General features: G+C 43.7%; 1 protein-coding gene across 2 annotated transcripts; it reads right to left on the bottom strand.

The window, feature by feature from the left end:
* Positions 1–30,651: 30,651 nt before the first annotated feature.
* Positions 30,652–143,803, bottom strand: SLC26A7 (solute carrier family 26 member 7). 2 transcript variants are annotated; one of them, XM_054985706.1, is made up of 18 exons: positions 143,314–143,803; positions 119,947–120,057; positions 112,736–112,908; positions 94,912–95,076; positions 78,006–78,158; positions 75,790–75,872; positions 72,965–73,112; positions 71,652–71,765; positions 60,064–60,141; positions 58,070–58,165; positions 50,871–50,977; positions 49,988–50,054; positions 48,949–49,089; positions 46,776–46,824; positions 42,029–42,132; positions 39,656–39,710; positions 39,456–39,559; positions 30,652–37,041 (listed from the first exon to the last, which is right to left on the bottom strand). In XM_054985706.1, the coding sequence occupies exons 1-18, from the start codon at positions 143,504–143,506 to the stop codon at positions 37,006–37,008; spliced, it is 1,977 nt and encodes a 658-aa protein (XP_054841681.1). In that variant the 5' UTR covers positions 143,507–143,803; the 3' UTR covers positions 30,652–37,005. The 2 variants fall into 2 exon arrangements, with proteins under 2 accessions (XP_054841681.1, XP_054841682.1); XM_054985707.1 differs by lacking the exons at positions 112,736–112,908; positions 119,947–120,057; positions 143,314–143,803 and adding an exon at positions 107,480–107,546.
* Between the last annotated feature and the right edge of the window lie 376 nt (positions 143,804–144,179).

Below are 144,179 nucleotides of genomic sequence, written 5' to 3'. Positions count from 1 at the left end.
TTAACTTCTGAGCTTTCTTTATCTCCGGAGGGTGTCTCATTCTCTGTCCGCACCATTTTAGCGCTGAGCTCCACTCCTCATCTCGCTTCTTCTGAAGTGAAAAAGGCTTTCACTGAGTGTGAAGATGGGGTATTCAGCATCTTCCTCATTCCACCTGATTTTCCCATGTTTTAAAGCAACTTTGTTCGGGATCTCTTTGCTTTACAGGGCCAAATTAAGGGGGAAAGTCTTGGAGTTGAGCCTCTGTATCCGGCATCAAGCTCTGTGACGCCCCACCTTCTCATACTCTGACTTGATTAAAAGTTCTTCTCTCTGCTCTTTTGGAAGAGAGGTATTGTGGTGTGCCATACCAAGAATGTACATGCCCTTGTGCAAGCGGGGAAACTGAAACAGTCCAGCATGTTCTGTTCCATTGCCCCTTCTATGGTAATCTCAGATATACATTTATCACTCTGTACTTTAAAAAAAAATCCTGGTAGACCTCCCTTTTTCTAGCAGACCTTTTACCTGGAACTATGGATAGAGTAACTAGATTCTGTGTAGCTGATAGTCTACCATAGTTCAATGCTGACTTAATTATTTATATTTACTATTTTTATATTTTCTAAGTAAAGTTTTCTAGTAAATATTTTTACTGCTGTCTTATATTGTTGGTCTGTGATTGTAATAAATGATCAATTGATTGATCTATCGATTGATTGACAATATGACTACCCAAATCACTAGGGTAATGGCAAATGTATAAAAAAATAGTGAGAAGAAGCTTTAGTGTCCATGTCCTTCCATTACCATCTGCAGACAGCTGCTTGCAGCTCCATATAGCCAGCAGGTCTGGTTGTACTAGAGAGAAGAGCCATTCTGGCAGGCAAGTACAAATGGAACAGCCCAAATTCTCATACATTTTCCCTTTCATGATGTGCTTGACATATAGAATATTAATGACTAAAAGCGCTGGGCTCCACCGCTTCTATCCCTTTAGATGGGGAAAAAAATCAGAGAAATCCCAGAAATGTCGAATCTTCTGGGTATAACAGGATCCTAGAAAATATGAAGGTTGCTTCTGCACATCCTAACATCATGCAACACTCACAGAACAAGGATGTCTTCATGGCACGATTTCTGATGTCATCGCACCACAAAAACGAGATTGTGGAGCAATGATGTCAGAAATTGCGCCATGAAGATGCCCTCGTTCTGTGAGTGTTGTGCAACATTAGAACATGCGGAAACAACCAAATTCTGAGCTCAATTTCTCACATACCTTCCAATAATATCCCAGAGAAATTGCTTAGACCAATGACAGGCAACCATTCTGGGCTGAAGTGCTGAAAAAATGAAATGTCTGCTTGCAGTGATGTTGGTATGCCAGCAAAGAAAACATGGTTGGTGAGATGAGACACTTAAAGCAACTTAAAAGAAGCAAAGCCCTAGTGGTGCTGCCAACATTTCAAGAATATGAGCAGAACCACAAGTGACAAAAGGCACAGATTGGACACTTGTCAGCTTCCCTCAAGTTTTGATGGGAAATGTAGGCATCCTGGTCTTGCAGCTTGGCTCTCTGACTGCTGTCCAATGGACTTTTCAACTGTCACTTGTCCAACATTCCGCCAAGCTGCCTACATTTCCCATCAAAACTTGAGGGAAGCTGACAAGTGTCCAACCTGTGCCTTTTGTCACTTGTGGTTCTGCTCTACATGTCTTGAATTCAGCTGCTGGCTGTGCACATCTGGGAGTGATAACAGGCATAACCCACTCCTCTTGCCTTGCCCCATGCCTCTGGCCCCAGCAGTGCTGCCAGAACAAGTGCCTTAGTTGCTTCGGTAGAGATCTGGTCCAGAGTCCCAAGGAAAATGTTCTGGTGTGCCAGAGTTGTCTACCCCTGGTTAGACGTATCAGACAGGAGGCAGTAAAAAGAACCATTGGCTGAGCTCCCAAGAACTGTGTGCAAAGTTCCAGTCCTTCAGTGTGTTTTCCCCACCCGTACCGTTTCTACCTCTTCCTTTCTATCCCCCTAAACGACAGCTCCTAAGGGTCAGAAGAACTGGGAATATTTGATAATGTAGCAAAGCTGTACAGTCATGATAGCATAGAATCATGTTTGGTGAAATACTCTACAAGCCAGTATATTGCAACAGATAAATCTTACTTTTATAAAACTGATTCACATTCACATGAATTTTTAGTAGCAGAAGAAAAACCTAATATACCTAATATAAATACTACTATTCCCTATTACAAGTGGCTAGCTAACCTAGCTGCACATGATTGGGAGTTTGAGAGCATGGGTGTATCTCTGGCATGCTTGCATAGGAGAGTTGTGCAGAACCATTTTGTTTCTTGAAAGACGGGGGGGGGGAGAGAACAAAGGCACAGAAAAGAGGAGTCAGAGAGAAGCTTCTAGTTTAGACAATGAAAGGCTTCCCACATATACATATAGTCTGGTTTCAGAGAAAAGGCGGGGAGAGTCTCCCCAGTGTCCAAGCATGCTAAGTCACCTCTATTCAGACAAGAAGAGCCTCCAGAATAATATATGATGAAGGATGGGGGTTTGCAGTTGGGGGCATCAGCATAAATGGGGGAAAAAATTGTACCGTGGGGAAAAATTGCCTCCTGTTTCTGCAAGTGACTCTGTATTCCAACCGTTATCTGTCTAGCACAGATAAGAGGATCCCCCAAATTTCTCTTGAAGTGGGGAGAAGGGCAAAATATCTGAGGAACCTCAAGATTTTCTAGAAAAATGAGAATTTCTTCTGAGGTTCCATTCATTTCTGTTTGCATTACCTATGGATAAGAATAAATGGACACTTGGAGCGGGGTTCCGTTTTCTGGCTCCCCCTCCTCCCCCTCCCCATGAATTAATGTGAAATTCTGAATTTTCGTTACAATGCACACTGTGGAGGGTAGGGCTAGAAATCCTCCTCCCCAGTTCCATTTGTTCATATTTCCTGCTATATTACATGAATGTTGCTGAATGTTACTTATTTCATTACTAGTTCAGACAAAACACTGGAGATAGAAATGTTGACGGAATTGAAAGTTTCACTTTTGCAAAGGCTTTCACACACCTCTGCCATTGACAGTACATCCTACTTAAAAGACTCACAAGTGATTAAATATACACACAACAAGTGATTAGATAGACACACATTACTGCACTACAAACATCCATAAAAGAATAAAACTTCATAATTCTTTTGTAACAATCTGGGCTTGCTTGAGGGCTGCCATTTTGACAGACGAGAGCAGGACTCATCTCCCTAGAACTATGAATTAATGATGCAGGTGAAATTCCATATTGAGATTTTTTGACTTTATTATGTGGGATATATTAATATTAATCTTTAATACATTCCATAGAATAAGAGTCATCCCCCTGATCCTCAATGTGGTCCTTGTCACGTATTGTAGGGAAGAGCAATCTATACTCAATAAATACTTCTTACACCTTTCTGAGGGGTGTGAGTACACTACAGTTCCATTTTGCGCATGGTGTCTGTTTACTGTCAAAGCTAATACCAGCCAATAACTATAAACTGATGGCATTTCACAATTAAAAATGAGAGAGAGAGAGCACATTAGCTTGTTTTTTTTTAATTGCTCTTTCTAAGTTGCCCATGGATACAGCTTACAATTAAGTATGTTAATGGCTGACTCAAATGAATGCTTTTAATGACTCTTTTATTCAAATGAAGGGCAGGATTTGTCAAGGAGTGTTTGGAGGATGCACCAGGAGTTTTATCAACATGCAAGAAAGGGAACTACCACCCTGTACACAAGTATGTCTGGAAAAACAATATACGAACCTTCATTGAGGTGTTTGTATACTTCACAAAAAGTCTTGCAGCACTCCTTCCCTTGAGTGCCATGAAATGAAAAGGCCACTTTCCCACTGAGTGTGATGAAGCTGCCAAGAAGCGCCACGTGCAGCTCATCATTATCTTTCCCAGCAAAGCAGGAAGCAAGCAGTTCCAATGAGGTGGCTGTACCTTAAGAGACATAGGGTGGTGTTCAGAAGGAGAAATGCATAGACTCTCCTAATGATGGGGTTTCCTTCCCAAGGGCAAGAAAAACTGTTTTCTCTTTATGCTATTGATTTAAAGGAATGAGCTTCATGCTGGATTACTATATGGCTAAGTATAAGATTCAAAGGAAAAAGTGCTTTTCGGCAGATTCATCAGGCCCTGTCCGCATTGTAAGTCAAGGATAGCATGCGTCACTTGTATGATTGAACACTGCAGTAGGAGAATCTGACCTGGTGGTAGTCAGATGCTAACCAAATGAACTGCTAATGTGGTAGCATTAAAGAGCCCATCCTAAGTACAGACAAAACTTCCACATGATCAGAATATTGGGGATATTTGTTAGTTGTTGCAGCAAAATTACACAGTTAGGAAAATGCGGAATCAGGTGTGGTGAAACACTCTCCAAGACAGTATATTGCAACAGGTAAGACTTACTTTTATTGAAGCTGATTCATATTAACTGGAATTCTTGTAGTAGCAGAAGAAAAACATAGAAATCTAATCTAAATAACACTATTTCTTATTACAAGTGGCCAGCTAATCTGGCAGCACATGAGTGAAAGTATGGGCATCTCTTGGCATGCTTACATAGGAATGTTCTGCAAAAAGAGTCTTGCTTCTTACAAAACCAGCAGGAGAGAGAGAACAAAGGGCACAGAAAAAGGAGGAGGAATCCAATAGAGGCTTCCAGATCAGACAAAGAGAGGCATCACACAAATACACAGCCTGCTTCTAATGTAAAGGTAAAATACAGAGCACCCTTCCAAATGTCTAGGCATGCTGAGTTGCTTCTGTTCCAATATGACTGGTTCTGGCTTAAGAGTAAATGCTGAATTTACAGCACAGAACCCTGACCGCTCCACTGCACCCCACAGTTTAGCTTACAACACCACAGTGCAACTCACTTTCAGTTTTACAATTGCACGGCACACTATAATCTCTGCACATGGTGGTTTGCTGTGGATTTATCGTATTCCCAGTGGCCCAAATCTTATTTCATTTAATAGTGTGATAGGGGGCTATTCCACATGGGGGGGTTGTTTGTTTTTTTGGTCAGTTCTGGCCCCACACAGCTTCAATTTATCTCTTGCAGTGACTTAAGCATGCGTTAAGAATAAAAAAGGGGGAGGAGTGCTGTGATGCCACCAAAGATACCAGTAATAATGACAGCAATCTTGCTCGAAAATTCTGATTATTTAGGGCATGTGATGAACAAAATAAACCAACTCCACAACAGTTAAGATGCAAAGGGAGGGCAGATGTGGAGCAGAACTGCACCCAACCAATTTCTAAGAACATTGAGAATAAGTTGGGCATGCAAAAAAGCCCAGAGTTGAGATAAGACTGTGTGATAGATCAGCTTTGCCAGCAGGGGACAAAATGGCAAAGTGCCACTAGACACTCAGGAAGTAACAGTGCTACCATTTGATCAAGTACATTCAGGGCCGGCGCGCCCATTGAGGCAGGTCCGGCCCCCACCTCGAGCACTGAGGCACTGAAGGGGGCGCCGGAGGGGGTGCCGGGGGCGAGGGCACGAGCCACAGAGCTGGCGTGCCTGGCCTGCAGCTGCTGCAGCCAGCCAGCCCCGTGCCACCGCCACTGCCACCGCCACTGCCAACACACACCCCAGCCGGGCTCAGCAGCCGCCAGCCAGGCATCTGGGGTGGCATGCAGAACCTCCCCAGCCTCCGCGCACCATCCCAGCCACCCGCCAGCCAATGGGGCCAGCTTGCTGAGTGATGATGTCACATGCAGTGATATTATCATGCAGTCCGGGGGTGCCACGCAGTCCGTAGGGGCAGCCACGGGCACCAGAAACCCTGGCGCCGCCCCTGAATCTGACAACTTTCTCCTCACTCACTCCATCACTGGATTCTTCTTCTGTGGACTAAGTAGTCCATGTATTACCAGTGGCAACTTTCACTATGAAAAGCAATTTCCTTATGGGAAGTTTTTTTATTTAAACACACCTGTCAGTGAAAACAAAGATGGTACAAACCCATGAAAGGGTGGCCAGCACTGTGAAGTCAGTTGGTAGCACAGAGACTGGTTAGGTCAATGCTCTGAAACACAGCAAATAAAATGTTGAGATTACAGCTCCGTATGTCCTGTAAAAACTTTAAAATGTGCATTAGGTCATGAGATACAGTCTCAACAGATGTTTTTGGTATAAGAGAACTTCAGTCAAACTGATGTACTAAAAATTACATGGTATTTTCATTGCAGCAGCCTTTACATTTCAGGGGCTGCCAAACTCCACATAGATAATGTTAGCATCAAAATGATGTTGTAGTCCAGAATGATGAGTTTGTAGCCCTCTGTTCTGATTTTCATAGAGAGTCAGCATAGAGTCCAGGGGCTTTAAAAAAAAAAAGTTTCTGACTAATACATTGAAAAGAACCAATTTTTACAAACATACAAGAACTTCAAAAGAACATGAAACAGATAAGAACTTCAAAAGAATATAACCAAGTCCTGCTCTCATAATCCTCTTCTTCTTGGCTAGCAATCCATATTAGACCTGAAAAGAGAAAGGGCTGAGCATAATGCAGAGTTGAATGGGATTGTACTGAAGTATTTAGTTCTTTGGGGAATTTAGGGTAACTGAGAAGCTTTGAATTAAAAACCCAAAGCCTGCCCTTGGACATGGAGTGCTACCTGACTTCTGAACAGCTCTAATTGATTTCATTGGGAGTTGTCTTCATATATCCAAAGGCAGACTTCAGCATTCTGTGTTTAAAATGCAGTAGCTCAATGCATTTAACAGTTAAAAGCCACTATAAGAGCTATTGCCAGAGGAGATTCTTGTTATGATTCAGCTTGATGGAGAGGTTGGACTGCATAATATTTGGAATTTATGAACTGCTTTATTTGTAGGAATATTTTAATACAGATAGATAGATCATATAGATATAGCTACAGATATATAGGACACGTCACGGCAGGTCAAAGAAAGCCAGAAAGGAGTTCAGGGTTTGGGGGGAGGGGGGAGTTGCACACCATATGCCTTTCAAGAAGCAAAGTTGGGATGTGAATGAACTTAGCTAGTCGACTGGCAAAGACAAAATAAGTTCTTGTTCCTTCTGTGCAGATCTGGCATCAGAGCTGGAAACAGGGGGAGCTGAACAGGAAAAGTATATCAGCTTCCTGAGTTGATCTTTTAGAATCCTCAGAACTTCCCTTTATCCTCCTTCACAATCACTCTCTGTAGGACGCATTTGTATTAGCCAGGCATTTCCTTGGCTGCAATCAACATGGCCCAGAGGGATATGTATAGTGATTGGATCCTGATGGCGGGAATTGTTTTGCTTTCGATGGTTAGACAATCTGCATATATGTGGTTGTGTTTATTCGCTTTTATTGGTTGCAGATGCTGAGTCAATAGGTACCAAATGCAACAAGAAGTCATATTTACTTCCTGTTTACATGCTTCTTTTTAATATAACTTGCAGGCAATGGATTTAAAACTTGCTAATGCCAGCTGTACGTTTGGCCCAGGCAACTGTCTTTTGCTTTCCCCATGTGGTTTTGGCATGTCTGTTGTATATTAACTGAACCCGATGACTCAATGCTCCGTTTCTTTCCAAACTTGTCACAAAGAGACCTCCTTTTATTTTACCTTTTATTATGCAAAAGTTGATGAAAATGCATAAGAGTTACGTTGTGAATGGAATTTGGGCTGTTTCACTGGTGTTCTTACTGTATTTTTGGGATAGATTATATATCTAACGTGTTTCATAAAAATTCTTTTAGGAAGCAGGATCTAAGTAAGATCTCAAAAATACGACTTTTGCTAGATGGCACAAAGGCCCCTTGAAAGGCTTAGTTGATATAGTAGCTTTGCTTTGATTTTATTCCTTTGTGAAATCTTCCAGATAACTTCCAAAGTTGCAGATAAACAGAAGAGAGAGAGAGAAGAAGCATTCTGGGCTGATTTCACATACATTGGATAATACACTTTCAATGCACTTTTGCAATCATTTGGAACTGGAATTTCATGTTTCACACCAGAAAATTCAGGAGCCCCGTGGCGCAGAATGGTAAGCTGCAGTACTGCAGTCCAAGCTCTGCTCATGACCTGAGTTCGATCCCGGCGGAAGCTGGGTTCAGGTAGCCAGCTCAAGGTTGACTCAGCCTTCCATCCTTCCGAGGTTGGTAAAATGAGTACTCAGTTTCCTGGGGGTAAAGTGTAGATGACTGGGGAAGGCAATGGCAAACCACCCCGTAAAAAGCCTGCCAAGAAAATGTCGTGATGCGACGTCCCCCCATGGGTCAGTAATGACTCGGTGCTTGCACAGGGGAACCTTTACCTTTTTACCAGAAAATTCAGCTGCAAAATATTGCTAAAGAGTATTGAAAGTACATTATCCAATGTGTGTGAAAGCAGCTTTAGTTGAACATTTCTAGTCTCCAGAAACTGTTTGAATTTAAGGGTTAATCTCCTGCTAATGGGTTTGCTCAACATTTGGAATGAACCTACTTGTTTAAAAGACTCTTTTTAATGATTGACTTGGCTCCATGAGTTTGTGCTAAGAAATGTTGTTTTGTGTTGGTAGAACAACAGAACAGAAGGAGTTTTATTTTCATTTTTATAGAGACAATTCTAGATTATGGGAACTGTCTAGCTCAGACAGACAGACAGACATATTTGAGTTCTGCCAACAAAGTGGAGGGGGAAAAAGATTCTTACCTCTTTAACAGAGAGTGAGATGCTATTTACCAGGTGATGTTATTTACCTCTGTGCCATAAAAAGCTTCAGCTGCCCATTTTCATGCACTAAACCTCTCCGTTAAAGGCACACCACATTTCCACCCCCCCAGGTTGTTGGCAAAAATAGTTCCTGTCTTTCAATGTTAAGAGAAGATAGATTGGAATTGATGAGCACAGCACATAGTTTTAAGCTCAGTATTAGGAGCTGGATAACAACTAAGGTCTTTTTATTAAAGCAACTGCCAGCCAAGTTCACAATGCTTGTTTGATTAGCCAAAATGGTTTTGTATGTTATGCCTTGGGATGTTTCTTCAAATTCTTCTCTTCCCCTTCATTCCACCTTCATACTTTCTATTATTTGGCTTAAATAACACGTTGTGTGCTGGTTTTTATTTCAAATAATGAATGGTATGGTTTGATTAACTAAATAGTCTGAACTTTATACTGATGTTTATTGGACTGGAGCTGGCATGGTACTCTGGAAACCATGCAGTCAGTCATCCCCCCGCCCCTCCTATATCTTGCAGTTTTTCAGCAAATCTGAAAATGCCTCTTTGTGACAGGGAATCCTCATCAGAAGGTGTGAAAACTTGATTTATTCCTCAGTTACTTATAAATATTCCTCCATGTTTTGAAATAGAGATCATTTAACTACTTAAAAATCCTCTCAGCAGAATAAGAATGTTTGGTTGTACCTATGCATGGCTATGAGAGATTGCATTTGTAGGACATATAAATAGAGAAGCGTTACTAGTGCCTGGCAATCGATTCAGGACAGACAAAAGGAGCTCTTTTTTCCCTTAACAAGTAATTAAATTGTGGAATTTGCTGCCAGTGAATATAGTGATAGGTAGGGCTTTTTTCTGGGGAAAGAGGTGGTGGAACTCAGTGGGTTGCCAGCACAGGGGGCAACTCTTGGCGGGAGGTAGTGCCCCTTGTACCACATGCACATGCGCAAAGTGTGCGCACACTCCCAGGACCACACAGTGACGTCACTTTGGGTCAGCTGGAACAAAGGGGGAGTTTTTTAAAGTTTAAATCGCCCTTGGTGAAAATGGTCACATGGCTGGTGGTCCCTGATCTCCAGACAGAGGGGAGTTTAGATTGCCCTCCACGCTGCTGCGGTGCGGAGGGCAATCTAAACTCCCCTCTGTCCGGAGATCAGGGGGTGGGGCCACCAGCCATGTGACTATTTTCAAGAGGTGCCAGAACTCCGTTCCACTGCATTCCAGCTGAAAAAAAGTCCTGGTATTAGGCATAGATGGCTTTGTAGGGGATTAGACAGATTCATGGAGACCAAGCCTATTAATGGCTACTAGCCTTGGGGACTAAAGAGAATCTGTATATTTGGAGTCACTGAAAATCAGTGCTAGAAGGCAAGATCTGGGGGAAGCCTTGGCCTCTGTGTACTGTTGAGCCTCCAGGGCAGCTAGTGTACGATGGTATGTAACTGGTTGCTGGACTAGATGGACCACAGGTCTGATCCAGCAGGGCTCTTTTTATGATCTTATGTTATTATTGCTTGTGGCATTTGCCAACCTTCTGCTGGTTGTAACAACAACCCACCAGGTGCCCTACACAGTGCAACCAAAAAGCTATGCAAACAAAAGCACTTACAACAAAATCAATCACTTACTACAAATGTAAAGACAAGTTGTTATGATGACCCCTTTTGCCTTTAATCTTTCCCTTTCACCCTCTGGGTAGATTGCTGCCACCAGGAATATTATATTCCAAGATATTTTATTTAAATTTTCCCTTTGGTAATGTGCTTAAATGTCAGGCTCCTTTGTGGTTCTATGTGGCCCTGAGGATAGAAATGGGATATAGCAATGACAGCTATTCTGGGATATGACAAAACAAAACAAACTTTTATTTTGTCAAGAAGCGTATTTGTTTCATAAAAGTTCTCAGTTAAACTCATTCATACAGATCTCTTATAAGGTTTCACACACAGTTAGCCTCTTTAACTCAGTATTTCTCACAGACGCGCTTAAAGTTACTCAGGCTGCACACAGCTTGCCCACTTTCTCTTGACTCAATATTTCTCTCACAGAAATGCTTAAAACTCCTCAGGCAGCACATAGCCGGCCTCTCTTTCTCTGACTCTTATTCACAGAAATATTAAACCTCCTCAGGCAGCACACAGCTGGCCTCTCTTTCCCTGACTGAGTGTCCTTTCACAACCATGCTCAGTTCAGGTTCCAGACAGGTCATATTTCTCTCATAAATACTTCAATATACTCAGGCAGCACACAGCTAGCCTGCTTTCTTCTGACTGAAACTTTTCTCTCCTTGCCTGTCAGTCTCAAACTGCATTCACTCCGCCCACACTCTCAGTCATCAACCAATCATATCACTCACTCATCCCTCTCTTTCACCCCCCACTCTTCACCTAGCTCAAACCAAGCATTTAAAGACACACGCACCCATTTACTTAAAATTATTACAAATCCCCCCGCCCCCTGGTCCTTAAGCGGAACACATCTCTTTCCCAGAAGAGTTGTGTGCAGTTTCCTCTGGCTTAGGGATTGTTTTATTGTCTCTGCAGTTCCGGTTAAGTCCATTTCACACTCTTCTGTGGTTTTTGTTTTAAAGTCTTGGGTTTCTTTATCCTCCTCCTTTTTCTTGGGAAATTTCAGCAGTACTACTAACAAGAGTTCGTCTCTCTCTTTTTCTCTCCTGCAATGTATCAATTGTGTCTGTTGCTAAGATACCTAGGGGCTTGTCTTGTGCTCCCTTGACTTCAACTTGTAGCAAATCATTGGAGTCAGTGCATATTTGAATTCTTGCCTTTGCTCCCATTACATCTCTTCCCAATACTACTGGTATTTTCTGTTCTTTAATAACTGCTACAGGAAAATATTCTTCTTTTCCTCTCCACTTAATTTTTAACTGTGCTAGTGGCACTCTTTTAGAATTTCCCCACACACCTTGCAAGGATATTTGTTTATCTAGAATCAGATTTTTCTTATCAACCAAATCCTCCCTGACCAGTGTTACTGAGGCTCCTGTGTCTAGAATGGCTAAAGTATCTCTCCCATTTATTTGTACCACCTCTCTCAGTTCAGTATCCTGAGCAACCTTATCTATCTTTACCCCACACAAATAAACTGTTTCTTCAGTGTTTATGCTAAGGCAGTGTTCTTACTGGATGTTTCATTTGTGTTTGTTGAGCTTTTCGGGTCTCTAGTAGTTTCTTTACTCTGATCATCTGAGTCAGTTCTAGTGACCCTCCTTACGTGCTCAAGCGTTGTTTGCTTGGGTTGGTTCTTTAGACATTTGTAAGCTAAATGCCCTTTCAGACCACGTACAAAACATCTTTTGTCATTCCAGTATCCATCTTGGTTTCTTTCTATATTTTTATCTTGACTTTTTATAATCTCAGCTCTCTCATATGTTCCTTTCCTTTCTCCCTCTTGTCCTTTACTTGATTTAAACTCTGGTTTATAAGAATAGTCTTTCTTTTCAGGGCGATCCCAACCTCCTCTATTAAGTGTTAATCTATCTGCCCACTCTGATGCTTGGTTGACATTCTCTGGAAGCTTATCTTTAACCAGAAGTCTGATCTCTAAAGGAAGTTGAAATAAAAACTGATCCAAAATAATTAGATCCCTTATTCCCTCTTTAGAGTTAGCTTTGGCAGATGTAATCCACTTATCAAAATAGTCTGTCAGTTTGGCACTAAAAGACTTAAATGACTTCTCTTTCTGAGGTACTAGGCTTCTGAACTTCTTTCTGAAGTAATCAGCACCTTGCCTAAATCTGTCATATATTGCCTCTTTGTATTTGGCATAAACAACACGTTTATCTGAGGGAAATGTGTTGTAGATCTTGTTCACTCTGACTGACTTTCTACTCACCTCCTTTGGTGCACAAGTAGGGTTACCAGCTCCAAGTTGGGAAATTCCTGGAGATCTGAGGGATGAAACCTGGAGAAACCTGGAGAAAGTGGGGTTTGGGGAGGGAAAGGACCTTGGCATGGCATAATTCCATAGAGTCCACCCCCCAAAGTAGCCATTTTCTCCAGGTGAACTGATTTCTGTGGCCTGGAGACCAGTTGTAATTCTGGGAGATCTACAGCCACTACCTGGAGGCTGGCAACCCTATGCACAAGGATACCTTCCATCCCCAGTCGGGTGGTTCCTTGTCACTATGGACTTCTCTTTGAATGGTATTCAGCAAGTTTCTGCAGTCATTACAAGGAAGTCTCCAGTGTTTAACGTAACTCAAGGACTATACTACGTCTGTGAGGCTTCTTTAAAGGGACATGGTTGGCAGTGGTTCCGTATATCGGATTTATTATATACGAATTTTGTGAAATATTGATTGTTAAGTATTACTCTATTCGTGTAAGTTCATTTCAGCACTGAGCACTTTAAACTGATTGAATACTTGTCTTTAAATTTGTAGTAAGTGATTGATTTTGTTGTAAGTGCTTTTGTTTGCATAACCTTCAGCTGGTGGCTGGAGCGCTTCAAGAATTACAACTGATCTCCAGACAAAAAAGATGTTTCCCCAGAGAAAATGACTTCTTTGGAGGGCATTATACCCCACTGAGGTCCCTCCCCTCCCCAATCCCTGCTTTCTCTAGGATCCACCCTCCAAATATCTAAGAATTTCCCAACCCATAGCTGGCAATCCTAGGAATAAGGGATTAGTCCACTAGCATCTGGAAATTGCCTGGAAGCTGTGCTGCTGCACACTTGATCCAGCAAGCAAAATATGGCTTACCAATATGTACCAATGGACTTAGAAGGGTGGGACTTGGTTTCGGATAGCACTATAAGTGAACAAAATTATCTTTCCTCGGACCCACTAAAGTTGACATAGAATTAGGCACATTTTTAAGTTTCACTGACCTCCTCTACTATACAGCTAACTGCATCAGCAGATCCTTATATGCCACATATTTGGAACTAAATATTTTTAATGCCTGGTGTGTAATGGTAGACTTTTGCATACAATAGGCCACTGTAGCTGTGTTGCTTCAAATCCACTTAAAAAAAACACTTTTCCCATGCCCTTTTCTCCCTGTTTAATATTCTATTTACTTGCAGAATCGAAGGCATTGAGCCTAGATGAGACTATCTAATCATTGTTTGTTAAAGGTGATCTTCTATGTATAGTTCTGATCATCTGTCCAAAATGAAGACCTGGGAGGGGGAGGGGGGAATTATTGTTTGCAGTACAAAGCACACATAACAACTGTAAAAGAGGCTCAAATGTGAATGCTGAAGTCATTCTTGTAGACTGATGAAAACATGAAATCAACATATCTGGCAGGAGAACACATGACAACTGAGAAACCTTTGTTTTGCCAGCTAAGAAACCATAACAATGGCCACTGTTTATCTATGATCTATTATGTTTTCTGCTCTGTAAAGCCAATCAGCCAGCAGAAGGAACACAAATAGCTAACAAGTCCAATCCCTGGAGATTTATTGACATCACTCATGATGCAGTTGAACCAAAGAGGGAAGTTGTCAAAACAGGTCAAAAAGAAATCATTAACTTCAGCTTTACTGAAAACATTAGAGGATGAAAGGTTTGGACACAGATGGACAGCTAATGGTCGCCAAAAGGGAAATGGACAGAAACATTGGGTGGGGAGAATAATTCCCTAGGCCAGTGGTTTTTAAACTGTGTTCCAAGGAACTATGAAGTTCCTTTGAAGTTACTGAGTTCCTTAATTAAAAGATCAGCTATGGTGGACTGGCTTCCTTAAAGGATGGCTTTCTTGCCATTACTGATCAATATTGGAAATGGGCAGACATAGGACAGAGTTTGGAACCTCGTCCCTTGAGAAGTCAACCAAGCATTTTCATTATGCTGCCTTATTTGGTCAGAGCAATATTCTGGACGCATTCCTGTGTGAAAGAGGTCCACTTCCTAATTCTGCCCAAATTGACATTACGATAGCCTGACTGTAAGGAAGAAAAGTGTCCTTCTGCTGCCTCTCACTCCTAGGAGCAGCCAGCTATAGGTTAACGGCTACCTTTGCAACCAATCTGGACAAAGACCAAGTCAGAGAGCAACCAACGGATCATGACAAAGCTTCTAGCACAAGACTGGAAGAGCTACTGTGGCCTGGATGATGTTGAACCTAGAGATCATTTGAGGGAAATGATAAGCACACACAAGCAATCACAATAGTATCAAGCAATTTCCAAATAAGGGATGGAGTGGAGGTCTCTGGTTGGGAAGGAGGTGTGATGGAGGTAATCTGGGTTTTCAGCAAGAAATTCAAAACAGTCCACATCCCGCCTTTAACACAGAATCATAGAATCATAGGGTTGGAAGGGACCTCTAGGGTTATCTAGTCCAACCTGCTGCACAATGCAGGAAATTCACTATCCACCCGACTGTCCCGGTGACCCCCGCTCCATGCCCAGAAAATGGCAAAGCGCCTCCAGGATCCCTAGCCAAATTGGCTGGTGGAAAATTGCTACCTGACCCCAAGATGGCAATCAGGATTACCCTGGGCCTGTAAGAAGGCCATGAGAACTAAGCACTGATGCAACCCATTCTACCCTCCCCCTCATGATCTGCCCAGGTTCACAGAATCAGCATTGCTGTGTCAGATGGCCATTAGCCCCAGCTTAAAAACCTCCAAAGAAGGAGAGCCCACCTCCTCCCAAGGAGCCTGTTCCGCTGAGGGACAGCTGTAACTGTCAAGAAGTTCTTCCTAAAGCTCTTTCGATTTAATTTCAAGACATTGGTTCTGGTCCAACCTTCTGGGGCAGTGGAAAACAACTCTGCATCATCCTCTATATGACAGCCCTTCAAGTACTTGAAGATGGTTATATCACCTCTCCGTCGTCTCCTCTCCAGGCTAAATATTCTGAGCTCCTTCAACCTTTCCTCATAGGTCTTTATCTCCAGACCTCTCACCATCTTCGTTGCCCTCCTCTGGACACGTTCTAGCTTTTCTATATTCTTCTGAAATTGTGGTGCCCACAACTGAACATAATACTCTAGGTGAGGTCTAATCAGAGCAGAGTAGAGCGATACCATCACTTCTCGTGATCTGGACAGTATGCTTCTGTTGATACAACCCAAAACCGCATTTGCCTTTTTAGTTACCATATCACACTGCTAACTCATGTTCAGTATATGGTCTACTAAGATCCCTAGATCCTTTTTGCACATACTACTGCCAGGACAAGTCTCCCCCATCCTATAATTATGCATTTGATTTTTCCTTCCTAAATGCAGACCTTTACATTTATCTCTGTTGAAATTCATTTTATTTGTTTTAGTCCAGTTTTCCAGCCTGTCAAGATCATCTTGTATCCTTACTCTGTCTTCGACCGTATTTGCTACCCCTCCCAATTTAGTATCACCTGCAAATTTAATCAGCCTTCCTTCTATTCCTTTATCCAAATCATTTATAAAAATGTTGAACAGAACAGGTCCCAGGACTGATCCATGAGGAACTCCACTTGTCACTCTTCTCCAAGTGTTACCTGAATTGGTCTCCTTGTGAGTAATAGAGAGTGGGGGAATTAGCAGCAAGGAGGATGGCTATACGAGAAGCAGTAACAACAGGATCTCCACCAATAATTTACGGGGTCCTGTCCCAAGGATGCACACAAAGTGGTTTAAGAAAGTCTGCTAGACAATACTGTATGCCCAGGGCTTTTTATTGACTCTGGGTTATTAGATCTGATTATGTACCTACTGTTTTATTTTATTTTTATTTTATGTTTTTTATAGTCTGTCGTTCTTGAAATTAGTTTTGCAAAATTAAAGTTGCTGTGCTGTAAATTTGTTGCTTATTTGTTGTGTTGAAGTTTGGCTGTTGGTGTAAGGGCCAGTCCAACTAGTGTGGTCATCTTCAGGGGCCCTGCTTAGGATGGCCCAGCTATGGTAGCGACCTGGGAAAGAAACTTCTCAGTCCTGTGACCAAAATTATGGAATCCCCCCTCAGAAAGCTTCTATTCCCCTCAGTTATTGTCTTCTGCCATGGAGTGAAGGCTTTTCCATTTTGTTTGGAACTCACTCACTGGCCCTCTTTCCTGTTTATGTCTGTTACCTGCTTTGTTAAAGTGTGTGGATATAAACAATTAAAAACAACTATATATAGTGAAGCTTGTTTTAATGTTTTGATTATTTGCCATCTTGGAGACCATAAGTTGAGTGGAAAGGAGGCATAAAATGTACCCCAGAGGATGCTGTATCCAACAAATAAGCAACTTTTAGGGATCCCTGGCCAAAGGGAGGCCCACCTGGCCATGACCAGAGCCAGGGCCTTTTCGGTCCTGGCACCGTGATGGAACTCTCTGTCTGATGACACTAGGGCCCAGCAGGATTTGTTATCTTTCCACCGGGCCTGTAAGACACAGATGTTCTGCCAGGCATATGGTGGAGGCTAGGCTGGGCCCCAATGGCCACATAAAACATAAAATAATATATAAAACACCTTTCTACCACCCTGTATGTGGGCCTATGGACCGGACTGAAATGCAGCACTTTAGGGTTATTAGTCTATGGTCGCCATCTGAGGAGGATGTTTTATTGTATATGTTTTAATGCCCATTTATATAATGTTTAAATAATATTTTATTGTTTATGGAAATGTTGTACTCCGCCCTGAGCCCACCTTGTGGGGAGGGCGGACTAAAAATTGAACATATAAATAAATAAATAAAATTGCAATTAATTAAATAAATAAAATAATGAAATGGATTAGTGAGTTTTTTGTGTGATGGTTATTGTACTTGATGCTTTATATTGTTCCAAATGAATCTTTTGTTAATTTTGCTGATGCTGTTCGCTGATCCCACTTGCTGGGAAAGCAGAATATAAATTTAATAAAATAAAATAAATAAAATAATAGTTTTAGAAGAATATAAGATGTGAATGTTTTAAATGCATTACATTAAATGTTCCAGCAACCTTCTTCTGCTCGATCCATAGGAATTAAAGGAGCCGCGATCATAATCAGGGTAAAAGCCAAGTACTCCAGATTTAGCCATGCATTTAGCTCTCCTTCCACTCCATAAAACCCAGGAGAACTTTCATCATGTTATGTTGTCACAACGTTCTTTGTCTCTCTCTATCCTTTCTCCACATCATTGGTTGCTGGTGAGGGGCACATGGAAATAACACCAAAGTATGGGTAAGTTGTATGAGATATAGTGGAAGAAGATTGGGGAAGATGAACGTGTGATTGTTGTTTCCATTTAGACCTGACTTACACATGATAAAGCTGATGGGACAAAAGAACTTATGCATGTGTCTTTGCACATGCACAGGATCTTGTGCCATCAGCCACAATAATAATAATAATAATAATAATAATAATAATAATAATAATAATAATAGCAGTGTGCTTATATAAAGCCCTTCTGGACAGATCAGTGCCCCACTCAGAGTGGTGAACAAAGTCAGTGTTATTATTATTCTCACAACACAGCTGGGGCTAAGAAGAGCAGCTTACTCAAGGCTACCTGCTGAGCTCATGGGAGTAGTGGTAGTCAAATCAGTGCTGATTCGCTTAGCCACTGTGCTACAGCAGCTCTGTATAAATGCAATGTGAGCATGCTAGAGATCCATGACCCAAATGGGTATTGTTCTGGCATGCCCAGATTACACACATAATTCCATTTGCGTGCATAGCAATGCAGTTAAAATGAAACTCTGGGTGTGTGCAGTGACACAGCAAGTCCTTTCGGCATCAGGCTTAAACTAGGTCTAAGTTTAACACGTTCATTGGCTCATCGTGACAAAACATTTTGACATTCTCATTTAAAAAAAAAATTCTCCCCCAATGCTGAATTGGTGGTGGTTTCAATATCTACATTATGCACCTAGGCATTTTACATGTGCCAGCAGTGCTGGTTCGAGGTTTTGGAAGGCTCTGGGCAGACATTGGCCAGGGCCCCATTTCTGCCCACCACCATAGACTCCCCTCATGCTTCCCTTTCCACCTGTGTCTCTCTACCTGGCTGTGGACCTTCTCCCACTCATAAGCTCTCCCACTGCCTGCATTCACAGCCACCTGACCACCTCCATGCCCTCTTCTTGACAAACCTGACTGGTGCATGTAGCTGATAATGCTGCTGCTGTGGCTTCCAGGAGTGCTGCCACTGTGCATCGCCTGCATGCACTTCCCCATCAATGTTGGGAAGCTGGGACAATGGGTGGTAGAGCAATTGCAAGCAAATGGACAGGGAAAGACACGCAGACAGGTGGCAGGGGAGGTGAATGTATGTCAGTGACAGTGGACCCTACCAGAATCCCACTGAGGTGGCCCACCTCAGAGTATGCTGATACCTGCCCTATGCACCAGTAAATTGTTTAACTGATGCCCATAATTTCAAGCCAAGCAGGAGTTGGGTTACTCCATGCAAAACCAACATTCTCTGCCCTGCACCAAAGGAATAGCTGCAGTAATATTTCCCCAGCTTTCCGCCTGCTGCTCTTTGCAACAAAGCAATAAACATTAAAGTTCCATAAAGAATGATTATCTTGAGAACACCAACTGGAAGAGCCCTTGAAGGAATGGTGGAAATGGGGCCTCAAGATATGCAGAATAGATACAAGTTCTTCTCATTTTTATTGGGGCAGACGGTATAATTTGAAGCTTTAGACTAATGGAAATTTCAGCCTATGGATCCTTGCGATGTGGCTGATCGATCATGGGCAATAGCAGCAGATGCTTCTTTCTGACTCGGCTGCTGAAATGCCATGGGAAGCATCCACAATTAGTAACCGAGGCCATTCACACATCAGCTAAACTGCTAACTGGCATACATAAAACATTGAGGCTCATAATGCTCACATAAGACCTGCTCGGAAATCAGCACAAACTCAGCACTGGGGGTTGGGGAGAAAGAAAATGAGAGAGGAAAAAATACTATGTTAAAAATCAAGCGGGCAACTGATCTTTACTCTAAATGTCAAATTACTGTGTCAGGTGACCATCTTGCTCCGCCAGGTAGTGCCTCCGAGAACTGAAAGAAACATTTGGCCTCGGTAGGTCCGTGTCAGAACTTGTATGTCCTGAGGAGAAAAGTAGCTGTTCTGAGAAAGTATAACACAGCAATGAACAGACAAATGCTTAAAATGGCTGAGTTAAATTTTATGGAACAGATGTTGTGTCCCAGAGTTCCATAGCTGCCTCGGGCTTTGTCTGGTGTCAGCCCTTTGGTAAATGAGTTTTCATAATGAATTTAGCTGCTAATTTGCACATAAAAATCTATGTTAAAGTAATGTTAAGGGACTGCCTTAAACCTACAAAAGCCATGCTATTTAGGATAAATGGCTTAACCTGCCTCCACAATCAACTCATTTCCCAGGGTATTGCAGAAGCCACTAGCACAAGGTGGTTTGGGATGGTCCAGGACTCTTCTCCCACGGGAAAATATGTGAGGGAGCTGCACTACTGGAAATTTTGGGATGGTTTCACACACAAGGCGAGATCTGGGGTTTACTTGATTTCTAATGAGAATGTAAAACCTACATGGGCCAGAATGCTCTATCTGCATTGCAAATGCCAGCTGCTCTCCTATATTTATACAAATAGCCACAAGGAAAGAAGCTGGACACGGAGACATTTGAACGTTTTAAGTTAAAACCGGAAGGAATGATATGGGTATCACTAGTTTAAATGTTATTTTGAAAGGGGCAGAATAATAGTTTATAACTCAGTTGTTGAAATTTAGAAAATGTATATGCTGCCTCTCTGGATACCTGGCAACTCATGAAATAAAAACAATACAATAGAATCATAAAATCAACAATATAAGAATTATCAAGTCATTAAAATCAAGCAGTCTAAAATGATACCCATAAACAGTCCTCAGACTTAAAGACAATAAAAACAGCTTTAAAAATTATTTACAGACAAGAATGTTGAAATAAAAAATATAAAGGGATTCAGGCAATCCAAGTAAATATACAACTATCTACGTTTTTTTGTGTAAAGTTGGGTAATGCTATTTTGTTTCTTAAGTTCAAAGATCTATTCTATTGTTGAAGGAACACAGAAGTCTTTTTATTTGTCTAAGTATTATAAATAATTTTTGCTGTAGAATCCCACATAGAATTACACAGAATTAGAAAAGTACTCTGTATAGGATTGTACTATTGCTGGGCTAATGTACAGTTTGAATGTGATCCCTGCAAAAATGGGAGGTGTATCAAGAAGACCAACGCCTTGCTCCTTCCTACTTGAGACAGTGTTAACCAGATAGTGCACAGGTTCCAGAATAAATCATGTTCTTAATCTGATTACTTTTGTGTTCTTTTGAATTACTACAATCCTAAATTCTTTGTAACCTTTTGTGTGTGTGCGTGTGCATTATGAAATGATGATTACGTCTGTCCTCTGCTTCCAAAGTAAGTAAATATTTACTGAGGGATTTTGTCTTGGTATGAATTAAATACCAATATGATACCACACAAACCTATGGTGGCAGTGTATTCTTCTCACAGGAGCTGAGGATATTTTTTGAGTTTCCTAAATGACAAAATGTCAATACTAGAGGACGGCACAGACCAAAAAATGAACCAAAATTTAACACAGACCAACCCAGTTCAGTGTTCACAAACCAGAGGGTCGTGGAACGGGCATTTTTCACAGATGCAATGACTTTTGGGCTGATCTGTCGGTCCATTGGTCTGTGAAACCAGACATCCTGGCACCGAGCAGTCAATTCCCTAGGCAACAGAGGGAATGTCCACAGACCTTCTCTGGGTGTCAAAAGAGAGCTCCTTCTCTATGAGAGCAGGAGTAAATTCCCCCCCCCCCCATCTCTCAGGCAAGTGGTTTCAGTTTCCTGCAGGCAGTAAGACCAGAAACTGCAGGGGGGGAGGGTGTCAGTCACAGAGGGAGGTATAAAAAATGGTAAAGGTAAGCTCCAAGCTCCTGTGCAAGCTCCAAGTCATTACTGACCCATGGGGGGATGTCGCATCACGACATTTTCTTGGCAGGCTTTTTACGGGGTGGTTTGCCATTGCCTTCCCCAGTCATCTACACTTTACCCCCAGGAAACTGGGTACTCATTTTACCAGCCTCGGAAGGATGGAAGGCTGAGTCAACCTTGAGCCAGCTACCTGAACCCAGCTTCCGCCAGGATTGAACTCAGGTCCTGAGCAGAGGTTGGGCTGCAGTACTGCAGCTTACCACTCTGCTCCACAGGGTTCTAAGACGGAGGTATTTGAAGCTTTTGCTTAAGATTCTGGCTGCTTCTGTTCCACAGCCAGGCTGAGGGGCTAAGCCTGTGAGGACTCACAGAATACTTTTATATATTATACTTATTAACAGTATCATTATTATTTAGAGCACTTGTCCCGGCTGGAAAGGTACCTGGATGGGTCAGGGCTCTGAACCACCCCCTGTCCTTGCCAAGTATGAATGCACCCCCCACACACACACACACACAAGGGGAATTTTAACCTCCTTCCCTATGGGTCCTCCCATCCCTTAGTCCACCAGTGGCTGCATCCCAGCAGAGGGATTCATTGTCCATAGCTGGGTTAGTTCCAGGAGGATCTGAAACCCCCCTTTGGAAATTCCTTGCCACTAGACGATGAGGATCCATGGTTCTGAAGCATGTTTTTACACCATAGTGGTGCAATGAAGCAGTGAGTGCATGGTTTTTTGGGTGCAATTTGTGGCAATAGACATGATATGGGATTGTGTGGTGGATTTTAGGTGGCCCCATGTACAAAACAAGAGGATCTATACTTTTGAAGCATGTTTTTGTGTTGTGGCAGTGCCACGGATCAGTGGGTGAGTGATTGTTTTGGTGCTGTCTGTAGACTAGGACATGATCTATAATATGATGGCCTTTTTGTTTTGTTTCAATATAAAAATCATATGAATTCATAAGGATCCATTTAAAATTATCTAGATCCAACTTTTACCCACTCCCTTTGATCTGCTCCCAGAGACCGTCATTGCACTCTAGTGGCCTTCATTCCAGCACCAGAACAGTTTAGCTGCTCCTAGGAACTGTCATTCCACTCTGGGGGCCTTCATTCCATGTCCAGATAGGGTTGCCAGCTCCAGGTTGGGAAATTCCTGGAGAATTCCTGAAGAAGGCAGGGTTTGGGGAGGGAAGGAACCTCAGTGGGGTATAATGCCATAGAGATCTCCCTCCAAAGCAGCCGTTTTCTCCAGATGAACTCACCTCTGTGGCCTGGAGATCAATTTAGGGCGATCTCCATCTACCACCTGGAGGCTGGCAACCCTAGGCCCAGAGCAGAGCAGTGCATCTAAGCTTGTGCAGAAATAACAGAGAACCGCACCTCTACAGCGCACTTTCCATTCTCAAAGAAACATTCTCTAACTCCATTCCATGTTTTCATTGCAACTTTTTGGTACTGCAATGTATCTCAATGGAGCCAATGTAAGTCAATTAGCATTTGTGGCTTCTATTATATCTAATTGAACTTTCCTGGGGGCAGCTGCTTTGGGTGTTTAAAACTTGGACATCCGAAATCCAATCTTCACCAAACTTGGGGGCTGGAGGAGAGCCTGCTGAAGACTCCCTGTGAGTTTGGTATCTCTGAGTGTGAAGGGGGCCGTCCTAGGGCCCCCAAAAGTGACAGACCATGGAATGACGAACCGGTCCACGAACAGGGGCAGATCTGTGAAAAGTTCATGCCCGCCTCTAGTCAATATCAGTATCAGCAAGATAGGGAGATGTGTTACTCATACTATAGATACAACCACAATGAGTTTTGAGGTAGCTTACAAAGTGAATGTTAGTAAAACCACAATTAAAATCAATTAATACATATTCAACTTTCCTAAATAACAATACCCCTTGCAATGACTAGCAGCAAATCTACAAAGACAAAATCTCAGTAAAAAAACTATGTAAAGAGATAAGTTTTTCCTGACTCCTAAAAGTAAGATGATCAGTTGTCAAATGAACAGCTGAGGAAAGGGAGTTCTACAAATAAACACTACACTAGAAAAGATCCTATTTATTGATTTATATATTTGTGTGTGTGTGTGTGTGTGTCTATGCTGTCAAGTCGTTTCCTACCTATGGCAACCCTATGAATGAAAGACCTCCAAAATGTTCTATCTCTAACAGACCTACTCAGATCCTGCAAACTGGAGGACGTGGCTTCTTTTATTGAGTCAAGCCACCTCTTTTTAGGTCTTCCTCTTTTCCTGCTGCCTTCCACTTTTCCTAGCATTATTGACTTTTCCAGAGAATCTTGTCTTCTCATGATGTGACCAAAGTACGATAGCTTTAGTCTTGTCATTTTAGCTTCTAAGGAGAATTCCGGCTTGATTTGATCTAGTAACCACTTATTTGTCTTTTGGCTGTCCATGGTATCCGCAAAACTCTCCTCCAGCACCACATTTCAAATTAATCAATTTGTTTCCTGTCAGCTTTCTTTACTGTCCAACTTTCACATTCACACATGGCAATGGGGAATACCGTAGTGTGGATTATCTTGACCTTGGTTCCCAGAGAGACATCTTTATCTTTAAGGATCTTATCTAGCTCCCTCGCAGCTGCTCTTCCGAGTCTCAATCTTCTTCTGATTTCTTCATTGCAGTCTCCCTGTTGGTTGATGATTGAGCCATACATATAGTGAAGAGCCTCTCCCAAAAATCTGAAGTGGACAGAGAGGCCACCTGTAATGTGGTAACTTATTATGCTCTTCATATAACCACTCCGTAAGTTGGTCATGTACATTGTTCTGGCAAGCAGTGATGAGAATCTTACTATGCTCCTGCACCTGAGCAAAACTCTAGGAAAGAAAAGGAGAAGTAATAATTAGGGACACCATGCATTTCAACAGGCAAACAAATGTTTGATAGCAATGGATTTTGTTTCCTTGAAGTGGTGAAGTTTAATTTCCTTGCCTGTGGGCATTTTTGCATCTGTGCAGTAGATGATGATTCTCCCCTAGGATCATGGATGGTTGAGTTGGATAATTAAATGATATGGGAGGGGAACGAAACCTTCTATACAGCTGTGTGAAAATGCATGTGTGAAATAACCTTGATAGCACTGACCTAAAAGAATACCAAACAGTATGACTTAAAAAACCCCCACAATGTTTATTTTTTTTAAACTGTCTGATTTGTTTACTATTTATTTATATGATTAATAATTGAGCAACATGCAGTGATGACAGATCCGTGAGAGAAGGAAGAAACTAGAATTCTCAATGAATCACTGCCACTTGCACTGTATTCTACTGTACTGAACTGTCTGAACATGCAAAAAATGTGATGAAGACGCTCAAAGTGCTCACAAACAGTTGCACAACTGGAAAAAAATTGTTCACTGTTTGTGACCAGAGAACAGAATGTGAGCTAAACTAGTGGGTGCTTTCTCGATGTTTGATCAAACTTCTCAAGCTCAGTCTACTATCCCAAATTGATTTTGCTTTTTCCCTGTGAGAGGTCTTGATTTTCATACCATTCTCATCTTTCTTGTCCCAAATTTCCCCCATAAAGTTGTGTGTGTTTTCAATGGCTTTTGTATGTATCTATAAATGGCACAAATTGTTGTCAAATCCCCTCTCCCCCCAGTAATTTTTGAAGGAGTTCTTACTGAAATCTATCTACTTCCTCAGATGAACTCTGCCAGTGCTTTAGGGAAAACATACAGGACCTATCCTTAGGCTTTCTACACCCTAAGTGGGCCAACCTGACCCCCCCCCACACACACACACCAGCCCAAGAGCCCCCCTCCCTGCTGGCACGCTGGGCATGTCCTAACCAGATGGTTGACTTGATGTTCACTTATCTTTTGAAGCAACCAAAGTGGGAGGAACTGCATTGAAACTGGAAGTGTTGCCACTCCAAAATTTCTATGGCAAATAATGGAAGTGGCATCATTTCTGGGTTCAGCATACTTCCCCCCATTTTCTCTGGTCACATTGGCAGGCAAGTGAGGCTGAATCCAGGCCAGGTGGCCAGTAAGGCAGGATGCACCCTGAGCTACCAATTGAGCAACTGGCCAGGGCAGTGGTGCTGGAGCTGGAGGGCTAGCACCCTGGCCCCTGGAAATACAGCATATTTGGCTGTCTCGTGACTTGACATGAGCACGAACAGCATTACGAATGAAAAAACTCCACGAACATGCCACTCGGTTGCTCACGAACAAGCTGTTCGTGATGTGCCACTCCAGCTGAACAGGTGGTTGGTGCAAGCCTTGTTCATTGCACCCGGCTGCCGTTCAGGAAGCTAGACACTCAGGCGCCTTCATTCAATTGCCTCAGCAACGGAGGGGGGGAGTGCCTGAACTCTGTCTGCACTCCCTCTGTCGCCCCGGACACCCCAATCAAAGCCCAATTTATCTTGATGGGCAGGTCTTCCTTCCAAGCGTGGAGCTGCAAATTGGTAACAATTGGTAACATGGGAGCAGACACCAGGGGGGAGGGAGGGAGGAGGGGGTTGTTCCATGGGAACTCCAATCTCATCCCTGCAAACCCTGTTAGGCAGTTCTGACTGCAAACCACAGGCCTCCTGTGTTTCTCAATGAGTCCTCAGCTTATAAAAGGGCACTACGCTCCCAGTTCTGGTTTCACTTTCAGCAAGCAGTGGAGCAGGACAGAGCTCTTAATAGCGTTTGGAAGGAGAGAGTGGGAGAGTACATTGGAGCTGGACTTTTTTCTGTGTGTGGTGGGTGGGATAGGGAGCTATCCCCTCTGGTTCCAGGGCTGCTGCCAGGCCCTGGGGCCAAGCTCAGAGGGCACCTCAGCTGAGGGCTTACCCTGATTATTATTATTATTACTATCAGTATCAGACAGTGCCTGATCTGGTGGTCAGGCACAAGCACTAGGCTAGTTCTCTAGCCTCAGCCTCTGGTTCTAGGGCTGCAGCCAGGCCCTGGGGCCAAGCTCGGTGGGCACCACGGCTGAGGGATCACATTATTATCAGTGCCTGATCTGATGAGGCTTCTGGGAGTGCTGCTGGGCTAGGGCTCTACCCCCTCCCTCTGATTCCAGGGCTGCTGCCAGGCCCTGGGGCCAAGCTCAGTGGGCACCTCGGCTGAGGGCTCACCCTGATTATTAGTGCCTGATCTGGTCAGGTCTCTGGGAGTGTTGGGCTAGGGCTCTTCCCCCTTCCCTCAGGTTCCGGGGCTGCTGCCAGGCCCTAGGACCAAGCTCAGTGGGTACCACGGCTGAGGGCTCACATTATTATCAGTGCCTGATCTGATGAGGCTTCTGGGAGTGCTACTGGGCTAGGGCTCTACCCCCTCCCTCCGGTTCCAGGGCTGCTGCCAGGCTCTGGGGCCAAGCACCTTGGCTAAGGGCTCACAGTGTTCTCTCCTTTTCTGTCCTCCTTAATTCTAGTTTGGTGGCACAATGAGTCTTCCTGTTGTGTTGGCCACCAAGGGTGGTCGTGAAGTGAAGTGCGAAGGCAGTCCTCCTGGTTTACTTGTGGAAAGCAGTACTGGGTGTGGCTCGTGGGCACCAGAGAGTCTTCCCGCTGCCCCAAATTCACCTGTGGGGGCTGTGGAGGAGGCCAAAGAGGTCTTTCCGCTGGTGGGAGAGGATCTCTCTCAACATTTTGAGGAGGGGGTGGGTAATGGATCCCTGGAGGAATGGTTTGTGTTTTATGAAAGATCCCTCCCATTCCCATCCCAAACTCTCAGTGGTGTCCCTGCCTTGCAGTCCACCCCTCACTCCATCGTCTGTGGCCAGCTCCGCAGTGCAGCCTGTAACCGTTCATCCTCCTTCCTCTGGGACAGTTAGTGGTCCACGTTTCAACACCTCCATATGGAGGCACTTTCGGGCCCTTCCTAATGATCCCCATGTGGTGTGGTGCCATCCCTGTGATGTCCTGGTGTGCAGGATCAAAAATCCGAAGCACCTGTCGTCGACGGCCCTGACTAGGCATCTGAAGATGCACCACCTGAGCCTGTGGTCTCCATCCTTGCCCAGCAAAACATCTGTTGGGGGGAGAAAGTGGGCGACTAGCCCTTCTGAGCAGGGATCAGTGGGAGGGTCATTACCAGGACATGTTCGGTTCTGGTTGGCTGTTTGTGTTCATCGTTGGGAACGAACACTAAACAGCCTGTTCAGATTTTTTTTCTCTGTTCGTGCCCATGTCTACTCATGACCCCATCCTTTGAAGGGTTACTCATGTAAGCTCATTGAAACCAGCCACCCTTCACATGTGATTATGATCCCATCCAGTTTCTCTCTAGAATGTTTTCAACCAGATGTTAAATTTTAAGAAGTGTTTTACATTTGGTCTTGAAAATGGCCTGAAGTAGCTTGAAGTACTTATGTCCCTGTTGCATGGACTGTAGTTGTAACTGACACATATCTGGATATTGTTGTATATAACTAATATGAATGACATGTTTTGTCCTTAGCATGTTATACATTTTTAAAAGATTCTTTAATATTTAATTATTTTGAAATTGTTGATGTCTACATAGAGCACACAGCAGCACAGATATCCCTACCACCCCTAGAGATAAGCTAGGATACTGTACTATGAATGGGAAACAGGTGGCGTATAATACAGGCTACAAAAGGTGGTCACAAACCTGATCTTTCTTCCTGCATATCCACTTGACCAGCTGCTCACACAGCCTTCCCTCCCCTGGCCACTCATCCCATCTATTCACACTTTTCTCTCCCTTCCCACTGGTTCTCCTGCCCCCCTCCTCCACCTTGCCGTACCCTGCAGTTTTTATCCCCTCACCCTCTCCTTGCTCTTCATCCCCTCACTCTCGATTCAACTTGTTTGCACTGGTTATTGGAAGCCTTGCTCTGACAACCCAGAATATCATTTAATCTTCTATTCCCTTTGTGATACCCATATACACAAGATGTTGGTTACTTGGGAGTCTTGGGAGGGGATAATATTTTTAACTGTTTATGTTTTCTGCAAACTTGAATTTTACCCCAGGTTTCCTGAATCCATGCGTATCACTCCCATTCTGTAGTCACTCCACTGGCTACTCATCAGTTGGTGGTGAACTGCCAAGTTGTAGTCAACTTATGGCTTCCTCTTCTGGGGTTTTCAAGGTAAAGAGATGAACGCAGGAGGTTTGCCATTGCCTGCCTCTGCATAACAACCATGGTGTTCTTTGAAGTCTCCTGTCTATTTACTAACCAAGGCCAACTCTGCTTAGCTTCTGAGATCTGATGAGATTGGGCTGGCTTGGGCTATCCAGGTCAGGGTTACTGGGCTCAGTTCATATCTATGGGACTGCCTCTTTCCCTCATCTAAGCAGGGCATTCTACTGGGCAAAATCAACAGCTGCTTATACATATGTGCTCTCTGTGGTGGCCCTATCTTATAGAATTGCCTACCTGAAGAGGTCAGGAAAGCTCCCAATCTCATGGTTTTCTGCAAACTATGCAAAACCAAATTATCCAAGAGAGCTTTTTTATTCAGATAAGAGGGTTGTACTCTTATGTACTGTTATTAAATGGTTTCAAAGAGATGCGTTGGCAAAGGGATAGGTACTATAGACTATACTACTACGTACTGTTTATTGCTATACTGGGCAGTTTCTGCATTGCTTAATGTATCAGGTTTGAAATCGCTTATGCTTTGTTTCAGCTCTTTATCAGAATTCTGCTTGTTTTCAAACCTCTGCAAATTTGTATTTGTAAACCCTATTACATTATTTATTGGCTGTCTCAGCTGTTGATCATATTGACTTGCACTGTGTAATCTGCCTTGAGGCAGATAAACAATGTAATAATAAATAATGAAAATACTAAAAATAACATATATAAATCCTGCACTTAAACCAAGACGGTCCTATATTATGGAACCACATCTCGTTATAATCCAGTGTGCCAGTTGTTCCTCAGTCAGCTGTCTCCTGGTGGTATCTACTTTTGGGATTGTTCATATGGCCACAGTTTGGTCATGAGTTTCTTCTTAGTAGGTCCATTCCTCTGAAATAAGGTACCAGAGTAGACGAGGAAGGCACCGTCACTTACGCCCTTCTGGAAGGAGTGTGAGCTGGTTTTATTCGAGGAGGCATTTAGTGTAGGGTAAATTGTTTTGGCAGATCTGGCTGTGCTTTTTAATTGTGTATATGTATTATTTTTAATCTTGTTTCTGGACACTTCTGTTGTTTTTGAGACCTTTCAGCTATTGCTGCTTTGTTAGCTGCCTTAGAAAAGATAAGCAAACCAGTATGTTTTGACAGATTATTCTAAAAGACCTGAAATGTATTTAGAATATGATTGAAGAACCTTCTTCACAATACATATTCTTACAAAAAATGTATGACACCACATTACAAATAGCTATCTTGCCATAGACTGCAAACTTCACAACTATCACACGTTTAGACAGTTGTTTTTGTGAACTCTCATTTATGTATGAAACTCAGACTGTTGGTCCGTCTAAACCTGTACTGTTTACACTAACTAGCAAAATCTCTCAAAGCCCTTATAGCTGGCGGGCATTCCAGTCCCTATAAGCTTCAGTGTTTTTAACTGGAGATGAAAGTTGGACACTCATGCAAAATATTGCATTCTGCATCCGAGTAATGACCAAAGCCACCTTTAGATGTGCAAGGGTTAGATAATAATTGTCTACCTAATTTTGAGTCATATCTATCAGGTTTTCTTGTTTTAAAAAATGGAAATTGATTCTTACAGCTATGATATTGTGAACATTTTCACATTTTGGGAGAAAGACGTGTTATAACAATTTGGTTATGTGAGATCTAAATATTCAAAGCTGCTTTCTAAAGTTGTAAAAGTGTTTTGAGCAGGCTGTGCCCCCCAGGCTTTCGACATGTGACTTGGGCTCAACCATGCTATGTTCACTCATGTAATACAGAGCAATTCATTCATTGTTTTCCCTCAGGAAACATACAATTTAGATCCTGCGTGCTAGATTCACCTTTTGAATTTTATCAGACCCTATTGCACAAGAAAAGCCAACTATTTAAAATAATTCTGAGATTTTGTATTCCAAAAAAAACAAGAAGAATAAGAAATGTTTATACAATGTATTATATGAAGGCAATTCTATTGTGTCTTATCACCACTAAAATTTTATATACTCAAGTTGACAAAGTCTGGACCATTTAGCACAGAATGTTAAAAAACCTTTAACACAATACCATCAAAAAGAAAACAACCCTTTTCCCTTCAGTGTGAAAATTACTTCACATTCTAATTTATTTCTGTATAAATTTATTATTATTGCATATGCTAATAACAAACAGGAAAAGAACAAATGAAATGCATTGTTAAACATACAGAAATGAACTGACTGTCTAATCCTTAATAAAATCCATTTGAAGGATGAAAGCACCATTTAACATCGACTCTAGAAGTGCTCTTATTTATAAGGACATTTTTGGTCGATAGAGGGATGTATCCCTCCTAGGAAGTGCATTCTTTTCAAAACAATTCATTAGTATATTTTGCAAGCCAGTAAATGTCAAACAATATTCACAAATGCTCTTTGGCACATTAAGTTTTTTCATGAAACAAGGAAGGTATCCTAAATTTTAGATTTATACCATCCGGCTCTGTCCCAGTGTCCAATAAATTACAATAAGGTACCTAAAGCCAGACTTTTTTGACACTTAATATACGGATTCAGGGAGAAATAACCTTTAAAAGGAAAAGCACGTGATGAACATTAGGGACATTTAATTTGCATAGCAATGATCTGAGCAGATCTCCCTTATTACATATTTTAATGCATCATTTATGATTGTCACCAACTTTGTTCTCTAACACTGTACTTTCGTTTTATTTTTTCAAAAAATTCTTGCTCAGTAGTTGATTTGTAAATCTCTAAGAGATGGGAGGAAGGGTTTAGAACAAACCAAATTTCCTGCTAATGAAAATGGAAGTAGTGACCACAAAAAATGCTATGCTAGAGATAATGGGAGTTGGCTTATCCCACAAAATCCATGTGGGATGGTTGCTGTAGTAAAAGGGGAAGTACAGTGAGACTGAGTAGAAAAATACTGGAAGAAGCCAACTCTTAGTAGGTAAGGCAGTCAGCCTTAATTTGAGCACATCAACCCAAACATGCAAGATACTTCTCTTCACACAAGTCCCTGTCAGTCCCTACAGTTTACACAAAGCAGGTCTGTATCTCTGGGGCGTGTAGTTAGCTAAAGTACAACTAACTTGCAAGAGTGTATAAACCCCCGTGAAAACATGGATGAGAGTCAATCTAATGGTATTTCCACCACAGAGTATTTTCTGACTGAATCGTGGGTTTCTCCTTATGGTCTGAGTCCTTCTTATAGTGTCCTCTTGTTTCCCCTATAAATATTCAATTTCTCCACTAAGGACAATTACTAGCACTCTCAGCTGAGTACTACAGCAGCTGCTATGGAACCAGGAAAACTGCCATGTTGATGAACTCTCACTAAAATATATCTTCCAATGTATACTGCATTAAAAAAACTCAGCTGGAAAGTGGTGAAAGATTATTAGCTGAGATTCTTATTCTCAAAAGAATTGGTCAGTTTCATGGAAGGTAAGCCAAATCCTTAGAACCTCCAGGTTCAGATACAGTCCATCTGCACTTATTAAATGCTGAGAGCAACAACAGGGATGCTTGTCTCTATCATGGCAGGATTCCTGACAGCATTTTTCTTGCTACTTTTGGAGAGTATGCTAGAACTCAGGTCTGATTTGACAAGATGTTCTATTATTATGTCAATATGAGGCTTGGAAGAAATCTCTAAAAAGATGATAACAAACATGAAATTAACGTAATAGCTTAGAAAGTACAGATGACTTCTGGATAGTAAAACATAAAAGTCAGTGCTTTCTTTAAAGTGCTAGATGAAAATCAAAATACTGAGCATTTGTATCATTGAGTTGTACCACTTCACACGGAACCAATGGAGAACTCTGTAAAAAGTACAGATGCTTCCAAACTTCTCTTCTTTTGACATTTTCCTAGCTTTTGAAGTTTCAGTTTATCAGGCCTTGTGCACTAGGAATTCCCCATTGTGCCATTTTTTAATTTCTGAATTTTGTTCCAAACAGTACATGTGCCACTCGTTTCCTCTTTCAGTTCTTTAAATTCATTAGTGCCTTTTAAAATCTTCTGTTACTGACACACACTGGTAAAACACCAGAAAAGAGAAACCTTGATCTGACTGTATGTAGAGTTGTATAAAACTTCTCTCTGTCTATTTTTCAAAATGCATATATATGTGTGCTGTGCATCAGGAAAGCACCAACACAAAGAATGCTGACGGAATGGAATGTATTATTGCATCAAGGCCAGTATGTTGCAGAATGCAACATGGGCATGGATAGCATCAAGATCAAAAGAAAAGACACAGGTCACCTGGGGGAAAAAATCCTGAAAGCTAATTGCACAGAATCCAGCTCTGCAATTTTTTGTAATACTCTAAATTGAACTGGAATTAAGGCATAAAACAAAATGCTGAGACGACTTCCAGCAGGGTAGGAATGCCGCAGCAAAAACAAACAAACAAACAGAAGTTTAGTGGCATCTTAAAAACTAAAAAAACCCAGCTTTTGTGGGCTCCAATCCACAAATGCTTATGCTGAAATAAAATCTTGTAACTATTTTACATGCCACTAGACTCCTGTTTATTTTTACAGTGCCAAGAGAAATTCTGGAACAATGCAAGAACAGAACCAGGGACATCTGTTGATTTCCAGTAAAAAGAGGCATGCACTGTTGTGATTGCTAATATCAATGGTTTCAGCTATATCGTTCTCTAGGGATTCAAAGAAAGCCAATAAACAGTGGTTGACTTTGAGAGGATTCGTAGGATGGATTTTTAAACATATTATGCCCATTGTCATTATGACACGAAGCATTTCTTCGCATGCTATTTTCTTTCTGTGACAGCCATTTTATCACATGTGGTTACTGTTTTTTGCATATGTACATTGGCACACAGAGAACCCTTGTCTGCCAGAGTCACTTACAGGGCAATCCTAAACAATTACACCCTCCCGAGCTTAGGATGGCATTGTTGATAAGTAGAGTTATTCGATGCTTCACAGAACTGGCTCCTTGTCCCAGTAAAGACAACACTTTTTAAGACTATTTGCCTGCAGCCACTCTAGTTAAGAATCTTTCTCTCCCTGCTCCACTCTTTTCTAACTCCTGAGAGCCAAAGAAGAAGTCTATAGCACACTGAGATTCAACAGTTTTCCTCTCTTTTTATAGTTTAAACGACCCACTCAAATCTATTGTTTCTTAGTCCAGCCAGTATAGAAAATGAACCCAATGTTCTGCAGACACAATTGTAAACAACCAGCATAATACAACATAACATGAGGCAATTATTTAAGTGTGATTGCTTGGAGCTCTCTGGGCACAGAGTACAGATCCCCTGCATTCACTGCAAATAAACAAATCATGACCACAATGTGTTAGCAGCAGAAATGGCAGGAATATACATTTTTAACTCAGTGTGCCTTTATACTATACAATGCTTCTAAGCTGTCTGACTTTAATACAGGATTTCATATATAATTTTTAATGGATTGATCATATTTTGAGACCTCTTCCCAGAATAAGCAGAAACTTCTTATGGATGCACTTTGTATACATTTCTGGATTTTTGCATAAGGCATGAATCATAGAAAATGAATAGCCACGGCCAATCCCATGTTTGCTGTTGCACATAAGCATCCATTGCACAAACGGTTTCAGATTAAAGTTAACTGGGTGCCAAGTGCACATGTATTCAGATCTGCATTAATTTATACACCTTTTACATGAGGAACCCAGTGCCCAATTTCTCTGAAGGTACGCAACAGTTATTCAGAACTGTAGTGCTTTGTGTTTTTGAATGACAACATGATGTGAAATTGCAGGTAATGATATGAATGTGATGTGCTTCAATGATTTAAGTTAGTTTTATGAAAATTGAACATCAATTTTTGTGGATAAGTTGAAGACAAAAATAGCCATTGAAATCGAGTTTTGCACATCCCTACACGTCAATAGACTCAATTTCTTAGCATGTTCCCACTCAATGAAGTGTAGTCAGCACTGATGTTTCACTGCTTTTCAATATGCCAGACACATACATTTATTTCCAAACCAATAACTGGAATACTTAAAGCAATGCATGACAGCTGCGATACAGTCAATGTCCTTCTTGATGTCACTGAACTAGCCATATCTAGTTTGGATTGTCCATAATACCTAGTTTAAATATGGCAGTCCTGCCTTAATATAACAGTAGAAAAGTGGAAAACCAGAATGCAGAACGCAGAATGCAGTTTATTATACAAACGTATAGAACGCAGTTTATTATACAAATTGATCTACCCATTGGACAATTGCCCTGTTCCTGAAACTGCTGGAGTGGGGCATTGAGTCCCCTGTTTTGACAGATTCAAAGGATTTTGGACATATTAGGAATGTTATTATGAATGTATGAATGCACCTTTGCACACTGTACTATTACTGAATATATTACATTGCTATTGTCCTACAATACAGATATATTTTCTCACTTCCCGGATGGTTTTCCACTTTTCTGCTGTTGATCTTTACCAGGGATTGCCTTGTTGTTTTGCAGTTAAAAAATATTACTGCATTTTTCCTGAATGTTAGAAATACTGTTCTTATACATATAGTTTGAAATGCTCAGAACAGAAAGAAATTGTGCAAAATTTTATCTGTTAAAAAATTATTTTAAATGAAGGTTATTTTCTCTACCTTAGAGTCGAGCTGGACAACTAATCCAAAATCAGAATACCGTTTCCATAAATTTCCTAAATAGACTTAATCCTAAGAGTTGCTATGCTAACATGAAAGTTCAAGAAGACCATAACATACATAAAGCTTCGCTTATGTGCCACTCCCCACAAGCATTCACACTAGCATAGCTGTTTATAAATAAAGTATGAATCTTTCATTTTCAACCAGCAACAGTCACTGCACCTTACTTTGAAATTCCTTGGAAAGTTAGTTAATGACAATGAACTCTATCACAGTTTGATAATAAAATAATACTATATTTTAGGCATAAGAAATATATTCTTCACTCTTGATTTTTGATTTGAAACTAGTAATCACAGTAGAGTGGATATTTCTCCTGAAATGGTACCTCAACTTCCCTTGCTGTTTCTTCAGTGCCATTTCCCATTCTTTCCCTAGCAGTTTCTTCTTAACTTTCCTAGATGAGTCACACATGTGTTTCCACTCAATCAGGGATGGAAGGATTCTACACAGCCTGTCATAATTGGTTGTATGATGCCATTCTAAGGATGATTTATAGGCAAATGTAGAAAATCTGGGGGAAATGTAGTTGTGTATACTTCTAATTTACCACTTCATTTCTTCATGTTTCAAACTTGAGAAGTAATGGAAGAAGTAATAATGCTATATCACCATACAACTCTGTGCCATTTGGCAGTGATATAAAGAAACCCAGAGCATGCTTGGGGAAGCTAATTCCTAATTTCTAAAGCCATTTCAAACTCCTGTGCCAGAATAAATGTACACATCTATGTAAATCGTCCCCTGTGTATGCAAAGTACTTCATATCAGCAGATGCACACACAAAAAAACCTGCACATTCCCTCATTCAAATATATTATTTGGTAGCAGATTTTACTATGAATGCAGGCCATCCATTTTAAAATCTGCCTCAAAATAAGATATTTAACATTTCAACTCACTGTAAAGAAACTACTGAACTCAGTTTACATATGTGTGAGCTAAGGTCAAACTAGAGAATCTCAGCAACAAATACTAAGCTGCTTCCACAACTGAGACTATAGCAATCAAAAAACTAAACAACATTATAAAACCATGAGAAAATATGTTTAAGACAGGTGATACTTGAACCAGCCAGCGAATACAGTGACTTTGACAGAGTGTGACAGTATCAACACGCTATGTGCATTGTAGGTATTTGAGAAGAAATGATCTTATATCACCGCTTGTGTTTGTATGTTCAGATACCATCAGTTGCAGAACAAAATTCAATAACTTTGTATTCTCTCATGCACAGAAATGATACCACAAAGTTACAACAGGACAAAGCTAAGACAATATACATCACTGTAATAAAGTAATATCCTAAATTGTTTTCTATTTTTAAAAAAAATCTAAATGTATACAAAATATGTAGCTACTAAAGAACAATCCAGGTTATATAAAAAAGTCACTTGTGGTCATTCAGAAGCAAACTGTCAGGAACTACACACCAGTAAACACGGTTGCTACTGGGTTTGATAGTTACTTGGCATACAATTCATCACCAATGAAATCCCGTGCTTAAAGATCCAGGGAAACCCTGTGGTGTTGTTCCTTCTAGAGACGTTCCTTCTGGAGATGAGCAGATAGATAAATACATCTGGCTGGCATCAGACCTCACTGTGTTCATTAAGTTTGCAGAAATTCTAGAATTGAAAAGACAAAGACACCTTAACTGCATGGATCATATATATATATATATATATATATATATTTCAAGAATATAATGCACAGGGTAACTGCATCCGCATATGGACGAGCAATAATCCAGACACTTAAGCTGGATAATATATCTTGAACCCACGAACACTAGGTCTGCTCATTGAGGATTATGAACATATGAAGCTACTATACAGTTTACTGAGTCAGAATCCAGCCCAATACTGTCTGCTCTGAGGGACAGAAGCTCTCCATATTGTCAAGTGGAAGTCTGTCCCAGATTCACTTCCTGGGATCTTTTGTCTGGAGGTGCCAGGATTCAATCTGGAATCATGGCTCCTTTTATGACTGAGTTTCTGATAACAGCATATTGCAATTTGGATTGCCTGGATTAATTTGTGCAGGCAGAGGTGTAGACTTTACGCTTTATTGTTCATTTCCGCACTAAGTGTCTTGGATGGAATGACAGAGACTGCTACAGCATGGACAAAAGGAAGTACTTCTTTAGTTAATGAACAATTAAATTGTGGCATTCACAGCTAAAGGACATAGTGATAGCTACTAACGTAAGGTGGCTTTAGACAAATCCAAGGAGGAGATAGAGGTCCATCAATGGCAACTAACCTTAAGGGCACATCCATATTCAAGGACAGTAAGACTCTGAATATCAGAGCAACATCAGGGGAAGGCCTTCGCTTCTATGCCCTATTTGTTGGCCCTCCAGGGCAACTGTGTGGCCGCTGAGTTGAAAGAGGAGACTGCAGCAGATGTAACATTGGTCTGATCTAGCAAGGCTCTTCAGATGTTCCTATATGTTCCCCCCACCCCCATCCTGCTACAAGAAGATTCATGAAACTCATTTGTCTCCAATGAGTAATTGTTTGTACAAACTGGAAACAGGCTGTTTGAGATGGTCCAAAGACTCTGTGGCCATCTCACTTCGGACCAAGCTGTGAGCCTGTCACTGCCTGAAGCCAGATGGCAGGGAGATTCATTGCATGTGGGACTCTTGAAACCATGTGGTGACTGTAAAACTTGAAGGAGAAAAGCAAACTGGCTGTTCAAAAAGACCCAAGTCTGTAAAGAACTAATCAAATAGTGCATATGTTTCAAACAGCTAAATGATTGTATTTCCTCCACTCTGCAACTGAGCTAAGCTAATATCCCCAGCTTTCCTTAGTTCAGCCAATCAGCCTAGAGCAATTTGGGTGGGAAAGAAGGAGGAAGCCTTTTTCTAATTGAATTACCAAATGTGCCTGTTCATGGAAATAGCAGGGAGAAAGAAACAAAAAAACAACAACAGCCCATTGACTATTTTACCTTTAATCTGTCTTGGGAGTGGGGGGGGGGAGGTTCTGTCTTGGGTTGTGGCCAACTTTGTAGCCATGCCTGAAACAATGGAAAACCAAATTCCATACACTGCCCGAGTGTTTGATTTAAGAACAGTTGCAGAGAGGAAGACTTATAGAAATTTAAACTGAAAGCAAGTTGGTGCCCTTGTAAAATTAAGAATATACAATCTCTATAATAAAAACTGGTTCCAACCCAACCACCCTTGAACTGGAACTAGACAGACTGCTAGGCAGGTGTATGCAGCCTCCAGTGAGTGCATCAGGAAACAGAAAGGATGACAGACAACTTCAGTAGGTGACCGTCACTGGCCGCTGCTGATTCCAGCTACCCACAAGCCCAGATGGGCAGGTTGCCTTTCCCCCCTAGGTACTGTATATATATTTACATGGATTCTGCCTATGCAAACAAACATGCCGGAGCTCTGTGGAGTGACGCCTTACACAGGTTGGACACGTGTCAGCTTCCCTCAAGTTTTGATGGGAAATGTAGGCGTCCTGGTTTTACAGCTTGGCTCTCCATTACAGCTGCAAGACCAGGATGCCTACATTTCCCATCAAAACTTACTTGAGGGAAGCTGACACGTGTCCAACCTGTGTCAGGTGTCACTTGTAGTTTGACTCTTAGAAAAGAAGAATCTTTGGGGACTGGAGGAAGTCTCCTGGACTGTGCAAACAGGAAAAGAGGTACTCACCTCTCTCAATACATAAGTTCTCAGGCCATCCAAAGAAATTAGCAGGTAAGAGGAAAAAAAGGAAATACTTTATCACATAATCTGTAATTCATCCATGTGCTTGTTTGCTGCAGGTCTGAAGGCCACCTCGGTCAGATGATTTTTTTAAAAAATGAGACTACATGTTTAAAAAAATCCTATTAACTATCAGCGGCAATGAGGTGCAAGAGGCAGAAATGGCACATTGTACAGCTCTCGACCAGATGCTAAGAATAAACAAAGGCTGGAGATGGCACACCTTTTGAATTTCCCAGATCCATTTACATTTTCCAACAGGGAAAAAAACCACGTCCTATCTCTTTATTTAGTTTGACTTACCCTGTTGAATTGAACAGCACCAACAGCCGAAGAAAGGGACTCGAAGAAGACAGGGCTTTCAGATTCCAGCTTTCCACTGAGTTTCATTGCCTTTATCAACGAAGCTGTAATAAGGCATTACATGTGATTGTTTTTATTTTTTCAGGACATCTAAAAGTCTTAGTTGTTAAAATTTATATGCACTGCGAACTGATACTTGCCTTTGCAATTTGCTAGCAAAACATCAATATTTCTTTTTTTAGAATCCATGCAGATCTAAAAGAGTGAAAATATTAAACATCTTACCAAAGAGAATGTATTATAAAATTCAAATGAAACATTGCTCTTCCACCCGCTATTCCCCATATTTGTTTTGATATCAGCTGGCTTTTAAATTAATCCAGTCAGATTCACTACATATGAATATGCACATGAAGATTAGCAAGGCACATTACCCTTCCTCCCACTGCATTAGGAAAGACACCATTCCTGATTGTAATTAATATGAATTCAAAGACTAAAACCAATAGTTTTTTAAAAGTAAAAATATCCCTGCTATATTGTACGTGGCCACTAGAGAGAGCTGTTCCATAATGTAAGCATCTCACTCCCTAAACTATTACTGTTTGTGGTATCCTGAGATTAATAAAGCCATATTGAAAGACTGTGTGACAGGGTTCAACTGGTATGTGCTTAGTTTGAACTGATAATGAACATGGGATAGACTGTACCATTGATTTTTTCTTCTCCAGTCTATCTGATCAGCATTATGACAGGGCATAAATGCCATGTGAGACACTTGCCATATCAGCTGGAAAACATGGGCTAATGCTTAGAATCTTTTGTGTACATGCAAGGATGAAATCAAGTTTTTCTGAAAATGGTATATAGTGCAAATATTAACCATTCATTGCCCACAGTACAGTCAGTGGTATTGGTTTGAATGTTATGTTCAACATGAATTTTCTAAATGGTTGATATCAATCTGAGTTTTAGGCTTCTAAAATTCTTGCATGGAGCATGCTAACCACCAGATCTCAAGGAAGCAGCTTTTGGGGCACGTTTATTCTCTCCCCCTTACTATGAATATCTCCATCAGGGAGATGCATTGGCTTTTCTCTGATAAAAATTAGCTAAAGGAAAAACTTTTTTAACGGTGAAGGCCCTTTTCCATTTTCTGTCCCACGGTACTCATGTGCTTCTCAGTGAACATTTTTCACGGCTATAGCAAGAATCATCAAGAACGCTTTCATTTCTCCACAGGGTGGAAAGCTAACTAGAAAATGCAAAGACAATGCATGAGTAGATTGCCCATCCTGTTTTTGGCCCTGTCAGGTAATAAGTGAAGCCTCCCAGAGAACCTGCTAATCTCTGCTTTAGGAAAAGTCCTGCCTCAGTTCCTACTTAGTAATTCATTTCCTACTATATAAAAGGCAAGCCGTATTGGTGACGACTCACTTTTTATGCTTGCGCAGGCACATTACCGATGACTCTGGCCACAAGGCCATTGTGAAGCACCTACTTCCTGCCGAAAGGGGGCCTGCCGAATTGACGGCCTAAACACTCCTCCCTGCACCTCCCCATAGTGCCCTTCCACTCTGGCTTCCAGGCTGCTGCAAAGTGCCCACTTGCCACCAGGAGCAGGCCCACTGAATCAGTTTGCTAGAGCCCGTTGTATTTTTTCACACAATGGGCTTGGTTGCTAGTTCATTATATTCAACAAGTGTCTGCATAAAAGCAATACAAAAAAACCTCGAGTTTGTCACTTAAAGGAGACAAGTGGCATGGATACTTATTTGTTTATTTCAATTATTTATGTCCTGTGCTCTTAGCAAATCTGCTCCTTCGGTCACGTGTCACGTGACCAATGTGACACATTGTCCCCTTTCTCTCATTGATGTTCTTATCTGTACTAATAATATGTGCATGTCTGAAGCAACACAAAATGATATGAAAGTTCTATTGGTCTGGCTTGATTGCTGATGGCTATTTCACACATGCGCACTTTCACAGGATGTTGCAATCATTACATGACAAACATGCACATATGAACTGAGAGCCGGTTTGGTGTAGTGGTTAAGAAGAGTGGCAGGCTCTGGAGAACCCAGTTTGATTCCCCACTTCTCCGCTGGAAGCCGGCTGGGCAACCTTGTGTCAGTCACAGCTATCTCAGAGCTCTCTCAGCCCCACCCACCTCACAGGGTGATTATTGTGAGGATAATAACAACACACTTTGTAAACTGCTCTGAGTATGGCATTAAGTTGTCCTGAAGGGCGGTATATAAATCAAATGTTATTGTTCCTGTTGTTGTTACTTGCTCTACAAGTTTTAAAAAATAAGGAATTCTGCAAAGATTTTGTGCCCATTCTATGTACTCCAAAGGGAGGGGTTTGGGGGGGGGATTAAAAACTGGGATAAGAGTAATATTTCCCAATTAAGCAAGCCTTCATCTATCCCTAATAACAACATAGTAAAGCTGCTTAAATAAATTATGGTTTATGCTGATAGACTGTCTTTGGAAAATGTTGTGCAACTAGAATTGCCCAAATAACACACCTATGTGGACACGAACACATAAAAGCATCATAAATACCTGAGTAAGCACAGAGAGGCCAGTAGAGTCAAAGAAAGTCAGGCCACTGCAGTCTAATATGAGGGTGCACCTTTCACTGGGATGCTGGTGTGCTGAAGGCTCACCTATATGGTTGGTGAAAAGGTTGTTTTTGGTTAAGTAAGACATAATCTTCAGATAATTTCCATAGTTCTGTATGATCAAATTTACTTTGGGTAATCAGCAAAAAAAAAAATTCTTCATACTTGAGTATTTTACTAGGGCTGGCAGTTTCCTCAGTGTCGAGTGTGTTTTAGGCTACATTCTTAATAATATGAAGCAACAGGGAAAGCCCTGTGGGGCTGCTGGTGCCAAACATGTGAACTGATTTTGCGACCTTGTGTATAAAAACACACACTCTAAACCTCTACGATATGCAGAGGTCCCTTGGCATTCAAACTGAGGCAGCCCAAAAATGAAACTTCATAGAAAATTTTCAATAGCTAAATGGAGTTGATTGTAATTTAGCAGTCCATCTAGATGGTTAATCACTAATATTCTTCAGTGGATAGTCTGAATTTTAAAATAATGAGCTTTCTGGGTTACTTAAAAAAACACATTTTCGATTATGTTTTCTAAATATCTTTAGGAGAACATGCCATTTTTTGAACCTTAAGAAAGCAGTTTGGTCGTATGGGCTACCACACTATGACTATCACACTCATGGAATTTCAGACAAGTGTATTTGCATTCTTTTGACAAATTCTGGAAAGAGGTACAAGTGATCCATTGGACCAGAGCCATTATTTAGAACACTAAAGGCCAGTTATCACTGTAGGGTTGCCAACTCCAAGTTAGGGAATTCCTAGAGGATTGGAGGTGAAGCCTGGGGAAGGCAGAGTTTGGAAAGGGGGGGGGGACCTCTGTGAGGTTTAATGCCATAGAGTCCATGCTCTAAAGGAGCCATTTTCTCCAGGGGAACTGATCTCTGGAGATCAGTTGTCATTCCAGGAGATCACTAGGCCCCGCCTGGAGGCTGGTAAGCTAAACATCAAGGACAGACGCGTGTGAACCTTTTAACTATTAGAAACTACAAAGTACCAAATAAAAGGAGGTGCAAAACAAAATTGTTTATAAATACTTTTGAGAAAGACTATAAAGAGCTTTGAAATTCTCCAAGAGACTTAAGGGTCATTACAATACGCTTTATATCGGCCACAATCCTTCTCAAGTAGTAAAAAATCCAGCATTTTTTGAGTTTGTGACTCCAGAGGTTTACCGGCTTACTTAACGCAAAAGCATAAATATATTGCAAGGGGACAAAAAGAAAAATATCACAGATGGTAACCTCCAGTCCAGTTGTGACTAAGAATAGATGGCTACATTTTAAAACAATCCTCTTGACAGCTAATACAAAAAAAAAATTCCAAGAGAAAAGGAAAATCTTTGTCACATAGAGATAATACAACACCAACAATTATAGAAGAGGACATCAGCTTTGAATAGCCCCCTCAATATTTATTCTTCCATCTAGTTATTGATTTACCGAAATAAAAACCATATATAGACATTGTTGTTGACATTTCAAGGCCTCTAGGTTTCTTCCATGGTCTCACAATATTTTATGGGTTTTTTAGTCATTTAGAGTAAACAACTGGTACTTTTTCTGCAAACGCCATCTTTGAGTATAGGACTCCAAGGCTTCTCTGACCCACCAGTTGCTTTGAGCGTACTATAGCTATTGCCCTGCTTGCCTAGGTGCTTCTAGGCTAAAATCAAGTGCCATCCCCATGTGTCAGTTGCATTCCTCGAAGCAGCCCCTGCTAGTTATGGCCTTGCTGCACACAACATCTCTTATTCAGCCTGTTCCCGTGCCTTTTCCAACAGGGCACATATGTTATCTAGAGATGGGCACGAACAGCAATACGAACAAAAAGAAGCCATGAACAGCCCAATCTGCTGTTCGCGAACAAGCTGTTCATGAGGCCCCATTCTAAACGAACAGGTGGTCGTTGCGAGCCTCGTTCCTAGCTGTTCATCAAGCCAGACAGTCTGGCACCTGCAATCAATTCCCTTGGCAACCTAGGCAGTAACTGTCTGAACTCTGTCTGGACTCCTGTTGTTGCCCTAGAAATCCCAATCTAATCCCAATTTAGCTTGATACTAGGCAGGTCTTCCTTTCAAGTCTTGAGCTCCAAATTTGTTACATGGAAGCAAAGACCAGGGGGGAGGGGGGCTCCCAGCTCTGGCTTAGTTTACAGACAATGGAGAGGGAGAGAGTTGCTCTTTGCATATTGATAGAGAGAGTGCATTGGAGCTTGAATTTTCTTTGTGCGTGGTGGGATAGGGATCTACCCCTTCTAGTTCTAGGGCTGCTGCCAGGCTCTGTAGCAAGCTATTATTTATTGCTGGTACCTTTCCTGCTGCCTGCTCAGGTAAGGTTTCTGGGAGTGGTGTGGTAGGGATCTACCCCTTCAAGTTCCAGGGCTGCTGCCAAGCTCTGGGGCCAAGCTATTATTTATTATTGGTACCTTTCCTAGTGCTTGCTCTGGTCAGGTTTCTGGGAGTGGTGCAGTAGGGATCTACCCCTTCAAGTTCCAGGGCTGCTGCCAGGCTCTGGGGCCAAGCTATTATTTATTATTGGTACCTTTCCTGGTGCTTGCTCAGGTCAGGTTTCTGGGAGTGGTGCAGTAGGGAACTTGACTTGGATGATGGCTGGAGGAGAGCCTGCTGGCCCCCACGAACAGCCAACCATGAACATGTTCGTGAACAGGGCCATGTTCGTGGTTGTTCATGAGTCCCTGTTCGTAGATGGCAATGAACAACGAACATCATGTTCAGGGTTTTTTTTTCTGTTCGTGCCCATCTCTAATATTATAAAACAGGCTGCTGGAAGTGGTGTGCAAGGCACCATCTCTACCTGCTCGACAAGAAATCTGGACTGCTTATACATGCTTATAAACATTTGTGCAGTTAGTAAAGAACACAAATCCATATGTGTAAAATTCTGAAGCTTTATTTTGTGCATTTTATTTCATTGTTTTACTCTTTCATTCTAGCTTTTTGTAACCAAGAAAGAAAGAAAGAAAGAAAATAATTCAATTTTTTTAAAAAGCTTCAGGCAGTATAGTGTTTATATGAAGGAGCACAGCACCAGGGAGAAGAATTGTATCCAAGAGGTAATCTGGATATGTATGTGTCCCAGAAGATTTCATACCTGAAAAGTTTATTCCAGAACTATGCTTGCCAACTTTTCCAGAATATTATATCTTTAAAAACACAATGAGCAGGATATTGTTTTGCTATAAGAGTACCCGGCCCATTCAACTCTTTAGCTGCAAAGAAGCACGAGCCCAAGAGAAAGTGAATGTGCAAAATGATCCCTCCCCTCTCTCTTTCATGTGAAGAATGTAGACTAATATGACAGGGAATCTTCCGAGGCCCACCATCACCCACAGCTATTAGGAACAGGAGACTGCTGTAGGGCAATCCTCCACCATACTCTGGCAGAGGTGCCTGGAGGAAAGCCCCTCTTTTGTGCTCCTGTTGGCCATGCTGGCTATTTCACCTAAAGGGTGCGTTGCATGAATGTCTAATGGAGTGGTATAGTTAGGGGGAACACTAGAAAGAATTTTACCCGGATTCCCCCCACACACACACACACTGAAGCCAGCCCTGCTCAAATGAGCATACGTTCAGAGTTCAATTTGGACATGATGAAACTGTAAACTCAGTGTGTGGCAGCAGTGAAAAAGGCAAACTCCATGCTGGGGGTTATCCGGAAAGTAACGAAAAATAAAATGGTCAATATTGCAATGGCAATATTGGAATACGGTGTACAGTTCTGGTTGTCACATCTGAAAGAGGATGTTGGAGAGCTGGAAACCAATAGGGAATGGAAGATGTTTAAGAGTTTGGAGTTCCTTTCCTCTCAGGAAAGGCAAAAGAGTCTGGGATTTCTCAGTTTAGAAAAAGACAATTGAGAGGGGACATGACTGAAGTTTTAAAAATTATGCATGTGGCAGAGAAAGTGGATAAAGAGAACTCACACACACACACACACACACACATATATATATACACACTGCCCCATTACTAGAGCTCAGAGGCACCCAATTAAGCTGATGGGCAATAAATTCAGGATAGACAAAATGAAATACTTCTTTACTCAATACTAATCTAATTGTGAAATTGACTACTAGTGATATAGTCAAGGCAATGAGTAGGGATGAAATTTTTTTTTAAAGGAATAGACAGATTCAGGAGGATGAGTCCCACAATGGCTACTAGAGGCAGCAAACCTCAGAATACCCGTGCTAAAAGGCAACAGAAAGGGGAGTTCCCTGTTCGTCCTCCAGGGAAACTGCTTAACCACTGTGTGAGCCAGGATGCTAGTCTACATGGAGCACTGGCCTGATCCAGCAGGGCTTTTGTTATGTTACCACCCAGCTGGCTTGAAGGTGGGAAAATGTTCAAAGTGCCAGATAGCCACGAGACAGGCCCTTCCCCCCACACTCAGGGTCTGGTTACAAACAGACCCTCCCCTCCAGCGTTACACAAGAATAAGACGAAGCCCCCATCATGGATCCTCCTGTCACATCCGTTTCACCCTCACTCGCACCAGCCCTTCCATCCTGACCCATACAGATTAATTATGTACAGCGGTGAGTTAATTTTGATTTTTGAAGCGTCACGATCCCATCTGCGTTTTATTGATAAAGATGAGTATTTAAAAGATAAATGAATAGGAAAACTACAGAAAAAGTATATTTATATCTTGAGTACTCACCACGGCAATTTCCATTTGGCAATGGACTGAGCAATGTGTTCTGTTCACACTGAAACAAAAGCAAAAGAATGGGATTATCTAAATACAACCCACCCCCATTTAATGGAGCACTGGACCAAATCTACTCTCCCCTTACCCACCCACCCACCCATCCAACCATTCAAACTTATCGTGCCCTTTCTCCAAGTACCTGCCCCCCTCCCTCACACCATTCTTGTGATGTTGCTTATGCTGACAGAAAGTGACTGGTCCACAGTCACCCTATGAACTTCATGGCTGGATTCGGGTTTGAACTCAGGGTCTCCCAAACCCTAGTGTGACACTCTAACTGCTACACTACCCTGACTCCTCCTCGTCATTGCAGCAAAGAAAAATTGGAGGGCCTGGCTCCAATACACCCAGCTCAGTGTAACCATTTCCTCTACAACAGTGGTTCATTCTTCTCAGGAGGAAAACCTGGGAGTGTCTTTCGAGCCAGGGCGCTGACTCAGTTAACCTATAGGTAAGAAATATAGGCTGATAAGATCCTTTCTAGAGGGCATACCTCTATTCTGGGATTATTATTTTTTACATCAAGAATTGTTTCAACGGTGACACTCAGATTACTACATTTTTTACTGTTTGTTGTTAAAACTTTAAAAAGAAAACCCAGAACCACCTGATTTTTTTAAAAAAATTACTTGCGACAGAAACAAAAAGGGGAGGGTTAATTATTTTTAATCTTGCCCGCAGCACTGTTAAACTCCCAGGACAAAAGGACTCCTAAAACCAAACATCATGTTTTAGTCCAAAAAGAATACAGTGATGGTGAACGTTCCCACATATGGACAGATAGGTTCAGTTTTGCCCCTGGTTTCTTGTTCAGATTCTCCTGTACCACAACAGAAAAGCATAATGTAAAAGTGCAACAACATGTTTAACTGTCTCATTATCTAGGTCATTCAAGGTCACTCCAGTCATCTTGCCTCATGTACATCTTTGCCTCTGCAGTGCTCTTAGGTCGGACCCCCTACTGGCTCACATCATAATTTGTAGAAATCTTGATTTGTTGGGTACCTCTCATTTCCTACTTGTGCTCGGCCTTGGCAAGAAACCACGTGTGTCTGTGTGTGTTCAGTATCAGAGCTACCTGGCTTTGTTTTTTGGTCCATCTTGTGTCCTGGATCCAATCACTGGCATCTGGATTCCCTGACTCAAAAGAACTTACTGTTTTCTTCAACCTGTGCCAAAGTTGTTAATCTGGACCATTTCCATAGTCTCAAAGTCTAATTTCCAAAGGAGCTGAGCAATCATATAATCAAGGATTTTGTTTAGAATGATGGATGATCAGCTGTCCCAACAAATCAAGCCCTTGCTTCCGTAACCTAATCTAACCAAAGTCTATAAAAGGATGCTGCCACTGCAGCAATGGGATTTGGGCTGTCTTGCCAAATCACACAGTCTTGCTAAGCATGGGGGGATAAATATTGTTTAGTGTTCTCCATTCCCATGGGCCATTGGAAGTTTAATAGTAGCTTTACAAAATCAAAACACAAAATTGTGTTTTAAAAAATCAACCGCTTTATTAAAAGCTTGGGTGAACAGAAATGTTTGGGCCTGGCACCTGAAAGAAAGCAATGTAGGCACCAAGTGAGCCTTAAGGGAAGGGAATTCTGCAAGCGAGGTGCCACTACTGAAAAGCCCTGCCTCTGGTTGCCATCTACTACACTTTTGAAGGCAGGGGCACAAAAGTAGAGCTTGTAAGGCAGATCTTAACTGATGGGCTAGACAATATGGGAGGAGATGGCCCTTCAAGTATCCTGGCCTCAAGCCACATAGGGCTTTAGAGGTAAGAATCAGCATTTTGAATTTTCCCCAGAAACAAATGAGCAGCCAGGGCAGACCTCCTAGCATGGGAGTGATACTACCCCTGTAACCTGCCCCTGACAATAGCCTGGCTGCTGCATCTTGGATACATTTTTGGACTCGATATGACAGAGATCAAATCTGAGACGTCATTTACAGAAAGTGTGTCTTCTACTCCTGAGCCACAGTCTCTTCCCAATTAGGTTTAAAAAATTGCTGTACTGTAAAATCAAAAATACCGTTTCCAATTTGTCCCATAATGGAGAGCTATAAAATCCTAGGACAATATATACAATCAAGAATCACAAGGTTATTAAGCATGTTGTACCTTGTTTGTATCTTCGGAGAACTGCTGGGCACCTGTGCTCTCTTTCTGGATTATTTCTAATAGGTCAGTATGAAACTTCTTAGCATTCAGAAAAACGAGTGGGTTGTTTACTGACATTATTTTTACAAATTGCCAAGATTCCTTCGGGATGTAAAAAAAGAAGAAGAAGAGTTTGGGATATAATAGTGCTTTTTAAAACAACCAAACATAGCACTGTTCATGGAATTTCCATATTCCTGTGGTATCAGGCCTAATTTTATAGACTTATGCCACAGACCCCACAGAGTTATATGAGAGGAAGGATTCAACTGTTGCTATGCAGGCCACAGCAAACTTTGTCTGAGGCACTGGATACTCTTGAGCTAGGGTTGCCAACTCCAGCTTGGGAGATTTGGGAGTGTACAGGGGGTTGAGTTTGGGGAGGAGAAGGAGCTCATCAGGTGTGAGATTCCATAAGTCCACCCTCCAAAGCTGCCATTTCCTCCAGGGGAACTGATCTCTGTAGTCTGGAGATCATTTGTAATTCCAGGAGAACTCCAGGCCCAACCTGGAGGATGGCAGCCCCATCTCAGGCAGTTTCATCCTATCTAAAATATATTGCATGGTATGTCTCTGAATGTGTAGGGGAGTTCATCTTTATAACAAATATGGAATTTCCATTGGGTTAGATAAGAGGTATCAAACTATTCTTTACCCACCCATATGCTAGCACATATGCTCTGGAGGATGCAAATGGACACATGGACCTCTATCCACTGGTCAGCATTATCTACTCTGGCAGGAAATGGCTTTCTAGGGTCTCAGGTAGAAGTCTTTCACATCACCTGCTATCCGATGCCTTGGACTGGAGATGCCAGGGACTGAACCTGATACCTTCTGTGTTCAAAGCAGATTCTCTACCACTGAGCCACATCCCCTCTCTCTTAATGATCACGTGCCCACAATGGACAAATGGAGACGGAGAGAAGAACAGGAAATCTCCTTAAGCTGGAAATAAACTTTCTGTTGATACAGCAGAGCATAAAAATTTTGAGCTTACAGAATCTGCTTCTGGCTTGAACCTGCATTCCGCTTCTTTAATCTGTTTCAGATTTAGTGTTGTGGCTCTAGAACAGACAGATGAAAGCAGCAAATATAACACCATGTACCTTGCAAGCTAAAAAAACCTTTCAAAAATTAAACCATCTTCCTCAGATGCTCCAGTTTCTATGCATTATTAACTTGAAGACACACAAATGAACATTCAAAATTGTAATTATCCTAAGACTGCACCCACCTTAACCCTAAGTTCCAGAGTGCTTGTTTAATTCTCCTTGCTAATCGCGGGAGATGGAGCTTCTTTAGTGGGAGTTTTATGTGTATTTTGGAAATAGCATGTCCCCACCCCCAGGAAGTTATTACCATCAACCCACTGTTAACTGTAAAAAACATTTACCCTTGAATTCAGTTAGAAGAGGTTCTCATTGCGGTTTCCACATTCCTGATCTTGAGCTCCACGGTGCAAGCAGTCTCACTGACTCAAGTTTCATTCATTGAAAAGGCAGGTGCATCCCTTCAAACACCCTCCCCACACACCAACAAGGAATGCACTAAGGTCGCCAACCTGAGTTTGGGAAATTCCTGAAGATTTGGTGGGTGGGACCTGGAGTGGCTGAAGTTTATGGAGGGACCTCAGCAGGGTATAATGCCATAGAGCCCACCCTCCAAAGCAGTCATTTCCTCCAGGGGAACTCTGATCTTGGTCGTATGGAGATCGGTTGTAATTCCAGGAAATCCCCGGGCCCCACCTGGAGGTTGGGAACCCTATTATATGCAAATTGCTCATCCTCCTTGCCGCCTCTCCTGCAGCTCAACTGGATAGTACAGAAAGCCACCCAAGTATAAAATGATTGGCTGCCAGAGCTAGTGTTTAAATGCCTCACCTTGGAAAACGAAAAACCAAAACAAGGATAGTGCAGATAACACCGTATAGCAATCCCACATTAGCAGCAAAGCAAACTGTAAACACGTAAGTGCTAACCCATATGCTCTGTAGGAAACAAACAACAACAAAAAAGCAATTAATAAAAAAAATCCTCTCTCTATTCATGGTCCTATTATCCATACCATTAAAATTAATATTTTTAACCAATGTATGTAAAATCCATCCAGTAGGTTCACAAATTTGTTCAGAATAATCACAAGTTAAGCCCAAAATTGTCCAGTGAGTTTCATGAATGAAATTTGAGTCCAAACCCATTGTGACATCTCTCACCCCACCAGAAATTAATCTAGGTTAAAACAGGAATGGGCAAATTATCAGCAGTAGGAGTTCTTCATCCAGCCTTTGATCTTATAATAATATGTTGATCTTATAATATGTTGAGAGACACAGAAAAGTTAACAAGCAAGCAGTGAGAACCTTTATACGTACTGAAATGTAGTCAAATGATCTAAAATGGCCCCCTACATTGCTTTAAAAAATTCCTAAAGTGAAACAGCGCAGCACTAAATAGAGTCACACCTTTCTAACGCTATTGAAGTCAATGGATTTAGAAAGGTGTAACTTTGCTTACCCTGACTTTGATAGCTCAGGCTAGCTCCATCGCATTGGAACCTAAGCAGGGTCAACCCTGGTCAGTAATTGGATGGGAGACCACCAAGGAAGTTCAGTGTCCCTATACAGAGGCAGCAATGGCAAACCACCTCTGTTGGTCTCTTGCCTTGAAAGCCGAATGAGGTCACCGTAAGCCACGTGCAACTTGATGGCCAAAACCCTCAAAAACCTTTGTTTAGGATTTGTTTAGGAGCAGTGGAGGGGAAAAGAAGCATTGTTTACTTTGAAGCTAAAATGGTTTGAATAAGTGTTCATTATTGACACAGTTAGATAATTACTGATGACTGAACATGGGTTTATCATTTCTTGAGCATTTATGGACTACCATAAATGATCCTATGCCAAAGCAGCCTTTGGGCCAAAAACATTTGCCAACCCAGGGGATTCGAGTGTTGTTGGAAGTCAACAAAGAAAAGGGGGAGGGGAGGGGTGGGGTATATATCTATGTAGAAGGGTTAATTTGGATAAGTTTAATTTATTAATTAATTATGGTATATTGCCTCATCCAATAAAAATTATTTTAAAAAAACAACATTTGCCAACCCTTGGTCTAAAATCTATGCACCATATAAAGACCATCCTAACAGGGAAAAGCTCTGCATTTCAGAACCATGTGTTTTATGTGCAGGCATTCTGGCTTCACAGAAAGTGACCTCCCTACAAGCAATGCTGGCTGCAATGCGAAGTCCCGTGCCATTTTCACACTTGGACAATGTTTTGCTCCAGAATGTTCAAGTATCAAAGAAAAAAACATAGTAAAATATAAAGGTTTCCTTTTACAAATTTGAAATTAAAATGGGATTGATTTTTGCAGAAACCTTCAGCTGTTTTTTCATTTTCCTGAATTTCATACTCTTGCTTATTATTTCTAAGCACAGAGCTGTGCTGCAGTTTGCTTCCTCCTAAAGCCAAGATTCAAATTACGTTGAGAATACTGAATAAAAAATTAAATCCAAACAAGAATATATACATATTTGTGCAGGAACAAAACAGAAACTAAAGGACTCAGACCTGATAGGTTGCTTTAGAAAAAGGAACAAGATTTCGTCTCAAGCACATGCTGGTTATAATGAAACCAGAATAATGGAAATTATCCTCAAATGACTAATTGGTACCTGGCTGAAGTGATTTGATTATTTCAAAGCAGATGAGTTCCTACATAAATCATACTACAATTCATGTGCTTCAGAATGAATGAGTCAAACATCTCATCTGGAGAGGCGATTTCTTTGCAAGAGCACTGAAGCATACGGCCCAGCCAAACGGCTTGCTCAGCATGTCCTTTTGAAAAGGATGGCATCAAAACCAAGGATAAGGCAAAAACAGAACAAAAGAGAGGGGAAATCCCTTATAAAAATCTTGTACAGCAAGAAACAATGCCCGCATTTGCGATGATAACTATGGATTTTTACCATCCGCACAAACCAAGTCTTCTCCTAGCAATGGATGCTGCACCAGAGCTTTTCTCAGCTACTGAGAGCACAATGGCTTGGAGTCTCCCGGAGATTCTTTGGGAGGAAGGGGCACACGATTTTGGTTGATTCCCCCCTCCTGCTGCAGAACTCCAACTCCCCCTAATGCTGATCCTGGGGAGTCCCATGTCCCCAGGAACAGTATTTAGGGTGTTATTTGGGGCTGCGGTGAGAGGAAGAGGTGAGAAAGTCATGCTTTATGGATGGAAGTTCCTTCTGTCTATGGAAATTCCCCAACCCAGGAGTCAAAATCTAGACCCTGGAGCTTATGAACAGACCCCTCACATGTTCAGAAATGTCCACATTTCTGTAGTGGCTACTAGCCAGTTGCTAAAATGGGTAGGTGGACAGATAGTGCTGTAAGCTACTGTAGCAGAGAGGTTAAGTGGCTGGGCGGCGAATCAGCACTCTACTAGTCTGACTCCCACTACTGAAATGGACTCTGCAAGTGGCCTTGTGTAAGCTACTTCTCTCAGCCCCAACTCCCTATCTGTATTGTGGGGACCACACTGTCTTTGTTCACTACACTGAGTGTGGCATTAATCTGCCCAGAAGGATGGTATATAAGCACACTTGTTGTTGTTACTATAGTGCGGGCAGTAGCAATGGTTGTAAAATGGCTCTCCAACTGGCTTTATCAATTGTCAGTGCTGATATCTGCTACAGATAACTGGAGGCTTTCCTACATATGGGGATGGTCCACCGTCCACATGCTCCTGTATGAGCAGCAAGTTCTTCGAATGGAACAATGTGACATTTTTGCGTACAAGTGATATTTTCTGTAACAAAGAAAGATATTTAACTATTTCTCTTTACTTATTTCAATAGGTTTTTTTATATGTATGTTTGATGCTCTTCCACTGACGTTGTTATCCAAACAGTCAACACAGAGTGGATTGAAAGGACAGAACCAACATTGACTCCAAGCAAGATGCTGAGTGTTAAAAGGAACCTCCTTTGGCAATGTGACATCTTTATTTCAATTATAATCAAGGCACAAATGTCTGGTTTGGGCTGGCCAAAACAATCATATCTTAACCTGCCAGTCACCCTTCCAGAAGTTTACTATGGCCTTCATTCAGATCTTTTGTTAATCAGTTTGGGCAACATTCCAACTTAAAAAAAAAAGTTCATGAGAACAATAACAAGTTTCAGCAAGGAAAGTGAAGAAATAGAAACAGTGCTTAGGTAGCGTGTTTTTAGGATGGCAGGGGTAGAGAGATAGATTACTTGTTGGCCTTGGCCATCATCGCCATCATAATGATCATTATCATATCACTAAGGAAACAAGTCTACCTGTTACACAGGTTCCTGTACCACACGCTTGCCAAATAAGGATCAGATGTGTCACAAGAAGTAATTTCCTTGTCATGAATACACTCTGATGATCTAGCTGCTAGCTGCAATGCAGACAAGATAGGAGAAATGCTAATACACCATCTGGCCTACATTTGGACTGCTTTGAACCAATTACAATGACAGACCTTAACAGGATCCTGGCATCTATGAAAGCCACTACTTGTGTGCTCGATCTTTGCCCATCTTGGCTGTTAAAATCAAGGAAAGATCACATAAGTGAACCACTGAGATCTATTATAAATCAATAGCTAACACAGGGCTCCTTCCCCCAGCCACTCAAACAGGCAGTTATTGTCCACTAATTAAAAGACCATCCCTAGACAAAACTGATGTGGCCCATTATCACCAGTCTCTAATCTGCCCTTTTTGGGTAAAGTGATTGAGAGAGCAGTAGTTCTTCTTGGAAAATTTTAGTGCTCTAGACCCTTTCCAGTCTGGATTCAGGCCATGGCATGGGACAGGGAAAGCACTAGTAGTGTTAGTGGATGATCTCCATCTGAATATAGGAGCCTCCTTATTGCTCCTCCTGGATCTGTCTGCATCCTTTGACACAGTAGACCATGCCATCCTGTTGAGGCATTTAGAAATAGAAGTGGGCATCAAAGGATTGCCCTGGACTAGTTTAAATTGTTTCTCATGGAACGGACTCAAAGGGTTGCCATCGGAGATTAACGATCTCCAGAATAGGAACTATCTTGTAGGGTTCCATAGGATGCAATCTTATTTCCTATGTTATTCAACCTCTAAGTAAAGCCTTTAGGAGAACTCATTCGCAGCGATGGAGTTGGATGTCATCAATATGCAGATGACACCCAACTCTATATCTCGCTATCCAGGTCCCTGCAGAATGCAGTAGAAACCTTAGATTGCTGCCTGACAGCTGTGATGAAATTGCTGAAAAATAATAAATTGAAATTGAACCCAGACAAGACTGAAGAGATGCTTGTTGGGAAGGCAGAGATCAGAGTTCGTCTGACCCTTGTAGATTCGGTTAAGAGCCTAGGGGTTATACTGGATCCAGCACTACTACTAGAAAAACAAGTTAAGGCAGCCACGAAAAATGCTTACTACAATCTCACTCTAGCCTGGAAGACGGCTTCTTACCTCAACACAGCTGACCTGGCCACCTGGATCCATGCTGTGGTAACATCAAAACTTGACTATTGTAATGCATTATACACTGATCTCCCATCTAAGTTAACTAGGAGGCTCCAATTAGTGCAAAATGCTGCAGCTCAACTGTTAGCAGGAGCGAGTAGAAGCATGAACATCACTCCCATCCTACAGTCACTCCATTGGCTACCTATCAGTTTAATTCAAAGTATTGGTTATTACATACAAAACTCTTCACGGCCTTGGCCCAGCATACCTACGGAACCACCTCCCTCTCTATGTTCCTCCACAGCAGCTTCGCTCATCTGAACAGGGTTTCTTGCAGGTGCCAGCCTGCACATGGGTGAAATCAACAGCAGCCCATACACGGGTTTTCTCTGTAGTGGCCCCTACCCTGTGGAACGGCCTGCCTGGGGAGGTCAGGAGAGCCCCCACTCTCCTGGCTTTCCGCAAACGATGCAAAACCGAAGTATTCAAAAAAGCTTTTTTACTCAGATAGGAGGGAAGTATTGTAGAGAGGGGGTCTCAGATGTTTCACTAATGAGTTATGGACCATACACTTCACCACTACGTTGCCTTGCATATTATCTGTTGCTTTGAATATGTACTCCTCTATACTACCTGTGCTTCATATCAACTAATGTCAGTCCTAGAATGGATTATGTTCTGTTTCACAATTCTTCAACTCTGTATTGGATCTTTGCTAATGCTATGTCTTTGTAAAATCCTATGACATTGTTTATGGAAATGTCCTTGACACTGATGGTACTAATCTCACACTATGTAATCTGGCTTGAGTCTCAGTAAGAAAGGCAGACTACAAATGACACAAATAAATAAATAAATAAATAAATACATACATACATACATACATACATACATACATACATACATACATACATACATACACACATACATACATACATACATACTTGGTTTGGATCCTGCTAACCAGCTGTGTTAGAGTAATCCCAGGGACTGGGTGGTTTAGAGAGGAATGCTAAGCAAGTTTCTTCAGAATCCTACTCAGTTCTGTTCAGTTGGGCTTACTCTCAGGAAAGTGTTCTTAGAATTTAACTATTAGCCAAGCAGAAGCAGAGTCACATGAATAGAAGTTAGCATAGAAGGTGAGTCTGTTCAGCTGGGGAGCTAGATAAGAGCTGCCTGGCTATTATTGCCACGTATAAGGCAATTTGAAAATGATGTATGTAAAAGTTAATCAGTAAAAGGGGAGAATCAAATTTAGGATAACTGGTGTTATAGTTGAAGAGCAAGACCAGGTCCAATAGCACCTTAAAGACCAACTAGATTTCCAAAGTACGAGCTTTTGAGAGTCAGGGCTATGCCTTTCAAGCTACTTTGTAGCCTGGATTCTGCATTGTCCCCTTTGTTGGCACTGAATTCTTTTTGCAAGAGCACTGGAAGAATCCACTCATTTGGATGATTGGACACGTTAGCCTTGGCCCACCACAAAGTTTTTGCAAGCAAGGACCAATTGTTTAACTGAGCAAAGTTCCGTCCACTATTTTACCTATTTGTTTAAATATGTTAATCTTTGTTTTATTGTTCTGTATGGTACAGAGTTTTGGGTGAAAGAAATTCTGTTTTGTATTAATTTGTCTTGCACGTTCTGTTCCTGATTAAATATCATAGAGCCCACACATGCAATGGTTATACTAGTAATAGTGTTTTTCTCCAGGCTAAGCCTTCCCTTGGGACAAGAGAATAATGACATTAATGAACGTAAAAAGCGAATAATGTATAAACACCTCCACCTGCCAGATGGATGAAAGTAACAATCATGTCCTTGTTTACCTGAGACAAACCCTTTATGGTGTTCCTTAATTACCAAAAAGGAACACAATAGATTATTTTGAAATGTTTTTAATAGATCTTTTAATTCAATAGTCTTGGCAAGAAAATTATTAATTTCTAATATGCTGTAGAGATGGCTTTGAGAATCCTTGTGATCCAAAGTCAACATTAATCAGAGCCAGTTTGGTGTAGTGGTTAAGAGCATGGGACTCTAATCTGTAGAACCGGGTTTGATTCCCCAGTCCTCCATTTGAAGCCAGCTGGGTGACGCTGGGTCAGTCACAGCTCTCCAGAGCTCTCTCAGCCCCACCCACCTCACAGGGTGTTTTGTTGTATGGATAATAATAACATACTTTGTAAACTGCTCTAAGCAGGCTTTAAGTTGTCCTGAAGGGCGATATATAAATCCAATGTTGTTGTTGTTAATCACAGTCACATTTCTTGGGCAGTTCATAACCATTCAGGTTTAACTAGGTTTGTCTTCTTCAGAAATTGTGTGCCATTCCTAACCTCTTAAATTCTTTAGAAAATTCAGATGCCATGGACTAATTTTATTAGGATGCCAATCCAAACTGCTGCCAGCATGGCAAATTTCTTCTGAAGAAGAAATAAAGTGTTACTCATTGAAACCAGGGCATTAGACCCAGGAAAAATCTCCTTTTCTTTAGCTGCCCCAAAGGGAAGACAGTGTGTGGAAATGGAAGGCCGTTATCCCACCCATTAAGAGCTCCATTCAAGAAACTCTCCCTAGGTTAATTTCACTTACCCAATCTATCTTATCCACATTCCAATACTTTTTTAAGTCCCTGAACTGCACCAGCATCCCCTTCAGCCCCACAACAATGATGCTTGCTAGGACACACTGCAAGGAAAAGAAATATTTGTTAGAATATTTGTCCAAAAAGCATAGGAAAATATTTCAAAAAAGGAGTTTGCAAGTTCTCAAGCATTGTGCAGGCACTTTTCCGCCATAGCTATCAATGCCAGCAAAAGCAAATAATGCTAACTCCAGAAAACTAGCAAGTGACTGTCTTAGACTGTGGCATAACTACTGATGCAATGCACAATATAACTTGATGACAGCAAGAGGGCAGATGCCAGATGCACTCAGAGGGAAAATCAGTGAAAAACAGGATAACAAGTAAGCTACAACTGGCTTTTCTGCTAATGAAAAACAAAGCAGGACCCCCTGTTCTTTTGCTACCCAATAAACTATGCTTAAAATCATGGTACCTACATGGACAAAAGCCATGTGGGATGGGGGCAGAATTAAGGAGGGGAATTAGGCAAGATTGAATGAAAAAACTGGCTGGATCCAACCCATTGCCCCCAATTTACTCCCACTCCCATGTCTCATCTCTCAAACGTCATTCCTTGACTAGAATTGTACAGTACAGATGTTTTCCACCCCCCAAAAAAATCTGTGCCTACAATTACAGCCTCATGCTTAGTTCTGTGCAACAGTTCCATGAGGTTTTCAGGGCTATCATCAACAGAAGTTGGCCTGTGCTGCTAATTCTCTAACATCAGTCCCTTAAGTTTACATTGTCTAAAGGCACATATCAACAGTACCTTACCATGTTCTCATTTCAGACCTTCAGCACTAATGTGGACATGAATGAAGGGTTTGGGGAGAGAACTAAATGTGCCTTTTCCATCAACAACCATGCATCAATACTAACAGCAATATCCTAAGTAGAGTTATTCCAGTCTAAACCCATTGACTTCAACGGGCTTAGAATGGAGTAATTTTGCTTAGGATTTTACTGTAAGTTGGAAACCAACAATTTGCATTACATAGTAAACTCTTATAGGCAGGTCATTGCTCTATCTAACCTAGTAGTGTCTTCTTGGACTGGCAGCTGCTCTCCGCTCTCCTAGGTCTCCTGTAGAGATCTGCTATCAGAGATATTTTAAGCGGAGATGCTGGGGCTCTGCCTTGGAATTTATGTTCGCAAAGCATGTGCTCTGCCACGGAATTATGGTCATTCCCCATCCAACCTTTCTGATCCACCAATACTTGTTTTCTAAAGGTATGTAATCAGTGCCCCCCAAACAAGCTTCTGAAAACATGGGGAAATATTTGTGACTCTCATTCAGTCCAGTCCTGGGCAGTGCTCAGCTCTAGATATTGCAGGACAAGCAGATGCTTGTGCCATGACTGCTGAATCGGTCTAGACAACAGGGAAAGACGGCCTTTGCTATGTAAGTAAACAGCAATTACTTTAAAGACAAGGCCATTGTTGTGGCCTTTAGGGTTCAGCAGTGTAAGAAATGGGTTTATTTATGTCAGGTACAAAATTTATTCCATGCCTCACATGGTTGCCCCTGATTCATGCTTCTCTTCTCTACTTTGATTGTCCCCCTGAATCCCCTTGCAGCATCCTTTCTCCACCCAAGGGATCTTTCCAAGGGTATGACCTATACCCTTCTGCTGATACTGGACGCCCTGGCTGCAATCTTATGCCTGTTTGCAAAATTATATACTAGGAACAAAGATTCTAAACTTCTGCAATAAGTTCCATATAAAACAGGCAAACCAGTTCAGATCCAACCAAAATAGAAAGAAAACATTTCTTTTGTATTTGTTCCTGGCATGTGAAAATGGTGTGTTCTCTCCCTTTCCTAACAGCATTGCTCGCATTAATAAACATGGATTCCTAATGAAAGGTGGGGCAGTTATTTTTTTTTTAAGAAAAGAAAGCTTAGTTTAAAGAAATATGAAATGCAAATAATCATAATTTTGGAAAAGAACCGTACCATAGGGAGCCAGTATAGCATGGGTCCTATTGCATAGATGACCACAACCACCAATATGCATGATATTAGACAAGCCACCTAAAAAACAATCAGAAAGGAAAAGCACAAATAAGCATGTTATTGAAATTCTGAAGCCTGTCTAAAATGAGATGAAAGCTCTTGGTTTGTCAAAGTTGCTGAGCATAACAAAACACGGCAGACACATAAAAATTCAAGGAGCCAGGCAGAGGGATTTTGGCTCTCACATCATCTGTGGATTGGAAGCCTCTGAGGATAATTTAATATTTGACCTGTGGTGGGTTCCATCAGCCCACCAGAAGAGCAAATCCATGGATCAAATGCCAATATAAAAAGGTTTAATTTTTGATCTCAGATAGGGAGGCAGAAACCACTGAAGAGCAGCAAATGAACTGGGTAATATTTGTTTAAACGACAATGCTTGCTAGCCCTGTACTTGCATTTATACAATGGGAGCAATCCCAAGGAAGTTACCAAGATCTCCAAGGTCTCACTGAAGTGAGACTAGCGGAGGCACAATATGCCACATACAATGTATAAAACAAAAGCTGGATAGCTGCTTTACTCAGCAATTTGAAGAGGGGGTTGGAACAGAGAAGTGTCAGGTGGGAGGACACCCCACTCCCCAAATCCAAATCCCCCTTCCAAATTGCTTAATCCAAGAAAAAACATCTGTGGTCCTTTTATTTCAAGCTTTTTCATGAAACGTGGTGTTAGACCCTTTTAAACCCAATCTTAAGAGTTCTTATTTAGGAAGAAATACTGAGTAGCATTCTTCCAAGCAAGTATGTTTAGGACTGCTATCTCTATATGAGTTCACACTTCATTTTTTTAAAAAAAACTCAGATTCTAGTTTTACTGCCCTGCCTAGAGACAACTGGTGCCTTTTGTGGTGCCTCTGTGTTGTCTTTGAGCACCTAATGGAAGAGCTGCATGCTAGGGGAGATGCATGGCTACTATCAGCAAGAGCAAATATGCATCTCCTATTTCTTTCGTGGGGGGAGGATCGTGGGACATGACATTATAGCTACCTATGTTCTCAGCCAGCCAACAAAGAGGAGAGAAGGTAGACATGATGACATCATGTCATTCATTCTCTTTTACTACTCATTCGCAAGGGAGAGTGGAAGAAGTGTGTTCTCCACAGCAGCTACATGTCTTTTATAACATGGACTTTTGTTCTTCCTCTTTATCAAGCCAGGAGTTGTTGGAATGTGAGAAAGTGTCATTCTGTGTGTGCATGTGTGTTTAAGTTTAAATTTAACACTCTGACCCAGTTCTTATTTGCACAGGACCAACACGATTCTTACTTATGTTGAATTTATTACTTTCAGAAATTGACTGGTTGTTCTCTTCAGATCATCCTGTCCTTGAGAACAGTTTTCTGTCATTGCTTCGTTCTCTTTTCTTTATGACAGTCTCCTATTGATTCAAGTTGTAGAAGGTTGAAAAGGATTGTCTGGGCTATTAACCAGTTTTGGTTGTCAAGACAGAGGGCTCAAGTTTGCCATGTTTTTGTACTCTTTGGGTATATGTAGCCTCTGAAATTACACCACCACTATTGTTTTCTTTTCTGCAGACATTGCCCATTATAGGTAGCTACAGTGGCTGACCATATCACATAAATCCCAAGGCTGTCAGTGGTAAATTCTAAAGGGCCATTTCTTCCTTTTTAATCAGAATTATGCAGAACTGAAGCCAGAAGAAGACACCAGATGCTTGAGTCTACAGACACTTCTAGGAGGCTTCTTAGAAAAAATTTGCAACTTTCAAGTCCTATAGCACCGTGAAGACCAATTAGACTTTCAGGAATCTTTAAGGTGGGACTTTAAGGTGCTCCTGAACCAAAACTAGCTCCTCTACTGCAGAACTTGGGAAATATCTGAAGAAAGGCAAGTACTTTTTATCCCATTTCTCATTTCAGAAAGTCAGTTATGCATACTATGCAGTTTTTCTCTGCCAGTCAACAAAGCCAACAGGGACAATTCAAACAACATCCTGAATTGTCCTGATCACAATATAGAGATCAGAGGTGCAGAAATGTTGCATTCAGTACCCCAATTTAAACTTGCAGCATGGCAATTCTGATTTACCCTCACAGTAGAACGAGGGAATATATTTCTCAAATATATGGGATTCACCTGTTTTGAAAAGCTACCCAAAACTAGATGAGTCTTCACAATCACTATTGCAAGTCGTCAGGTGATGCAAAACAAACATTGCAATTTGGGAGGGGGAAAGAAATCTCACCTTTTGCTTCTCTGTGACCACACTGAGTCAGTTAATGTATCCTAACCAGCTTTCTCCAGTCCTGCCCATGCCCAGATAAGTTCAGTGACATTTATAAATGAGAACTGAAATTACTAGCTGTTGATTGGATCACACTGTTCCAAAATGTATTCTTTGAATTTGAATCCATGGTAAACATTATTGTAATGAGGAACCTACATGAGATAGCATCTGGGACTCAAAACAGTGAGCATGAAATGCAATTGAGAACAAAGGAAGTTTTGCTCCAAACACACAGAATAATACTTCTCAGATGGCTGAATTATTATTGACTCTCATCCCTTAACATATTATACTTCAGAATTATTCCTCCCAAGGACATGTTCCTCTTAATTGAATAAATTTCTGTGGTTGGAAATCAAGTATAAACAACACTGAAGTCTGTGCTGAAGGAAGTGGGTATGTCAGGCTGTACCAGAAGCAAGGACAGGGCGACATGGGGCAAGGACAATTTTAGCAATTAGCACAGATTAGCTGTGACTTATCAGAGAAGACTTTCAAAATTAAACATAGCTAGGGCACCAGCATTGTGGGGTGGAAATAGGTATACTTTTCTGAAGCCCAGCATTCCAGACAGTCCTGGCTCAAGCTCATGCCCCTTACCATCATTTACAACACAATTCTGGGGAGGGAGGAGCAAAGGGACCTCGAAACTGACTAGAAGTCATGCCAGCGTATCTCAGACTTACACCAGCATTACTTCCCCTACATCGGTGCAGCAGCCCAACACTGCTCTGCCCAGGTCCTCTGCTGGCACCCAGCCACAGCAGCCCGGCGTGGGCATAACCATGACAAAAGTCCCTGTGCCAGTGTGCTGGGGGGGGGGCACGTTAGTCAGCTCCCTAATCTGTTTCCATCTTGGGAACACCCCACCACAGCTGTGGAAAGTTGCACCACAAAAACAACAGCGTAGCCTATAGGAGCCCACTGTAGAGGAAAAGTTGACTCTCTTCCCCCCACACCTGGCCCTGTCCAAGTGACTTGTAAGAGCATAGGATGCTGACTACTGCAGGGACTGATCTGTTTATGCCCCCATGGTAGCCAAGCCCCCTCCCCTGCACCCAATCAGCTCCCTAGGCACCCTACATAACCTCTGGACAGGGCACCCATGACCCCAAGTAAGTAGGGAGACAGCTGGAGGCTCTGCCTGAGAGCTCCCTGCCGTGGGGACTTAGAGTGCAAGGCAGGAGAGGATGCTCATGGTGGTGAGGATAGAGTGCACAGGGGGAACTTTGCAAAATCCAGGGCGTGCCTCACACTCACATATGGGAGGACAGCCACATCCAGAATATTTGACTAAAAACTACCAACCAAATCCCCTTGCAGGTTACCTATCTCCTGAGTCCTGGCTTGGGGAGGGGTGAGAGTGCACCAATAGGTAAGAAGGAGCTGGGGAGGTGGCAGCCCCGGCTTGTTCATTCACACCGGCCTCTCTTCTCCCCTCACTTACGCCCCCCTCCCCAATCATCAGCCTCTGTGGTTGAAGCTCACCAGGGGTTGCAGCTGCTGCTTGTAAGCCAACATGGTCCATGCCTGCCATAGAACTAGTTAGCCAAGGAACCTTGCTTGGCACAGCTGTTTCAGGGGTAATGGCCTCAAGCAGCCCATGGCAGGGCTCTGCTCAGACCCCCTTGACCTGCCCCCCCTCAGGCAGGAGAGAGGGCGCTGCTACAGGCTGGGGTGAATGGGTACTCACGATGGTGGGTGCACTACCTATTGTCTGTCTCCCTCACAGGATCAGAGTTCCAAGCAGCCATGGGAGCAGAACAGCTAGATGCAGACAATAAGCACTGTCCCATCTGGCTGCCAGCAGCACTAGTGATGATAGAGCCACCACTGCTGCCCCCAGCCATGAACATCCTCCCCAGATGTGGCAGACCTGCCCATGGCTTGTGTGAGGCCCAGCCACTCACCACACATCTGTGTTTCCCTTTCAGGCAGGTTGTGACCCTTCAGGAAGGCTAAGGAGCATGGCTGTTCCAGCCCCCATTGATCTTTTCTGGCTGCCATCTGAGCCCTGCCCACGGAGCTGTTCTCTGGGTAGCCCGTGAGTCAACCCTGCTCCTGAGAGGGCAGCATGAGGAATGGCCCTCGTGGCTCTGACTGCTGCACAAGCAGGTACAGCTCTCTACCCAGGTAAGCCTTGATTGAATTAGGCTCCTCTTCACCAGAGGCACATCACAGCCATCTGGGCTCTGAGAAGAAGGAAAGGAAGCTGCAGCTAGAAGAGTACTCTTGGAATATACTTGGGAGGCAATGATGTTGACAGAAGGCCCCTTTCCGGTCACCTGCATAGAGTGTGCCATGTTTGTTTTCCTCCTGGAAGAGAAGGCAGACTTCACTTGTCAGAAGTGTAAGCTGGTCTGGCTTTTGGAGGAGAAGATTCAGAGTCTGGAGGAGAGGATCACAACCCTTCAGGAAATCAAGGAAGGGGAGGATTTTATTGAGAAGAGCCTGGGGGCTCTGCACAAGCATGAAGAAATACGTCCAAGAGAAGAAGGAAGAGTCGATCTCCTGTCTGAGCCTCCTCTTAGTTCTGCAGTACAAACCAGAAGATGTGGACTAAGGTGACGCTCTGGTCCATTGTAGGTCAAGAATCACTTTGAGGTGCTTGAGATGGTGATGGAGACAAGAGTGGAACCACAAAAATCTAGAGAAGGGAGTGAAGAGGGCATGGGGCCACATGGAAGTGGAAGAAAACGTGGTAGTCAGAAAAGGTGGTAGTCATCAGGGACTCTCTGCTCAGAGGTATGGAATGTCATGTGTCCAGGCCAGATCCCCTACTCTGAGAGGTGTTGCTTGCCAGGAGCCAGAATTCAGAATATTACAAGCCGACTGCCAAAACTGATCAGACCGACTGATCTGTACCCGTTTGTGCTGGTTCACATTGGAACGAGTGACATGGCCGTGAATACCATCACAAGAATTAAAGAGGACTATGAAGTTCTTGGAAGACAGTTGAAGACAATGGGGGCAGAGGTGGTATTCTCTTCTATCCTTCCTGTCAAAGGAAGAGGAATGCAAATGGAGCAGACCATACTCAAGGTGAATCGTTGGCTGAGGTGGTGGTGCCGGCAGGAGCACTTTGGGTTCTGGGACCATGGGATAAGTTTTCTTAGAGAAGGCTTCGAGCACATGATGGGCTTCACCTCTCAAGGTCAGGGAAGAAAATGTTTGGAAAGAACCTGGAGAGCTTCATCAGGAGAGCTTTAAACTGATGCCGCAAGGGGAAGGGGACGATCAACATGGCGATTTCAATGAAGAAGTGATAACAGCGGGGGCCCACCTGGGTAAGGCAGATCAAACAAAGGTACAAGGCTACAAGTACCTATATACCAATGCCCGAAGTATGGGTAATAAGAAGGAAGAGCTTGAGCTTCTCTTGCAAACAGAGGGCTAAAATATAGTAGGAATTGCTGAGACTTGGTGGGATGATTCCCATGACTGGAATGTGGTAGTGGATGGGTACGAGTTGTTCAAGAAAAACTGGAAGGATAGAAGAGGGAGCGGAGTGGCATTGTATGTGAGGAGAGGGCTTGATTGTCAGGAAGTTCTGGAGAATGTGGTTGACAACCCAGTGGAAAGTATATGGGTGGAAATAAGGGGAAGAAGGACAAAGGGTATTGTTGTTGGAGTCCGCTACAGACCACCTGACCAGGGAGAGGAAATGGATGCTGCCCTCCTTGAACAAATTGGTAGAGTATCCAGACATAAGAACCTTATAATTATGGGTGACTTCAACTTCCCTGATGTGTGCTGGGAGACAAGCTCAGCAAAGCGACAAGAATCACGCAACTTCCTGACCTGCCTGGCTGATAACTTCCTTTTTCAAATGGTGGAGGAAGCTACAAGGGGCTTGGCTGTACTAGACTTAATATTAACCAACAGGGAAGAATTGGTAGATGGGGTAAAGGTAGTGGGGACCTTAGGGGGAAGTGATCATGTCCTCCTTAAACTCCAGTTGCTGTGATGGGCCAAGAAAGTTCATAGCCAGACTCATAGGTTAGATTTTCGTAGGGCCAACTTCGATGAACTCAGAGGCTTGATGAGAGTCATTCCGTGGGGGAGTGTGCTGGAAGGGAAAGGAGCGAGTGAAGGGTTGGCCCTTCTCAAACACGAGCTTTTGCAAGCTCAAGCCCTCATTATCCCAGCAAGACGGAAACATGGTAAGGGCTCCAAGAAACCGATGTGGATGTACAGAGAGCTCCAGAATAAGCTAAGGGAGAAAAAGGAAATGTTCAGGAAATGGAGAGAAGGACAGACCTCTAAAGAGGAGTATATGAGGGTTACTAGGTACTACAGATCAGCCATCAGAGAGGCCAAAGCTCAGTATGAGCTGGGTCTGGCCAGGAGGGCTTGCTACAATAAGAAAAACTTCTACAGATACGTGAGAAGCAAATGCAAGGTAAAAAAGGCAATTGGACCGCTGTTGGGAGTACATGGAGAAACTCCGATGCAGGACAGAGAAAAAGCAGACAGGTTTAATGACTTTTTTGCCTCTTTTTTCTCCCTGAAGAACCCATCTAGAGGTGGTAGTAGACACGACACGACAGGACTCCTGGGGGGCTAGCTGACATTAACAGAGAGGTTGTGGAGAGGCATCTGGCTGCACTGGATGAATACAAATCCCCTGGGCCAGGTGGTATGCACCCAAGAGTGCTGAAAGAACTTTCTAGAGAACTTGCAGAGCCTCTGTCCATCATCTTCAAGGCCTCCTGAAGGACTGGGGATGTACCACAAGATTGGAGAAGAGTGAATGTTATCCCAATCTTTAAGAAAGGGAAGAAGGATGACCCAGGAAACTACAGGACGGTCAGTCTGACTTCTGTTGCTGGGAAGATATTAAAGCAGATTTTAAAGGGATCAATCTGTAAGCATCTGAAGGACCACTTAGTGATCTGGGGAAGTCAACATGGTTTTGTCCCCAACAGATCTTGTCACACCAACCTGGTTTCCTTCTCTGATCGAGTGATGAGCTTACTGGATCGTGGGAACTCTGTCAACGTGATTTACTTGGATTTCAGTAAAGCTTCTGATAAGGTTCTCCATGACATTCTAATGGGTAAACTGGAAGACTGTGGACTGGACTAAAGGACAGTTCAATGGATAGGGAACTGGTTAGAGGACCGCACCCAAAGAGTGGTGGTCAATGGCGTTTCATCAGATTGGAGGGAGGTGTCCAGTGGGGTGCCACAGGACTCGGTTTTAGGCCAGGTACTTTTCTATATTTTTATCAATGATCTGGATGAAGGGGTAAATGGGCTACTCATTAAATTTGCTGATGATACCAAATTGGGAGGAGTGGCAAACACCCAAGAAGATGAAGTTAAAATTCAACAAGACCTGAATACTCTGGAGAAGTGGGCGGTTGTGAACATGATGGAATTCAACATAGATAAGTACACAGTATTACATCTGGGCCACAAAAATGTGAAACACAAATACAGGATGGGGGATACACTTCTGAATAGTAGTGTATGTGAAAGAGATCTTGGGGTAAGAGTGGACTGTAAACTAAATATGAGCAGTCAGTGTGATGTGGTGACAAAAAAGGCAAACTCAGTCTTGGGTTGTATCAAAAGGGCCATTGCATCGAAATCGCAGGAGGTCATGGTCCCTCTGTATACTGCCTTGGTCAGGCTGCACCTGGAGTATTGTGCGCAGTTCTGGAGGCCTCACTTCAAAAAGGATGTGGACAAAATTGAGAAGGTGCAGAAGAGAGCAATGAGAATGATCAGGAGTCTGGAGAGTGAGCCTTACGAGGAAAGGCTAAGGGCCTTGGGAATGTTTAGTTTGGAGAAGAGGAGATTGAGGGGAGACATGATTGCTCTCTTTAAATATTTGAAAGGCTGTCATTTGGAGGAGGGCAAGGAGCTGTTCCAATTGGCAGCAGAGGATAGGACTTGAAGCAATGGGCTTAAATTACATGCAGAAAGGTACCGGCTGGATATTAGGAAAAACTTTTTCATGGTCAGAGTAGTTCAAAGGTAGAATCAGCTGCCTAAGGAGGTGGTGAGCTCCCCTTCAGTGGCAGTTTTCAAGAACAGGCTAGATGAATATTGGTCAGGGATGCTTTAGGCTCATTCAGCATTGGGCAGGGGGTTGGACTAGAAGGTCTGTATGGCCCCTTCCAACCTTGTGATTCTGTGAACATGTGTCCAGACATCCTCTTCATTTTTGGCAGTTCAGTAAAGTCTGTGTCAAACAACAACTCCCTCCCTGTCTATTTGCTTACTGTGCATGACAGTAGTCTCCCTCCACTTCCCCATAAGGCTGCCCTTTCACACATCCCACTGAATAGTCTTTGGCTCTGAGCTGGTACCGATGGGGTGGCCCTGAAGAGGCTCCAGGTGCCTCCATGCCTTTGTGTGGCTCTGCTACCAAAAGGAGGTATTCAATGGCACCTTGGAGGCTCCAATCCTGCCCAGCTTCCTTTCCCCCATCTCTCCCTCAAATTCACTGCAGGCAATGGTGTGGGATTTGGGAGTGTTGCTCATGTGTGTCTGGAGTGGGAGGAAAACACCACAAAGGACTTTCATTCACCACCAGTGCTGCTGCTGTCTGATAAGCTAGGCAGAATACCGCTTTCATCCGGGGGGGCAAGGCTGATACCAGGATGTAGGGGGTGGTGGAGCGATGTCCTAGGATCTCTGGGGCTCCTCCTCTGCAAGGCCTTACCAGTCTCCCTTTTGCTGTTTGCAGAGGCAGGGATGGAGTTCAGGAGTCAGGAGTTCAGGAGTCAGGAAGTTCAGGAGTTCAGGAAGGCAGTGGGAGGGCTTCTGGTGTCCTGGCCTCACTGACAGTCCTTTAGATGGCACTGGATTTCTAGCCACTGTGTGTGACAGAATGTTGGACTGGATGGGCCACTGGCCTGATCCAACATGGCTTTGCTTATGTTCTTATGTTCTTAGTCTTGCACTGGGGATGGGATGATGGTCTCTGGAGTAGTTTCTCTGGTCCTACAGGCCATCATTCTACTCTGGGGGCCGTCATCCTGACAACCGAGCATGGCTCTTGATGTCCACCCTGCATTTCCCTTGCATCTTTTTGATGCACTGATGTATTTCAATGGAGCCGCTGCAAGTTGATGGGCGTTTGTGGCTCTATCAAATCCAATGGTCCTTCCTGCCTCCCATTGTTTCCAATGGGCATTCTCATCATTCGTTTCAGAATCTGCCCCCCCCCCCTGCTTGCCTCTAAGGAGCTGCCTCTCCACATTCTGGGGGTGATCTTGGGTGCCAAGGGCTACAGATGTGACCCTCACTGGGCCTCACTGCCTTTCCAGTCTTACTTTTCAAGAGGGGGTGCGTGTTTCTTGGAGCTGCAGCAGTGGGGGAGTGCAAGTGAGTGGTGCTTCAGCTCCCAGCCTGACCCTTGTCAGGAATGAGGGTTGGGCCTTGTACCCCTGCTCTCTGCAGGCCAGGGGAGTAGCACTGGCAGCTGTCGACAGCAAACATGCCCTGGCCTGTAACTGGCTATATCTTTCCCTTCCACTCACGGCACTATCAACTGCAGCTGCCCTGAAATTGATGGATTCTGCCAGCATTGCCAGGACAAGTAGTGTGCATTCTCTCCTGACTGCACCTTGCTGGCTTGGCCACCAGTGCAGCTCTCCCACTGAAGTCCTTAAAGAGCGGACTGGCAGTGCCACAGTTGTGTGGGCGCGCAGCCATTGGCGGCCTGGTGGGTCTCAGGATTGCACTGCCTGTCTATTTATGGCATTTCAGATATAAAACAGAGCTTGTGTGTATGAATTCAGATGGTGTTTTGTGGAAGGGGCATTTAGATAAAAACCAGGAGAGAGGGAAGGAAGGCGGGGCGGGGGGGGGGGAGTAGTTCAATGATGACAAATGTCCAGTCATTGAAAAGTGGGTTGGAGGTGGGTGAAAATGGACAGGACAAATAAAACCAAAAGAAACTTTATGAACAATGAAAAATGGTGACTCAGAATCAGCTTCCAGAAAAAGATCTGGGTAAAAGTGGTCTCAAAAGAACCAGAAAGGAAAACAAACAAAAATAAATGAAAAGAAAGGCCAAAAAAAAAAAGTGTGTGAAAATCAGGATGTACAGAAGCAGTATGGGGTCAGACCCTACGAAAAAAATCCTGTGTGGAAAAGCCCCAGATGACAGGATGTGGTTGAAGGAACAGAAACATATATTGGAGAGCAGTTACAAAGAAATTTTGTGTTAGATCTGTTTAGGGACAGCTAGGTTGGGTAGGTAGGGTTTTTATAAACGGAGGTAGTTAGGAAAGGAAGGTATTAGTGATAGGGTTAGGTTTATTGTGTATGTTGAACTGTATGTATTTCTTAAAATAAAGTTTGTTCTTATTTATTTTATTTCATGTACTGTATGTCCTCAGTTCTTCGGTCTCATCAAAAGTTCTGCTGAAACGTGTGGTAAACGGTTTCGGGGATACTGCTCAAGCTAATCCTCCAACCTTAGTTACCAAATGAGGATTTAATTAAATGTGGATCCAGTGTGATCCTAGAGGCAATGTTGTTTGTGGGAATTAAGAGAGGCAGGGACAGATGTCACTTCAGTGCAGGAAGTGGTCACAGGGAGCTTACTTCTTTTCCATATTCTCCCATCAACATCACCAACATAGGTGAGTCGATGATATACCCTAGAGTAGCTATGAAGAATTCCTCAAGCATGCAAGCTCTGGAAGTAGGGTTGCTAAATGAGGTCCAGAATAATACCAGACCTTGAGGGGGCAGAACTTAAATTTTTAAAAAATTTGCACACATACACAGTGCACAATTCGGCCCTAGTGTAATTACATCACTACCAGAAGTGATGTCATCATGCTGACCCCACTTTGGGGTGCCTGAACTAGCCACTCTCAGGTGATGCCATGTAGTCGCAGGAGGCCAGCTGGGCAAGCAGGCAGACTGGCCACTACCACCAGCCCAGTGCAGGAGTGGGGTTGGATGGCCATTCCCAGGTGGCACCGCACAGCCACATGAGTCCAGGTGCCCAAGCTGTCTGGCCACTTCCCTGGCCACTACTCCGGCCTATTGGCAGTGCTCAGGGGTCTGGGTGGCTGAGCTGGCAAGCTGCCTGGAAGCAGGGGGGGGGGGAATATATGTGTGTGTGTGTGTATGTGAGCGTGTGTTTGTGTGGCTCCAGCTGACTGATATATGGAGAACGTTTCCCCTGGATAGTCCACAAAAATACCAGACTGTCCAGGGGAAAACTGGACACCTGTCAATCCTATCTGGAATCTAGAGTTCAATATTTCCATTACCACCCACCCTTTGAAAACATGACTAGCTTACCTGTGTTTTTGCTCCAGTGCTGTACAAAAGAGCAGTCCGCCCCATGGCTGCCGCACTTGGTATGCAAAAGAAGAATGAGGGAATCACATTGCTAAGCCCGTGAGCCAAGAACTCCTGAAAAAAAAATTAAAAAGAAGATACTCTTGTTTCTTCTGTCATGTTAACATACCTAACCAACAAAGCACTTTTCTGCATAAATTCTGTCAATGGAAACAAGGTGGCTGGCAATTAATAACAACAGGACAATAATCTTCCACCACAGCATGGCCTCTCCTATTGCTAACTTGTAAACTTCAGCAGATAAAACAAATTGGCTTATGAGAATGAAGAGAGGACAAACTGCACCTCTGTTTTGAACCATAACCAACATTTAGGATCTTTCCAGACTATTGTTCTTTTACACAATGTACAGTTGTTACACATTTGATTCAGGAAATCTGGACATCATTCCTCAGAGAAGCGCTTCTGTTGTGGGAATATCACTTTTCCCCTCCAGCACTCAAATCAAAGAATTTGTCAACAAAAATTTCTGTCTTTCTCCCACCAGTTTATCTATTGGTATTTCAAACAACATGTGGAATGTGGATGTCCAAGCATCACTGGAAACTACTAGACAACTATCGTAACATCATTACTAATGTGTAACACAAGCCTTTTCCTCAATACCTGCTTTCTTTGGTGTCTTTATTACCATCTTTTTTAAAAAGCATGTAATCTTTGTTACAGGTTTGCAGAATTCCTTGCAGAACCAAACTAGTGCCAGAATGCTCACATAACCCTTTTACTTTCTCATTGATATATAAATTGCTTCATTTCCATTCATATTGCACCACAGTACACTTAAGAATCAATTATCAACACAAACAACTGCCAAATGCCTGCTAGAATTTAAAAAAATCTTCAAGGAAAACTTCCAAAACTAGATATCAGTCAAACAGAAGTAGGAAAATTATTCCATAGCTAGGGTACCACTACCAAAGAGGCCCTGCCCTTTGTATCTACCCATCTCACAACTGGGAACAGATTCACATGAAACATGGCCTCTGATGCAGATTTCAATATTTGGGACAGGCTCACCAGGGTGGAAGAAGTACATTCAGGGCCTCTAGCAAGGTTATGTCCCTGTCCCTTAGGGATATGATTTTTTAGTCAGTCAATCAGTCAGTCAGCCTTTATTGGCATCATTTGCACAATGTACACAATACAGAATACACTAAAAACCCCTCAAAGTTACTTCTGGAACCACTCCTGATGGAATTTTACAGCCCTATAGAGAAACACTGCTGAATTTATACCTGATTGTGAATTTTTACCTGGTTGTCATCCACGGAGTAGTTGAACTTTCTAGCAGAGCCCTGTGCCAGGGCCAGCGATGCTACATAGCCGACTAATGCCACTCCAAATGCTTCCGTAACTACTTCAGGGAGGATATCCATAGGTGGTGGCCTTGGTGGTGGTATACTATAAAAGTAAGAACAATACAAAGCTATGTGGTGGTGCATGGCATGCATTACAATTAGAAGGCAAGGGAACCAGCAATGACAAAATATCACTATCCAAAATCAGAAAACTGCTGTCAGCACTACCATTCCAAACATGAAAGCTGGTGGCGGGGGCGGGGGGGGGGGACTAATACTGAAATGAGAGAATGCTGGAAATGTGCTGCTTATACCATTTGCAGTATTTAGTAAGGCCTTGTAACACATTTTTAGGTGGACATCTAAATCAGTTGCCCTTGAGAAAATGGCAGCTTCGTAGGGTAGACTTCATGACATCACATCCCTGTTGAGTTTCCTCATGGGCTTAGAATCTGCCCTCCCCAGATTCCTCCCCCTAATCTCCAGACATTTCCTAAGACAAAGTTGGCATGTATTTTCAAATGTATATTTTATAGTTACATCACTGGGTTGCCAACTCTGAGTTAGAAAATTCCTGGAGATTGGGGGCTGGATTCTGGGGAAGGCAGGGTTAGGAGAGGGGGGCGACCTTTGTAGGGAATCATTCCATAGGGGCCACCCTCCAAAGCAGCCTACAGAGATCCACTCCCCTGGATAAAATGGCTGCATTTTATTCTTCTCTTACCAGCCATAGGAGCAGAGGCAGAAAATGAGAGTCAGAGGTAGAGGAATCCCCCAGCAGGAAAAGGGCAATCCTACATACCAGTCACTGTTGACATTTTTTTTGGTTCAGTGACAAGTCTAGAGAAGAAGAGCTAGAGCCACATGCTCAAAATTTTTGCACTTCTATTTCTGAAATGGAGGTGGTATTCAAACACAATTTGTACTATGGCATGGTGGGTGGGGAGAGGGGGATCTTCTTTTAAAAAAAATTCACTGGGCATGCCCGGACCCAGAATATACCGAAAACAATCTTGTGGATTCTAACCATTGACTGAAATGACGGTATATGTATCGTAGGCTGAAGAAACGCAATCGTTTTTGACAGAAATGTGAAGGTAGTATAAGAGGCGCAGGCATCAGTATCCTTGGCCTGCAGCGGCACTCATCCCACCTTTGCATCGCTTCACAGGTTTTTCAGGTTTCCATAGCCCTACATAAATACACAGGACCTTTCAAAAATAACTGTAATAACAAAATGAGCAAGTGTGTACGTCATAGGAAATGTTTCCTCAGAGATTATCTCCATCTCTCTTTAAAATGATTTGTCTGTCTCATGCACTGACAGAAAGACTATGTTCATTGCCTTGACTTTCCATATGTGCTTAATTAGCCAAAGCGAGAATATGTTTCTCAAGTACTACTATTGTTGTTATTAGTCAGGGATGCAACAGCAAGGCACCCCTCCATTATTCCAGGGACCAGTGGCAGTTGATATCTTGCAGTTGTCTTTACTGAGGCCACTACAGGAAAGGGAGGCAGGCTAGTCATGCTTTCATTAGGCCTGGACCCAAATCTTGCTGAGATCCTCCTCCCCCTTCTGCATTTTGTAATTGGCTTTTAAGGGTTGTTAGCCAAAATAGGAGGAAAGTACAACAAGCAAATAAAATCAGCATGTCACAGAATTTAGAGTGCTGATCCAGATTCAAATCCTCCTTGCTCTGAAACTCACTGGGTGACCTTCACTGTGTCATTTGCCCTCAGCTTAATCAGCCTCACAGGGTTGTTGTGAGGTTCAAAGGGAGAATCATGTATACTACCTTGAGCTTTTTAGAGGGATGGGATAGAAATGTAATAAACTATTATGTGTAGTAGTAATGTTAATATCATGTTCAGCCTCACAGGTATCCTAGACTTAGTAAAACACATTACCCTTTAATATCTACAAACAGCTATTTACAAAGAGACTAGCTCTGGCCTTTTGCTAATACAACAGATATTGTGTGACTCTTGATTCTTATTCTACAAAATAATATTTTAAGGTACAGATCTAGGAAATGTCTTTTTTCAATCATCCCAACCATTTTATTCTCTTGAGCAGTTCCCATCAATATTAATGCATTGCGGATCATTCTATTTCATTCTGAAAAATATTTTAAGCATTCTAATGACCAGCCTAATGGCAATATTCAAATACAAAAAAATATGAACTATACTAAAGATACTTACGGGGCTGTACTATAATGAAATGGTTCAGAAAGATGCTTTGGTAAAGGGATAGGAACTGCAGACTATACTACTGCATACTGTCCTTTGCTGTAAGTATCTTCTACTAATGTAATTTCTGCAACATTTAACATGTCATGTTTAAATACTTATGCTTGGTTTCAGGTTATTTATTTATTTACTTCATTTATACTCCACAGTTCTCCCCAAGGGGGACCCAAAGCAGCTTATATCATTCTCTTCTCCATTTTATCTTCACAACAACTCTGCAAAGTAGGCTAGGCTGAGAGTGTGCATCTGGCCCAAGGTCACCCAGCAAGTGAGGATTCAAACCTGAGTCTCCCAGATCCTAGTCCAACACTAACCACTATACCACAATAGCTCTCCAGTGTTTGTTTCAACTTTATTTCAGATTTCTGCAATCCAAGCCCTATTGCACTGTTTATTGGATATCCCATCCTGTTGATTGTATTTGATTTATCCTGTGCAATCCACCTGGAGTCTCAGTGAGAAAGGTGGACTAAAAATAATGTAAATAAATAAATATGCACACAAGTACATAAAGAACATATTACCCTTCTGGAATATGTCCCACAACTTCCAGGCCATAGTTGAACTCCATATCAGCATAGTAGCAAGCAACAGAGGTAGCTATTATCTGTGAAGCAGATAACAACAAAAAGTTAACATCCAGGAGGGAGGGGGTCTCATAGATAATACTAACAGTATTTTTATTTTGGCTTTTATTGTGGAACAGAAATGTACACATGTAATGGAATCAGTCATTATGTGGTTTACAAAAGTGACAAAAATATTTAGCACTGGGGTTGCTAGCCTCAAAATGCAGCCTGAAGATCTCCCAGAATAATAATTGATCTCCAGACTACTGAGATGAGTTCCCCTTGAGAAAATGGCTGTTTCAGAGGGTGAACTCCATGGCATTATATCCCACTGAGATCTCTCCCCTCTCCAAACCCCATTCTCCCTAAACCCCATTCTCCCCAACCCCATTCTCCCCCAAATCTCCACAAATTTCCCAATTCAGAGTTGGCAACCCTATTTTGCACTGAGAGCTACTTCTGAGGGCCTAACTGTATTGTATAGTTTATGAGTCCACCCCAAGTCCTATCAAACAGACATAGGCTGGGATTAGTTCCCTGTTGAAATCAGGACATTAGGACATGGGGAGAGAGAGCTTAAGCCTTCCCTCCACACTGTTTTCCTGACCTGGAATTACCATGAGGAGCCATTATTTCGATGAAACTTGCATGTGCTGATGGGTTACACATGTCCCAATGGGCTACACAAAAGTTTCTACAGCAGGCAAACAGTGGCTTTCTGGGGTCACTTCAGGTCAGGAAATCGGCATGGGGGAAGGCTTGAGCCCCTTCTTCCTAGTTTGTCCCTAGGATTAGGATTTACCCAAACTCAAGTATAGAGAGGAAAAAATTGCTAAGGCAATATTTGCAACCAGTTTTTGGAAGCCTCGAGAATTTTAACTTTTCTCTGTACATGTATTCATTTGTACCTGGGTAGCATTTGATGCATTCCAGAATGGAATGCATCATACCCCATATTGGATCCTTGCTAATACTATGTCTTTGTAAACTTGTATTCATTTACTCTATGACATTGCTTATGGAAATGTTCTTGACACTGTATGGAAATGCCTGCCCTTGTCCTTGCCACTGATTGTACTAATCCCACACTATGTAATCCACCTTGAATCTCAGTGAGAAAGGCAGAATATAAATGACATAAATAAATAAAATGGACTAGGGTGTTCTTCCTAATTTATTATTGTTTCCAATAGCTCAGATGTAGGAAAATAAGAAGCAGCCATCAAATACAGCCAGTTCTCAAGATAGATAGGATGTAAGAGTTCTGCAAGACTCATGAGGTGGTCAAAACACAGTAAAAATGGAAAACTTGCCAAGACCTTTCCATATGATGCATGGACAAAACACCCAACGCTAACACTTTTGCAGCAACCTTATCAGTCTAGGAAAGACATGACTTAGGACTTCAAAAATTTCAAAGAGAAAAGAATTAGAAGAGTATATCTCAGCTGATTGTCAGTGACCATCAACAAATTTGGTGTTGGAATTACCCCTCATGTGGTACCAAGAAGCATAGAAGGAAGGTACAGAAATATTCACATCACTGATCAAGTTCCTAGTAATAAAACAAATGGCAAACAGTTTTTGTCTGATACGTACACATTCAGACACAGAGTTCCTACCGTGAGCATCATGCGCATGCAAGGGGGCCTTATTTATTTCAGTGGAGATGCCCAGTCTTTTTACACAAAACAATAGATGTATGGATGTGGCCCCTCCATGGAACTTCATAAAGAAGCATTTGCACATGAGAAGCCACATAAGGAAGCATTTGCACATGAGAAGTTCTTATGCTTGTAAGGCATCTCTGCACAGGGGACACACTATGCATTTACAATGTACATACGGAGCATTCTTTTGGATAGAATGGAAATAGATGGGTGCACCTAAAACCAAATCCCAGATGACGCATAATAGCATTGGTCAGCTACAATTAATGAGCAAAAAACATGTTTTATAAGCCTCAGAAACAAGGACACACCATTGCCTTTCTGCTTAGTGCAGTATTCCTTGAAGTCAAATTGAGTTGACTCAAATGCTTGGATCTTTTTTTTTCTGAGAAACAATACGTCTGAATTTATCAAACTACTAGTTTGGCACCGTATACATGGCAGGCACCACCTGCTCCAGCAGATTAACAAATGCAAAGTAACACTTAATTTTATACTTACCAAAACCAAATCAATGGGAAGAACCACTTTAATTTTCCCTTTAAATTTTTCATTCAGCTCTTTAACAAGAACGAGTAGCACAATGCTCAGCACAGACAGCAGCAAAGCTTCCAACTGAATGGATTTGATGTTTTCAAAGATGTAGGCATAAATCTATATATACATATTTTTAAGAAAGACAGAATATCAGCCATAAACAACGTATGCTTAATGTCTGGTCCCAAGTGCTCTAAGTTGTTACAACTTGGGAACCATTTCATCCTATAAAATTATTTTAATTAATTTAATTAATTTTCATTATAAAACTAAAATGTATTGGCATTATGTATGAATAAGTCCAAAGATATAATGGTGTGGTGGGATAGCAGCATAGCAAACAAGACACTTCTGTACTTGGTAAGGAACTGCTTGTTTATGTTTTATCTGCAGAATCCACAGCAAAACTCAAAATGTATTTTAAAAATATTCACTTTCAGCTTCTTTCAGTACCTAATCTTGACTCCTTATGATGGTTGTAGTAAACTGACTGAATTGGAAAGCCGCTAAGAAGACAAGAAGAACCTCGTTGGATCAGACGGCCAGTGGTCCATCTAATTCCGCATCCTGTTTCACTCAATAGCCAACTATTTGCCCTGGAAAGCCAACAAACATGGCATAGATACCAAAGACTTCCCCTGATTTTGCTTTCCAGCACTGGTGTTCAAAGGTTTTCCACCTCTGGATGTGGATAAGAACATAAGAGGCACAGATATACTGTTGCAAACTGCTCTAAAGTGGCCATAAAGCAGTTGCTGAAAATGCAGCAGCAAAATATGACATGTAAATTGTAGGGTTGCCAACTAATCAGAAAAAATGGCCTGGGTTAGTCCCATACCTTTATTAGCAGCAGTTTGTTCTACAGAAATAAATATCATCTGACAATGCTGGCATAACAAATGCAGTTTAACAGCGCACTCTTAGAATGAATGGTCTAAGAACAGTGTAACTCTGCTTACACTGCTTGCACTGTAAGAGACAGGCACAAAGAGCTTGCCTGCAAAATATTATTATTAAATATTATTTCTGGATTGGTGCTTTCCCAACAAGACCAGGTTAAAATTTAGTGCACTGATGCAATGCAGGGAATGGCTTCATCAACCATATCACTACAACCAGATTTCAATCCCATAGGGTATTGGGTTCATGTACTTCTTCAAGAACTTGGAAATCACTCTATGCACAGGTCCATGCAGGAAATGTCTGTATCCCAGGGGAAGGGGAGAGACTCAGGGATCCAGAGAATTCTGGATTTGGATGACAGAAAAGTTATTGCATACATCAGTCAAAAAACAGTAATATATCTCTGAGATTTAAGTTATCTTTTTCATGCTTGGTTTGAAAAAAATGGCAGATGACTCATACATTTGGAGGGGTGGACAACAAAACCGCAGCCTCTACCCACATGCTGCCCTTATATAATCAAACAATGAAGATGTTATACTAGAAGGCTTGGGATTTGGCAGTAAGAATGTCATGGCTGCCCAGAACTGTGCATTGAAGAGAGCGCGTGGCTTTGGCTCAGGGCCCCACCAGGAGCTGTGATTGACTAGGATAAAAGACAGAAACTTGGACTGTGTTGCCAGAATGTCAGCAAAGTCATCCATGGCTCAGAAGCTACCAAAAGGCAGATCCAAAGAGCAACTAGTAAGCAAAAAAGAAGAGCTGGACTAAATCCCACCATCAGCTACTTAAAGATGAACTCAATGAATTGCAAGTTTATTTTAAACATCTGTCTTCTGTTGAAGACTGACCACATTTACTAGTCCTTTTGGAGCAACTGCACTTTTAAGGTTTTACTAAGAGCAACTGAGTAATGAGGCATAATTAGAGCACTTACAGATAATTTTTGTGAGTTATCATCATCACCCATTTTGCTGTTGTTTGCTAGCATTTTCACATCGCAATTCATGGGGGTTGTTTATTTATCTACTTCATTTTATACCCCACCTTTTCCCCCACTGAGTAGCTTACATTGTCCTCCTGTCCTCCATTTTATCCTCACAATAATCCCGTCAGGTAAATTAGGCTGAGACTGTGTGACCAGCCCAAGGTCACCCAGCAAGCATCCAGGACAGAGTGGGGATTCGAACCTGGGTCTCTCAGGCCCTAGTCCAACACTCAAACCACTACAGCACACAGGCTAGTGTAACCCTCATGGGCTAGTTGGTTTAGCCCAAGAATACGGAAGTGTCTGGAGCTGAGCAGTCAAGGAGAAGGCTGGTTGCTGGGGAGCTGGATAGCATTTTATGAGCTCTCATCACCTTGAATAAGGTTACTTAAAAGACAGTAGAAATGGGCATGAACCAAAATACGAACCAAAGTTTGTGACGAACCAGGCCAGTTCGTGGTTTGTGAACCGGCAGTTCGTCAGAGACCATTTCTGATGAACCACCACGAACTTTAGGCTGGTTCGTTTGGTTCATTTTTTGGTTCATCACTACAGACAGCCTGGTGCCAATCAATCAGTTTCCGAGGCAACAGGGGATGGACTTCCTGTAGACCTACTGACCTGGAAGTGGCCTTCTGCTGGCCCGGAAGTGACCTTCTGCTGACCCAGAAATGACGATTTGCTGACCTGGATGTGACATTTTTACGAACCAAAGGAACCGATTCGCGAACCGGGGCAGGTTCATGAAAGTTCGTGGTTCGTGAAATGTGATGAACCACGAACCACATGGTTCATTTTTTTTCAGTTCGTGCCCATCTCTAAAAGACAGTGTATGTGAAAACTAATGAGTGAAAAGGGAGGGGGAGTTTAATTTGGTATTATTATGAAATTATGTTATTATTGCAGGATTGTAATTCCTAAACTGAAGACAGAAGCCTGGTTTCCAGTTTGTTTCCGTAACTAAGGGGACTGTAGCAAGGGACTCTGGCACTTGATGGACCCGAAAGTTGGACTTTGCTCACCCTGAAGTGGTTCCAAGTGACAACCAGTTACTTGGCTTAACACTAAGACGTTATTGGCTGTGAACGTCTGTTCCTTGTTGCATCTATGGGTTTGGTTGTAAAAAAAATGTATAGCTGTATGTGTCTCTCTATTGAAATAGTTTTGATTTAAAGGAATTTCTTAATTTACATTTGTCTTGCACATCTGGTTCCTAAATTAGCCTCATAGAACCTATACACTAGCATCAGCCCCTTGTGCTAACTAGCATCTTTTCTGAGAAATGCTTTTTTTGAGAATGGCTGTCTGGCAGTGCAATGCCAGGATGAGTTATTCCAGTTACCTCTTGGAGTAACTCTGCGCAGGATTGCACTGTCAAGCATTCATTCTGTCATGCCATATCCAAAATATATCTGTCATGTGCAATTCTGCAAAGGTCTAAAGATGGAAATTCACTTCTGAAGAAAGCGTTTACTATGACTCTTTCATATTAAAAGTTCTGTAAGCACAGAATGCTGCAAAGAACCTTTAAACAGCTGCACACTTGCCATTAATTTGTACATGACTGATGCAACATCTTTTTTCTTTAATGGGACAAGGTAAAACTGAAAGAACCCAGTTACTAATCAGGTGTAGAAAAATATTTCTAATAAATTTCCCTTGGCAAATGGGGAATGTTATGTGATTGCTATGAATTGTTTACTCCTGTCATGGGCAAATAATAATGCCATTTCAAAACAATGCACAGAAGTGGAAGTCCTCGATTGCTAGAGAGCTAGAGAGGATAACATGAAAAGCTACAAGGCCAGTTGAAGGAGTGTGAGGAAACCAGGACTCTAAGAGAGGCAGATGGCAATAAGAAGGTTTGAAGATTACAAAGGGAAATAAGGAAATAACAGGTATGGAACAAATCAACCCAGAAAGCCCTAACTCAACACATGAAACTGCCTTATACCAAATCAGATCATTGGTCCATCACAACCAGTATTGTCTACAAAGACTGGCAGTAGCTCTTGAGTCTCAGATGGAGACCTTTCACCTCACCTACTACCTGTTCTTTCTTCAAACTGTATATGCTGGGGGGTTAAATGGACTTTCTGCATGCAAAGCAGGTGCTCTGCCACTGAGCCACAGGCCCTCCCCCTATCAGATGGCTGTGGCCATTTTACTTACTTGTTTGATTCGCCTGACGACCTACTGACACAGGGCAGTGATCAGGCAAAAAGTATTGTTAAACAAAGGGCGAGAGACAGAGAGCCAACGAGATTTAGCTCAATCTCCTCCCCTAGGGAATCTAGATATGTTATGGGTATGGCCAGATATCTCACTCATTTGGATGTCCCATCTTATAGAAGAGCTTTCACCCTGGCCCGATGTGAAGAATGACCACTGAAGGGAAATATAGAAAGATCCTATAAGAGGACATACACTGCCGTTGCTCCATTGGTGAAGTGGAATCACTTATTCATATGTTCTTTCGCTGTCCTTTTCATCAAGTCTATAGGGACAAGTTTATTTCCCCACTCTTAGACAGACCAATTGCAGAGGCAAATAAGGCCTGCCTGGAGAAACTCCTAATTGGTGAAAATCTAACTATCTTCAGACAGATTGCCAAATTCTGTCTCTATTTGGTTAAATTCCATAATAAAAAGAATAGCCATACATAGTCTGCCCTGCTCTTTTTACAATTTTAACTATTTTAATGTCAATGTTTTAAATATTAGAATTACTGCGTTTCCCAGAGAACTTTTTCATTTTAAGATAAGATTTTAAATGCTAAATGTATTTTTCTATGCCCTTTACATTTTTACGTTGGATTTAACTATTCTATTGATTGCTAAGGATGTATTGACATTGTTATGGTCTCTGACCACAAATAAATTCATTCATTCATTCAACTAACTAACCCAGTTGATTCTTTCAGGGGCATAAGAAAAATATAAACACACAAAAAGAGAAACAAAGCTTACCATCAATTAATAGTGCAATTCTAAACAGAATTACACCCTTCTATGCTCATTGAAATCAATTGATTAAGAATTTCATAGCACTTTAAAGGATAAAATAACTTTATTTCAGCATAAACTTTCTTGATTTATGACCCAAAATGGTCTCTAGTCCAAGAAAGCTTATGCTGGAATAAACTCTTTCTAGTCTTTAAGATGCCAAGAGTCCCTTATTTATTTTTATTCTATTACTATGTTAAACTTTGACCCTGTCTTCCTTCCTCATTCCTCATATTTCAGAAAATCGAAATTCAGATTTTTCAGAATTACACTTTTCCACCTTTGCGTTATTGTCATTCTTCCAGTTGTTTAGAGGCTACTAAGTTATCTACCATGCAGCAAGTTGAAAATTACTGTCACTGAAGGAGTTTTGGATTTGTTCACAGAATGCAAAACTTGTTGATTTTGATATAGCCTCTCTACTTTGCATAGAATATCTGACAAGACTCAAGTTTACATTCTAGGGTCTAGGTAAGTGTTTGGTCACTTGGCACTTAAAATCCATTTCAATTAACATTAATAAGTGAAGTAAATGTATGAATACTGGACTTCTAACCAGGATTCTGCTCTTTTGAGTTGACTTACAATGCCTTTCCTCAATATACCTTTATGTGCTCTCACCATTAAATCTGTAGCTATGAATCTGCATAGATTATGTTACAATACACTGATCTCAAGGTTACCAGGTTTTTATCACAGTAGCTATGGTCATTATCATGGGTTCTACTGATACTCATAGCCAATTTCCATGTTCAAGATAAGGAACACACTGGGAAACCATGAAAAGCTGCCTGCATGTTGGTGCATTTCTGAGACAGAACTTGCATTCAAGGAACCTTGAGCTACTAAAGATCTTTTGAATAACAAAGTCCTGGACCCTGGTCCCAAAAAACCATGGTAAACATGGGGCTTCTGATGAACACAGATATATGCATAAACACATAAGAAAAATACACCAGGATGAATTTTCATTACCTTCGGTGGCTTTAAAAGGGGATTCGAGAGATTTGTGGAGGTTTGGTCCATCAGTCGCTACCAGCTGTGGTGACTAAAGAGAAGTTGGGAACCTCTATACCCAGAGCCAGTAAACATATGAATACCAGTGCCAGGAGGCAACATCAGGAGAAGGCCTTGGCTTGTATGCCTGTTTGTTGGCTATCCACAGCAACTGGTTGGCAGGCACTGTGTGAAACTTGATGCAGGACTAGATGGACCACTAGTCTGATACAGATCCAGAAGACTAAATTGGTTAGTCTTAAAGGTGCTACTGGACTCTTTGCTATTTTAGTCTGATACAGCAGGGCTCCTCTTATGTTCTTATAGTAATGGCCCAGAAGCAGGATTGCTCAGATGAAATGTTCTCCAACATAAGGGAGAATGTTGTTCATATTAAGTACCTGGACTAAGGGCCTGTAAGCACATATGAGTCCCAATGAACATTGGGATTGCAGCTGTATATACATCCAGTGTTGTATACCAATCAAAGAATAGACTTGTTAATGCATCAGCAAGTTAATATGTAAGTTAAAAGTGCAAGGATAAAGGAAGACTATTAAAGTTAGATCCCCAAACGGGGGCAGCTGTTAAAGCAAACAAATTAGTCACAAAACTGGAGCCGTCTCTAACATCGATCCTATTTTACAGGCAAAAGGTCTCTATTAACATTTCTTAAAACTGCTTTACTCCAACATTTAGTTGCCAAATGCAACACAGTATGGGAATAAAGTTGCTTTACAAAAACAATTTAAATATAAGACCTGAACATTTTAGTTAAGGGACTTGTTCATAAAAATTCAGAGTCCGGTGTCCAAATGAGGACATTTGACTTTTTCTTACTTTCTTATCCTTATTTTCAGAAAACTTGCAACACAGCATTCCAGTTTGCAGGTGGCACCCTGCCACCCCTTGTCCTGAAAACCAGGATGGGGAGTTGTATGGTTTATTTTTAATACTTTTCTTGCTGCATTTTTCAAGAGTGCATAGGGAGCCAAGTACAGCTAGAGCTAGCCAATTTGAACAATACATATGGCATGATCCTTTCCCATGTGGAAATATGGAGGAATCTCCATGGGGGGAATAATAGAGTTCTGTTTTCTGCCTGCCCACACTTGGCAGATGCACTTGGGCACTCAACACAGTAGGCCATTACAGGTGATGGTAGGGGTGAGAAAAAAACCCATATTCCCATTGGTCCCAACCACCCCTACTCAACTCAAGCAGGGAATTCATATATCAAGTAGGTCTAGACAATAGGTGCTTATGGGTCTCCCTTTCTCTGTAACAACACAGTACACAGCATCCATATGCTGTCAGAAATCAGGCCTCACACAGCATATGAGGGTTGCGCCATATATAGGTGTAGGCAACTGGCAGAAGAACTGTGGGTGGTGATATGGGAGGGTTGTGATGCTGGTTGCATCATGTCACTTTCAATAAAAAAAATCTCAGAAGTTACATAAATAAGTTACATAAGTAGCTCTAGGCATCACCAGAAAATCTGTGGTAAAACAATTCATAGAACTACTTCTGAAAGTGATGTGATGCTGCAACAATGCTGTGATTTTTTCCCCTCCTGCCACTGCTCTGAGCAGTGGTGGGAAACAGGAGCAGTTCCCTCATGGCCTTCTTGAAGTTTCCTCAGCATCTGACCTCTGCCTGCCTTGCCTGTCAATGCCATTGGCTGATCTGCTGTGATGTCACAAAGGGGGGACAAACTGTGATGATTATTTAAAGACAATCTATCTGTACTATCCCCTGCCCCCACCAGGGAAATAAGACCCTTGCATCTGTGCCACTCCTTTGACATGAAGAATTCCTCCATATTTTCATTCTCCATTCTCTCAGTTCTGATTTCTATATCTCCACTTATATAATGATTAAGACAGAACATCTTACAGTCAGTGTGCCATGCTATGAGAAAATGGAGGTGATGGGATCACTAGGTGGACATTCCAGCTGCCTTTTCATTATGTGGGACGTTCTGTGGGCTCCAAGTGTGCGGATAGGCTAAGCAGTGACTTCAGAAAGGTGGAAGGCAGAAGACCTGGGTCCATTCCAGCTGATGCTTTGAATTTTCAAAATGTCAGCCAAAGCAGGAAAACAGAAGCAGCCACCATTGAAAGGTGGTTTTTCAAACAGTATTTGGCACCACCAGGTACTGGATATTATGCATTACCTTCTCATTCATAACTATTTTTTCCACGCTACACAGTTCCTTTCCTTCCTCAAAGATTTTTTTTGTCTTCACAACAAAATTCACAATAGCATTTATCTGGAGTAGAGATGGGCATGAAATGAACTAACGGAACAAAATTCCAGACGGAATGGCTGGTTCATATTTAAAGAACCACATGTTCCGTGGGACCGTATTTTTCCGAATCAAACTAATTTTTCTTACTGTTCTGTGGCCGGTTCAGACACTTTTGGTGCCAAACACTCATTGCCCAGGCAATGGTGGCAGTCTTTAGGTTGCCCCCAATCTGAGGCCTCCAGGCTTGACTGGCAGCTGTCCCTGCCAACTAGAGAGCTCCCACTTTGGCCCATCCAGCCATGAAAAGGGGAGGGAGGGTTAGAATCTCTAAGGCAACTGAGGAGATGGGCCTTCAGCAGCCATGGTAACACCAATCTCTTCCTCCCAAACCATGTTAGGCAGGTCTTTCTGCCAACCAGAGTGCTCCTGTGTTGTTCAATCTTGGCTTTTTCCATAAATAGGGGAAGCCGTGTGATTCCTGGTTTCAGTTTCTCTAGAGTGGGAGAGGGAGGAGAGCTTGCTGGCTGGCTGTAGTGTTGGGAACTTGGGAGGGATCTTTGGCCTGCACTTCTGGTTGCTGCAAAAGAGGCTGAAAAGCCTCTTTGCTCTTGCTTGCTGCTTTTTCTTACTGGGGACTGGGGAGGTGTTTGGGGAAAGGGTGCTTTTTTTGTTTCTTCCCCCCATCCTAGTCTTAGCTTTTCACTCCCCCCCCCCCGCCTAGTGTTAGGCCTTTAAGTAGAATTGCGGTCTTGCTTGAGGTCTGGGGGTCCATCACTTCAAATGGAAGCATAAGGCAATTGCCATTGATGGTTCCAATTCTATTGAATAGGACTTTCCCAGGGGCACCAGCTTTGGGGCTCTATAACTCAGAGATCCGTATTGCAATCTTCACAAAACTTGGAAGGTGGCTGGAGGAGAGCCTACTGAAAACTCCCTGCGAGATTGGGCTCTCTGAGTATGAAAGGGGCTGTCCTGGGCCTCCCGAACCCCAAATCTCAAGCCAGTTTGGGAACCGGTTGAAGTTTATAAGTTCGTGTTCCGTAAAAATGAATGAACCACGAACCAAGCAGTTTGGGGTTTTTTTTGTTCTATGCCCATCTCTAATCTGGAGAGATAATACAGTAAGTTAACCAGTTGTAAAGGAGGACTCAGCTCCTGTACTTTCAGAGTTAGAAGAGGGAACTTTTGTAGGAATAATTTTGTAGGTGCCAAGGTAGAAAAAACTGCACCTATTGTACAAAGCTGTTAAACAGAAAGGAACATGTTTATCACCCTTGACAATTCTCACATAGTTGCCACTTGGAGCTTGAACATACAGAGCTGCCTTGAATCAGATCATTGGTCCAGCTTGCTCAGTATTGCCTAGTCTGATGGGCAGCAGGTCTCCAGACTCTCAGTAAAAGTAAAGTCTCCTATTAATCCCTGCAGTTCTTTAAACAGATATACCAGAGATGCATCTTTGAATCCTCTGTGTGCAAAGCATGTGTTCTACCACTGTCGTATTCCCCAACAATCCCTTCTCAAATCATTTAACTAGCTCCTGTAATGTAGGCACAAATGTGGATTTCCACATACAGCTTCATTTTTTTATGTTGAGAAATATCTTTTTTTTCTATCTACCCATATGGGCAATGACATTGAAAATACGTTGAAAAATAGCTTGCAGATGCTTCTCTCTTACAGTGTGTCTGTTGTACCATACACATGATGTCTGGCCCCTTGATCATATGAAGCTACATTATATGGAGGCAGAGAGGGTTTTCTGTTTTGATGGGCAGCAGCAGCTGTTTGCAGGAAAAACTCTTTCCCAGCACCTGCAATATTTTAACAGAAGATGCCAGGGACTAAGTGCAAAGTGTAGACCCTGCTGCTGCTGAACCTCACATCTCCTCTTCTTAAAGAGGAAGTAGCACTGGGAAGAGGTTGAGCTGACAGCAGCAATCAGTGAGGTAGTGATGAAGCCTGACAGCTTTCCAGGGGCCCACTCTAGTGTTGCTAACTTCCAGGTGATGGCTGGAGATCTCCAGGAATTACAACTGATCTCCAGGCTGCAGAGATCAGTTCCCTTAGAGGAAATGGCTGCTTTGGAGGGTGGATTCTACAGCATTAACCCCCCCCCCGAGGTACCTCCCCTACCCAAATCCTGCCCTCTCCAGGCTCCACCCCCAAATCTCCAGGAATTTGCCAACCTGGAGCTGGCCACCTTAACCCTGTCATAGGCATAAATTTCTCCTGCTGTGAAATAGTTATATTTATTTTCTAAAATAAATGTGCAGTAGCATCTTAAAGACTTCCCTTTGCCATTGCAAACTTCACCATGAATCCCTATCTGTAGTAATGGGCAGAGATTACAATTTCAGGTTGCTGCAGCCTTACATGATTGTGCTTTTGTAAATAATACTTTAGGCCTTAACTTATTTAAGGCTTAGATTCCGAATACAGTGTGTTCTTCTTTATAAGCTCTTTTTTGTAGAAAGAAAAATATTTTTATTTGAAGTACTAAGTGTAGTGGATTTAGGTTTGAAGATTTTCTATTTGATTTGAATATATTTGTTAATCTTAGATAATTTGTGTGACTTTATGGGTGGGATCCAGACTAAACTGGCTACTTCCCTCCCCGCTGCAGATCCACTCTTGACTTTCCTGTCTGCTGTACCAGTATAAATGCAATGTGCTGTTTGGGTCGCTTGGAGCTGCAGGAGATGTTTCTAATGTGTGCCAGCTATGGCGAACACAATAGGATTTAGGAATTTCCTTGCAAGCAGCAGGGCAGAGAAACATGCTATCTTGGTAGGGACTCAAGGCCCTGCTGCTGGTCCATAGCTCAGGGTATAAGAGATACAGCTGGGAACAGTAATATTATGACATCAGTCTTAGAGTTAGAATGGCAAAAATTTTTACAATGAAAAGTAGTAGCCGACTAAAGTGGTGGAAATTATTTCTCAGTTGTAAACATCTTATGAATCTAAGTTATGAATCAGAATGAGAGTGATGGGGGAATAGGGTTGTTGGGAGCCAAAGCAGGAGGGCAGGGGGGCAGCGGGGGTACCTTGTGCATGCAGTCCCACACTCCCTGTCACACCAGAAAATGATGCCAGTTTCCAGTGCAACAGAGGAGCTGCGGGGTGTGCTGAAGCTGAGCTCTGTAAAAATCTCCTCCAAATGCATGGTTTTTACTGAACTGGGCTTCAGCATGCCCTGTGGCTCCCCCATCATGATTGAAAATGAGCGTGATGAGGAGCCGCAGGGCACTCTGGAGGCAATTTTAACTAAGCTGGGCTTCAGCGTGCCAGCATAACGGGGGAAGCAAAGGAGTGCATGCGCATGCTTCTCTCTCCCCTTCCCCATGCCACCCCCCCCAAGTCAGGTCAGCTGGGCCAGGGGACGGCAGGTGGGGGTGGGGGTTGCCCCACCCAAGGTGGGAAGCTGGCCAGCCTACAAGGGAACAAAGACTTCTTCTAAGCATCTTGGATTGTTTCTGTAGAATTTTAAACATATTGATGAACTGTAGAGACCACTAGACTAAGGGGGAAAAGATGAGCTCTTTTTCCACGTTAACTGTACAGCATAGAAATATACGAAACCATTTTTCCACTGACAGCCAAGCACTTATGTATCCACAGGGTGACAATATTCTGTGCTACTTTCATGCAACCAAGAAAGAAAATGTTGCATGATTTCTGTTTACCAGAGTAAGCAAATTGAAATGGAAAAAGATATGATTAAAGCAGAAAGGATAAAGCTAAAGGGGAGGAGCCAAATGGAAGGGGGTGTAGTTAGAGGAGAAAGGGGCTTCACCAAAGGGGAAAGAGGGCCTGGTTATATACTGTTTCGCCCAGGGGCCGTGAAAACCTGGAACCAGCCATGGGAAGAAGCATTATTTGTGTGATGTGATGCATGCAGTATTAGAGGAGCCATATGGGCAGAAGCTTTTGCATAGATCCCAACATAGTGAAACTAACCACAGTAGAGGTGGCAGCCACATCTGACATAAAGAGAGTCTTATATGCAACAAAAATTGTGGTTGAACTAATATTAGGGTTTGATATAAACTGTGATTTACAACCAAGTTCCTTTGATGCTCAGGTATCTCGTGGGATCTGCATCTTCGAAGTGTATTTGTTCTCTCCATATACATCTTATTTGCTCATGGTGAATTATGATCTCATTCAATTAAAAATATTTTATTGGCTTGTTTCCTTATGACTTTCCTATTCCACTCGATTAACAATCTTGGTCCCCACTACACAGCCCACTTTTGTGCCAAAAAGACAGAGAGGCTTAAATAAATGGCAGCTGTGAAAAAGAACACAGAAGAGGAAGAATTAAGCAATATGCTAAGATTAAAAGGTAGATTTTTTTAAAAAAAAACAAAGAAAACAAAACCAAACAATTAGACAGTTTCCAAATTTGCCTTTTGCTATGCAGTTCTGAATGTTGAGCTGCATATAATTATTTAACTCTATTTTTTTCATATAAAGCTAAAACCATGGCAACTCAAAGTACCAAATTTATTGCATGGTGCTCTGGATAGCAACTCTGGCCCCCCTCCAAAGCAGCCCATATGTGCTGACATGCGCATGTGATTTTGTCTAATTTTTACCAGCCCCTTTAAGAGGGAGCCGTCTCTTCTAATAAAAATAAAATGACCACTTTAAACAAAGATGTCAACCCTAATCCTACATAATAAATCGAGATTTTTTTTTAAAAAAGGCTTTGTTTTTGCATCTTTGCAATCATTCTTAAAAAACAAAAATCTAGGATGCAACTGACTAACACAACAGCTTGCAGGCTATTTTCTGAGGGATTCTGGAGATCCTCCAAAGCTTATCAGGAGTTCCTCCATGAGAAGGTCTGTAATGATGGCTTCCTTCCAAACGTCCCTGAAAGAAAATTTTCTCTTGCACTTGACCTTTCCTTGCAACATGCTGCTGCGGGAGAATGTTGGATGTAGAGATGCCCAAAACTGAAATGTGGTGTATTGTTAAGAATTTCAGACTAGGATCTGGAAGACCCAAGTTCAAATCTCTGCTCTGCCCTGGAAGATTGAAAGGTGGCCTTCAGCTAGTAACATGCTCTCAGCCTAACCTACCACACAGGGGTGTGGTGTGGATAAAATGGAGGAGAGAGAAATAATGTAAGTCACTTTGAGTCCCCGTTGGGAAGAAAGGCAACATATAAATGAAGTAAATAAATAAATAACTAGAGTAGACTACTGCACATAAAAATGCTAGGTTCACACATGACATGAAGCTATTGTAGGTCTCTGAAACCAGGATTCATATTGCAGATACCCATTCCAATCTTGGTTTGCCTGACAAATGGTGATTCCATCACCTTTGCTCTTTCCTTCAACTCCCCCACAGAAGCCAAGCTGGTATCCTGGCATGTATTACAGTAAGGACAGAGCTAAGAAAGAAACAAGGACTAAGACAGGATGCTACACCTGTACATCGTGTGAAACCATAGGTAAGATTAAACCTGATTTGATGGACCCTATTTAACCATGCTTAGGATGGCCCCTAATCAGACTACCACACTAATCATAGTTAGTTTAATTAATTAATGGTTTTCTGTGACATCTGAAGCAAGCCAGAGATTATCATACTGGTGTAAGAATTTAGAGGTGAATATAAAACACAGAGGTTTAAAAGACTGGGAGGCAATGATAGTCACAAGGAATAACAGAGGTTATGCAAGTTTTCCTTCATTATGTCTATCGTATCATACATATTAGAGTTCATTGGATGCTGTATTTAAATACCAGGGAGCCTGATCTATTCCCCTGTAAGTTACATAGAAATCACACCTTACACTTACAGAATACTTCATAACAATAAATGTTCAATGAACAGTTCTTACGTTTGGATCCAAACCCGTGCAAGGGGTTTGCATTATAGCAAGGAAACCTCCCCTCTCCTCCTCCCATGGCAGCCTTCCAGGCATCACAAAATTGTGCTCCTGTAGGTCAATGGACCCCTGGAGGGAAGGGCAACATATGGTCTACAGTGAAAAGGCAGAATGGGCAAAATTTACCCTCCATGCCTCCTTCCTGTTGCTAGAGCTCTTGATATGCCAACAGTACTTTATGGTCCCTGCCCCAGTTCCTAAGTCTGAGTTTTCCAACAACCGGTTTCTGAGAATCGCCAGATACAAAAGCCAACTTGATCACACATTTTTGATCCAGTTGTACCTAATATGTAGTGGAATCCCCCCTGACAACTTGGTAGCACAAGGATACAGATACCCATTTTATCAAGTAGTCATAGGCTCACTGTGGTCAGCTGCTGTTTGGTAGATGGTAATCTTTGTCCACCCTACGTGCTTTCCCGTCTCCCGTTCTTTCTCCTCTCTGTATTTACCCTGTCCTCCCTTCTGCCATTCCCATCTTTGTGTTCCCTTCATAGCAGTTTGTGTTCTCTGCATCTACAGGCAATCACCCCTCTACTTTTAAACTGAGGATGTTGCCTCATTTCAGATAAGAATTCTCCCCCCCCCCCATATGTTGTCATTATGAGTTGTTTCACATAGTTTTGTTGCTGGTTCTTATAGTTCATTTCTCTTATACCATTTTATTCCTTCTATTTATCACACAGCATTTATAAGTTACACATCAAATGGTTATAAACCAATGTAACTGCCAAATAACATTAAAAGATGTTAATTTTATGCATGGAAATGGGAAAATGGCACAAAAATTAAAATGCAGGTGTTTGATTCATGCAAGGAAGAAACAAAATTAAAATGGAGTCAAAATGTTGGTGCCATGAAATTTGCAACATCCATAGTTTTGAAGTTACCTGAGTACAATTAGCCAGGACCCAGAAACCATGGGAGCAAGTCTCATAGATTCTTTGCCTGGGAATCTTCTACTGGTAAATTTTTAAGGCCAAGGAGAAGCCATTCCTTTCATGACCTTCCCTCATGACTGCTTCTTGAAGGTAAGTTTTGGAAGAACAGTGACCTAGTGAATGGTCAGCGTGCGCCTGATCCTGAAAATAAGTAGGAGAGGAGCTGTTCTGGGAAGCTTATGGAAGAGCAAGTGGTAGATATTTGTTTTTAATTGGGAGGAGGAGGAGGAGGACCTACTAGCAGGGAAACTATGGGGTGAGGAGGACAGTCCTCAGAACAGTCCTGGCAGCACAGTGACATCTCTTCAGATGATATCACCACACAGATGCAGGGCTGCACACGTTTCGCAGCAGGTTGATTTGGGCCTCAAATAGGCCAAATTTGGCCTGTTTGGGGCCCAAATCAGCCCCCAGTGAAGCACCACCCCAGGAGTGCACCCAGGAGGCCCGTTTCCGTGCCTTCCTCCCCCGCCGTCCAGGTAAGTGGGGCAGGGGGTGAAGGGTAAAAGCAGGGGATCCCCCGCCCTAGGGTTGCTATTCCCCCACCTAGGGCAGGGGATCCCTTTATCCCACCCTTTCCCCCCACGCCCACTTACCTGGATGGTGGGGGGCACGCTCCCACACCGTGAGAGCGGGCGATGCCTGCAAGAGCAGGTTGCTCTCGCCATCGCAGCCCGCTCTTGTTCGGCACACAGGGGCCACCACGGTGAGAGCAGGTGGCAGTGGTGGGGAGAACGGGTGGCGGCAGCAAGAGCAGGCTGCTCTCACCACCACTGCCACCTGCTCTGTGCGCCATGACCTGCTCCCGTGCGTCATGGCCCATGTGCGCTGAACAAGCGGGCCATGGTTGTGGCAAGAGCAGCCTGTGCTGGCTGCAACAAGGGCACCCTTTGACACAGGGCCCCCTTTGACCCCGCGTGATGATGTCAGTTCCTGAAGTGATGTCATCACATGAGCCGGGAGTTCGCGCAACGCACGTGCGCAAAGGATGTCAGGGTAAGTAGCAGCTCCCAATCCCCCACCAGGAGACTCCAGGGACCTGGGGATCCCCCATTGAGGGACTCCAGGTTCCTGGCAGCCCTACCCTGCCCCCACTAAGGGAATGGGATCCCTAAGGCCCCATCTCCTCCACACAGCAGTGCCCTCCTAAAGATGGCTACCCTGCAGGTCCAATAAGAGCTTTTAGGAACAGCTAGTGGAAAGGTTCAGTTAAATTTGCCTGGATATATAAAGCTGCTACCTCCAGGATATACCCTTCAGTCCTAGCAACTTGTCTGTAAAGGCTGTGCTGCTAATTCTTAGCTTCTTTCTTTTTATTCTTCAGGCCTTGTGTCTGCATTGAACTGCCTTGTGGACTCAAACATATTGCTCAATACCAACTATGTACCCTTCTAGTCTCTGAATTCTTCTCAGAGGCGGCAACCCACTGAATACCAGTGCTAGGAGGCTGCCATGCCCTGTTACTTGGCCCTCCGCAGCACCTGGGTGGCTGCTGTGAAAAACAATATGCTGGACTATATCAACCACAGATCTGATCCAGCAGGGCTCTTCTTATGTTCTCCATAGATCCTGCCCTTTGGCCCGTCCCTTCTGCTGCATCCTATGAACCTGTTACCAGCACCTGATCCTCTGGCTACTTGACTGCTTGGCTTGACTGTAGACGTTTCTATCCTGCCTGACCCTCTGTGCACCTCAGCACCTGACACTAGCATATCTCACATAGTTTTTCTGAATGTGACCTATCTACAGTGTGAGATGAACTTAAATGCAGGCTCCATCAAGAGCACATTAGTGTTCATGTTTGAGCTCGCAGCATTAGCTAAAATGTACATGAGAACAAAGCTACATGACCAAACTTCACTGAGAAACTCACATAAAAGAATCCCAGGGGTCCCGAGATATATGGCATTTTCATTCCCAAGAGGTACTTCACTTGTGAAGTCACGACATGTGTGGCTGCTCCTGTTGTCATTGCACTTATCACTGGCTCCGTCAGCAAGAAGGTGGCACGGCCCAAGTGCAGCACAAACATTGCTACCTGAGAAACCAGAGATAGAGAGCAGAGATTACGTTTGAATGCAGTGACTGAAGCTAAGATTGTAACAAAAAGAGGCAAGATGGCTCTGTGACTTAAACATTGAAGTTTTGAATTATGCATTGTATACCATGAATAAACTCTCAATGCATGATCACTTGATGGGTTGTTGGTTTTTTTTGCATTATCTACCCCACAACATTTTTCCAAGCCTCCATAGATACAATCAGAGTTAATTATACCAGTATGTATTTAGTGCGGTGACTTCTCTGAATATTGGCCTATATTGTGTTACATTCTCAGTTGCTGTAATAAGGAAGCACAATAAGCTGTAAGGGGGGGGAGTGTTAAGGTGCAAAAATCACGAAAGTTCATACTCTCAATGTATGGAGGATGATGTGCAGCGCTAAACAGAGTTATCCTTATATCTAACATACAGAATGCAGATATCTGCAGACAATGTAGAGAAATCAAAGATGTTTCAACAAATGTAGGGGAACCTCCAGGGTTGCAGATAAATTTGAAAAGTTTAATAAAGGGAGGGGGGGTTAAATCTCCACAAACAGAGTGGTAGTGTCTGCAATTGCATAGATAACATCCCTCCATTGGCATGAGGGGAAGACCTGGTCAGGGCTTGAGAAGAGGCCAAAGTAACCCTGAGAATGGAGCCAGGGGTATGGTGGAAGGTGATTGGGTAGATTTAGTACAAAGCCCAGACGTTTCAGGAGCATTTGGAGGGGGATTCTGGCAGTTCGGACGAGCTTCGGCAAAGCCAATCTGAATGTTTTAGGCATCATTATATAGCAGATGCAACCATTTTATGCCAGTTTTATGCCCATGCAAAAAGCCATGTGCATGTATCTATCTCTCCATTGGTGGAGGTGGTGGATGCATTTTTTTTCTTGTGATAAAAAAAAGCGTACAGTTTTCCTTCTCATAAGATGTGGAAGAGGTTTCAAGCTTTTTTTAAGAGAATGGGATGTGGTTGTTTGTGGTATTCTCACTGATCCCACTATTAACTCTGCCCAATGTATTTGTCGACAGGTATTTGTCGACGTATTTGTCAACAGGTAAGACGACAGGTATTTGTTGCCTTTCAAAGAAATGTGCAAAATCTTGTGGGATTTCAGTAATTGCCAATTCTCAACCTAATTCACTTCATAAGATTGTTGTAAGGCTGAGAGGAAAAAGTGGTTGTGAGCAGGAAGCCAATTTTTCAACATGCTGTTTATGAGCAGCTCAACCCTGTTCATTGGGTTATCTTTCATGTATTAACCAGTATAGCACAAAACAATGCAATTGGTAGCATTTCACACATGCATATTGTCTTATAGCCCAGTGAGAATCCTAGTCCTCCTTCTCAGACCTGTCATTATTTCTCATTGCTTGGCAAACAAATGTGTACCAAAAAATTGAGCAAATTAGTGATTTTAAGTAAACACTGTATTGTTTAAAAATCATGAATGTCTGATGTTCGTTTAAGTCTGTATTACTGTCGAGCTTATTTTGCACAGCCTTATGGGAGTCAATACCACTCCCCAGCATCATTTTAATTACCTTACTCAACCATGAGTTTGGCTTAACCCTAACCCATGACTCTTAAAGAAAATCGTTTTCGCCTCCTGTGCAGATGTAAAACAGTGGCTTGCAAGTCAGACAGAAATAAAACTGAAACTGTACAGCTACTAGTATTACACAGCCATAATGCTGATGGACATCAGACAGTGGCGCAAGGAAAACAGGTCCAGGACTCAGCTCTTGAATCATCACAGCTGTCAAACACAGTGTGTTTGCTTGCTAAACCTGTTTGTTGTGAGGTTCTCAGCATCCCTGCTTGGGACAGCTCAATAGCTTGAGCTGCCCCCAAACTGAAAGCACACTTTATGCAATCATTTTCTTTCCAGCCTCACCACATCATTCCTCATAAGTCCAAAGTATATCCGACTTCTGTGCCGATGTCCTGATTGTGTTGACGCTGTACCCAATCTGGAGCACTTGGGAGGGGTTTCAGCAAGACGTCGCTTGCCAGATAATTTGTTCATTTTGCACTGGATTTTTGGAGCTGAAAGCTACCAGCCCACTTACTGCAAATATTTCACATTTGACAAGAAGTCTAGAACTAGATGCAGATGTATTAAGGCAGGATTGGTTTCAAAATACCATTAAAATAATATTCAGAATGTATCAACCTGGACTGGTTCTTACGGCTACCAGCCCCACACATATACAGGGAAGCCTACAAGAACAGGCAGAACAGACCAGAACTATACGTAGGCATTGATCATATGAACTGGGGATGTTTGCAGTGGGAATGTTTACTGCATATTGATCCATGCAATTTGCACTACTGCAGTGCCTTTTTAAAAAGGCCACTATGTTATAGTGTATGAAGCGCACTCCACCAAACATTATTCCTGCAATTAAAAAAGCCCTATGCATGAAGGCTGTGCAGGATCCAAGAGTGTTGGTTTGTGCTCAAGTGGGAATGAACGATTTCCCAGTTTCATAGGCTCTGTAGACAATAAAGAAACACAAAAAGGGGTGAGAACATAGGACAGAGTTAAATAAATTAGTTCCATCTAATACAGAATGTTAAAAAGGTGACTTAAATTCAGCTTTAGGCAGGTAATTGCCGCCTAGTGGTGAGGGGCAAGGAGGGGTCAATGGGCATGGCAACAAAAACCACAGACAGTGTTGCTTGGACATGCTCAAGTCCAGGCCCTGCTGCTTGCCCACATCATTCTTCCCAAGCTGTATAACCAAGGTGTTGGGCAGGCCTCTTTGAGGGCACTGTGGGAGCCACCTGCCCCCCCCCCAACCAAACAGGGCACAGTGCCAAGGACACAGCCTGTTCTCTGGGCCCAGCTGGACCACCAGATGGCCTAGTTGATGTCTGACCCCTCGCAGGGGTGCCCTTCCCCTTCCCCTTCCCCTTCCTTGCTGCTGGCATGGGGCCCGCTTGACTGCTCTTTTTTTTTTAAGGGGGCAAGTAGAGAGCCCGGGGGCCACTGCCAGGCTGCCACTGAAATACCGCCAAAGCCACTGCCGCAGTGCTGCTGGAGCTGTCACCGAAGCAGGCTGCCCAGCTGAAGACACCACCGCAAGCCAGTGCTGCTGCTGCAAGCCAGCTGCAAACCAAGAAGCTGCTACTGCTGAAGGAGTGAAAGCCGCTGCCTCTGGGAACCACCGCCAGAAACTGCCATTGGATGCTGCACCCCCTCACCGCCCCGCAGCCTATAACTCGGCTGCCCGGGTGAGTCTGGGGGGCAATATATCTCTTGCATTGTCAGGTGGCAAATAAGATAATATACTATGACCATAGGTATAATTATGGAATTGGAATGCTTTGGACAATGCATATCCCAATTTGAGAAGGGGGTGGTGAGATCTGACTAATTTCATTACCAACCTGGTTGGAGCTATTGGCCATAATGCAAGTCAATAGATGCTGATGAATTTGGTATGTTTAAATAAGTTGGATTATGGCCACCATTTTTCTCTCTCTCTGAACAACATATTGCAGACTTAAACTGCCTTACCTATCATACACCTCATGTTTCTACCACTGAAAATGAAAGATTGTGAAATAAAAAGGAATGTGGCCAAGAACAAATGGACATGGGAAATCCATGATGTCCTTCCAACATCAGCAGTGTGAAATAGAAGTTGCTTTTTTAGATAAATCTTTGGCCAAGTGCAATCTTGAAAAATAAAGAAAGGGTAGGACTAACTGTCTGAAAATATGCCATGGATTAGGGCGTCACTTTCTTTTTACAAGCCTGGTCAATAATACCAATATTTAAATAGCACTGGACAGGCTGTCAAATTGAAATTTCATTGTGACGATCAGGAGACAAGGACCACCTCTTGGCCTCTGTGGTTGTCTGAATTGAGATAATTTGGGACTAGTTTATGGTAACAGCGGAGAATTGTATGATAAAACTGCCTTTCAAATTGAACTGCCTTTCAAATTGCAATAAATAAACAGAGGCTTAAAAATACAATTGGCTAAGAAAATCCATTTTTCAAGCCAGTTTTAAAAAGTAATTGATATTATATTTTTCCACAAATTGTTGTGGCAATGGTATATGATTATTTTCACTTCTCAGCCCAATAAATTAATTATTTTTTTCTAAGGGTACAATACTCAAATAGCAGTTGATGAACAACTTTGATAAGTCATAATTTCGTGGATTCCTTTCAGAGGGGAGCATATCTTTTTCTGAGAGTATTTTTACAGATCATAATGTTAACAGATACATGCTGATGCTGGTTTTCACATTGTGTTGCTGTCTTAAAATCTCATCTATATTTAGTCCAAATCCTAAATCCCAATTCTGCACTGCCATGAGGATGGAATGCTCCCAATGTGGGTTTCCACACAAACAGCAACAACAGGTTAAGCGACAAAAAGATAAAACTAGTACAAGTTTGGAAGGAGGAATAAGAGTCTCTAAGAAGGAAATCAAATATAAATTTAGCGAGAGAAATAACTACAACTAGCAAAACTAAAAAGACATGATAATGTAACTGAAAGAGCACAAGTACTCATGAAAGCTCTCAGTGAAGAGCTAATGTTCCAACCACTCAAAACATACTTTTTGCAGCATGTGTCATTTGATAAAAGAGGCAAAATGTTAGCGGTCAGACCCCACCCTCATAATATTAGAAGGCTTATGATTATGGATATACCAAGTCCCATCTCTAAATGTGCTTCATGTACTAAAACTACTGCCCAAGCAGGCAGACACTTGGAAGCCAGATCCCAGCCAGGAGATGGAATGTGCAAATGTGGAGATGACAGGCAAGGCCAACTCACCCTCTCCCACAGCCCAGATGTGGTCCGTTAATGTGGTCTGTTCACTGGTCTCCCAACTAGGTGGAGACCATCAAAAGTTGAATTCGGAGATAAGCTGTGAGGCTTTTGCGAGCTTTTTTACTGATAAGATCTTGCGTCTCCGCCGCGACTTACCAGCCACAGTTGATACGGTAAATGAACTAGAGGCCCCTTGGCCGTCTTCAGGACCTATATTTGATCATTTCAGCCCTCTTTTCGGGGAAGAGGTGGACAGGATTCTGCAGGTGGTACGGCCTACCACGTGCCCCTTGGACCTGTGCCCGTCATGGCTGGTGAAAGCCAGTGTTGACGGGGTTCAGGATTCCTTGGAGGCGATTGTAAACTTGTCCTTGAGCTCTGGGGTTTCTCCCAAGGCGCTGAAGGAAGCTGTGGTACGGCCTCTTCTGAAGAAATCAACATTAGATCCTGCTGACCCGCTCAGTTACCGACCGGTTTCCAATCTTCCGTTTCTGGGGAAAGTGATTGAGCGGGTGGCAGAGAAGCAGCTGCAGAATTTCCTGAAGGAGACCTCAGCCCTAGATCCCTTCCAGTCTGGCTTCCGCCCGGGAAATGGGGTCGAAACACTGCTGGTCGCCCTTACAGACGATCTCCGCAAACATCTGGATTAGGGCGGATCAGCACTGCTGATTTTATTGGATCCGTCAGCAGTGTTTGATACGGTTGATCACGAGCTTTTGGCTCACTGCCTTGCCGATGTGGGGATCCAGGGGACAGCTCTACAGTGCCTGGTCTCCTTTCTCCATGATCGGGGACAGAGGGTGGCGCTTGGGGAGAGAGTGTCATCTCGTAGGCCGCTGGTATGTGGTGTGCCACAGGGAGCGATACTCTCTCCATTATTATTTAATATCTATATGCGCCCCCTCGCCTGGTTGGTGCGGAGTTTCGGGCTTGGGTGTCATCAATATGCAGATGACACCCAGCTTTATCTGTTGTTGGATGGGCGGCCTGGATCGACCCCTGATGTCCTAGAGCGTGTTTTTGAGGCTGTGGCTGGTTGGTTGAGACAAAGTCGGCTGAAATTGAATCCCACGAAGACGGAGATCCTGTATGTGAGTCGTGGGGAGATGGCTTCGGAACCCCGGCTCCCTACACTTGATGGAGCACCACTTACATTGGCCCCGAGAGTTAGGAGCCTAGGGGTGATTCTGGATTCCTCCCTGAAGATGGAGGACCAGATCACGGCAGTCGCCAGGTCCTCCTTTTATCATCTTCAGCAGGCCAGGCAGCTTGCCCCTTATTTATCTCCCCGTGACTTGACTACAGTGGTCCAAGCAATGGTCACCTCTAGGCTGGATTACTGTAACACGCTCTACGCTGGGCTTCCCATGGGCCTGATTCGGCGGTTACAGTTGGTACAGAATGCAGCGGCGCGGGTCATTACTAGAGCACTGGTGTGGGAGCACATTATGCTGGTGCTACGCCAGCTGCATTGGCTGCCAGTGGAGTACCGAATCAGGTTCAAGGTTTTGGTGTTAACCTATAAAGCCCTATGCAGACTGGGACCGACGTATCTGCGGGACCGTCTCTCACCGTATGAGCCCCAGAGGACTCTTCAATCTAGTGAAAAATATCTTCTAAATGTCCCTGGCCCTAGGGAGGCCCGCCTGGCGTTGACCAGGGCCAGGGCCTTTTCGGTCCTGGCCCTGGCCTGGTGGAATGCTCTGCCTTGTGAGACTAGGGCCCGGCAAGATTTGCTTGCGTTTTGCCAGGCCTGTAAGACGGAGCTATTCCGCCAGGCATATGGCTGACGCCGGGCAGTGCCCCCCCTGTGGAGGGGGGGTTAAACTATTCCCCCATGTGAATGCCGATGCTGCCACCACACTTATTATTAAGGTATGGATTTGCTCTGGGAACACCGCTGTGTGTATACACCAAACTTTTGCTATGTGCTGCTTTAAAAAAATTTTTTTTTAATTATTTATATGTAGTAGATGTAGATGAGATGACTGTGTTTTTTAAGGTGTTTTCAATGATGTGTATATTTGTATTCTGTTATCCGCCCTGAGCCTTCGAAAGCGGGGAGGGCGGAATATAAATACAATAAATTAAATTAAATTAAATTAAATTAAATTAAGGATCCTGATACAATAAGGCCTTCCCAGAGTTCCTGAATTAATCAATGCAACCCAACCTATCAATCTCACCTTAACCGCTTTCCTATTCTTAAGCAATTCGAGAACTGATAGCCTCACATGTCCTCTTAGCGGGTCGTCAATCATAATTGATAACTTTAGTTCTGACCAGAAAGACCTAATCAAAGTCTGCTAGTTCTTTGTCACACCCTGGAGACGGTTTACTGGCTTATTGTCCCACTTTGGAGACAGTTCACCAGCTCTTTGTCTCGCTCCAGTGACAACTTCTCAATCCTTTGTTCCACTCCTGGAACAACCACTCAAGTCCTTGTTCATGGGGTAGAAGATGCAATCTTGTCCCTGGGTAGGATCCACGGTATAAATTAGACTGCCCTCTGCCCTAAACTGTGTGTATGCTTTGGACTCAGCATCCACCCTTGAAGTTCCGTTCTAGACCTTCCACCTTGAAGCACAGGCCGCTCAACACTCCTCCACTCTCCCAGATGTCTGGACGGTAAATATCACCCAAACTTTACCCTCTTTACACTGCTTTTGCGGGCTCCTCTATCTGACTGCCGTTCTGGCAATAGAGCTTGGCATGTCTTGGAAAATCTCAGTAAACTGCACCTAGGTAGAATCCACCTGCACTACCAGTGAGCCACCTGCCTGCCTCAGCACCCAGGATGGGTGCTCTTGCCTTGGGCGTGACATGTTGCTTCCATCCTACCACCCTCCCAACCACAAATGGAGGCTGGGATGGTGGCTGCCCTTGCCACACAATACCAGGTGCTGCAGCTGGGACTCGAACAGTTAACCACAGCGGCAACCCTCCTCTAGCAGCAAGTTCAGATGCTGACACTGCCTCCTCCTCCGGTCCCACCCAGATGCCCAGTGAGCCCACCTGAGAAGTTTGCTGGGGGTGTGGAGGAGTTTCCTCTTTTCCTGGTACAATGTCAGTTGTATATCAGCCTGCGCCCACAGAACTTCCCAGACAACCAAACCAAGGTGGGATTCATCTTGAGCCTGCTCAAGGGACAGGTGGCCAAGTGGTCTACCCCACTTCTCCTGGAACCATCACTGCTTCTACAGGACTATGACGGGTTCTCGAGCGGGTCTGGGCAGCATTTGCTAACCCCCTCCATGCTGAAAATGCCAACCATCGGATCCACTGCCTCTGCCAAGGGCGGGGCTCAGTAACCACATATGCAGCAGAATTTTAGCTCCTAGCCCAGGACTTGTCATGGAACAGGGCCGCCCTGATGGATCAATTTATGGAAGGATTGACAGATGAGGTGCTGGATGAATTGGCCCAAACTGAACACCTCTCCATGCTCCAAATCTTGGTGGTCTTCTGCCAGAGGATCTACCAGTGCCTTGAGGCCTGTAAGCCATCCCAGGGCAAAATGGCGACGGAGGCTGGACCACCCCATTGGCTTTCCACCCCAGCCAACCCCAGACTACCCATGCCTCTTGTTCTCAGCACCAGGGAAGTCCAACCACAACTGACCCCAGTGGAGAAAGCCCAGAGGCACACCAGGGCATCTGCTTGTATTGTGGGGGTTCTGGTTATGACTGGAGCTGGGATGAGAGTCCTGTACCAATGGAGCCCTAGATGGGGGAGATGGACACCTACTCGTAGCCATACATCTCATGCTGCCCAGGGGATGCCACCTGAAAACCCAGGCCATGATTGATTCTGGCACATGCCGGTGCTTCGTGGACTCAGAATTTGCGCACCAGAATCAGGTATCCACGCAAGCCAAGCAAAATGCCGTCCTAGTCGAAGCCATCGATGGACGCCTTCTGGAGTCAGGCCTGGTGACCCAGGAGGCAGGCCAACTAGTGGTTCACCTGGGAGATCATCAAGACAATCACCTCTGGTTCGACTTGGTGCACATGCCCCACCATCCTGTGGCATTGGACATGACTTGGTTGCGACTTAACAACCCTGCTATTAACTGGGACACCCTGACCGTGCAGTTTCATCCCAGTTCCTCAGACACACTCAGCACGGTATTGGCAGGCACCAACCCAGGGGAGACAGCCCTACCACCTCAATATACTGACTACCGAGATGTCTTTGAAGAAAAGGGGGCCAATCAATTACCTCCGCACAGACCATACAATTGTGCAATCAACCTGATTCCCGATAAACCGCTCCCCTCTGGCCAGCTCTATTCCCTCTCAGAGCCAGAATGGGTGGCCCTGCAGGACTTCCTGGCAAAAAACCTGGCTCAGGGGTTTATCCAACCCTCCACCTCTCCAACACTGGCTCTGGTCCTGTTTGTTAAAAAGAAGAGAGGGGAGCTCCGCCTTTGCAACAATGATCAGGCAGTCAACCAAATTACTATTCAGGACTGCTACCCCCTGCCTTTGATCCCTGAACTTCTGGAATGGCTCCAAGGGGCAACCCGGTTCACCAAATTAGATCTCCAAATACAGGCATTGGATGAGTGGAAGACGGCATTTGTGACCCAATATGGCCAATTTGAATATCGGGTTATGCCGTTCAGGCTATGTAATGCTCCGTCGGTCTTCCAGCGCTTTATCAATTATTTGTTCTGAGATCTACTGGACCGTTACATCATAGTTTATTTGGATGACTTCTTGGTCTACTCCCGCAACCCTGCCCAACACAGAGAGCACATTCGGTTGGTACTGGAGAGGCTCAGGAAGCACGGGCTGTATGCCAAACTAGAGAAGTGTGAGTTCAACCGGCCCGAAGTCAAATTCCTAGGACATCGGGTATCCATCCAGGGGATACAAATGGACCCTGCCAAGGTCGAGGCCATGCTTTCCTGGCAAGCCCCCTGGAACCGCAAATATGTCCAGCAGTTCCTAGGCTTTGCAAATTATTACAGGCAATTCATCCCCGATGTTGCAGAGCTAGTGGTGCCACTAACCCAGTTGACGCACTCCTGGCTACTGTACACATGGACCCCAGAAGCCCAATAGGCATTCCAGGCACTGAAGACTCAGTTCACCACTGGACCAATCCTAGCCTACCCAGACCCAGACCTCCCCTTTGTTGAGCAGGCCAACACTCTGGCACTGCCTTGGGGGCCGTTTTAGCTCAGAGTCACTCCCTCCAACAGGCATTTTGTCCATGTGCCTTCTATTCCCCACAGCTCACTGTCATAGAGTGCAACTATACAATCTGGGAGAGAGAGCTGTTGGCCATCAAGGCTGCTTCGAAACGTGATGGCACCATTTAAAGGGAGCTTGGCACTCTGTGGTGGTTTATACCAACCACTGCAATTTAGAGCACCTGCAGACCACAAGAAACTTGACCCAATACCAGATCTGATGGGCATTGTTCTTCTCCTGCTTCCGATTCACCATCCGGTACATCCCTGGCTCACAGAACAAGGTGGTGGATGCCCTGTCCCGAAAACCTGAGTTTACCCAGCAAGAGGGGGAAGTGTTTCCAGCCACCCCCATCCTGGCTCCTGAGACTTTTGCGGCCACCAATATGCCGGATGCCCTACAGGATCGGATTCAGCAAGCTCAACGCATCACTGGGGTTTTGCAGGACCCTACTCAGTCGGATCCCCCAGGCTACCTTTTTCAACAAGGCTTACTCACGTACGAGGGCCGAGCATATGTTCCCCCAAGGGTGCTGCAAGGGGAGGCACTCTGACTCACCCATGAGGCCTTGCCCGCAGGTCACTTCAGAAGATACAAGACGTTGCACCTGCTCTTGTGGGACTTCCGGTGGCCCTGTATGGAGGCGGAGGTCTTTCGCTATGTTCAGTTCTGCGATAAGTGCCAACAGGCCAAGGACCTTTCAGGCAAGCCAGACGACCTGTTACAACCACTGCACATGCCTGAGAGTCCCTGGGAAACGGTGTCCATAGACTTAATCATGGACCTGCCGCCATCTAAGTGACATGCGGGCACAGTGGTGTTTGTCGACCTGTTCACCAAGCTGGCACACTTTGTGCCTTGTTCTGCTCTGCCCACGGCTAAGGAACTGGCCTACATCTATGTACAAAATGTGTTCCGACTCCATGGAATTCCATCTGATTTCGAATCAGGGGATGCAGTTTACCTCCCGCTTTTGGAAAGCCCTCCAGACTCTGCTCAGAACCCAGGTTCACCTGTCCTCTGCCCATCACCCGCAGTCAGATGGACAGACAGAATGCACCAATGGCACATTAGAGCAGTACCTGTGCTGTTATATCAACTACCAGCAGGATGACTGGATAGACCTGCTAGCCATGGCAGAGTTCATGTATAATAATTCAGTCCATGCCTCTAACAACAACAACAACATTCGATTTATATACCACCCTTCAGGACAACTTAATGCCCACTCAGAGAGGTTTACAAAGTATGCCATTATTATCCCCACAACAAAACACCCTGTAAGGTGGGTGGGGCTGAGAGAGCTCCAGAGAGCCATGACTAGCCCAAGGTCACCCAGCTGGCTTCAAGTGGGGGAGTGGGGAATCAAACCCAGCTCTCCAGATTAGAGTCCCGCGCTCTTAACCACTACACCAAACTGGCTCTACTTGTTAGACCCTGTTCCTGGCCACTTTCAGATGTCACCCACGTTACTTCCCCCAGACCATGACCAGCTCGCCAGTGCTTTCAGCAGATGCCTTTCTCCAGGAGCTGCAGACCCTGCATCTGGTCCTGCAAGAACAATTGAACCTGGCCAAATAGGCTTACAAGGTGATGGCAGGCCAACAACAGCAGGAATGGGAACTCTTACAAGTAGGGGACTCAATGTGGCTTTCCACTTGGAACATCCGGTCACAGCGGCCCTCCCGCAAATTGGACCATCGGTTCATTGGGTCCTACCGAATTACAGCACAAATCAATCCTGTGGACTACCGTCTGGAACTCCCACCAACACTCCGGATTCACCCCATTTTCCATCGCTCTCTGCTCACCCCTGCAGCACCTCCACATCCATTCCGTCAACCTGCACCACCACCGCCTCCAGTCTTAGTGGAGGGGCAGGAAGAATATGAAGTGGAGCAGCTTGTGGATTTCCACTGGTACCAGGGCCTACAGTATCTAGTGGAGTGGAAGGGCTACGGGCCAGAGGACAGATCATGGGAACCAGTCGGGAACCTCTACGCACCCCAACTCATCCACCAGTTTCACTGGACCTACCCTACCAAACCAGGCCTCTCGAGGAAAGGGGGCCTGGGAAGGGGGGATGGTGTCATGAATCAGCCTCGACCTGACGTGCATCAGCCTCAACCTGCCACCTTACCAACCATGGCAGCCATAGCACCAGAAGAAACCCAGAAGAAGCAGCTAGGAACCTCTGTAGAGGCTGTTGGAAAAGAAGATTCCCACAGAGTAAGGGAAAAACCTGAGCCTCCCAGGCCAGCTGAGAAAAGGAAGAGTAAGGCAAAGGCGGATGTGTGGGAAAGACAGAGGAGTGCTTGCTTGCAGGCACAGCACAGGGCAAGGCTGACTTCTAAGAACGAGGCAAGGCTATCAGAGGGAGAAGCAATACCTGCACTTCATTAGAGCAGCATAAAAGGGAGAAGCTGAGCAGAACTCAGCATGGAAGCAACTTTGTTCACCACTCCCTGCGACCAGCAGCTCTGTGCTTGGAAGCTCCGGACCTGACCTTGCCTAGTACCTGGCCCTGCCTGGAATTGACTTACTGGTCTCTGACATCAGACTGCCTCTTGGACTCTCTCTTGCCTGCTCCTCTATCAGACTGATTTATTGACTCTGACCCTTGGCTGGACTCCTGGACTCGCTTTTGCCTGTTCCTCTATCTGACTGACATTCTGGCAATAGACCTTGGCGTGGCTTGGAAAATCTCAGTAAACTGCATCTAGGTAGAATCCGCCTGCACTACCAGTGAGCCACCCGCCTGCCTCAGTGCCCAGGACGGGCGCTCTTGCCTTGAGCGCAACATCAGGTTATGCAGCACTGCCTCTGTCAGTTCCTCAGCTGCAGGTGCATCAGAGTCCCAGGACACCTTCACCCTTCGGGCAGCAGCAGCTGACACTCAGGCCCAATTCCAGGAAACAGCCTGCAGTCACCCAACTGATTCACCTCTCTCCAGTAGTTGCCCAGGCAGCTCAGGCTCATAGGAGATTGCTGGCAGCATGAGCTGGGCAGACACTGGCCCAAAGCTGCCAAGAGAGCCACTGAAGAGGCTCCAGAAGCAACAGGAGTGAGCCAGCCATAGAACAGAATGCCCCACCCTAGGCTGGGATGGAATGGGTGGGGCCAGGAGACTGCAGAGCCTATCCAGACCTCCCATCAGATAAGCTGGGAGAAGGGTCACTCAGAGAGGCTGGATGAGGACTGGGAGAAGGTCCAGGGAGGTGGGGCAAAGGAAAATCTTTTAAATTGAGTTCCTGTGATGGCTGAAGGAAGTGAAGGGAGAGGCAGCAGGAGCATCCTGTCTCTCCCAGCGCAGGAGAAAGAACAAGATGTGCAACCCCCTTCCCTTTCCATTGAGGATGGAGGACACCTGCCTGGGGAGCTGGCAGGATGGCAGACAGTTAGGCGGGGGTGCTGGTGAGGGAGGAGCCTCACAATTGTAATTGTCTGTTTGTTTCACCCTGCTTTTCCTTTTGGTTCAAGAAGATTATGGTAATAATTAAAACATTATAAGTTAAAAATCAAATAAAACAACAAATTCCAAAATACTTTCTCTTCTAGAAGGTGCCTGGTATTCATAGCCCATCATAGCCTAATAAACAAACAGGCCTTATGTTATTTTATGTAGGTAGGTAGTCATGTTGGTCTGCAGTAGAACAGCAGGATTTGTGTCCGTTGGCACCTTAGAGACCAACAAGATTTTCAGTGTGTAAGATTTTAAGAGTTAGAACTCCCTTCATCAGATATGACAACAGATGTGTTCAACATGAATGGAGAGACATGCATACAATCAGAATTACAATTTTTTTGTTAAGGAAGAATAACTGTGCTAGGGTTGCCAGCCTCCAGGTAGTGGCTGGAGATCTCCCAGAATTACAACTGGTCTCCAGGCCACAGAGATCAGTTCACCTGGAGAAAATGGCTACTTTGGGGGGTGGAACCTATGGAATTATACCATGCCAAGATCTTTTCCCTCCCCAAACCCCACTTTCTCCAGGTTTCTCCCCCCAGATCTTCAGGAATTTCCCAACTTGGAGCTGGCAACCCTAAACTGTGCTAATAGTGGAAAAGGAGTTCCATGACGGTGTCCAGGGTAAAAGGTGAAAACGAGCATAAGAATTACATAAAGTGGTTAGTACCTAATAAAGCAAGGCCCTGTATTTCATACTAAAAGCCTGAAGAAGTACATTCACTGAGACAAATATGGGATGAAGCATGGACAGCACCAGCTACATATAATAATTTTAGGTACAACTCATGCTCAGTTGTTGGATACCTAGGTGGGGAAAGTCAGAGACTGACTGTAACCTTCATTTGATTTGCTGAGGTTTAATGTCACATCCTGCCATTAGTAAGGTGAGATGGAAGGAAAGTAGGGGGGAGATGAATAAAGAAAAAAGCACAGGGGGTGAAATCCTGGCTCTGCTGAAAGGTATAATTGAATAAAGCTCAGAAGAGGAAAGAAGGTTTCCCACAATTCAGGCAGCAGCTATTATGTGTTGGTTCAAAAGCGTTCCTTACCTCTTCATTAGATAAATAGTGATTACAACAGAATAGACTGATTAGCTTTTGTTTCCATGCTGAAAGGGAACAAAAAATGTTTTCTTTCTGATAGTGTCTATCAGTAACTTAATAACAAGCCCTTTCAAATATATGACTATCTACAAGACCAAGTGCAGAAAATGAGACTTTAAAGGGCTATTTTTAGTTACTTTACTGTAATGTATCAAAAGAAAGGTATACTTTGCCCTAAATTCTGAAGATACATTATAACATTTCTTTATGAAAGTCACTTCTATATCAGAAACAGCAAGTATTTGGTATATTTATACACAGGTTCTGCTGCTGATGGAACAGGAGGCACTCAACCTCAAGTTTTCCTCTACAAACAAACAAACAAACAAACAAACAAACAAACAAACAAACAAACAAACAAACAAACAAGGACATGGCTCAACAGCTAATATTGTACAAAGAGTCATGATGAGGCTCTACCCATCATTAGAATAAGCAGCAAGGAGGGAGGTATAAAATTTATCAGTATCTGCCCAGATATTTAGACAGATATATGCCAAATATAAAATAAACCAGGGCTTTTTTTCAGCCGGAATGCAGTGGAACGGAGTTCCAGCACCTCTTGAAAATGGTCACATGGCTGGTGGCCCTGCCCCCTGATCTCCAGACAGAGGAGAGTTTAGATTGCCCTCTGCGCACGGTGTGGAGGGCGATCTAAATTCCCCTCTGTTTGGAGATCAGGGGGTGGGGCCACTAGCCATGTGACCATTTTCACTGAGGGCGATTTAAATTTTAAAAAACTCCTCCTCTTTTTCCAGCTGATCCAAAGTGACATCATTACACGATCCTGGAAGCGCGCAAGCACTTTGTGCGTGCGCATGTGGTACCAGGGGCACCACCAGCAGTTGCCCCCTGTGCTGGCAACCCACTGAGTTCCACCACCTCTTTTCCCAGAAAAAAATCCCTGAAATAAACCATAAAATAGCACCTGCTCAATTGTTTTGACCATGCCCATTTGGCAAGGGCACCTGCCAGGGATTTTGTTTCTCGTGTTGTTCTGCAACAGAACAGCAAGATTCAAGTCCAGTAGCACTTTGAAAACCAATAATATTTTCAGAGTATAAGCTTTCAAGAATCAAAGCTCTCTCTGTTAGCAGGGATGACTGCTTCCGGTGACAAACGAAGCAGATTTAGGTTAAAAAAAAGAAGTGTTGGAACATTGGACCCTCTTCCTTTATCTTTAAAAACAGACACATAAAACAGGAATCTGGAAGCACCTTAAAAACTGGAACTTACTTCCTGATAAATTTTTGTGAGTCAGAGCTCACTTCATCAGATGATTCTGATGAGATTTCTAATTGTTGAGTCATGTAATTGTCGAAACTCTGATGAGACATGTATAACTGTTGTAGACTACAACTTTACATCTCATGACACTGTTAACACTGATCTAATTTTCCATGCAGCTTGGCAAGTTTAACCATCAAAGCTGGTTCTACCACTCTGTTATCTCTATTCATAAGCTGTACATGTATCTTTATTTCCACGACTTGAACTCATGCAGGATCAACACCTATGATAATGAATACAGCAAGCTAGGAAGGTCAAACAAAATTGTCCATAACTCACTGGGCCGGGCCCTGTCAAGTCGTGTGGGTCATCCAGGACCACCACAAATTGAAGCACCATATATGTCTATACTGCAGGATGCAGAAGTTCTGGAACATAACTCTCTGGGAAACTAGATGTTACATTTTTAAAAATCTGATCTGACCCTCTCCAGGGAATCTGGACTCAACTCTCACTCACAGCAGTCACACAGCAGGTGAGGGAACTGTCTGCCTGAAAATAAAGGAGAGTCTGATTGAGCTGGGAACTGCAACGGGGTGGCGGGAGAAAAAGCTCCTGCCTTCTTTGTGCCTTTTCCCAACCAGAAACAACACTGGGGGGAGTTATTTCCCCCTTTGGGGGCTGCTCCACGTGCAGAGAACATGGCATGCAGCGCAGCCAAAGACAGGAAATAACTCTCCTCCCCACCCCAAGCTGTTTCAGATTGAAAAAAAGCATGGCGGGGAAGGCAAGAACCTCTCCTTCTGCCCAAATCACAGTTCCATGCTCAATTAGGCTCTCCTTTATTTTTAAACAGATAGTTCCCACAGCTGCTGTGTGGCTGTGGTAAGGGAAAGTCAAGTCCAGGGAATCCAACTCAACAGCTTAAACAACCTTAACATCTAGTTCGGCACTCAGCTTCTGAAATGAGCACATCTGGTCTTTCCCTATAATTGCAATCCTATGACAGAAATATCCTATGTGGGCACACAATAAGGGTGAGAACCATGAATAAATAGGCCATGAACATAAAAGAGATTCTATTGCATTTCTTCCTTTCATCACCATTAGTTAATTTTATTTATTTGTTTAGTAATTTATATTCCATTATTCTCGCTATAAATAATTCCCAAGAGACTTAATAAATTAAAGCACATGAAAAACAACATAATTCATTGAATTATACAAAATCCTTAAACACAGATACTAAAGCAGAACAAAATCCAGAGATGACAAAAAATCCTGTTTTAGGCCTTCAGTAATAGCCTTTGGCTGGGGGCATCACATAGCAGATTTAGAAGTGGGGAGCAGCCCCCATCTAGTTAGGGTATTATTTGAATCAACGCCCAATGTAGATGTGTAGTGGAAGACAGAACCTGTGAAATCAAGTCATAACTCCCCCCCACACACACACCCCATTTTTCAGCAACTGATCCAAAGTCTTGGAAGATACAAGTTCACTTTTGTGCTATGTCTAGTAGGGCTTCAGATCATGCGAGATATTGTCCAGCTGAAATATTCAGGGAGTTTTACAAAGACAACAGCATGTCATGAAATGTGTGATGTTTTTATTTTAAATTTTACGTAGGACTCTGCTAACTAAAGACTTCTTCCGACCTTGCCTTGATGGCATTAAAGAGGCAATCACAAAGCTCTTTCCCCTGCTGCTTGAGTCATGTGGGAGAACACCATACTACAACTCCATTAAAAAGCCAGTATTACTCCTCCTGAAAACTAGGACTGTAGAGGGAGCCCCAGATGCATTCTGAAGTGCTTTTACATATTGGCTGTTTGGGAAACCTACTTGAATGAGTCCTCCCAGTAACGAAACTGCTGCTGCAACTCCGATCCTCTGCATTTCAAAATCAGATAGGCCCAAAACCGTGGAGTGATTGGTTGTTGTAAAACTCCTGTTCATTGGAGGCACAAGACGCTCAACAGCATTTGCAGATATCAAGGAGGTTAAAGCAAAGGTCCCTGTAAAAGAAGAGAGCTATTGTAATTTCCACTGCCTACAGTTCCTGTTTGATTTAAATTTGTGACCATTTACTTAGAAGGAAGGAAACGTGGTTGAAACTGATGGCTATGTCAATATGTGCCAGTTCTGAGTTCAGGCAATTCAGCTACAAACCTTCCTGCATTTCTTTTCTGTACGTACTATGTTTAAACATTGTCTCATGATGTGAAAAATTTATTTCCATATTCAAAGCCCCATTTATGCATTATGCAAATGATAAGCCAAAGGCTGTAACTTTAAATCCTATTTTATGTGAGCAATCCTGAACAGGTCTATTCAAAGATGTATGCAGCTGCATACCCAATTCAATCTCAGATGCTTGGTGGGAACATTTTAAAAAATATTGGCCATCATTATTATAATAAGTAATATCTTAATATTCCATCTAACATGAAAGTTCCCACCTGATTTGTGCAACAAATCCTAAACGCCACAGAAAAAAAGTTTTTTTAAAAAAAATAAAAATAAAGCAACCTTCTCCCTGTACCATAGCCCAGATTAAACCCCTTTCCCTAAGGTTGCTTTACAAACACACAACTATAATTCTTAACTCCTCCTCCAGCCACAGAATTGTTCTTTAAAGCCTAAACTTTCATTTAGGAAACAGTCAAATCCATATCAAGCTGTACTGCTCAGATACTCCTTTCCTAAAATTAAACTGCATCCAGTATTTCTCCAAAGTACCAGCTGGCCTAAAAGCCTTTCTTGTGGAAACCAATTGTCCAGCTTGTCCCAGTTGGGCAATTATTACTCTTTAAATGAAATAACGACGTAATGTCTACTTTGCTGACTCAGAGCCATCAGAGCTTCCAAGGACCTTGCCACAGAATTCAAATCCAGTTTGCCAGTGACTTGCAAGGGTCTTGGACAATATGCTTTGCATACGTTCTGATGCAAATTCTATGTACTTTGGACTGAATGTTGTTTTCCCAGCAGACCACATGGCTCCTAGAGAGCTGTTAAATGCAGCACTGAATGCACATTTTGGCATACAGGCCAATTTTTAAAAAAACCACGCAATTACTCAAAAGACAATAATTGCTCCTAAGAAAGCATAACAACAACCAAAGGGAATGTGCAGATACTTGGGCTTTTCAAACCCTGTGGGGTTAGCTTTGTGTGTGGCACCACACAATTCTGAATTTCCAAGGAGAAACTCCTCTCCCTATGTTTGAAAGGCTCCCACCACTCATTCCTTTCCTCCATCCTTTCCAACCCATATTAACGCAAGTGAGGCCATGACCCCATAACCAACTCTATTGTTTTCTGCAACTGGGACCAGATGGTTTTCTCTGTGAAAAACCTGCTTCTCATTCTTGGGTGGCCAGTGTCTCAAATTATTATCTTGAAAGGGACCTTTCTTTGGTTCATAAAATACATTATTGGAATGTTCATGGGAGCTTGCAAATTATGTAGCATAATTCTACCACAGATATATTTATGTAGTCTGTTGTTTTCTGGTTAGTGTTGTAGAAATGGCAGGAAAGACAGACTATGAACAAATTTTGGGGTTGCCAACTCCAGCTTGGGAACTTCCTGGAGTTTTGGGGGCAGTGCTTGGAGGGCAGAGTCTGAGGAGAGGAAGGAGCTCAAAAAGCATGTGATGCCATAGACTCTGCCAACCAAAGCTCCCATTTCCTCCAGGGGAACTGATTTCTGTAGTTTGGAGAGTAGTTTTAATTCTAAGAATATGCCAGTTCCCACCTGGTAACCTTAACCAGTTTACTAGGTTATGACCAATTAAACATTTGTTTGTTTATTTTTACAGTGCTACCTATATACATGAAACTTAACAGTTGCATACAATGAAAATGACATATTCAAGCCTTGGGGACTGTATAACCTAAATGACAGCAGAGAAGTCAAAGTCTGCTTTCAGAAATCACAAACAAACCACAGATGCCACCGAACAATCATGTCTCAAATCCTCAGGTTCGAGCTCTTCCTTCCCTTTACAGCACACTGAGCTGTAATTGAAGTCTCCATAGTTAAAAGAAGTCATGCATCTAACTCCAGTTTGTTTCGATGGCTGAATTTGCATGCCTCAAAAATGGGGAAGGGGGAGAGTTTCTTCCTCAGTAACAGGGCTTCTAGAATAGAATAAATAGTGGTACAGATACAGAATCCTGGCTATTGGGGGGAAAAACTGACACAATTTGTTAAGGCAGGCAAAATCTGTTATCACAACAAACTGGAGTGAAACTGAAGACTTCTTAACCCACCAGCAAGTGAATACTTTTTTGTTTGACCTGGTGTTCCCTCAGTAATCCTTCCTTCCTGCCCCGTGTTTTAATTGCTGGTTTTGTTTTTGTATGTGTGTTTTTGCTTTGGTTTTAATTGTTTTAATGATCTGCGTTTGTTTGATTGTAATGGCTTTTAAGCCATGTTCTTATTATGTATGTTTTTCATCTGTTAACCACCTTGTGGCCCTGATGAGAGCAGGAAGGCAGGATATAAGTCTTCTAAATAAATAAGTAAACAAACCAGTAGGGTAGCCATGTTAAAGGGTAGCAATAACATTAAAATGAAGTTTTGTGGCACTTTAAAGGATAACATTGAAATTGTGGAATAAGTTTTTTGGGGGTAGTGCTCCGTACATCAGACACCCAAAATAAAACCTCAGACCTACATTCTGAGGTTTGATTTTGTGCATCTGATGAAGTGGACTCTAGCACATAAAAGCTGGTCTTTAAAGCACAACAAGACTCCATTTTGTTTTTCCTAAGCTTGGAGGTCTTCAGTCACAACTCTGTGCAGTAGAGGGGAGGGAGGACACAGGCAAACCTGAGGATTTGAGTCTAGGTTGCTTCAAAAACAAATTGTGGTTTGTTTGTGAAATCAGAATACAGCTAAAAGAAGAATTTCTTTGTTTGTTAGCTTGTTCATGTAAAATCTTTATATCCCACTATTCTTCTTTAAACTAGTGGGAGGTGGGGGACCTGGCACCTATCTGCCTTGGTGCTCAATGTGTACATGCTTTGCACATGCATGCTCCCAGACCTGTGTGATGATGTCACTTCCATGAAGTGATGTCATTGTAAAAGCCGCAGCTGCCCTGGGAGTGCTCCCATGCTTTGTGGGGGGGGGGGAATGAATTGACCTGGAACAGGCCGCTGTAGAGCGTGAGAGTGCTCCCACACTCTGCAGCAGCCCGTTCCAGACCAATTTGGGCCCGATTCGGACTGATTCGGGCCCAATTCGGCCTGGAACAGGCTGCTGTGGAGTGTGGAAGCACTCCTGTGTTCTGCAGCAGCCTGATCTGGGCCCGTTTCGGGCCCAAATCAGCCCAGATGGGGTGTGCAGGAGCATACCACATCCCCCAGGAGCACGCCCTGGGAGGCACATGCCTCCCCCGCCAGTCAGGTAAGCAGGGGCGGGGGGTGGAGAATGGGAGTGGGGGAATCCCCCGCCCCCAATGGGGGAGTGGCAACCCTAGCCTAAGGTGGCTTATAATCATGACCCCAGACCAAATAACACCATTAAAGTGATATACATTTATGCTATGAAGCTGCAGAGCTTCCAAGGAAAGCAACCCCAAACCAATCATATGACAGAAAATTAGCATACTTTCAGGGCAATCCTTCCCAGAGAATCTCTTCTGCAATGGACTTCAGCCTTCACCCTGCACCATTTTCCCAACCTGCAATGGGCCTAGAGAGCTGCTATTTGCCCTATTTGGGAAAACTTACATACATGTATTTCATGTAAGTTTCCCCAACGGACAAAGAGCAGGTCTGGTGGGCCATTTCAAGTTGGAAAAATGACCCGGGAGAAGGGCAGGCTGCAGCCCCTTCTCCTTACACAATACAGTTCCAATCCAAAGCAGGCCTCTGTGTGCCTAAAAATTTAGTTCGCAGCTGGAAAGTAAGATCTGGGACTAATAACACCTGAAAGACCAACTAGATTTCCAAGATATGAGCTTTGGAGAGTCAAATCTTCAACTACAGACCCACACAGCTACCCACCTGAAATAGAGATCCCACGTGCTCGCTGATAGCGGGCAACCTCTGGTGGTTTGTCTGCTTGCCTGCCGGTTACCAGCAACTGGCAGGAGGTTGCAAGCCACCTGGCAATCACCTGCCACAGACAGGCACCCTGGGCACAATTGTGGTGCATGCACTCCCAGAGGGCACGACGACTTTCACTTCCAGAAGTGACATCATTGCACCGGCTGCAGTAGTGCTCTTGCTCTTCCCTTTGGCCTCAAATAGGCTGATTCTCAACGAATCAGTCCTGTGCAAAGTGTGGGAGCATTCCTGCAGCCAGCACAATGATGTCACTTCCTGAAATGACAGCATCGCATGGAGGTTGGGAGTGTGCACACACACAAAGCAAGAAGGTAAGTAGAGTAACAGCACCTCCTTTCCTGCTGCTGAGCCTGGGAGACTTGACAACCCTAACCTGAAACTATATTCACAGCTGGAAACTCCCAGACTATGGTTATAGGAAGTCCACTTTGGGACACACGGAGTTTGCAATGCGTCAATTAGCCCTCATTACACAATCAGTCAATCAATTTGAGTTGTTCTTTTGGGTCAGCAGTTCCATTTTTAGCAGCATAAATGATGCAGCATGAGATAGAAGTTAAGTGGCTGGGATGCAAATCAGCTCTCTGCTGGTTCGAAGCCCACTACTGCCACGAGCTCTGCAGGTGGCCTTGGATATGCCACTCCCCTCAACCCACCTCCCCAGCTGTATTGTGGGGATAATAATAAAACTGACGATTCACTGCTCTGAGTGGGGTACTAATCTGTCCAGAAGAATGATATATAAGCACAGATATTATTGTTATTATTAACCACAAAATCCCTTACAGTTCGGCCAATGATGCTGATGTACAACTCTCAGGCTGAATAATACAAAAGCATCATGTGAGGACCTGGGCGAACCTCTTGAAGTGCATACAAGCTTGCAAAGCTTCAAACTGGAACCAGGGTTACCAACCTTTAGGTGAGGCCTGGAGTACTTCTGGAATTACAATGGATTTCCAAACTACAGAGATCATTTCCCTTGGAGGAAAGGTAGCTTCAGAGGGCATCAAATCCCAGCTGAAGTCCCATTCCAAACTCCGCCTTTCCCAGGCGCTGCCTCCAAATCTCCAGAAATTTCCCAGGACAGAGCTGGCAACCTCCAACTTGCCCCTTTAGTTTCTTGCAGAGATGGGCATGAACCGGGAAAATGGTGGTTTGTTGTGGTTCGTGGTTCGCTGCATTTCACAAACCATGAACCAACATGAAATTGCCCAATTCGCAAACCGGTTTCATGAAAACATCACTTCCGGGGCAGCGGAAAGCCCACCTTTCCCCTAGTTGCCTAGGAAACTGATTGATTGGTGCCAGGCTGTCTGCAGTGTCACACTGAAAAACGAACCAAACGAACCGGGCTAAAAATCATAGCGGTTCATTATGGGTCATCAGAAATGCACTCCAATGAACTGCCAGTTTGTGAACTGAAACACATCCCGGTTTGTGATGAACTTTGGTTCATATTTCGGTTCATGCCCACCTCTAGTTGCTTGTTCTGCAGTAATCAAAGAGCATCAACAAGCCTCCTCCATCAGCCTGCCTGGTCAAGATTACCTATTCCCACCTCTCCTCATCAGGATCCAGACATCCTACAAAAGAGGGTGGAAGACAGAATGAAGTCCCATTATCAAGATACAACGGGATAAACGCAGCAGCTTTTATCTTGTTGGATCTTGATAATGTAGTTTTATTCTGCTGTTATGTGCCTAGTGTGGTGGGTTTTTTTAACTGTCTGTGTGGGATATAAAATATCTTACATTAATAAATGCTTAAATAATGAAGAGAAAAGAGGCCTTTTGTGGTTTTTAGAAAAAGAAGCCCTGAATTGGAATCAGCCAAATAGGAAGCAACAATGATCTCTTACAATTTTGAAGCAGCCAAACATTGCAGTGCTCTTGTTTTATTTGTTTGTTTTTCCACAAAGAGAAATTATCTTTGGCAGAGCCCTGCCTGGTAACATTTTACCCTAAAGCAAATTTATACAGAGTTAAAGTATATAAGTCTCTGGTAAAACACATTTATGGAGGAAGTGTTGGTGCAATATTACGTTATAGATGAAGGGCCAGCTCCAGTTTAATCTTAATAATATTCCCCACACCCAAAAATAGTTTCCTTAAACAGAATAAAAAAACCTGTACATTGCTGTATAGAAAATGAACAAAAAATATTAATGCTGGTTTGAGATGTTACTCAGAGGTGATTCTGTCTCTTCAGAAGTGTAACCCTGGACTTCAGTCCTAAGAACGTTTTTATGGGAGTAAGCCCTACGGAACAAAATGGGACTTCTGCCAAGGCCTGCTTAGGATGGCTCCTGTTGCCTCTGAGGCTAAACACCACTGCCTGTTACAGAGCCTCAGGAGAATCTGTATGAAGCTTTCACAAATGAACAGAGACAGAACAGCTACAAGGTCAGGCGCTCTTTCATCTGGGAGCCAAATGGAACTGATTTTTGCTCTGCCCTTTTACGGGACAATAAGCCTGTTTTTATTGATATTTTATTACAGTTACACAATATAATAGCACAGAATAAAATACAAAGGCTAGAGTTGCCAGGTCCCCTTAACCTTCTGGTAGGAGTGGCGGGGAGACTTGACACTAACCTTACTCTTACTCTACCCACGTGCACATTTCACAGCAGGTTGATTTGCATCCCAAACAAGCCCTATTCAGCCCATTTGAGGCCCAACTCATCCCGCTGCAAAATGCTAGAGTGCTCTCAGGGCAGCGTGACAACATCACTCCTGGGACTGATGTCACTGCACCACCTACGAGTGCATCCAGGAGGTCTGTTGCCCCACCTTCCCGTCTCCCCCCCCCGCCCTGCCCCGCCCCAGCCAGGTGAGTAGTGGTGGAGGATGGAGAGTGGAGGCAGGGAATCCCCCACCTCCACCAAGGGAACAGCAAACATAACAAAAGCAGTCATCAAGTAGACCAGCTTCTTGAACTGGATTGCATGGATTTGACAGCACTTACCTGTGGCGACATGGCGTCCCATTCCAAATACAGCATAAATAATAACAGGGAAAAGAGATCCATATAACCCAAATACAGGATGAACTGAAGACAATACAGCAAAGGCAAGCCCTGCGGAACAAATAAGTGGGAACTGTGAAATAGTGCACAGAATTATATATAATACAGTATGTTGAACTGTATGATAATGCCTTACACCACACCAATATTTCTCTAACCATTTTTCTCTCAGCCTTCCTCCAAGGAGCTCAAGGTGGCACTCACAGTCTTCACGATGAGATGCCAGCCCTGGAGCTGCCAAACCCAGGAGCTTGGGGGGGGGGGATGATCCTGGGGAGGAGGAAGCACAGGCACTGCAACATCGCTTCTGGGGAAATCATCCAAAATTAACAGCACAGCTCTAGAAATTTCACTAGTCCCTATGGTAAACAATACACAAATTAGGGAAAATTCCAATAGCATTGCAGACACTGTGACATCAAAGTCCCCCCCCCCCCACACACACACTTGTTTTTTCTTCCGCTGCTCACTTGATCAAGCACAGACTAATAACACGGGTGGAAGTTCACCCATTGGTAAACCTACTTCACAACAACCCTCTGAGGCTAAAAGAGAGTAACTGGTGCATAGCAAAGTGGGGATTTGAATACAGGCCTTCCCAGTCCTGACAGCTAGCACATGCTGAAATAATATTATCTGTTCCGACCAGCTCCAGCTCTCCAGGGTGTTAGGCAGAAAAAGGTCTTTCTCAACACCATCTAACTGGGGTTGTCTAACTAGAGACGCCAGTTACATCATTATGTAATTATAATATAATTCTGTCATTAAGGCACTTGAGCGCTGTCATATTAAGCGGCAATCAGAGCCCCATTTTTCCAGCTGCCTTTGGAGTGGGAGGTGATTTTAGAGTCCTAGGCCCCTTTCACACTCACAGTTTAAAGCTCCATTTTTGAGCAGTCGCAGTGGCTTCGGCTTGGCACCAATCTTTTCAAACTTCCCAGCAGTTTCGATTTGGCCTCTTGTGATTCCTTTCAGACCTGCTTCGAGAAGCCTCTGTTCAGTTAGGGGCTTTGGGGGCATTGCGGTGCATGTCACCATTTTTTTAAAACTTTGAGCATGAGTAATAACATTTCGACATCTTCTGACCAACAAGGCCCCCCCATGCCCACCCTTCAACCACCCACCCCCACCCTACTCTTCCCGGGGTAAGGCAGGACTTACCTCCCCAGGGGTAAGGTGCGGTGGGGGGGAGCAGACTCATACCCACCCCTGGCTCAGCTGAGACGCGCCGAACTGGGGCTTGGCTTGGGCGCTGGCTTTCATGCTCCCGAGAGCCGCCTCATCCAAGCCCTGGCTGCAGAGCATAAGAGTGTGCGCCCCAGCCAAGCCCCAGCTCGCTGCACGCTTAGCTGAACACAGAGCGAGCTGGGGCTTGGAGGAGGTAGCTCTCGTGCTGCGCAGCCTGGCTATGGAGCACAAGAGCTGGCAGTAATGCAGGAACGTTGCTACATATGCTCAGAGTTTTTTTTAAAAAGGTGCTGTGCAAATTGAAGTTCTGCCTTACCACTGGGAAAAGTGGGGTGGGAGTGGGTGGTTGTCAGGAGGGCTGCAGAGCAGCCCAAAAAAAAGGCGGAAAAGGAGTTCAGAGAGCTGAGTTCGGTGGGTGTGGTTAATTCCACACAAACCAATCAGCTCCCAGGGAAAAGGAGTGGGGGGAGCACTGCAAAACGTTCACATTGGCATTAATCCGGTCAGCCCCGACTGGGCAACTGATTAAAAATTAACATAGTGATATGTCAGCAGAGAGAAAAATCGGGGTAATGGGGAAAAAGAGCGGCGCTGCATCCCATGACTAGCTGGCAAGTGTGAAACCCCCGCAAACATGGGATGCAGAACAGGTACAGACACACTTTAAAATCCTAGTGTGAAAAGTTCCCTAGAGCAGGCTAGTGTCAGCACATGGCAAGGTGGGATACCTGCCAGGGCCCATGGCTTCTGGTGGGGCTCAGTGCTGACTCCCTACACATGCACCTCCTCTGAAGCCTTCCCTCGCATCTATCCACCACCCGCTTGTGAGTGCTTTGTCACCCCTGTTCTCATCTGCCTATGCTGCCTAGCACTGCTGGAGAAGGGCATGTGGGTGGTGCACAAAGCATCAGCATTCCTAGTGACCGTGACAGTGGCACTCCTAACTGCACCCATCACCATCAAGGAAAGGGAGTGCAGGAAGTGGGGGCGGGGCGCGTGCTGGGAGAGCTTGTGAGTGAGCAAAGGGAGGCTGCACAGGCAAGTGGGGGGAGATGGGTGGAAGGGCAAGAAGGGGAGTCTAGTTGTGGGCCTAGCAAGCCCCTGGGCACTCTCTGCCCAGGAGCCCCCAAACCTAGAACTGGCCCTATTCTGGAGGGTTGTTATTGGTATACGCCCTTCTTGCTATAGGAAAGAGTTGTAGGTGATTGTTGGAAGCTGGAACTCTGGGAAGGAGCTGTTTCTATGATTTGGACAGGTGGGGCCTCTCTCGTCTTCTCAGGAGAAATGTGAGCCTGCATTTCAAACCCTTCACACCTTGCCTGCCGTTCATTGTGAGAGGGTGTACTCCAAGGTACAGACAGAGCTGGCTGCTTCCCACATGAGCATCTGTAAGGTGTAGCCCAGTTTTCGGCGGAATGTTCATTGTGCTCAAGGACATCTGCATCCTCGCCAAGCAGGATCAAGCAGCAGCCTTAACGAGTTACAGAGTCATCAAAGCCATCTGAAAACAAATTCTGCCTTAAAATGAATTGCAGTCCGACATTTGTTTATGATCAAGATCCTAATGGGAATAACTAAAAGGACTACATGTTGGGAAAACCGGGACTACTCTATTTGAACATAAAACACTTCTAAAGAAGTCATGTAAGGCACACTCCAGGGGTAACATACCCAAATCAAAGAGGTTCCAGAAGAAATCTCAACAATGTAACATTTAATCTGTGTAAATCTTTGAGTGTTTGAATTTGCTATTGCAATATGGGGCTGATTTACATGGGAGGCTCAAGAGAAGTCTTGATGATTTCTCTTCCACAGCATTTAAGAGTGTGGGAAAACTGCTGAACAGTTAACAAGGAACAAACTGCCTGACCGTTGCTCAGCCCTTACAGGTAAAGGGCATGGTCCAGCCCCTTTGAAACCTTGTTGATTTCCATTGGTGAAACTTAAGTACATGCATCACCCTCCCCTTGAAATCAGCAGCATTTTATTTCTTTATTATTCTCCACAACAGGGACCCAAAGTGGTTAACAAAATGATGGAGATGGAATACACCAAGAACTATAAAAGCAAAAAAAAAAATCATTAAAAGCAAAACAGTCATTCCCTAAGCCTAAGAACCAGTATTATACCCTGAACTATAAGGGAAACTGTTCTCCCACATGAAGAGCCACTTCAGGATAATTCTTTTACTGGAGTTTGAATGAGTGAGTTCTAGCTCTCCATTAAGTAATAAGGAAAACAGAGGCACCAGTAGGAAAAAGGGAAGGGAAGAAAATCACCCATTAACTCAGACGAAGCATTTCATATAATAGCATATTTCACGTCATAATCACAAGAACGGAGTGTGCTACTGTCCTTTAGAAATACTGCCGCCAGCTATTGCTGTGTTCAACATAATACATCACATGTTATAACAGACCTGCCAAGGAGGTGACCTCTGGCACCAGAATTGCAGGTGAATGGCAAATGGAAAAGACCAGGGAGAAATGAATTTAGAACGCAAACACACACACAAACCTCAGTTCTCATTAAGGACACACTAAAGCCAACTCTCAATCCATCTCAGTTTGCTGAGAAGCAAAGTTGAGCAAATCCAGAATTATAAACATTGAGGTAAAAAATCTAAGTGAAAGTAATGATTCATCATCCAGGAGTTAAAGGTCCAGGTCAGGTATGTCACAGTGCAATTAGCACTTTGTACTGAGCCTGGAAATAAATTGGGAGCCCGTGTAGCCTACAGAAAATAGGTGATATGTACTCATCTTGACAAGCCCCATGAACATACTGGCAGCCATAATCTGAGCCAGCTGAAGTTTCCAGAGTGTCTTCAAAGGCATCCCCATATACAGCTTAGAGCTCATTAGTAGGCCAACCAAGACCGCCTAAAATTTCTGAGGATGAAAGGCATGACTTTCGCTGATTCCCATCTCCCCACAGCAATCCTTCAGCCTGACCAAGCTATTCCTGGAGATCTCCTATCCCCCTCAGGAACAGCATTTTGGAGCATTTTGTGCTGCAGCAGGATGGAGGAGGCAGGAAGTTTTACTTAGTGAATGAAGAATCCTACCATCCACAGAAATTTTAGGCAGTATCAGGTCCCAGACCACAACCGCAGTTTACCAGGACCTTATTCGGATGGAGTGTTTTCCCTTAGCCTCGGACAGAGGGGCACTACCCTTTCCCCTAGCTTGACTACTGTCTAAGCTGGAAGTCCAAGCTGGGGCATCCTCCTCGGCCTCCAAAATGCCCTAGCCATGCATGGAGCAAACTCAGCAGCCTCCCTCGACCCAGAAGACCTACAGAAGCCTGGCCAATAGCAGCTTTGGATCAGCCTCTCTCCTTCTATTCCACTTTCTCACCCTGAGGAGGGAGCCAGCAGACAGTTGATTGTCACTTGTCTGGCTGTTAAAGAGCCAGCTCTCATTAAGCAGCTGACTGGCACATGGATCTTTTAAAGGCTGCACCATGGCCTCACTGGGTTTAATGGACATTGGCTCCAACAACTTAGAGTGCAAAGGAGGAAAGTGTCCAGAGACATCACTGTAATTTTTGTATGTAATGTATTTAATTTAGATTTTATTTCTGTTTGCCAATGTGGGCTTTTAAAAATTATTGCTTTAAGTTTAAATGTAGGTCTCCGAGGAAAGAAGGAGGGGTGCTGAATGGGTGAATGGAGTATGAACTGATTGGACAGTAGCTGTGCCCTAGGGGGGTGGAGTGAACTGCAGTTTTTAGTCAGTGCTGAGAGAAAGTTTTTCAGTGACCCTTTGTATATATATAAGACAATTTGAGACAAAGGAAGAGCAAGTGAAAGAATCTATGATTAAATGGGCTAAAAATTTTGGATAAGATATACAAATGGAACAATAGAAAAATACAAGGTTAAAAGGGTTGAAGTTTACATTAAGCTCTAGTCTTAAAGAGAACTTTTATAAGAGGATGTATCATTGGTATATGACTCCAGAGAAATTGTTCAAAATGTATACAGATAATAATGATTTGATGATTTGAGGGTTTGATGAATAAGAAACAAGCGAGCTTTTCTTTGTAAACACAGAGTAAGAGAAAACTTTGTAATCATATTTGTCGCAGAGAAAATCAGAAGCCTCTTTTTTAATTTAGTTTTTCTTTCTTTTCTTTGTTTTGTTATTTCTCTGTTATATGTTATTCTTTCCTTTATAAAATTTTTAATTAAAAAAACTATTCTGAAACCTATGTACTTACTAAAACTCTGCAGTCATCATGCTTACGTTCTTATAAATAAATTTTGTTTGTTTACAAAAAAATCCTCATGTGCTGACCATTCTGTCAAACTATCATCTATAACAAGCTTGCCTATATTACCAGTTAAACCGAGGAGGTCTAAGGTGAAAGCATTTGGTGACAGCAAGGGGGCCACAGAGGCAGCAATATATGGGTCACATAAACACAAGAGGGGAGGTTTTCTCAAAGTAAAAGCCTGGGTAAATTAGAGAATACCTGAAGCTCTGTGTGAGTGAAGAAGGGGAGAATGATGGTTGTGACCAGAGCTCTCCGGAGGTATAATGTAATGTATGGAGAAGCAGGATTAAAGGTCCCAAAGGCAAAGGTTAAAACAAGTAGCAAACCATTGCAGTCACCCTGCCCTATAGATCGAATCTTTGCCATGGTATATAAATGAGGTCAAAAGTTTTGTGCCTGTAAAGGGTTGCCATTTGCCCAGTTCTGGTGGAAAATTGTCCACCAGTGCTCCCTGTCCCCCTACCAGTGCTCAATAGGATGGCAAAGGAAAAGGGAGGAAGGGTGTCGCATGATACTGCAACATCATTTCCAGGCACAAAACCAGAAGTGTCATCACCACATCACACAACATTGTAGGAATCCTCCCAATCTCAATGCTAAGAGAGAGCTCCTGGTGACATCGATTTTTTGGGCCAGACATGACTGTGTGGTATCATAGAATGCTGCACCTGCATGTCTCCTCCCTCCCCAATCCTCCTGCCAGTTGCCGGCTAGTAGCAACCCTGGTACCTACAAAATAAAGCATAGTTTAAACATGCCTAGTTTTAGGCAGGAGTGAAATGGAAACACCTGGTAATCTTAGGACTGGGTTTGGGGAGCCCCTAATAAATGGCTTTGAGATCCTTGGAAGAAGGACAATATATAAATTTAACAAATAAATCCAGCTAAATCCATAACATTGAAGCACGCATTGAAGCATATGAACCCAACTGATTGCAGAAGAATGTAAACAAACTCAGCTTTCTCAGGATGACGCCTCGTGGGATCAGAAAGCCAGCATATTTCAGTAGAGTGTTAGAATCTATAAGGAATGTTCCTCTTTGAAGCCTAAATTGATACACTTAGCCTTCTGGAGTATCAGAAGCTGCTGGACGCAACTTTCATGGAGGCACATGACTCTTTTCCCCAGTTTTTAAGTATGAGTTTGAAGTATGTGCACCAGCAGCCTGAGAAAGACTGCCAAATTCTATACTTTTATGCCAACTCATGAAGTCTTAAGTTCCTTGGCTTTCGGCAAAACCCACAAGCCAAGAACAAGATTTAGAGCTACCTTAGGTAATAGATGGGCTCCATCCCACAGCCCGAGGCTGGAATCCTTTCCTAAATTTATTGATGCTTTTTTTCCCCAATTATGCTGGGCAATTGAAGTTCAAGGGGCATTTTTATGGCTTTGGAAAAACAAGGAGTTAGTGAAAGTTATATTATTTAAAAAATAGCCTTATGGGAATCTGAAGATTAAGAACTAACTTCTCTACCTGGCATGCGTGGTTGTGCTCTTGGAGAAAATGGATGTGATATAGAGGAAAACTTGGAAAGCATTGGTCATCATAAAATCTCTCAGTCCTCAAGCCAGAACATCTGGCCCAATGACTGTTTGGGGGAATCACTAATGTATTAGAAGTAGAGCTATGAACTTTAATCAATTAACCCGTAGACTTGCCAACCTCCAGGTGGGGCCTGCAGATGCCAACATTACAACTGATTTCCAGAGATCAGTCACCATGGAGAAAATGGCTGCTTTGAAGGGTGGGCTCTATGGCATTATATTCATCTGAGCTCTCTTCCTTCCCCAAGTCCTGCCCTGCAAAGGCTCCACCCCCAAATCTCCAGGAATTTCTGAACTGTGAGTTAGCAACCCTATCCTGTGCAATTAATTAATTAATACTTTTATAGAAAATTAATCAGTGGAGCCAGCAACAAGCAACATCTCAGGGCATAGACCTCTTGAAGGCTCTGTCAATATGTAGGCAACAGAGATATGTCATCTCCCTCTTGTCTGAGCCACACATAATAAAAGGCAGTTTTTAAAATTATTGTCTTCCAGTTAGTGTCGCAAACCAGCTGGCATTTGCTCTGTAAGTTAAAACTATTATGACATTTCTCTCTTTTTATTATATTATTGCACTGATAATAATAAGCAAACTAAGAAGATTATTTATTTATTTAATTTATATATTGGATTAATATTTGACATCAATAGCGCAATCCTAAGTGGGGGTGGGGGTGGAAAGTGCATAGGAAGAGGACTAAGGCTTACGTGTGTGCAACTTGCACTTACACAGGCATAACCCTCCCTTCTGCCGGTGGGCGGGGAGGTGCACTACCACGGGCGGGCTGCCACCTGTGGCCACGCTGGGTGGCCGATAAGAACACATAACTGAGGCGCAAATCCCTGCACCAGCACTGGAGGGGGCGGGGTGGGAGATGGGCCGCAAGTTAGTCAACTTCCTAAGCTTCCCGAGGCCTGGAAACAACCCCTGCAGCGGCGGAAAGTTACATCACAAAAGAAGCAGGCATAGCCCATAGGCGCCCACTGAATGGGAAAACTCGGGCCCCTCTTCCTGTGCCCAGCCCCACCCTCATGGCCCAAACAGGGAATAGGATGGTGACTACTGGGCGGACCAATCCGCGTATGCTTCCAGGGTGGGCAAGCCTCCCTCCCCGTGCCCAATCACCTGCCCACGCACCCTACAAAACCTCCGGATGCGCCACTCACAAACTCAGGTAAGTGGGCAATGGCCGGAGGCTCTGGTTGACAGCCTCCTTCCGCAGGGCTTTGTGTGTGAGATGGGAAAGTGGGAACTCATGGTGGTAGGCCGTGAGTACACTGGGGGGATGTAGTGGAAAGACAGGGAGAACTTTGCACCCGCTCAAGGGAAGAAGGGCAAAATCCAGAATATCTGACTGACTAACAATAACCACCCAAGTCCCTTTGCAGGTTTTCTGACTCTGGAGTTCCAGCTCGGTAAGAAGTGAGGGAGCACTGACAGGTAAGGAGGAGCTGGGGTGGCAGCTAACCCGGCTTGCTGATTTGTGCTAGCTGCCCCCTCACCTGAATTCAGGTGAGGCTCAGCAGGGGAGGGGGATGGCGGCAGACCCTGTCTGCCACAGAGGCAGTTGCCCAGAAAACTATTCTTGACACAGCCAATGGGGGGGGGGGGCTACCCATGTGGGTGCTCTGTTCAGATTCCCTCATCTGGGGCCCCTCTTGGGAGAGGAGGAAGTGCGGCAAGTGGTCAGGATGATTGGGTGTTCATAATGCCCTGTTGCTGGAGGGTGCTCAGCCACTTGACTTTCTCATGGGATAAGATCATCCCAAGGCAGAGCGCTGTCTTGCCAAAGGGTCATGCATCATGTGGTTGCAAGCTGCACCTGTGAAGCTGCCACAACAGCTCTCAACTAATGAACATCTTCCCAGACGTTGCAGATTGGACTTGGCCTCGGTCGCACACTGGCCTGGGTCACTTGCAACACATATGTCTGTTTCGCTTGCAGGCAGATCACCACTTGTCCAGGACACCAAGGGGCATGGCTGTCTGCCCAGGGAGCAGTTTACCAAAGCAGCCTGCGGCTTGGCCACATTGGCAGGAAATACTTCTAGAGAACCTCTTCACCTTTTCCAGTTCAATAAAATGTGCTGAAAAACAAGAAACTGCTGTCTGTTCACTCGCTCTCCTGACACTGACCAGAGCTGCATCCACCCCCAATTCCCCATCAGGACGTCTTCTCACACATCCTCGCAAATTTTTCCTCGCTCGGGCCTGGGATTGATGGGGTGGGCTCCGTTGCCAGGAGAAGCAGGTGTCAAGTGGTGTCCATCTTCCTGTCCATCTTCCCTGCCCCCTTCCCTCCCCTCCATGTAACTTAAGGCAGTGGGGTGGGAATTGAAGTGCAGACCATAAATGTCTGGCAGGATGGGGGGAAGGTGCTCCACTGAGGACGTTCATTCTCTGGCAGACTGAGCTGCTGGCATCTGATAAGCCAGGCAGAGCAGAAGGTGGAAGTTACTGCCGGGAGGTGGGGTAAGTAGAGCAATATCTTAGGATTTCCAGGGTTCCTCCTCCGGGAGGATGGACCATCCTCCATTTTGCTGTTTGCGGAAGCAGGGATAGACTTAAGAAATCTGGCACGGGGAGGGGGTGAATGGCAGCCCCTGGAGCAGTTTCTCTGCTCCTGCAGGCTGTCAATCCACTGGAGGGGTGTCACCCTGGACCGGGGCATGGCTCTCAAGGTCCAACCTGCATTCTCACATCATTGTGATGCAGTGATGTGTTCAAATACCGTAAGTCTGTGGGTGCTTTGCACTCCCTTCTAGCCTCTCACGTGGTTTCTAATGGGCATTCCTGTCACTCATTGAAGAACCCGCCCTCCACCTGCCTCTCCAGATCCTGGGTGCTGCTCCCAAGTGCTGCAGGCTTTCTGGTCCCACTTTTCAGGGAGGGAAAATCTGTTTCTCACAGTAGTGGTGGTGGAAGGGGGGATTTGCAAGCGCACCAAGCTGCAGCCACCGGCCTGGCCCTCATCAGAAATGGGGGCTTGACAGGCGAGAGGGTGGGTGTTCGATCTGGACCTTCACTGTTACCTCTGCCCTCCTCCACGGTAGGGATGCCTGCTCCCTGATGGGGGGCTGTTGGTGGGCAGCGGGGATCACAGCATCCTCATTGGCTGCACTGCCACTTGCCCCTTGCCTGCCTGTCAGGGGAGCGCTGTGGCCATTGGCTGGTTTGAGTGGGGTTGTCAGGGGAACGGTGGGCGGGTGCTCCTGGTGGCAGCTGCACCTCGCTTTGCTGCAGTCAGGCACCAGTTGGACTCTCCTACACAACTCCATGAGGAGCAGCGGAGTGGCGCCACATTTACATCGATGCACGAGTGGAGGCGTTGACTCGGGGCTTAGGACTGAGCTGCCCATGATGTGAATTTCTATACCTTTAAAAATAACCTGGTTTTTCCATGGTGCTTGAACATGGCTTTAACTGCAAATGTTCTATATTGATTATTTGTTGAAAAGACAATCTGAAATATAGCCTTTTCTTCCTAAAATGAATGGCATCCATTTATTTCATAGTGATGTGTAAGTTCTTCCTAAAAGCCTTCACAAATATTTTCCTAGTTACCAATTTTTAAAAAATTTAAACAATTAGTCAGATAGGTGCCAGACAGTGTATTTAAAATGTCTTTAATTTGTTAATGAGTCTTTCAGTTACAGAGAAGTTCGCCAAGTGGACTGGCTGCATAGCATGGGAAGTTTCCACACCTATGTAGGCTTCCCTGGCTGGGGCTGGTGGTAATCCAGAAACACTGTGCAATGGAAGCAAGCCATATGGAAAACCACTGAACCAGACATGGCAGCTAATATGTGAGGATTGCATTAAATGTAATGCTGGCAAGACAAAGAACTCACCTGTGGGACTTTCCACACCATCTCAGTTAAACTGGGCTGCTACCCATGCCAAACAGCAACATGTAGTTAGTTAGCATATCAGAGGTCTATAGCTCAGGCAGGTGTTGCACTGGCACACCAATTAATTACATGCCGCTGCCTGGCAGAGGTAGCAAGCCAGTTCAAATGAGATGCTGTGAGGCTGCAAAATCCCTACTAGCCAAATCTGGCTTGGGAAACTCCTGGAGTCTGGGGGGGGGGGGAGTGCTGGGGGAGGGCAGAGTCTGGAGACAGGAGGGAGCTCAGCAGGGATGTGATGCCAGAGATCCATCTCCCAAAGCTGCCATTTCTTCCAGGGGAACAGATCTCTGTAGCCTGGAGATCCTTTGTGATTCCAGGAGAACTCCAAGCCCCACCTAGAAGTCGGTAATGCTAAAGTCCCATTGGTGAGTGCTTTTGCCTCTCCTGCATCACATATGAATCAGGCGTGAGGCACAAGCACCACACCGAGATTGTTTCAGGGAATGGCTGCATGGCATTTCTTTTTGCAGAGCAGCTCTAAAGGGTACTTTCATTCTAGCAAGTGTTGGTTTGGGGATTCTAGTTCCTTTGCATGGTACTTTTTTAAAATCAAAATTTACCCACAATCCACCTTGAGTGTGAGGTTAGTCTAAAGGCATGGAGGAAACTCAAAGTAGAAATTGTGACCAATTAGGTCTACAAGCTATGAGATTGCTGGAGCTCAGAATCAGAGAGCAATCTTAGGAAGGAAGATCAAAATTTGAAAAGGGGTGTTTGCTTTGTTGTAGAGCTTGTGCTTTGCATCCAGAAGGATCCAGGTTCAGTCCCTGGCATCTCCAATTAAAGGAGATAAGCTTCCTAATTATCTGGAACCAGTGGGAAATTTACTGCCCCCAGCCCCAATATCCCACCCCCGAGAGCAGAGCAAAGAAAATGGCCTCAATAGTGAGATGAGGAAAAATTAGGACTGCCAGCCCTGGTTCCAAAAGCAATAGGAAATTTGGGTGTGTGTGGAGATTAGTAAAATGGTGTTGCACAAGACCACAATATCACCTCCAGTTAGGAACCCAGAAGTGATGTCACCACATCACACAAGACTTTAGGATTTCCCCTGATTGTTATGGTAAAATGTACAAGGGTCTGAAACATTCATAGTAGTGGTGGTGGAAAGTGCTATCAAGTCATAGCTGACTAATGGCAACCCCTGATGGGGTTTTCAAGGGAAGAGAATAACAGAGGTGGTTTGCCGTTGCCTGCCTCTGCAACCCTAGTCTTCTTTGAAGGTCTCCCAACCAATTACTAACCAAGGCCGACCCTGTTTAGCTTACAAGATCGGGCTATGCAGGTCAGGGTGGAACATTTCTAGAGTGTTGTCTAATATCACTTCCACATTCCTAGCCAGAAGTGATACCGAGTGCCAGCAGAGGACAAGGAGCACTGGGGGAAATTCCTAGAGTGTCACATAGAACTGACATCACATCCTTCCCAAACTTCACCCTCCCCATGCACCACTTCAAAAATCTCCCAGCATTTGCCTAGGCACTGTTGGGAACCAACCCTGGAGATGAAGGCAACCTCATGTGATAATGAGCCAAAAATTTGACTTTCTGTCTTTTTTGGAACCAAATGATATGAGATGAACAGTTTCATGTCACTTAACTTCAACATCTTTTTTGCTTTACAAAATGCAGCTGCATCAAAAATAGCCCATCTGCACACTGTTTTTGTCACAAAAGAGAAAAGATTCAGCTACCTGTTGACCAGATTTTGGGTGTGTGTGTGTGATTTTTAACAAGAAAATAGAATGAGAAGAAAGGGTTACAACAAACCCCTTCTCCTCCTCTAGTCTTCCACTTTGATTCGTAGCAATCAGAACTGCATTTTGAAAAACAATACAAGATCAGGGACAGATTACATTATCAATGACATATTTTAAATATCTTAAATACATTTTTCCTAATCTTGTAAGAAGGTCAGAGCTATATACAAAATTCTCGCCTTCTCTCAAGAACACGATGAATTAAGTAAGGCTGCAAGAGAGCCTGTGGACAAAATCGAGAGGGTGCAGAGGAGAGCGACAAGAATGATCAGGGGTCTGGAGACTGAGCCCTACGAGGAAAGGCTGAGGGCCTTGGGAATGTTTAGTTTGGAGAAGAGGAGGTTGAGGGGGGACATGATTGCTCTCTTTAAATATTTGAAAGGCTGTCATTTGGAGGAGGGCAAAGAGCTGTTCCAGTTGGCAGCAGAAGGTAGGATGCGAAACAATGGGCTAAAACTACATGCACAAAGGTACCGGCTGGATATTAGGAAAAACATTTTCATGGTCAGAGTAGTTCAAAAGTGGAATCAGCTGCCTAGGGAGGTGGTGAGCTCCCCTTCACTGGCAGTTTTCAACAAGAGGCTGGCTGAATACTTGTCAGAGATGCTTTAGGCTGATCCTGCACTGGGCAGGGGGTTGGACTAGATGGTCTGTATGGCCCCTTCCAACTCTATGATTCTATGGTCATCTTGGTTGAGCAGAAATTTAAACTCAGCTCCCCACTCCTAGGCTGAAACGCTAAGCACTATTCCACACTTCCTCCCACATCTGACTGAACATCCCCAGACAGTTTGGCCCTCCATTTTCTAACACTCAGGTGATAAACTGCCAATCTGGGACATGTAAAAAAGCATCACAGGACCAGAGTTTCTGGTCCTGGGGGCAGCTTCAGGTCTGCTCCTGTGCGTAAAGCGTGCACGCACACCTGACTGCGGGGCAGCTGGGCAGGAGGGCTAGGAGGCTGCCTGCTCAGACTGCCCCGCACTGCCACCACTGGCGCACGCTCCCAGCCAGGCATGGTGGGTGGCTGGGGAGGCGCATGTGTGTCCTCCCAGCCCTCCTGCTCCATTGCTCCGCGCGCCACCCTGGATGCCTGCCGTGCCTGGCCCACAGCTGTTGCTCCCAGCCTGGGGCGCATGTTGGTGGCAGCGGCAGCGTGGGAGGGCTGAGAGGCCGCAGTAGCTGCAGGCCAGGAGTGGCAGATGACGGGGCAGCTCGCGGGCAGCTTCCCATCCCTCCCGCTCAGCTGCCCGCACGCTGCTGCCGCCAGCTCCGCAGCGCCCCCCACCCCCGCCCCTGCCCCCAGCACCCCCTGACGCCTCAGCGCTGGAGGTGGCTGCCGGACCTGCCTCAATGGAGGCGCCAGCCCTGACAGTTTATATCAGTTTATATCAGCTGTACATAGAGGAGGTGAGGTTATTAGCAAGAGAAAAACAGTAGTGGATCATTATCCTTCTCCCTGTTCTAGAGCACTGCACTTCTAGGCTTCTTCACCCAGTCCCTTTGCTCCTGACTGCACAATGATGATACCTTCTTAACCCCCCCTATGACATGAGGCAGTTTTATCTGAACTCCATTACCCGACTGTTAGTAAGCGCTGGCCTCTAGAGGCCTTTCTTCTTCATTGGCTTCAAATCCAGTTCTTCTCCCTTCTACTGCCGGGATGCCTTTCCTGTACTTTAGCCCATGCTGCTACCACCTGACCTCCTAGTCTTCCCTTGTCCTCTCAATGCTGCCTCTGAATTGAACTAAATCCAAGATGGAAATCCAGCTGATGCAGCAGTAAAAAAAGTCCTGCTCCCTTCCACACACTAGGCAACTCCCATACAAAACCAATCCTGTCTGCAAACTGCCCCAAAGACAGTTCCATTCATGCTGAATAATGAAGTGAAGGAAGAGTCCACCGCTTTTCCTCACATGCCCTTCTTTGCCCCAAAGGAACAAAAATGAATAGCTTAACACCAATGGCATCATATTCCCATTTGATTAATTTTGTTTGCTTTGTTTCCTCCGTTTCACTGTATATGCAAGAAGGCTAAGCAAGCACAAGACAGTTACAGCCATCCAATACAAAGTCATAGCTGGGCTAGTATTGATGGAAGATGGTTCTTGATGGAAACTTGGAGAACTAGATTTGGCCTCTCAGTTGTCAGCTGGTAGTTCCAAGTCTTCCAGTGACTCAGTTCAAACATAATGAGAAAACGTGGCTTAATTAAACTATGGATGTTTGAGTGCAGGGCAGGCTGCTTCACTAACGATGGTTAGTTAGCATTCATCAAGAAGACCTGAAGCCAGGACTTGTAGTAGGTTTATCAAACACAGTTAGTTTTAACTATATTTTCATGTGATGTTCCAGGGCTTAATACTGATTTAACCCTAGCTTGTTCTTCAGTTAACAAGCTCCCAGGCTACAGAGAAGAGGAAATAAAACCAGCATTTATCAAGGCAAACCAAGATTTAATTGACTGTGAGCCAAATCCTGGTTTCACAAACTAACCATAGTCCAAATAAACCATGGTTTTTCACATCTGAACCAAGACAGTGTCAACACCTGAAAAGTCAAGTGAAGGGTGGGATCTTACTGTTCCCTCTGCTGCTGGTTCGTAGCCTTCCATAGGATCAGCAATGATGGAAAAGGGAAGGCTCCCTTTCTTCGCAGCTCCCTTGTGGCTGGGAAGTAGGCTCAACTAAAACATGATGCTGATGGGCAAGAAGAGCATACCTGCATGAGACTACATGCATCCAGTATCTTGTTTAAAAAGGAATGCTATATGTGCTATGCTAACACAGCAACAAAATGCTCACAGGTCTGGGTTTCTGGTCATCTAAGTCTGCACACATAGTAGCTTGGGGCTCAGTTTAAACAAGAAGCTGGATGGGTGCAATGTTGCACAGAAAGCCCTTTCTTTCCAGCATTGTGTTTGAATTGTATTCTGTAGCAGCAGTATTCAAATGTCACCTGGTTATATGATACTGTCACGCAGAAGGTAGATGGCTACTATCAGCAGGCTGGTGATAATATCTCAGTCTAAAACCTCTCACAGCTTCTCTAAGCAGCTTCACGTAGGTATTGAACAGTGTGAAGTGATCCCTTCCTGAGGACTCTTTGCTGAGATCCCCCACAGATAACATCCTATGGGCCAGAACAGTTATTTTCTAGCACCATCGTCTGCTTTACTTGAAGGGTAGGAACACAGCAACTGCAATTCAGTGCTTCTTCTCTCCAGTCCTGCCAAGCATTGCAGCATGGTACAGTGGTGAATGGTATCAAACACTGATAAGAGACCCAAGAACATCATAACTATAAACTTGTTCTATCTCCAGTAAAGGTCATTCACAATTGCTCCCAAAGCACTTTCTAATCCATTCCTCACTAGCCTTGAAATCCAGACTATTATGTGTCAAACCCACTTCGGCCAAACAGAGGTTCCATTTAACCATGGCGAATGGCCATCGATAGACCTATCTTCCATGAATTTGTCTAATCCTTTAAAAAAAGCAATCTAAGCTAATATATGTCTCTATCTCTATGCAATGTCAGGTTGCAAGACTGAGTTCTCTCTCTGTTTAGGGAATGGGGGGAGGGTAGAAATTCATCATCATTGCATCATCCATTCACTATAATAGAACCAATGAGATAATTCTTGTAATTATTTTCCTACAGTGTTTTTTAAACCAATTATGCCCAGGTGCTTGGTGCATGCATTGCTGTGATTCTTAACAGTAAGCCTAACTAGATGGGATGTTGGGAGATTCATTGTCAGATCTTATCAGTGCCTTCTAGAACTAAATTGCAGTTGTGCCCAGCCCTGATTTGGGCCAGGTCTGCTTGGAGGAAAGAGAGATTTTAATCCTTCTACCTCTGCACTGTTTTGCCTCTCACGAGTGCGTTCCCTTGCTGCTCTGAGCCTCAGAAGGGAAAAAGACAGGTGTTCCTGCTTTCAAAAATGCAGGGAAGATCTGTTCTTGAATCTCTTCTAATACACTTAGTCCAGATAAGACAAAGGTCTTAATGGTGAGATGTCCAGCTAATCTAGTATTGTTAGAGTGGGTACCCCACACACCTCACAAACACCCAAGCTTTTCAGATTCCTGCTATGCAGGCAGGTAAAGGCCGAGAGTCCACCACCCACCACCCGCCTAGCCTCCACTACAACAGGCAGAGAGCCCTGACCCAAATCCTCACAGGGTCCCCTCTCTCCTCTTCCAGAGGCTCCACCAAACAGGCAGCCCTCTCCCTGTATCTACCTCCCTTCACCCATATATATATATATATATATGCTGCCACCATATACACTAGGCCCATTTAATGTGACCAGAGTGTTTGTGCGTGTGTCAGATATTTCCCCTCAGCTAACAACTTCAAGCCAGACAGGGTTGTACAAAACAAAATTTTATTTACATGATAGAACACAAGCGTGAATGGATTTTAAACTAACAAACATACTGGGATTATACATGAAAGGTTTCAAAGTAACGGAACAGGTTTACAGCCAGCTATCTTTCTGCTGCCTCTCTTAGCAGCGTCTCAAACCATTCTCTCCCAGCAGCTTCCAAGAGCCTCCTTTTTCCTCCAATGAACTCTCACTCTGATTGGCCCAGCATTCCATCCACTCCCATTGGCTGTCTCTCAGGAGAGGCAGAGCTGGAGCCAGTCCTCTCTATCATATGTTAAACTCTGTCACCTCCCCTGAAGGGACAGCAGTTTGAGTGTTCTCCTGGACCCAGGTTTGCTAATGATGTTCAGGTAGCAGCTGTGACCAGCAGCACCACCAATGCTTCATTCACCATCTGCAACTTTACTAGAGAATAAGGGTCCCTCCCAGCATTCTAATATGTGCCATTGTAACTTCTAGGATGGACAACACTAATGACTTCTGCATTTAAAAATTATATGGAAACATTAATTACTGCATAGCCATTTGATCTCAGGCCTTCTCTGTGGTAGCACCTTGTAATGATTTAAGTGTGTGTGTTTCTTTAAATGTTTGGTGTGATACAGATGAAGAGTGGGGTGCAAGAGAAGGATGAGAGTGTGAGATGATTGGTTGATGACTGGGAGTATGAATGGAGTGAATGCAGTTTTTAGTTACTGAGTGGAGAGAAAAGATGCGCTGAGCACTGTGGGGCAGAAATGTATACATGTGTGAAATAAATAAAAGTCTTCTATACCTCTTGATGAATGTTCACGGAAGAGATGAGGAGCAGGGGTGGGGGCTTGGGTTTTGCCTACAGGTCCTGATTATGGGTTTCCTTGACGAAAATCTGGTTTACCAATGTCAGAAACAGGATGCTGAACTAGATGAGGCTTTGGTCTGAGTTAGGGCTGCCAGGTCCCTCAGTGGAGGCAGAGGATCTCCTGCTCCAAGTCCCACCACTCAACTGGCCGATGGGGGTGGGAGGGGGGGAAGGCCCCAAGGAACAAGCCTGGGAGCCAAAAATCCTCCCAGGCCAGCACACAGTGGGTGCACTCACGTACTCTCAAATTGGCCCCTGTGAAAAGTGGGAGCATGCCCACTACTGGACGCAATTATGTCACTTCTGAAAATGACGTCATCTTCCCAGGAATGCACACACACAAGATCATTAAGGTAAGTACTAAGTTCCTCCCCCCGCGCTCCCATCAGAAGGGTAAGGGGTACCTGGCAACCCTGGGCTGAGGTAGTGTAGTAAATTATTTCTCTAATCTTGCCTCTGGTATAAAGTCGCAGATCAGTGGCACATACAAGGTGTCATACAAGGTTCAAGTTCAATTACTACAATGCAATATTTGTAGAACTGCCTTTGACGACCACTCGGAAACTTCAGCCATTTCCACACGGCTTACCTTCCCTCGGAACAACCCAGAACATTGTGCAAAAAACGCAGAAGATTGCATTTTCTCGTGCAAGAAAACGCAATCTTCCACATTTTTTGCACTATGTTCTGGGTCATTCTGAGGGAAGGTAAGCCGTGTGGAAACAGCCTTCTTCTGAGGATACCTTTCTTGAAATGCATCTCCCAGTACCTGCTCTGAAAATGAGAACTGTATTTATAAAACTGAGATTGTTTCTTCTGCCTAAAATTTGGTAAGGAGAGCCCCATTTACAAAGAGTGATAATTAGAGGCCCCTATTTTCATGAGGGGGGATTGCGGAAATGTTCCCAGTCCTTTAGGGGACCCTACCAGGTTGAGGATTAAGGGTGCCATCTGCCAGCTTTTGGCAGGCAACCCCCCACCAAAGCACCCCCAGTACTAAAGCATCCTCATTCCTTGCCATCACTCAGGGAACCAGGAGAGAAAATGGAGAGGGAAATGGCACCCGGAGACATCATGACATCCTTTCTGGCTGCATAACCAGAAGTGATGTCATTGCTTCACCACTAACATTTCCCATAAACACTATGGTTTTATCATAGAGTTTCAGGGAAATGCTAGAGTATCCCACATCATGGTGACATCGTGGGATGCCATTCATGTGTGTGTCGACCACTACCCAGTCTCCCAGGGATTGCTGTCGAAGGAAACACTATTGAAAATGCTAGCCCCCTCCACCACTCCTTCCTCTCCAGGAAAGACAACAGTTTGGAACCAAAGGCACACTTCTTCCTATGCTAATTAGCGTTAGAGATTCAGTGTTTGAATGAACTCCCTAGAGGGAAAAATGAGGAATAGGGAGGCCTGACCCAGAGCGGCCCTGTATATCACAATGGATCTAATTAACAAGAAGTACAATCAGTGAAAATGTCATCCTAATTGGTTGAAAAACAAAGAATTTACAGCGTATATGCATGTGTTGCTTATTGAAACATGTTTCTCATTGAAACCAATGCAGCGGACATGAAATGAATGAACAATACAACAAATGAAATGGAAACAAAATCGCACACTCTTAGTAAGAACGTTTAAGCAAATAAGAAAGGAGAAGCTACTTTGGCATGAGAGGGGAGCTTGAAGGTAAGCACTGACATGTGAGAACAGGGCAGGACTAAGATAATAAGGAGCTGGAAGTTGAGGGGTATTCAGACTGGAGGAGTGAACTGGAGACTGAGCACAGCAATTACGCTGGTGATGGGATTTTGGCAGGCAAGATGTGGCGAAGTGGCACACTGGGGTTCCATGGCAAGGGTCAAAGACATGCGCCACCAGTCCTGTCAAACACAAGACGACATGAAGCCGCATGATACTGAATCAGACCATTGATCTAGCAAGGTCAGTATTGCCTACTCAGATTGGCAGTGCTTCTCCAGGGGCTCAGGTAAAGGTCTTTTGCATCGCCGACTTCCTGTCCTTTTAACTGGAGATGCTGGAGATTGAACCTGGGACCTTCCGCATGCAAAGCAGATGGTCTACCGTGGAGCCCAATGCCTATTACATTAGACCCTTCCTTCCCCCATCAAAACCAGATTTTTTTTTCCTGTGAAAAAATGATGGGATATCTTCAGAGTGGAAAGTTTAGTCCTTCAAGACATTTAAAATGTGCTTCCCTACTGTACGAGTACACCATAGCACTAACACTGAAGGTGGTATCAATTCCTTCCTCCTTCTCAGCTTTTCAGTAATCTTTTATTTGTGTTGGAGCATTACACTAGTAAAAAAAATCTAATGTATGAGAAATACCTGTCTCTCTTACCCAGTCCACTGCCTGCGCAAGGGAACAGGGAACAATGCTCCTTGCCAGTACAGCATCTGAACATTCCACAAAGGTAATGGTGGGGAAACAAAACAGGATAGAAACATTCAGACAACATATTTTTGGACAACAGTGTAATCTGAGAAAAGAAATAAACAATACCACTAAGGATTCAAGTAACAACGAAGCAAATGGATTTTCCAGATCCCAGAAAGTGCTTCCTTCTCAAAGAAAAGTTACCTAATAAAAACAAATTGCCCTGAGAACTATGGACTTTTCTTTAATGGAGATTTTAAAGCCTCTGTCTTACATTGCCTGCATGATTTGGGAGATGCTGCAACATGGCTCCTTCCTGGACCACAGGGAGCTCTGGAGCACCTGGGATGAGTTCAAACTGCAATTCTCCCACCCCCACCCCCACCCCCACCCCATTGAATCATCCTGGGATTTTGGATAGCAGCAAAGCAAATGTATCACACACACAAAAGTACCCGAGATGATAGTATGAATATACTTCTCTACTGGCCTAGGGAATGCTGCTATTGCAACAGGTTCAAGACAGACAAGAAGTATTCCCTTTACACAGCAAAGAATTGACTTCTGGAACCCAGAAGATGTGATGATGGCCGTTAGCTTGGATGGCTTAGGCCTCTTTATAGAGGTCTGTCTATAGTATTAAGTGGGATAGGTGAACAACTGCCCTGCTCAGAGGCAGTATGCACCTTTCACGCACTGCTTGCAAGCATCCTACAAGTATCTGGCTGTCCACTCTTGAATGCCAAGGACCTTTGGTCTGAACCAGCAGAGCTTCCTGTCCCCCCTGGTGTCCTTAAACACAGTGCAGCAAGCCATGAATGCCCAACAGAACTTGCCAGAGTCTTGTGGAAGAAACTCTGTGGAGACAGAAACAGTAGCTGAGGTAGTGGAGATCCACCTCCCCTCAAAAACTGCCAGCTGAGGCCACTGCCTCTTCTCAACACCTTTTAAAGCCAGATTTGCTATCACATTTTTCATAGAAGTAAAGACGAAACAGAAATGATCCAGAGAGATAGCATCATCTGATTTTTTTTTTAATTGTCAAATCCAAGAGTTCTTTTGCGGAGATCTATGAAAAAGGCTGGCGAGAAGTGCGAGCAAGCCTTGTCTGTTCTTTAATTCAATGTTTTCCTGGGATTCTAAAACACCATTATTAGCAGGTTTTTAATTGCAATTATTGTATACAAGTGTACCATTGAAACAAGATCCTTTACAGTACTACAGCATTAAGGACTTTAAAGTTAAATCATGACAATGCAGATGTTCCTAATTACTCCAAAAGCACAAATACTTACACACTGGTTGGTTCCAGCTGCAGAATAATTCAATTAAAGGAGGGCTTATAATTTTCAATGCATCAATGAGAATTGGGGTGGGCTGTTAAGAGAATCTGTAAAAGAGTGCTTCCGAATGACCTCAAATCCATTTTGGACTAGGCATTTTATGCAGAATTTCCCTGAACAAGCCATAATACATACATACATACCTACATACATACATACATACATACATACATACATACATACATACATACATACATACATACATACATAATGACTTTACACTTTTTACCTGCGGCCTGATATATAAGCTGGTGGTGATTTCTTCTTACCTACAGCAGCCAAATGGGATTGTTGTTCCATTTGGTTTGTATTACAGTTTTTGGAAATGAAAATGTCATAGGTAAAGTGATACAGTACGTTGCAGGGGAGAAGCGTACCAATTGGAAGACCTAACTTTGGTTTCAGGTTAGCAGCATTTGGCAAGAAGTCCTACTGAGGCACCCAAATCTTTGTGCTTTGTTGGCTGCAGCAAGTAGCCAAAAGGGTAAGTAACACTAGCATTTGTTCTTTCCTGCATCAGAATGATACTGTACATTCATTCATTTATTTAGATTATTTATACCCTGCTTTTCACCCCAACGGAGTCTCAAAGTTGTTCTCATCTCTCCCATTTTATCTTCACAGCAACTTCCCTGGGAGGTAGGTTCAGCTGAGAGAGTGAATGGCCCACGGCCACCCAGTGAGCTTCCATGACAGAATGGGGATTTGAACCCAAGTCTCCCAACTTTGACATTCTAACCACTACACCACTGGCTTTCCATTTTGAGAGAAAAAGAGAAAGGCAAAGACAGGTGTGGAGTTCTTTATGATTTATATAGCATGTGTAATCTGAGAATTCTTGTACCAACCCTGAAAGGGGGGGGGGCAGCACAACCTTACTAGTCTCTTCCTGCTGGCTGCACACCATTGCAACTGCAGGCAGATCAGTCAAAGCAACTCAATCCAAAAAAAGTTATATTTTCATTTCATTTACAGGTAAAGCCTCTTAACATTGCTATATCTAGGAAGGCAATATGAAATGGTAATTCTCTTACATGCAATGGTAGATGGTGCCCAATTTCTATGCTGGATACAGATGTATAAGTGTGGATCAGACAGGTTGCTATTACAGCCTGTTTGCATATTCAAGGCAACTCGTATTGTCCCACCCCCTGGTTACATAGGTTACATAGAAGGTATCTTTCAGCAAGATTTACAGCCCAATCCTATGCATGCTTACTAGGGAGTAAGCCTCACTGACTTCAACAGGACTTCAGGTAAGCATACATAGGATTGCAGCCCAAGTTGCACAAAGTGTGCCCAGGATCAGGTTAATTGCCTCACAGAGGGCCAAGCTACAAGTGACGAATGACACTTGAATGGCAAGTGAACAGATTCACGTGTATTCCTCCCTGTTCACTTGCACTCCACTTGCGCTCCACTTGCGCTCCACTTGATCACTGATCAAGTGGAGCGCAAGTGAACAGGGAGGAATACACGTGAGTCTGTTCACTTGCTATTCAAGTGTCATTCGTTACTTGTAGCTTGGCCCTCAGTACCCAAAGGAGGCAAGGAAAGATGCCTAGCACGAAAGGAACTAGGCAGACTCAAGCTATGCAAGCAAGCAAAGGCATCATCGACACAGTACCTTGCGTCACCTGTTGAACAGCCAGCATCACCCCAGAAATCATATCGGGGACCAGGTCTGTTTTCCAGTTGTACTTGGGAGCCCACTCCAGCACAGGCAGCCTCCGCAGACACCACGCTTTGAAATCTTCACAGCGAAGTGCATGGATCTTCCTCCAGATGGCATTTTTCTTTTTTCTCTTTGATCCTGTCATGCTTATTCCAAACTCTCCCCCTTCCCTTGATAAAGTTCCTTCTTCTGTAGAAGCAGACAGGGGAAACCCCTCTGTAGTAATACGCCCAGGCTGGTATCAGTTCCCACGTACTCTTCAGTTAGGTTACAGTTTTACATCTATAAAAATAGAGAAATACAGTGCTTGCTCTCTCTCTCTCTCTCTCTCTCTCGTTTCAATGTTAAAGGCTGGCTAAGTAGGTTTGCTTTCACCCATACAAAAGTCTACAGGCTCCTCATGTTCAGCATAATATTTTTCTGCCCTAGACAGAAATGTGGACTCAACCTTATGACAGTTTATGATTCTCTTTGCGGTCATACTCCTCCTTATATTCACTGAAGTGCTTGTTCTTTTGGCCTGGATCCAGCATCAAAATGAGGTAGTGCTGGGCGTATGTGGGATGTGGGATGGACTATGCTAATACAATCAGGAAGTACCCAGCTAGACAAGAGTCTCCTTGCCAACCATTATTTTAAAAAATGTTTCTGCCTTCTCTGTGTGTGCAGAAACGGCACAGAACACTTTTTCCTCTGTCCAGGAAGAAAGATTATCAATGCATTAAAAAGTGCTCCGAATCCCTGAGGCTGGCAAACACGTTCTGCAAATTTAACTGGAAATACCTCCTCTGGATTTTGTTTTGTTTGCAATGTGAGAG

This window comes from Eublepharis macularius, chromosome 7 (assembly GCF_028583425.1).
Source record: "Eublepharis macularius isolate TG4126 chromosome 7, MPM_Emac_v1.0, whole genome shotgun sequence".
Taxonomy (NCBI): Eukaryota; Metazoa; Chordata; class Lepidosauria; order Squamata; family Eublepharidae; genus Eublepharis; species Eublepharis macularius.
This window is presented reverse-complemented; position numbering and strand designations above follow the sequence as displayed.

Coding starts and splice junctions, on each gene's coding strand:
- SLC26A7 (XM_054985706.1), bottom strand. CDS start 143,506: ATGACAGGATCAAAGAGAAAAAAGAAAAATGCCATCTGGAGGAAGATC. Junction 112,909..119,946: donor GGGACGCCATGTCGCCACAG/GTAAGTGCTGTC, acceptor CTTCTTTTACAG/GGACCTTTGCTTTAACCTCC. Junction 39,711..42,028: donor GCCTCTCTGTGCTTACTCAG/GTATTTATGATG, acceptor TCACTCTTTTAG/ATCTGCATGGATTCTAAAAA.